The sequence below is a fragment of the Bufo bufo genome, chromosome 7 (genome assembly GCF_905171765.1).
Source record: "Bufo bufo chromosome 7, aBufBuf1.1, whole genome shotgun sequence".
In the NCBI taxonomy this organism is placed as follows: domain Eukaryota; kingdom Metazoa; phylum Chordata; class Amphibia; order Anura; family Bufonidae; genus Bufo; species Bufo bufo.
In genome coordinates this window covers 221,426,483-221,570,661 of record NC_053395.1, presented here as the reverse complement: position 1 = coordinate 221,570,661, position 144,179 = coordinate 221,426,483, and the positions used below count along the sequence as shown (strand labels likewise).

General features: G+C 45.9%; 3 protein-coding genes across 3 annotated transcripts; 1 reads left to right on the top strand and 2 right to left on the bottom strand.

Moving 5' to 3' along the window:
* Positions 1 to 52,434: 52,434 nt before the first annotated feature.
* CFAP65 (cilia and flagella associated protein 65) lies at positions 52,435 to 98,598 on the bottom strand. Its single transcript, XM_040440034.1, has 32 exons — positions 98,475 to 98,598; positions 95,278 to 95,462; positions 92,963 to 93,065; positions 90,440 to 90,606; positions 89,918 to 90,117; positions 87,866 to 88,005; positions 85,478 to 85,700; positions 84,298 to 84,563; positions 84,011 to 84,211; positions 81,134 to 81,493; positions 79,478 to 79,615; positions 79,158 to 79,403; positions 76,936 to 77,160; positions 75,450 to 75,590; positions 75,200 to 75,365; positions 74,510 to 74,638; positions 73,911 to 74,136; positions 73,659 to 73,787; positions 71,987 to 72,163; positions 71,234 to 71,300; positions 70,287 to 70,397; positions 69,900 to 70,091; positions 68,291 to 68,440; positions 67,867 to 68,010; positions 65,588 to 65,704; positions 65,385 to 65,513; positions 64,342 to 64,413; positions 63,878 to 64,092; positions 60,903 to 61,037; positions 60,043 to 60,312; positions 54,459 to 54,593; positions 52,435 to 54,005 (listed from the first exon to the last, which is right to left on the bottom strand). The coding sequence occupies exons 1-32, from the start codon at positions 98,550 to 98,552 to the stop codon at positions 53,879 to 53,881; spliced, it is 5,364 nt and encodes a 1,787-aa protein (XP_040295968.1). The 5' UTR covers positions 98,553 to 98,598; the 3' UTR covers positions 52,435 to 53,878.
* A 10,813-nt stretch (positions 98,599 to 109,411) lies between these two features.
* Positions 109,412 to 112,184, top strand: LOC121008835 (repetitive proline-rich cell wall protein 2-like). Its single transcript, XM_040441535.1, has 2 exons — positions 109,412 to 109,474; positions 110,997 to 112,184. The coding sequence occupies exons 1-2, from the start codon at positions 109,412 to 109,414 to the stop codon at positions 112,182 to 112,184; spliced, it is 1,251 nt and encodes a 416-aa protein (XP_040297469.1).
* Positions 112,185 to 118,151: 5,967 nt separating this feature from the next.
* LOC121008834 (motor neuron and pancreas homeobox protein 1-like) lies at positions 118,152 to 138,804 on the bottom strand. The gene is made up of 3 exons (XM_040441534.1): positions 138,654 to 138,804; positions 119,857 to 120,017; positions 118,152 to 118,430 (listed from the first exon to the last, which is right to left on the bottom strand). The coding sequence occupies exons 1-3, from the start codon at positions 138,802 to 138,804 to the stop codon at positions 118,152 to 118,154; spliced, it is 591 nt and encodes a 196-aa protein (XP_040297468.1).
* Positions 138,805 to 144,179: the final 5,375 nt, after the last annotated feature.

The window sequence follows — 144,179 nt, the reverse complement described above, 5'->3', positions numbered from 1 at the left end:
GTAGGTGGAGACCTAGGCGTCATCTCTTCTATGTGTCAGGCTGTGCTTCCACGGACGTCGCTCGCCAGGTGTACCGGGTGCGGTGTTAAACTCCCTAATCCTGCGCCTCTACACAGCGATACCTAACACTAGAGGAGCTCGCCTGGATAATCCTGCCTGCCATTATGAATATAGATCAGGTAACAGCTGGCTCCTTCTGGGGCCGCGCGCGATTAAATTGGTGGGTTACAAATGACATTTGCATTTTCCAAGAAACAGGCTTCACATGTAACCAGGCACCGGGCACGAAAGCAGAAAACAGATTTGGGGGGAGAAGGGGTGAAAGACCACGCCAATCCCTGACCAGCATCCCCGACCCCATGAGCTGTGAAGCCATGAAATCCGTCATTTTCTCCCTGATTGCCCCAGATTATATTGATATAGAGGGAAACATCTGCAGCTCGAGTTATCCTAGAAATACAGATATAAGAGTTAAGGGGGGGGGGGGGCACATATTATTTGGATAGGATGAGCCCATAGAAAATCATTAGAACAAGCAAAACGGGAGGTTTATTGACTATTATTGTTACAACGTTTCCAAACGTCTCTCTGAGGGACACTTGGGCGCGGTTCACATCTGACCTGAATTTCCATTTTATTTTTATGTTCTGTCTTAGGAATAGAAAAATAAAAATGACAGCAATGTTGGATCCTATGGACAGGGCCAGTTCTAGACAAAAAGTGGGGCCCCAAAATCTGAAATACTGTAAACAGTCACATTGAGTCAAGTTAGTAAATTAATACAAATATAACACACAGTATATAGTATAACACCCTCAGCCCCACACACAGTATATAGTATAACACCCCCAGCCTCACACACAGTATATAGAATAACACCCTCAGCCCCACACACAGTATATAGAATAACACCCTCAGCCCCACACACAGTATATAGTATAACACCCCCAGCCTCACACACAGTATATAGTATAACACCCCCACACACAGTATATAGTATAACACCCTCAGCCCCACACACAGTATATAGTATAACACCCCACACACAGTATATAGTATAACACCCCCAGCCCCACACACAGTATATAGTATAACACCCCCAGCCTCACACACAGTATATAGAATAACACCCCCAGCCCCCACACACAGTATATAGTATAACACCCCCACACACAGTATATAGTATAACACCCCCAGCCCCACATACAGTACATAGTATAACACCCCAAGCCTCACACTCAGTATATAGTATAACACCCTCAGCCCCACACACAGTATATAGTATAACACCCTCAGCCCCCACACACAGTATATAGTATAACACCCCCAGCCCCACACACAGTATATAGTATAACACCCCCAGCCCCACATACAGTACATAGTATAACACCCCAAGCCTCACACTCAGTATATAGTATAATACCCCCAGCCCCACACTCAGTATATAGTATAATACCCCCAGCCCCACACACAGTATATAGTATAACACCCCAGCCCCACACACAGTATATAGTATAACACCCCCAGCCTCACACTCAGTATATAGTATAACACCCCCAGCCCCACATACAGTATATAGTATAACACCCCCAGCCCCACATACAGTACATAGTATAACACCCCCACACACAGTATATAGTATAACACCCCCAGCCCCACACACAGTATATAGTATAACACCCCCAGCCCCACATACAGTATATAGTATAACACCCCCAGCCCCACATACAGTACATAGTATAACACCCCCAGCCCCACACACAGTATATAGTATAACACCCCCAGCCTCACACTCAGTATATAGTATAATACCCCCAGCCTCACACACAGTATATAGTATAACACCCCCAGCCTCACACACAGTATATAGTATAACACCCTCAGCCCCCACACACAGTATATAGTATAACACCCCCAGCCCCACATACAGTATATAGTATAACACCCCCAGCCTCACACTCAGTATATAGTATAACACCCCCAGCCCCACACACAGTATATAGTATAACACCCCCAGCCCCCACACACAGTATATAGTATAACACCCCCAGCCTCACACAGTATATAGTATAACACCCCCACACACAGTATATAGTATAACACCCCCAGCCCTACACACAGTATATAGTATAACACCCCCAGCCCCACACACAGTATATAGTATAACACCCCCAGCCCCACACACAGTATATAGTATAACACCCCCAGCCTCACACAGTATATAGTATAACACCCCCACACACAGTATATAGTATAACACCCCCAGCCTCACACACAGTATATAGTATAACACCCCCAGCCTCACACACAGTATATAGTATAACACCCCCACACACAGTATATAGTATAACACCCCCAGCCCCACACACAGTATATAGTATAACACCCCCAGCCTCACACACAGTATATAGTATAACACCCCCAGCCCCACACAGTATATACACTGCTCAAAAAAATAAAGGGAACACAAAAATAACACATCCTAGATCTGAATTAATTAAATATTCTTCTGAAATACTTTGTTCTTTACATAGTTGAATGTGCTGACAACAAAATCACACAAAAAAAATAAAAATGGAAATCACATTTTTTAACCCATGGAGGTCTGGATTTGGAGTCACCCTCAAAATTAAAGTGGAAAAACACACTACAGGCTGATCCAACTTTGATGTAATGTCCTTAAAACAAGTCAAAATGAGGCTCAGTAGTGTGTGTGGCCTCCACGTGCCTGTATGACCTCCCTACAACGCCTGTGCATGCTCCTGATGAGGTGGCGGACGGTCTCCTGAGGGATCTCCTCCCAGACCTGGACTAAAGCATCTGCCAACTCCTGGACAATCTGTGGTGCAACGTGACGTTGGTGGATAGAGCGAGACATGATGTCCCAGATGTGCTCAATTGGATTCAGGTCTGGGGAACGGGCGGGCCAGTCCATAGCATCAATGCCTTCGTCTTGCAGGAACTGCTGACACACTCCAGCCACATGAGGTCTAGCATTGTCTTGCATTAGGAGGAACCCGGGGCCAACCGCACCAGCATATGGTCTCACAAGGGGTCTGAGGATCTCATCTCGGTACCTAATGGCAGTCAGGCTACCTCTGGCGAGCACATGGAGGGCTGTGATGCCCTCCAAAGAAATGCCACCCCACACCATTACTGACCCAATGCCAAACCGGTCATGCTGGAGGATGTTGCAGGCAGCAGAACGTTCTCCATGGCGTCTCCAGACTCTGTCACATGTGCTTAGTGTGAACCTGCTTTCATCTGTGAAGAGCACAGGGCGCCAGTGGCAAATTTGCCAATCTTGGTGTTTTCTGGCAAATGCCAAACGTCCTGCACGGTGTTGGGCTGAAAGCACAACCCCCACCTGTGGACGTCGGGCCCTCATATCACCCTCATGAAGTCTGTTTCTGACCGTTTGAGCAGACACATGCACATCTGTGGCCTGCTGGAGGTCATTTTGCAGGGCTCTGACAGTGCTCCTTCTGTTCCTCCTTGCACAAAGGCGGAGGTAGCGGTCCTGCTGCTGGGTTGTTGCCCTCCTACGGCCTCCTCCACGTCTCCTGATGTACTGGCCTGTCACCCTGGTAGCGCCTCCATGCTCTGGACACTACGCTGACAGACACAGCAAACCTTCTTGCCACAGCTCGCATTGATGTGCCATCCTGGATAAGCTGCACTACCTGAGCCACTTGTGTGGGTTGTAGACTTCTTCTCATGCTACCACTAGAGTGAAAGCACCGCCAGCATTCAAAAGTGACCAAAACATCAGCCAGGAAGCATAGGAACTGAGAAGTGGTCTGTGGTCACCACCTGCAGAACCACTCCTTTATTGGGGGTGTCTTGCTAATTGCCTATAATTTCCACCTGTTGTCTATCGCATTTGCACAACAGCATGTGAAATTGATTGTCACTCAGTGTTGCTTCCTAAGTGGACAGTTTGATTTCACAGAAGTGTGATTGACTTGGAGTTACATTGTGTTGTTTAAGTGTTCCCTTTATTTTTTTGAGCAGTGTAGTATAACACCCTCAGCCCCACACACAGTATATAGTATAACACCCCCAGCCCCACACACAGTATATAGTATAACACCCCCAGCCCCACACACAGTATATAGTATAACACCCCCAGCCCCACACACAGTATATAGTATAACACCCCAGGCCTCACACACAGTATATAGTATAACACCCCAGGCCTCACACACAGTATATAGTATAACACCCCCAGCCCCACACAGTATATAGTATAACACCCCCAGCCTCACACGCAGTATATAGTATAACACCCCCAGCCTCACACACAGTATATAGTATAACACCCCCAGCCTCACACAGTATATAGTATAACACCCCCAGCCCCACACAGTATATAGTATAACACCCCAGGCCTCACACGCAGTATATAGTATAACACCCCAGGCCTCACACGCAGTATATAGTATAACACCCCCACACACAGTATATAGTATAACACCCCCAGCCCCACACACAGTATATAGTATAACACCCCCAGCCTCACACACAGTATATAGTATAACACCCCAGACCTCACACACAGTATATAGTATAACACCCCCACACAGTATATAGTATAACACCCCCAGCCTCACACACAGTATATAGTATAACACCCCCAGCCTCACACACAGTATATAGTATAACACCCCCAGCCTCACACAGTATATAGTATAACACCCCCAGCCCCACACAGTATATAGTATAACACCCCAGGCCCCACACACAGTATATAGTATAACACCCCCACACACAGTATATAGTATAACACCCCCACACACAGTATATAGTATAACACCCCCACACACAGTATATAGTATAACACCCCAGGCCTCACACACAGTATATAGTATAACACCCCCACACACAGTATATAGTATAACACCCCCAGCCCCACACACAGTATATAGTATAACACCCCCAGCCTCACACACAGTATATAGTATAACACCCCCACACACAGTATATAGTATAACACCCCCACACACAGTATATAGTATAACACCCCCAGCCTCACACACAGTATATAGTATAACACCCCCACACACAGTATATAGTATAACACCCCCAGCCTCACACACAGTATATAGTATAACACCCTCAGCCCCACACACAGTATATAGTATAACACCCCCAGCCCCACACACAGTATATAGTATAACACCCCCAGCCTCACATACAGTACATAGTATAACACCCTCAGCCCCACACACAGTATATAGTATAACACCCCCAGCCCCCACACAGTATATAGTATAACACCCCCACACACAGTATATAGTATAACACCCCCAGCCTCACACACAGTATATAGTATAACACCCTCGGCCCCACACACAGTATATAGTATAACACCCCCAGCCCCACACACAGTATATAGTATAACACCCCCAGCCTCACATACAGTACATAGTATAACACCCTCAGCCCCACACACAGTATATAGTATAACACCCCCAGCCCCCACACACAGTATATAGTATAACACCCCCAGCCCCCACACACAGTATATAGTATAACACCCCCAGCCCCCACACACAGTATATAGTATAACACCCCCACACACAGTATATAGTATAACACCCTCAGCCCCACACACAGTATATAGTATAACACCCCCAGCCTCACACACAGAATATAGTATAACACCCCCACACACAGTATATAGTATAACACCCCCACACACAGTATATAGTATAACACCCCCAGCCCCACACACAGTATATAGCAGCTGATCAGGGGGTCCTCTTTAGGGATGGGGGCTCTGGGCAATTGCCTAGTTTGCCTCCCCTAACATCGACCTATGCATGATGGACACCAAAGGAACCTAATGGACCCCGTTATGGTGGCAACTGGAAAAAAATAGCTGCATTCTCTATTGGAGTCTAAATAAATTTAAAAATCCACCGCCTGTTTCTCCAGGCTCTGAGGCTGCTGCTTCCTCATGCTTTATACTGCAGCTCTGCTTGTTTTGATTGGCTGCTATGCTGTGTATGTATAGGCGTAAGCTTCACAGGATTGCAGGGCATGACAAATGTCTCCTATTATCTTTTAATTGCTCAACATTTGCAACATCTGTGCTTGATGTCAGAGAATGAACAATCTTGTTTACATCCAGACAGACCTAATGCCTTTTGTTACAATTGTATCTAGACAATCCTCTGTCAGTTAGGCCTCCTGCACACGAACGTGTGCTGCCCGTTGCCGTATTGCGGACTGAATTTGCGGATCTGCAATACACGGGCGCCGTTCCGTGGGCATTCCGCATTACGGATGCGGACCAATTCACTTGAATCGGTCCGCAAATCCAGAGATGCGGAATGGTGCAGAACGGAAGCACTACGAAGCACTGCTTCCATGGGGTTTCGTCCCGTACTTCTGTTCCGCAAAAAGATAGAACATGGCCGGATCATGGACCCATTAAAGCGAATAGGTCCGCGATCCGCTGCGGCTTCCCCAAGTCCGGTGTTCGTGCATTGCAGCATGGCCACAGGGAGAACACGTTCGTGTGCAGGAGGCCTTAGGCCTCATTCACATGACCGTATTTCCAGTCCGCATCCGATCTGCATCCATTTCAGTGGGGCACCAAAAGGTATGCGGACACATTACCGCGTGCTTTCCGCATACGTATGTCTGTTCCGCAGCCCTGCTCAAACAAAAAGAACACGTCCTATTCTTGTCCGCATTTGTAATACATTGCAGGGCCTGCGGAAGGGCAAAATGTGAGATGCACGCGACCGGTAACCGAGTTTTGCGCATCTGCAATTTGAGGACTGCAAAAAACGTATACGGTTGTGTGCATGAGGCCTTATACACATCAGCAGCACAAATCTCCGATTGTTACAATGTATCAGTCTGCTTACCTTACAGAGGATCGTGTAGACTGGATGCAACTGTAACAACTCCTCAGCTGTGAGCTCTCATTTATACCTCTGGCTGTATATAAGAATGTCCCATTCATTGACAGCAAGCAGAAATGTTGCAAGTGAAAAAATATTGAAACACATGCCAGATTTATCATGACTCTGACGGCTCACTCCACTTTCACATATGGCTAAAGTCAGTTTTAGCCAAGTCAGATTTATGATCGGCCCTTTAAGACTGTAATAAATGTGGTTTGACGGTAGCAGTTTATCCGTCAGTAAGCAGCTTTACAAAAGTCGCACGTCCTTACGAAAAAGTCGCACGTTTTTACGAAAAAGTCGCATGTTCTATTAAAAAGTCTCATAAGATAAGCATGGTCCTCACTGGAGTGAAATTGCGCATTTTTTTGCGACTTTTTAAATAGTCCCAATAGTAAATCTGTCTAGAGATTCATTTACAAAAGAAGACACGCCCACTTTCAGAAAACTGGCGAGCATAGTGCAGAGCAGAAAAAAGTCGCAAATTTGTGCGCAGTTTTAGCGTTTGCACATTTTTTTGCGACTTTTTCACTCCATTATTCTGACTTGAGCTAATGATAAAAGTGTGAATTTATTAATGGCTTTGACCATTTTCAGTTTTCCCAAAGTTGTAGAACTTTTCTGGGAGTATCCATGAGTATCCTATGGATCCGATACAAACCCCCCCCCCCCCCCCCCCCCCTCCTCCTCGTTTCTACGTGCAACTTGTGTAACAGGTTCTTCCGCAGGCCGGATCTGCGGCTGTGCCAGACTCCTCCTGTAATGACATTAGACTGCACTATGGCAAATTAAGATTTAATTTACCTTTCAGATAGCAGGGGAGTCACATATGGAGGACAGATATGTCAGGGACTCAGCACGGCCTCAGGGGGGCGCCCTGGAGGTGACATTTATCACCAATTAGTAACAGGTACATCTAGAATTTGCACATATGGGGATGCGGACCCTGGCGTCCCGGTCTCTGCACCCTGTACCTATATCATATTACTGGTAATAGCGGGGGAGGGGGCACACAATATTTTGGAGGGGCATACAGACACATGTAGTATAATGTATGAACACCATCTGTGACACTTGACAGGTTTTGTGGGCTCAAAATTGTGCATACAATACAGGTGCAAGAAAAAGTAAGTGAACCCTTTGCAATGACCTGATTACCCTCACTGCCTATGAATTCATACACTGCCCATTGAACTCTCTATGTAGTGAGCTCCCTCTGGTGGTGGCCGCCGGAAGCTAGAATTTTATCCTTTCTGGTTATGCAGAGGATTTGGAGCTTTGTATAAGAAAAAAAAAAACAGGTGAACACTATGTAGGTGTTGCCCGTTAGTGATTTGGAACCGGGGGCTAATCAGATTTGCCCTCACCTCTGTCAGGAGCAGTTTGTCATGGTGGGCCTGCCGCATACTTTCTGCGTGTATTTTCGGCTGTGGGAGAGACATTTTAATGCGCAGTTCTACGTCTCATGAATTTCTTGTCGAAATCTTGCAATAATTTATCTCTGAAGGTCTCATCCTTAGAAACCAATCGCATTCACATTTATTTTAAACCCTGCCCCTATTTGCTAAGGAACGCCCAGAAAACCTTACAAAATCCAATGTGTTTGCATAATCCCCGCCCTCCCCAATGTCTAATTCATAGGACAATATGAAAAAATGACCTCATGCTATAGCACTACATGACCTCACACTGCAGCATCATGACCTCACGCTAGAGCATCACATGACCTCACACTGCGGCATCACATGACCTCACACTGCAGCATCATGACCTCACGCTACAGCACCACATGACCTCACACTGCGGCATCATGACCTCACGCTACAGCATCACATGACCTCACGCTACAGCATCACATGACCTCACGCTACAGGATCACATGACCTCACGCTACAGGATCACATGACCTCACACTGCGGCATCACATGACCTCACGCTACAGCATCACATGACCTCATGCTACAGCATCACATGACCTCACGCTACAGCATCACATGACCTCACACTGCGGCATCATGACCTCACACTACAGCATCACATGACCTCACATTCAGCATCACATGACCACACGCTACAGCATCACATGACCTCATGCTACAGCATCACATGACCTCACGCTACAGCATCACATGACCTCACATTCAGCATCACATGACCTCTCACTGCAGCATCACATGACCACACGCTACAGCATCACATGACCTCACGCTACAGCATCACATGACCTCACGCTACAGCATCACATGACCTCACATTCAGCATCACATGACCTCTCACTGCAGCATCACATGACCTCACGCTATAGCACCACATGACCTCACACTACAGCATCACATGACCTCACGCTACAGGATCACATGACCTCACGCTACAGCATCACATGACCTCACGCTACAGGATCACATGACCTCACGCTACAGCATCACATGACCTCACGCTACAGGATCACATGACCTCACGCTACAGCATCACATGACCTCACGCTACAGGATCACATGACCTCATGCTACAGCATCACATGACCGATTTGGAGCTTTGTATAAGAAAAAAAAAAACAGGTGAACACTATGTAGGTGTTGCCCGTTAGTGATTTGGAACCGGGGGCTAATCAGATTTGCCCTCACCTCTGTCAGGAGCAGTTTGTCATGGTGGGCCTGCCGCATACTTTCTGCGTGTATTTTCGGCTGTGGGAGAGACATTTTAATGCGCAGTTCTACGTCTCATGAATTTCTTGTCGAAATCTTGCAATAATTTATCTCTGAAGGTCTCATCCTTAGAAACCAATCGCATTCACATTTATTTTAAACCCTGCCCCTATTTGCTAAGGAACGCCCAGAAAACCTAACAAAATCCAATGTGTTTGCATAATCCCCGCCCTCCCCAATGTCTAATTCATAGGACAATATGAAAAAATGACCTCATGCTATAGCACTACATGACCTCACACTGCAGCATCATGACCTCACGCTAGAGCATCACATGACCTCACACTGCGGCATCACATGACCTCACACTGCAGCATCATGACCTCACGCTACAGCACCACATGACCTCACACTGCGGCATCATGACCTCACGCTACAGGATCACATGACCTCACGCTACAGCATCACATGACCTCACGCTACAGGATCACATGACCTCACACTACAGGATCGCATGACCTCACACTGCGGCATCACATGACCTCACGCTACAGCATCACATGACCTCATGCTACAGCATCACATGACCTCACGCTACAGCATCACATGACCTCACACTGCGGCATCATGACCTCACACTACAGCATCACATGACCTCACATTCAGCATCACATGACCTCTCACTGCAGCATCACATGACCTCACGCTATAGCACCACATGACCTCACACTACAGCATCACATGACCTCACGCTACAGGATCACATGACCTCACGCTACAGCATCACATGACCTCACGCTACAGGATCACATGACCTCACGCTACAGCATCACATGACCTCACGCTACAGGATCACATGACCTCACGCTACAGCATCACATGACCTCACGCTACAGGATCACATGACCTCACGCTACAGCATCACATGACCTCACGCTACAGGATCACATGACCTCACGCTACAGCATCACATGACCTCAAGCTACAGGATCACATGACCTCACACTACAGCATCACATGACCTCAAGCTACAGGATCACATGACCTCACACTACAGCATCACATGACCTCACGCTACAGGATCACATGACCTCACGCTACAGCATCACATGACCTCAAGCTACAGGATCACATGACCTCAAGCTACAGGATCACATGACCTCATGCTGCAGCATCACATGACCTCAAGCTACAGGATCACATGACCTCACACTACATCACATGACCTCACACACTCTACAGGATCATGTTATCTCACACTGCAGCATCACATGACCTCACACTACATCACATGACCTCACACACTCTACAGGATCATGTTATCTCACACTGCAGCATCATGTGGCATTGCATCAGGACTGCAGTGTGAATATGGCCTAAGGCGTTATTTTATAATTCTTTTGGCTAAATTAAAATGCCGTAGGGGGCAGGGCAGGGGTGCACCACCAATGAGGCGAGGTGAGGCGATTGCCTCAGGCAGCACCAGGTAGGGGCAAGAGGGGGGCAGCGGAAGGGGGATTCTCTGTGTCTGCAGTATAGTATTGGGAAGCACAGTATGTGTTGCTGTGTTACCTCTGTATGTAATGTTTTCCAAGTATGTCTTTAACAATAGGGCTGGAGGCAAGGGGTTAGGATAAGAAATTGGCTTTGGGAGGTTGGGGCGCCATTTCAGTTTTCGCCTCAGGCAGCAGAAAGGCTAGGTGCACCCCTGGGGCAAGGATTATGCAAATTTAACACAACAAAAGTTTTTTGCTTTTTTTTTTTTAATCTGCACAGTATTAAGACTTACTTATCACAGAACAGGAAGTGGCTGATTATAATGACAGTTCCTGTAACCACAACCTGCAGCCTCCGCCCTTATAACGATCCAGTCTTTATTGCAGGCTTTATCAGTTCCTTCTTTCGGCGATGAATGCCCCATTTATAGGATGCAGCGAGATAATATTGTGCCAAATTTAAAATGACTTCTTTAAATTCACCTCAGGTTTTCTAGAGCGATTGTCTGAACAGGTTAATGCTGAAATGGTTCTAAGGGACCAGAAAATTGATGATCTCCATGGAGGACTTCCAGTCAATTAGATCTATGGCGAGACATCAATGTCTGACTGGCTGAGGGTCCGAAACCCAAGGACCTCCACCGATCATCACTGTTTACAAAGGCTCAGGGCCACATCCCTACATCAGCCCCACTATGACCTCAGCAGGAGCTGTATACTTCAGATTGCGGTAAGCTCCCCCTAGTGGTCACTGCCGGCATCTGTAATTCTATACATGTTTAATTCTGTGGCACTGTTTATCAGGGGCACTTTGCAGACACTATTGTGTATAAGAAGAGGGGCCTGTGGGCACTTTTTATTGGGGTATTTTGTCATTGGAGTTACTCTGATGTCACTCTCTAGGCACTTTGGCTGTTTGGGGGCGAGGCCTGCATTGATGGGCGGTGTTTATATAAAACCCCACCCATGAAGAACCCTGGCATCCCAGCTAACCCTGAAAATGATTTATAGGACTCTATTGTAACAGTTTTTGGCTCCAGTTACAATTTTTAATGATTGTTTTCTCTTATTAGGACTCCAGGATCATGACTCCCACCATTTTCAGGGCCGCCTCCACTTCTAGTGATCTGTCGGTCACATTGATGATGTCCTACAAGATCTGGTCTATAGGTTAATGCTAATGATTGACTGCAAATATGATAATTACCAGATTACCTGCTGGAGGTGGAGGTGGCGTCAGGCACAGGACAGGCAGCAATTGTTCCAAATGTCAGCCCTAGGGCTGGAACTAATGAATAAAAGGCAAACAAATAATAAAACTGGAGACAAGGCCGTAACAGGTAAGAACATAGAGTATCTGATGGGAGAGACAGATAACAGCTCCCACCATCTGCCTCGGGTTAGATATAGATGTCTGGTGTGTCAACGGGTGTGGATCGTTCAATATAGCTCTGGCCATAAAAAAGGACTACAACTCTCAGCATGTTAAATCAGGAACCGCTCAACATAACATATGACCACCTAATCAATTTATTGGTATCTAGTGACATTAAGGATCATGCGGCTTATAACGAGTGACATCACTGAGAGTGTTACCTACCAGTTTCCTGGAGCAAAGTGATCTCAATGAGATTGTAATATCATTTATATTGGTAGAAAGTTGCCTATAAATGCCATGGAAGCCCGATGAAGACGGCGGACCACCGTTGAAACGTGTAGCTGTTGTTTTTTATGTGTTTTTAAACAATAAAACGCCTACCTTGAAGTATCCGTTGCAGCGCACTGTTTTTATTTGCTACCTTTGGGAGCTTTTTTTGTCTTCACTTCTCTTCCGGTCTGGGCTCTCCTCCTGATGTGGTGCCTGGTCTGCACAACATGATTCGGTAAGGTGTACTGACCCCCAGGGATTAATACAGTCACCTAGGAAGTATCACAGCTCTTTTATGGAAACTAATGATATTACTGTAAATTCTGTCTATTCATTCCTTGGAAACTAGTGACATCACTGAAAGTGCAGTCAGCCTATCAGCTAGCTGGAACCTTGTTACATCATTGATAGTGTAACCTATCAAATTCCTAGGATCCAGTGACATCACTAAGATTGTAACCTGTCATTTGACTGAAACACAATGACATCACTATGATGACAAGCAGCTTACGTTGGCAGGTCCCTGGAACCTGGTGACATCACTGAGATTGCATCCTATCAATGTCCTGGAACCTGGTGACATCACTGCTAATGAATCCAATTACCCAGAACTTAGTGACACCACTGAGATTGCATCTTAATCTGAACTGGGTGACATCATCCTATGAATGCCTTGGAACTTGGTGACATCACTGATACTGCATCCTATCAAGTGCCCACAATTGCGTGACATCACTGGTAATGCTCTGGAATCCAGTGATATCACTATGAATTCCCTGGACATCAATTATAATACTCAAATCTAATAATACCTCTCATGGTGACACCTGGAGACAGGGATATATGGGTTTGAAGCAGAACCTTATAGATAGTCCAAACCAGCACACATCACCTGGTGGGCTTCATCCATCCCACCTAAACTAAGATGCTAGGTCCCAAGAAAGATTTCTAGGTATCGAGTGACATCACTGATAACACTGCTTATAGTTCGCTTGAACCTGGGGACAACTGAGAAGGCTTCCTATTAATTTCCTGACAAAGAAGAGGAGTCACCAGATGGACACCGAGAAGAATCACACGCTGCACCAGGAACTTTTGATAAAATGGTGTTTATTTAAAACCAATAAATAAGGCAAAAAATAGGCATACTAACACGTTTCATCAGGCTCTGATTATATTTGAGAGGTTTACCTACCTAATTGGGCTGTATTACACTAGGGAGCGCCCCTTCTCATTTATTCTATTAATTTCCTGGAACCCAATGACCTTGCTGAGATTGTGAGAAGAAACAAAAAAGGGGGCGCTCCCTGGTGTGATACCCTTGATAGGATAAAGCATACAAGTGGTATGCACCTTACCATATAGTGTTGTGCATCCTAGGCAGGAGTATTCCCATAAGGGAAGCAGTGCCAGGCTGCTGCTTTCGTGTGCTGGTCAGACCTCTCAGGACGCCAGAAGAACCATATGAAGAACAGTTGCAGTGGCCGGGTTCAGGGTGGTGGTCCCAACGCTACACTGGGTCACCCGGACACCATTGAGGTGTCATCACGTGTTGCTGCTCTCCGGAAGGGATGGTAAGGCGTGGTGCACCCCAATGGGAAATAAGTCCAGAGAGTCAGGGTCTGCAGTAAACCAGTGCGCTTCTTTACTGGAGGAATTCCGGAGCAAAACAATACAGGCAGTGCACTGAGCTGACTTCTCCAGTCTGCTCCCTGGCAGAAGAAGGGTTTGATGCTGAGGAAAGGCCTGAGCTAGCTGTCCCTCTCTCTCTTAGAAGGCTGGTGCCCTGGTCAAAGGCTGGAGGCACACGGTCTGTAGCAGAGTATCCCTGTCTCAGCGTCTTCTTCTGGTCACTCAGTAGTCTGGAAGAGTCTCCTCTTCCAAGCACTGTTCCCTACTGCAGAACACTAGGGGCTCTGACTGCTCTCCTTATATACAGTTTCTGGCTGAACTAGAACCTTCTGTGAGAGGGGTGGAGAAGCTCAGCACAAACAGTTACAATGTTTCAACTCCTGTCTGTCATAGACTTACATTAGAGCTTCAATGATACTCAATAGCAATGACACAGTAGTTTTTCTAGACTCAAACAGGTTTTCAGACATAATAACAGAGCTAAAAGTAGGCATTAAAAAGGTCAATCTGTCTAGTTTTGGTGGCAAATAAGTCAGTTTTTTCCCCTCCAAAACATGCTCTTCTTTAAACCTAATGGTAGCTGTGGAAAATTACCAGCTTCTCATTCAAAGTCCCAAAAGTATCTCAGTATTCATAAACCCTTTCCAGTGCCATGCAAATAAACAGGATATATATAAGAACATATAAAATGTAGTTACATGCTATTAAACAGTATAAGTCAATGTAAGTTAAAGGATAACTGTCACACTTAGACCCTAATTTCAATTTTCATATATGTAGTTACTAATAACATGATATTCCAGAATCAGTTACTATTAGACTGACTTACCCCATATTTAATAAGATTCAGCCCTTAGCAACCAGTCTGCATAAAACTGCAATTTCACTTATTAGTTAAGATGGCCGCCACTGCCCTCACCCTGAGGCTAATCCCGTCTGCCCTCACTAGCCAGTAACAATAGCCCCCCAAAAGTGTCAGTAACCAGAGCCCTCCCCCTAAAGGGTTAATCTCCTGAAGCACAAAGGGGTCCTCTTACCACATGTTGCTCTCATTTATACACTGAGCAGACGGCAGATCTCCCTTCCCTGGTCTGCGCTGCTTCAACTCTGCATCCTCCAGCTCTGCTGAGTGAGGGAGCGTCTGCCAAGCGCAGGGACAGGGAGAAGTGCACACAGCCCAGGCACTGCTATCAGCTGCTGGGGAGGACCTGGCTTTAATCCTTTACTTACAGTCCCTGGCTGTCAGTAATCTGACCTTGCACGCAGTGTGCTTCTGCGTCCTTCAACAGATAGACGGACCGGACCGTGCCTAGCAACCCTATTTTAAGCACAGGTAAAAGTAGGCAGCGCATTGAACAAAACTGTGGAATTAAGAATAATTGAATACACAGTGAAAAGTTGAAATAGGGCCACCAAGGAGATATTAATCACCACAATCCAATACTCAAAAAAATAAAAAAAATACGACAGTTATACTTTAACCCTTTAAAGTGTAATAAAGTAAGAAGTTTATAACTTTGCATATGGGAAATAAGGGCAAATGTCCAGACTTCAAAATACCCCCATTCCAAGGCACTACACAGTTACTCAGGAGCAGGAGAAAAAGAGGTGCGCTGCACTGTGATATTTCAAAGTATTCTTTTATTTGAAACAATAAAATAACATAAAACAAGGAACTACACGTTTTCGTGAAGGTCTGTCACTGAAACACGTAGCTCCTGATTTTATGTTATTTTATTGTTTTAAATAAAAGTATACATTGGAGTATCCCAGTGCAGTGCACCTCTTTTTCTCCTGCTCCTGAGCAAATGTTCTTCATATTGCCGAGATTGTGACCTAGACTACGATGACATCATTGAGAATGCTGCCTATCAAATTCCTGAAAGCTAGTGATATCACCAATAATGCAGCTTCTGAATTCCCTGTAACCATCACTGCGGATGCTGCCTATATTTTCCTTAAAGAAAAAGAGTGGGGGCGCTCCCCTACTTGTACACCCCATAATGGCAGAAGGACTTCTTCACTGAGAGAGACCAGGCCGCTGCACCTTCCCTCCGGAACCATCCATCAGAAGCAGAAGAGGTAAGTGTAAAAAAATAGGGAAACTCCGGGCGCTGCACTGGTGTCTTGTAAAATAGTATATATTGGTAAAAAACGCGTAGCTATCTTGTTTTATACCTTATTTTATATTTTAATGGCTTTTACCAATAAATGCCATTTTATTATTCCCTATTTATTTTAATTTTTTTACACTTACTTCTTCTGCCTTTATTTTCCTAGAACCTTGTGATATCACTAATAGCGTTACCTATTAATTCCCCAGAACCTGAAGAAATCACTGGGAACATGGTCTTTTTGAATATGTGGTCAGTTTTAATGAAAGGATCCAGCACTTGGTATTCTTTATTTGTTCCAAGATTAAAAATCACAGCATTAAAAAAGAAACAGCAAGTCTGACCTACGAGTTTCAAATGACTACAGCCTTGTCTGAGGCCTGGTGACATCACTGAGAATGCATGATTGATGAGATTGTAACCTAGACATCACTGAAAAGGCTGCCTATTCACTGGAACCCAGTGACATCACTATTAATGTTGCCTCTGAAATCCCTATAACCTAGTGACATCACTTAGAATTGAAACTAGTGACATCACTGATAATGGTGCCAATCAATTCCCTTGAACCTAGTGACTGGAGGAAGGTGCAGCGACCTGGTCTCTCTATCCGTGAAGGAGTGACATCACTGACAACTTAACTTATGAATTCCCTGGAATCCGATGACATCAAAGAGAATGCATCCTACTAATATCCTAGAACCTGGTGATGACATCACTATTAATGCAGCCTGTGAATTAACAGTGATATAAATGAGAATGTTGCCCTTCAATTTCCTGCCACCTGGACCTAGTATGATATCTCTCAGAATACTATCAATTCTCTGAAATCAATTCCCTTCTAGTGACGTCACCTCTGAAATTCCTTGGAACCTGGTGACATCATCACTGATAACATTAAGCCTAAAACCCAGTAAGATCACCACTAATGTTGTCAACCCATTCCTTGGAATTTAGTGACATCACTCAAAAAGCTACCTATCAATTCCCTGAAACTTAGTGACATCCCCCAGAGTGCTGCCTATCAATTCCCTGGAAACTAATGACATAAATTATAAGTTTACCTATCAGTTCCCTAGAACCTAGAGACATCACTGGCATTCTAACTTATCAATTCCCAGGAATTCAATGACATCACTGAAAATGCAACCTATCAATTCCCTGGAAGCTAGTGACATCACTAAAAATGTTATCTATTAATTCCCTAGTACCTAATGACATCACTAAAATTAGCTACCTAGAACCTAGTGACATCACTGGCAATCTAACTTATTAATTCCTTGGAATCTGATGACCGCACTGATAGTGTTACCAATCAGTTGCCTAAAACCTAGTCAAACCACTGTCCATTTTGCCTATTAACTAATGACATCACAGAGATGAATTCCCTAGAATTTAGTAACTTCACTGACAATCTAATTTACGAATTTCCTGGAATCCGATGACATCACTGGGAATGCTACCCATCGATTCCCTAGAACTTAGTGACTTCACTGAACTTAGTGACATCACTGAACTTAGGGATCTAACCTATGAATTCCCATTCCGTGGAGTCTGATAACATCACTGGGAATGCTACCTATCAATTCCCTGAAAACAGGCGACATCGCTGAGAATGTTGCCTATCTGGCTGCATCCGTTGTGCGTAGTAGATAATGTTACAATATAGGCAGCACGGTGGCTCAGTGGTTAGCACTGGTGCCTTGCAGCTCCGGGGTCCTAGGTTCAAGTCCGACCAAGGACAACATCTGCATGGAGTTTGTGTGGGTTTCCTCCGTGTTCTCCGGTTTCCTCCCACCCTCCATACTGATAGGGAGCTTAGATTGTGATCCCCATTGGGGACAGTGTGATGACAATGTCTGTAAAGCGCTGCGGAATATGTCAGCGCTATAGGGAGTATAATAAATAAATAGACGGGATGATGTTCTTATTGAGCGAGCGTTTGGTGTGGGGCAGACCTCAGGACTGTATCATAAGATTTCAGGCGAGCTTTACACACAGGCAATGCAAACAACACATAACAAACTGCAAGCACGCTACAATGTATCATCACAAGCCACCTATCCATATATACTCTGCCATCGTATAGATTATACACACAGGATGTACAAACACACAGTGCAGTGCAAACACCACTACGGGGAACACGCCCTCGATCCCAGGAAACACCCTGGTAGTTTACGCATAAAGAGACGGAAGATCCTGTAAGGCCCAGGATGAAAAACTGGCAAAGTTACAAGCCTCCTCCCATGTTGCAACTACCCTTTATGTGATAAAGGTGACGCAGACTGGGCAGAATGTCGCATCCGGTGCCACCTGATGTGGGGGAGGGGCAGGGGTGACAACTGCAGCTCTGATTATTTAAAGTGTCACTTCCCAATACTCATTAAGGGGAGGTGTCCTAAACCAGACCAAATACCTACCCATGCACTTGGTCCTAAAATTACAATTTAAATTGTGAGGGTAGTGTGTCATACAACTATGCATGGCTTAAAGGGGTTGTCCACTTTGGAAATCCCATTTGGCAAGAAAGTTTCATCAGCAAAAGGCTAACCAAATGGGGTCCTGCTGCTGGGATCCCAACAATTCACTCTAATCTATGGGGGAACATGGCATCAAGTTGTTCAATTTCTCTGCAGCGCCACCACAGGTGAAGCGAGGCATTACACAGTTCCTTTTTAAACCAATGGGCTAAACCTATACCTATGTGCCGGGTCTCCCAGAGTAAGGACCACTGTGTGACCGATCTCAGACGCCATTGTGATTGCTTATCCTCATACAGCTGCATTGTTTCCGGGCAGCAGTTTGCTGTTTAGACAGTACAATCTGCTGCCCAGAAATAATAATTTAGGTGCTTGCACGAATGTCAGGATCACCCGATGAACGAGCGTTTCGCCTGTTCATTGGGCGATTGGCTGCACCGTTACACGGGCAAATTGTCGGGAACGAGCGTTCACAGGAAGGTTCATTCCCGATAATCCGCCAGATAATCTGCCCATCTAATCCATCGTTACTGAAGACAAACATACGGTTGAATTCAATAGGAATTGTATAAACGTATGCAATGAGCTCCCTTCGGGTTTTAGAAGCCCTTGGCTATTTATGGATGTAGCAGAGTCACAACGTGTTAACTAGATGTGTGCTAACTCTGCTACATCCGTAAATGCAAGGGACCCAGACAGGATGGCAACCTGCATGTTATACCCCAGATTAGAGCTCATGTGTATTTTCTGTGCTTACCTTCAATAAATTACTATATTACATGATCATCATTTCACATTATTAAAATTTTATTATTGAACATAATCATGAAGTTATCAGACATACATTATAAAATTGACATAAATAATCCGTAGGGGAGAGCTCCAGAAGCAGCATCAGGATCGGGGGGCAGCGGAGGAACAGGGTGGTGGAGGACCGCCGGCGGAGAACTGGGCCCTAGAGGAGAAGCAGGTACAATAGGGCACTGCTTTATAGGCAAGGAGCAGTAGAGGAGTGCTAGAGGAACAGGGGTATTGGAGGAGTGCTGGAAGAACAGGGGTATTGGAGGAGTGCTGGAGGAACAGGGCAGTAAGAAAGTGCTTCTGATGCAATAGAGAAATGCTTCATGGAGCAGAGGGCCCCAGGTGAGTGATTCAGGAGCAGGGGTCAGTAGAGGGGTACTTCACGAACTGGGGCAATAGAAGACCGCTGCAGGAGCAGAAGGAAATTGAGTAGTATTTCAGGGCTAGGCCACTAGAGGGGTGCTGCAAAAGCAGGGGCCACTAGAGGGGTGCTGCAAAAGCAGGGGCCACTAGAGGGGTGCTGCAAAAGCAGGGGCCACTAGAGGGGTGCTGCAAAAGCAGGGGCCACTAGAGGGGTGCTGCAAAAGCAGGGGCCACTAGAGGAGTGCTAAGGAGAAGGGGCAGTAGACAACTGCTGCAGGTGCAGGAGTGGAGCATAAACGTCTAGTGAAGCTCATTATTCCGCTGCCCAACGCTCCCTGACACCTGATACAGAGACCGGTCTCCTGCACCAAACAAAACTTCTAATTTATAAACAATGGGGAGAGCATTGTCCTAACATTTACTCAGCAAATATGAACCCAAATGTAAACCCAAGCTAAACCTGCTCACATTGTCCCGTCACATACTGTGCAGTTTACTTTACTAGAGGGAATATTCTACCTCCGAGAAAACAAGGAAACATCCATTCAAAGCCCCAAATCTTGGGTGACCCCAGAATTTACATATGGTGGAGGCACCCACTAATGGATGAATGTCATCTGTTCAACTAATAGCAATCGAAATATACAGAGCCTGTAGATAAATGCTGGGTGGAAGAACGGATGAGTTATGGGGTGCAGAGGGCCGTAGACGAGTTATGGGGTGCGGAAGACAATTGATGAGTTTGGGGTACAGAGGACAAGTAATGAGTTATGGAGTGCAGAGGACTGTAGATGAATAATGGGGTGCAGAGGACTGTAGATGAATAATGGGGTGCAGAGGACTGTAGATGAGTTATGGGGTGCAGAGGACTGTAGATGAATAATGGGGTGCAGAGGACTGTAGATGAGTTATGGGGAGAGGAGGACAAGTAGTGAGTTATGGGGTGCAGAGGACTGTAGATGAATAATGGGGTGCAGAGGACTGTAGATGAATAATGGGGTGCAGAGGACTGTAGATGAATAATGGGGTGCAGAGGACTGTAGATGAATAATGGGGTGCAGAGGACTGTAGATGAATAATGGGGTGCAGAGGACTGTAGATGAATAATGGGGTGCAAAGGACTGTAGATGAATAATGGGGTGCAGAGGACTCCCATTACTGGGAGAAAATGACTTTTTTGACCAGTTATTGGAAGCAGGGAGCAGAAGAAGAGATATGGGGAACAGGTGACGGTTGATGAATTTTAGAGGATAAAGGGTTTGTCAGTTTCCGGCAAACAAGAGACTGTAGATGAATTCTAGGGGACACGAGAGCTGTACATGTCCTACAGGGGGGCAGGGAACATTATATAAGTAATGGGGAGCAGGAGACACGACATGAGCGGTTGGGGAGCAGTGAAGACGACGTGAGATATGGGGTGTTACTGACATTGCATGAGTTGTGGCGGAGCTGATAATATTACATGAGTTATGGGGAGCAAGGAACATTACGTACGTTATGGGGGTACAAACAGTACATGACTTTTGGGAAACAAGTGACATTACATAAGTTATGGGGGAGCAGGAAGAAACACTAGTTGTGGGGGAGCATTGAATATTAAATTATGGAGGAGCAGGGGGCATTACATGCTATATGGGGGAGCAGGGGGCATTACATGATATATGGAGGAGCAGGGGGCATTACATGCTATATGGGGGAGCAGGGGGCATTACATGCTATATGGGGGAGCAGGGGGCATTACATGCTATATGGGGGAGCAGGGGGCATTACATGCTATATGGGGGAGCAGGGGGCATTACATGCTATATGGGGGAGCAGGGGGCATTACATGCTATATGGGGGAGCATTACATGATATATGGGGGAGCATTACATGCTATATGGGGGAGCAGGGGGCATTACATGCTATATGGGGGAGCATTACATGATATATGGGGGAGCAGGGGGCATTACATGCTATATGGGGGAGCAGGGGGCATTACATGCTATATGGGGGAGCAGGGGGCATTACATGCTATATGGGGGAGCAGAGGACTAGTTTGGGGGATCTTAGAGCAGCCAGGACCTCCAGGATTAGTCCAGGCGCTGATGATTCCGGTAGTCGCACGCTGTAGTCGGCTCGGGATCCTCGGTGACCGGCTGCACCGGCGTAACGCGAGCCGAACGAACAAAACGTTGTATCAAGCATTGCACGTCTGGCTCGACGTCAGGCCGGTGCAGAGCTGGGGCTCCCGGGGCAGGCGGCAGGCAGAGCTCCTCAGACCACCGGTGTCTGTAAGCAAAACAGCAAGGACAGCTTAGAGGCAGGCTACCCGTATACTACAACTCCCAGCACCACAGAAGTGCTTCTGGGGCTTCCAGTCCCTCTGCAGCAGGAGCACACACAAGTTGCAGAACTTTCCATAGAAGGAAATGACAAATCCATGGACAGATGGCAGCCAGGGCATGAGGAAGCTGCATGGAGGGTCCACAGGTGTGCAGGGACCCTGCTGGCACTATAGATGATGCCCAGCAGTAAAATCAAAGCACCTGCCAATTTAACCCCACCTGTCCAGGTAACAAGTTGTTGTCTTACTGCCCAAATAAACCCAGGTGTCCAGGTGGGACTTACCTGTCTGCTGTGTGCAGGTATAGAAAATCTGGATACCTGCAGACAAGTCAGTTGTGCCCAGGTAAGTGCAGTGCTGAGGCGATGACCACCTTCCTGTGGTAAGTAGGCAGTATCCAACCCCATGTGCTACCTGTGGCTCTGTGTGCCAGGCAAGAACCTCTTGTGCCCCTCTGTGTCAGATAAGGATCAGAAGTAGGTCTCTATGCCAAGACGGACTGCCTAAGGCTCTGGGTGTTAAGTAAGGACCTACTGTGTCTGTGCTAAGTACTGTCTATAGGTGGGTTCCTACTGTGATAGTGCCAGGAAATAACCATCTATAGGTAAGGACCTACTGTGTAGGTGCCAGGTACCATCTATAGGTAAGGACCTACTGTGTAGGTGCCAGTTACCATCTATAGGTAAGGACCTACTGTGTAGGTGCTAGGTACCATCTATAAGTAAGGACCTACTGTGTAGGTGCCAGGTACCATCTATAGGTAAGGACCTACTGTGTAGATGCCAGGTACCATCTATAGGTAAGGACCTACTGTGTAGTTCCAAGTACCATCTATAGAAAGGGACCTACTATGTAGGTGCCAGGTACCATCTATAGGTAAGGACCTACTGTGTAGGTGCCAGGTACCATCTATAAGTAAGGACCTACTGTGTAGGTGCCAGGTACCATCTATAAGTAAGGACCTACTGTGTAGGTGCCAGGTACCATCTATAGGTAAGGACCTACCGTGTAGATGCCAGGTACCATCTATAAGTAAGGACCTACCGTGTAGGTGCCAGGTACCATCTATAGGTAAGGACCTACCGTGTAGATGCCAGGTACCATCTATAAGTAAGGACCTACCGTGTAGGTGCCAGGTACCATCTATAGGTAAGGACCTACCGTGTAGGTGTCAGGTACCATCTATAAGTAAGGACCTACCGTGTAGGTGCCAGGTACTATCTATAAGTAAGGACCTACTGTGTAGGTGCCAGGTACCATCTATAGGTAAGGACCTACTGTGTAGTTGCCAGGTACCATCTATAGGTAAGGACCTACTGTGTAGGTGCCAGGTACCATATATAGGTAAGGACCTACTGTGTAGGTGCCAGGTACCATCTATAGGTAAGGACCTACTGTGTAGGTGCCAGGTACCATCTATAAGTAAGGACCTACTGTGTAGATGTCAGGTACCATCTATAGGTAAGGTCCTACCGTGTAGGTGCCAGGTAATAACCATCTACAGGCAAGGACTGTGGGGAGCTGTGGATGCCAGGTAAGGATGCCCCCTGTAGCTATGTGCCAGGTATGAGCCACCTCCACATGTGTAAATTAAAGGACCACCTCTGTGTGACAAGTCAATACCACCTGTCCCCGATGTGCCAGGTAAGGGCTCCCCTCCGCTGCGTGCCAGTGCCTGCTGCTCCCTCGGCGTCTTCTTTGCATGTGGTCACAGGTGAGAAAGTCCTGGGAGCTCCCTCTGTGTTTGCTCAGGTAGGTAGGTAGGCAGGTAGGTAGGCAGGTACCTGTAGTTCTTGGTGGAAGTGTCTGCAGTTCTGCTTGGCTGCTGTGACACGTTGCAGGTGGAAGCAGCTGTCCCTGCGGAGTGCTGGAGTGGGAGCAGGCAGCGGGGCTTTATATAGCCCTCCCACCCAATTAGCCCCGGCTGTCTAATTTATCAGTGGAGCAGAAATCATCCATATAGATAAAGGCGCATACATACATGCATACATACAGGCCATGCATGTCCGCAGAGAGGATATTGGTTTTTGGTGTAAATGGAGAGCGCCTCTTCTCAGCACACCTGTCACTTAGGTGCGTTGGTCCTGTGCAAATATTGACACAAGAGGGAGGGGGCAGGGAGCAGGGCGGAGCCCATTACGTCTGGGCCAGGCAGGGTGCTTTTTTTTTTTTTTTTTTTTGCAGCCTTTTTTTTATGCAAAGTAGTTATCTGTCTTTTGTTAATGTAAACCTGATGGGTCAGAAGAGAAGGCTAAAAAATAGGGGGCATGGAGGGTGGGGGAGGCTGATCAGGGATTTATTAACCTGTATTGAAACAACACCAGCTGCCACTTTCCACCCACCTGAAATTGCTCATTTGCACACATTTCTGCGAGGAGGGGGAGAAGGGGGGTTGCTAGGCAGGACAGCACTCGATGGGGTATTTTAAGGGAAGTGCAGCACCAGACTGCCCTTCAGCATCATAAACAGACATTATGAATTTGCTAACGGGAGCGTGCATTATTTTTTTCATTATTCCCTGACGCCATCTGCACAGCTTTAGAAGCACCTGGCTTAACGGATTTGTTACCAGACAACGCTCGCCGAGGATATACCGTATTTGTGGTTAGGGGCTATATAAAGTCGTTTTAGAACGGTCTGCAATTTGTAAAAATGATTTTTTTTATATAAACTCCCCAAAATGTTAAAATGTTTTTAATTTTTTTAAAAAAAAGTATCCAAGATAAGCCATTGATGGCAGCAATGAATGACTCAATGGCAGAGCTGTAGCCGGGGTGCCCCAGCTGGCAACCAGCGTTGGAGCATATGATGATCCGGTTGCCCCCTCTTGCGACACCTCTGCGCCATAGCCGAATAGCCTTCCATATAGGGGCCCTTCTACACTGTGAAGCATTAGGCCTCGTGCACACGACCGTATGTATTTTGCAGTCCGCAAAACACGGATCCTCAAAAAATAAAAGTGACGTCCGTGTGCATTCCGTAATTCGCGAAACGGAACAGCAGGCCCCTAATAGAACAGTCCTATCCTTGTCCGTTATTATGCGGACAATAATAGGACATGTTCTATTTTTTTGCGGAACGTAAATGCAGACTTACGGAAACGTGGTCACAGCAGGAACAGGGGACAGTTTCAAAAAGGGTTTAGACAAATTCTTAAAAGTAAAAAAACATAAATGCTTATGAAAACGTGTAGAAATCAGAGTCTCACTTCCTTCTGGGATTCGCATCCTCACCTATCCCTTGGTTGAACTTGATGGACGTTTGTCTTTTTCAACCGTATTAACTATGTAACTATGGAAACGGAATGCACATGGAGTAACTTGCGTTCGTGTGCATGAGCCCTTAGGCCTCTTTTACACGGGCGTGACGGATGAGGTCCGGATGCGTTCAGGGTGCGTTCAGTGAAACTCGCACTATTTTGCAAGCAAGTTCAGTCAGTTTTGTCTGCGATTGCGTTCAGTTGTTCAGTTTTTTTCGCGCAGGTGCAATGCGTTTTGATGCGTTTTTCACGCGCGTGATAAAAAACTGAAGGTTTACAAACAACATCTCTTAGCAACCATCAGTGAAAAACGCATCTCACCCGCACTTGCTTCCGGATACAAAGCGTTTTTCACTGAAGCCCCATTCACTTCTATGGGGCCAGGGCCGCGTGAAAAACACAGAATATAGAACTTGCTGCGTTTTTCACGCAACGCAGAACTGATGGGTGAATAACAAAGCTCATGTACACAGAACCATAGAAATGAATGGGTCAGGATTCAGTGCGGGTGCTGTGCGCTCACGTCACGCATTGCACCCGCGCGGAAAACTCGCTCGTGTGAAAGAGGCCTTAGGGTAATGATCATGGTTATCTTTGCTGTTTGTGGGGGAAGGGGGGCAAAAATCCCAGAACCCACTGTCCTAGGTAGGTAGTCGTGGGTAGGTGAACGGGCACCAGGGGACGTCTCATTTAGATTTTTTATTCTATTTTTTTATCTCCATATATTGCATTTTATTCAATGTCACGAGGCATTTGGGTGACAAGTTAGGTCTGTGTTACACCAACAGATTATCTGACCAATTTCTGTCCAATCAGACCAATAGTTGGTGTGTGTAACAAAAGATCTGTGTGTGTAAACCAATGATTGGTCATAAAATCTGTCAGATAATCTGTTGGAGTAATACAGCCCTTACAGTGGCCCCATGTTGAGCACATCCTATTAGACCCAATGACTGACCCCCATAAATTAGCCATACCCCTTATAGCAGCCCAATAATGCCAGCTTCGATTCAGCACAGAAAGTGACCTGCTCCACCATGATCTGAAGGGCACAGCCAGCATCACTATTACAATGGTCCGGACTCCCCGGCATGTAATATAATCATGTGACAGTTCTGTATACATCACCGTATGACTATCATACTATAGAGCTGTGTATGTTATGTACCATTGGGGATACAGTCATCTGCATTGATAACATGTCTCACATGACATCTGCTGTATTGATTTTCCTATTTGCTGGGAATCACTTCCACAGACACACTGTTTGTACTGGCCGCAGTATACGATTATCATTCACTGTGGAAGAAATAAAATTGTCAAGTCTATGATCAACTTTAAAGATCAATGTCTCCCGAGACTATTCTCTATAAATCTCAGCTCCGAGAAAAACGTCAAACTTAGGCTACATGCAAAAAACTGATGACATCCGTATGCCATCCGTTTTTTTGCAGATCCATTGTAACAATGCCTAAGACGGACAAGAATAGGACATGTTCTATTTTTTTTGCTGGGCTACGGAACGGGCATACTGATGCGGACAACACCGATTTTTGCGGACCCATTGAAATCAATGGGTCCGCATCCTATCCGCAAAATAAAAAACGGAACGGACACGGAAACAAACAATGTTCGTGTGCATGTAGCCTTACCTTAACAATAGCCCTATAAAAAAAAAAGCACTAAAAGCCAATTTAATACAAAGTAACATTTTTTATTTTAAATTACACAACGAATACAATTAAAACAAGAAAAGTGTGATAGGGGAAACTAAAGCCTGTATTACACCTGTCGATTTTTCGGCAAATGATCGCTAACGAGCATCTTCCAGTGTAATTTTGCCGCCCAGATTGCCCGATGAACGAGCACTGTTTACACTATGTATTGAATCAGTTTCCTATTATTCTTTGCTCCACTGTGGACTCAACCTTATTTATGTGCTGTATTAGCATTTGCACTTTATTGTTATGTATTCACCCTACTGATATGACGCCCCTTGGTGCTTTAGTTTTCCCTATCACACTTTGCTTTTTTTTTTATTGTATTAGTTGTGTAAAAAACTTACTTTGTATTAAACTGGAGCGCCTTTGTTTATAAGAGTTTTGCATTATGTGGTGGCGCTCACTGTTTAGATTAAGTAACAAGAATCCCGACAAGTACTCTAACTCTAAACATTACTCAGACTTGTAACACAACCCTACAAATCCCCAGTAACTACAACTTCCTTCTTCATCCTTTTCATCTAAACATTTTACTGGGAAACTTAAGTGATAACCATTGTGACGAGGACTACAACCCCCAGCTAGGCCTGTATATAACAATCTAGAGGGACACCTTTCTCTACGTATACAGAAAGCAGGACTCACATGTTTTCTCTATGAGTAGGTGGGAGGAGTAAGACTCACAGGCTTTGTCAATGAGTCGGCAGAGAAAGCAGGACTGACAGGGTTTGTATAGGAGGAGCCCGAGAAGCAGGACTTAAAGGCTTTGTCTATGAGTAAAACTTCACAGAACAGACCGTAACCCTTCAGAGGGTACAATTATAGATAGTGGTATACAAATATGAAAATCACTGAAGACCACTACTTTTAAAACATAACCTTTAATATATAGTTAAAACCAATGACTCAAATATATATGATGTAAGGAAAGAAAAAAAAGAAATAATATTCAAAAAAGAAAAAATGTTTCCTATTCTGTTTTCATATGGTTGTAGGTGAGTCTAATGGACCAACATTTGGTATAGGGTGTGGGGCAATGTCCCAATATTTTAGGGCCTAAAATATAGGGACAGAAATAGGGACATTGCCCCACACCCTATACCAAATGTTGGTCTATTAGACTCACCTACAACCATATGAAAACGGAATAGGAACAATTTATTTTTCATTTTTGAATATTATTTCATTTTTTTCCCTTTCCTTGCCTCATATATTTTTCTCTATGAGTAGACAGGGGAAGCAGGACTCACAGGCTTTCTCTATGAGTAGACAGGGGAAGCAGGACTCACAGGCTTTCTCTATTAGTAGATAGGGGAAGCAAGACTCACAGACTTTATCTATGAGTAGACAGGGGAAGTAGGACTCACAGGCTTTCTCTATTAGTAGACAGGAGAAGCAAGACTCACAGGCTTTCTCTATGAGTAGACAGGGGAAGCAAGACTCACAGGCTTTCTCTATGAGTAGACCAGGGAAGCAGGACTCACAGGCTTTCTCTATGAGTAGACAGGAGAAGCGAGACTCACAGGCTTTCTCTATGAGTAGACAGGGGAAGAAGGACTCACAGTTTTTCTCTATTAGTAGACAGGGGAAGCAAGACTCACAGGCTTTCTCTATGAGTAGACAGGGGAAGCAAGACTCACAGGCTTTCTCTATGAGTAGACAGGGGAAGCAAGACTCACAGGCTTTCTCTATGAGTAGACAGGAGAAGCAAGACTCACAGGCTTTCTCTATGAGTAGACAGGGGAAGAAGGACTCACAGGCTTTCTCTATGAGTAGACAGGGGAAGAAGGACTCACAGTCTTTCTCTATTAGTAGACAGGGGAAGCAAGACTCACAGGCTTTCTCTATGAGTAAACAGGGGAAGCAAGACTCACAGGCTTTCTCTATGAGTAGACAGGGGAAGCAAGACTCACAGGCTTTCTCTATGAGTAGACAGGAGAAGCAAGACTCACAGGCTTTCTCTATGAGTAGACAGGGGAAGAAGGACTCACAGGCTTTCTCTATAAGTAGACAGGAGAAGCAAGACTCACAGGCTTTCTATATGAGTAGACAGGGGAAGCAGGACTCGCAGACTTTCTCCCTGAGTGGGTGGGGGAAGCAGGACTCACAGGCTTTCTCTATGAGTGGACAGGGGAAGCAGGACTCACAGGCTTTCTCTATGAGTAGACAGGGGAAGCAGGACTCACATGCTTTCTCTATGAGTAGACAGGGGAAGCAGGACTCACATGCTTTCTCTATGAGTAGACAGGGGAAGCAAGACTCACAGGCTTTCTCTATGAGTAGACAGGAGAAGCAAGACTCACAGGCTTTCTCTATGAGTAGACAGGAGAAGCAAGACTCACAGGCTTTCTCTACGAGTAGACAGGTGAAGCAAGACTCACAGGCTTTCTCTATGAGTAGACAGGGGAAGCAAGACTCACAGGCTTTCTCTATGAGTAGACAGGGGAAGCAAGACTCACAGGATTTCTCTATGAGTAGACACGGGAAGCAAGACTCACAGGCTTTCTCTATGAGTAGACAGGAGAAGCAAGACTCACAGGCTTTCTCTATGAGTAGACAGGGGAAGAAGGACTCACAGGCTTTCTCTATAAGTAGACAGGAGAAGCAAGACTCACAGGCTTTCTATATGAGTAGACAGGGGAAGCAGGACTCACAGACTTTCTCCCTGAGTGGGTGGGGGAAGCAGGACTCACAGGCTTTCTCTATGAGTAAAACGTATCTTAGCTTGTCACTGTGGGGTGATCAAGCTGGTAGACGATCATAAGGCGCATTACCACGACCCGGTACAGGATACAATAAAGTTTATTTTGAGACAACGCGTTTCGGGGTCTCGACGGCCCCTTTATCAAGTCTGTGCCACCCTAGTTTTTTGTGCAGCTGGGTGTGTACTGCCTGGTTTCTTCTAAAAAAGGCGCATGTCCGTACCTGAGAGGTGGGCGAACGGGGTAGACTCAGCGCACGGTGTAGACTTCGGAGCAGTAAGGCAACTAGTCCAGACGCACACGGATATGGCCACGATCTGTTCGAAACGCGTAGATTGCAAACTGGACCTTCTTGCTGTTCTCCTTCGTTTGACAGGAGAACAGCAAGAAGGTCCAGTTTGCAATCTACGCATTTCGAACAGATCGTGGCCATATCCGTGTGCGTCTGGACTAGTTGCCTTACTGCTCCGAAGTCTACACCGTGCGCTGAGTCTACCCCGTTCGCCCACCTCTCAGGTACGGACATGCGCCTTTTTTAGAAGAAACCAGGCAGTACACACCCAGCTGCACAAAAAACTAGGGTGACACAGACTTGATAAAGGGGCCGTCGAGACCCCGAAACGCGTTGTCTCAAAATAAACTTTATTGTATCCTGTACCGGGTCGTGGTAATGCGCCTTATGATCGTCTACCAGCTTGATCACCCCACAGTGACAAGCTAAGATACGTTTTCCAATATATACCCGAGTGGCGACTTGGCCTTCGTCCCAAGGGGCTTCTTGACGCATCTGGCAGCACTGACCTGCACCTTTTATACTTCACTGCTCACCTACAATACGGTTGCACTTAACTTCGGTGCAACCATAACAGGTGAGTCTATCGCATCCACCAGCTCTCTGAAAGAAGCTGTTGCACCTCGACTTACTTACCCTATGAGCGCCTTTCTCACCCTTTGGCCGTTACCTTTCTCTATGAGTAGACAGGGGAAGCAGGACTCACAGGCTTTCTCTATGAGTAGACAGGGGAAGCAGGACTCACAGGCTTTCTCTATGAGTAGACAGGAGAAGAAAGACTCACAGGCTTTCTCTATTAGTAGACCGGGGAAGCAGGACTCACAGGCTTTCTCTATGAGTAGACAGGAGAAGCAAGACTCACAGGCTTTCTCTATTAGTAGACAGGGAAAGCAAGACTCACAGGCTTTCTCTATGAGTAGACCGGGGAAGCAAGACTCACAGGCTTTCTCTATGAGTAGACAGGAGAAGCAAGACTCACAGGCTTTCTCTATGAGTAGACAGGGGAAACAGAACTCACAGGCTTTCTCTATGAGTAGACAGGGGAAGCAGGACTCACAGGCTTTCTCTATTAGTAGATAGGGGAAGCAAGACTCACAGACTTTATCTATGAGTAGACAGGGGAAGTAGGACTCACAGGCTTTCTCTATTAGTAGACAGGAGAAGCAAGACTCACAGGCTTTCTCTATGAGTAGACAGGGGAAGCAAGACTCACAGGCTTTCTCTATGAGTAGACCAGGGAAGCAGGACTCACAGGCTTTCTCTATGAGTAGACAGGAGAAGCGAGACTCACAGGCTTTCTCTATGAGTAGACAGGGGAAGCAGGACTCACAGTCTTTCTCTATTAGTAGACAGGGGAAGCAAGACTCACAGGCTTTCTCTATGAGTAGACAGGGGAAGCAAGACTCACAGGCTTTCTCTATGAGTAGACAGGGGAAGCAAGACTCACAGGCTTTCTCTATGAGTAGACAGGAGAAGCAAGACTCACAGGCTTTCTCTATGAGTAGACAGGGGAAGAAGGACTCACAGGCTTTCTCTATAAGTAGACAGGAGAAGCAAGACTCACAGGCTTTCTATATGAGTAGACAGGGGAAGCAGGACTCGCAGACTTTCTCCCTGAGTGGGTGGGGGAAGCAGGACTCACAGGCTTTCTCTATGAGTGGACAGGGGAAGCAGGACTCACAGGCTTTCTCTATGAGTAGACAGGGGAAGCAGGACTCACATGCTTTCTCTATGAGTAGACAGGGGAAGCAGGACTCACATGCTTTCTCTATGAGTAGACAGGGGAAGCAAGACTCACAGGCTTTCTTTATTAGTAGACAGGGGAAGCAAGACTCACAGGCTTTCTCTATGAGTAGACAGGAGAAGCAAGACTCACAGGCTTTCTCTACGAGTAGACAGGTGAAGCAAGACTCACAGGCTTTCTCTATGAGTAGACAGGGGAAGCAAGACTCACAGGCTTTCTCTATGAGTAGACAGGGGAAGCAAGACTCACAGGATTTCTCTATGAGTAGACAGGGGAAGCAAGACTCACAGGCTTTCTCTATGAGTAGACAGGAGAAGCAAGACTCACAGGCTTTCTCTATGAGTAGACAGGGGAAAAAGGACTCACAGGCTTTCTCTATAAGTAGACAGGAGAAGCAAGACTCACAGGCTTTCTATATGAGTAGACAGGGGAAGCAGGACTCACAGACTTTCTCCCTGAGTGGGTGGGGGAAGCAGGACTCACAGGCCTTCTCTATGAGTAGACAGGGGAAGCAGGACTCACAGGCTTTCTCTATGAGTAGACAGGGGAAGCAGGACTCACAGGCTTTCTCTATGAGTAGACAGGAGAAGAAAGACTCACAGGCTTTCTCTATTAGTAGACCGGGGAAGCAGGACTCACAGTCTTTCTCTATTAGTAGACAGGGGAAGCAAGACTCACAGGCTTTCTCTATGAGTAGACAGGGGAAGCAAGACTCACAGGCTTTCTCTATGAGTGGACAGGGGAAGCAAGACTCACAGGCTTTCTCTATGAGTAGACAGGAGAAGCAAGACTCACAGGCTTTCTCTATGAGTAGACAGGGGAAGAAGGACTCACATGCTTTCTCTATAAGTAGACAGGAGAAGCAAGACTCACAGGCTTTCTATATGAGTAGACAGGGGAAGCAGGACTCGCAGACTTTCTCCCTGAGTGGGTGGGGGAAGCAGGACTCACAGGCTTTCTCTATGAGTGGACAGGGGAAGCAGGACTCACAGGCTTTCTCTATGAGTAGACAGGGGAAGCAGGACTCACATGCTTTCTCTATGAGTAGACAGGGGAAGCAGGACTCACATGCTTTCTCTATGAGTAGACAGGGGAAGCAAGACTCACAGGCTTTCTCTATTAGTAGACAGGGGAAGCGAGACTCACAGGCTTTCTCTATGAGTAGACAGGAGAAGCAAGACTCACAGGCTTTCTCTATGAGTAGACAGGAGAAGCAAGACTCACAGGCTTTCTCTACGAGTAGACAGGTGAAGAAAGACTCACAGGCTTTCTCTATGAGTAGACAGGGAAAGCAAGACTCACAGGCTTTCTCTATGAGTAGACAGGGGAAGCAAGACTCACAGGATTTCTCTATGAGTAGACAGGGGAAGCAAGACTCACAGGCTTTCTCTATGAGTAGACAGGAGAAGCAAGACTCACAGGCTTTCTCTATGAGTAGACAGGGGAAGAAGGACTCGCAGGCTTTCTCTATAAGTAGACAGGAGAAGCAAGACTCACAGGCTTTCTATATGAGTAGACAGGGGAAGCAGGACTCACAGACTTTCTCCCTGAGTGGGTGGGGGAAGCAGGACTCACAGGCCTTCTCTATGAGTAGACAGGGGAAGCAGGACTCACAGGCTTTCTCTATGAGTAGACAGGAGAAGAAAGACTCACAGGCTTTCTCTATTAGTAGACCGGGGAAGCAGGACTCACAGGCTTTCTCTATGAGTAGACAGGAGAAGCAAGACTCACAGGCTTTCTCTATTAGTAGACAGGGGAAGCAAGACTCACATGCTTTCTCTATGAGTAGACCGGGGAAGCAAGACTCACAGGCTTTCTCTATGAGTAGACAGGGTAAGAAGGACTCACAGGCTTTCTCTATGAGTAGACAGGGGAAGCAAGACTCACAGGCTTTCTCTATGAGTAGACAGGGGAAGCAAGACTCACAGGCTTTCTCTATTAGTATACAGAGGAAGCAAGACTCACAGGCTTTCTCTATGAGTAGACAGGAGAAGCAAGACTCACAGGCTTTCTTTATGAGTAGACAGGAGAAGCAAGACTCACAGGCTTTATCTATGAGTAGACCGGTGAAGCAAGACTCACAGGCTTTCTCTATGAGTAGACAGGGGAAGAAAGACTCACAGGCTTTCTCTATGAGTAGACCGGGGAAGCAGGACTCACAGGCTTTCTCTATGAGTAGACAGGAGACGCAAGACTCACAGGCTTTCTCTATGAGTAGACAGGGGAAGAAAGACTCACAGGCTTTCTCTATTAGTAGACAGGGGAAGCAAGACTCACAGGCTTTCTCTATTAGTAGACAGGAGAAGCAAGACTCACAGGCTTTCTCCATAAGTAGACAGGGGAAGCAGGACTCACAGGCTTTCTCTATGAGTAGACAGGAGAAGCGAGACTCACAGGCTTTCTCTATGAGTAGACAGGGGAAGCAGGACTCACAGGATTTCTCTATTAGTAGACAGGGGAAGCAAGACTCACAGGCTTTCTCTATTAGTAGACAGGGGAAGCAAGACTCACAGGCTTTCTCTATGAGTAGACAGGAGAAGCAAGACTCACAGGCTTTCTCTATGAGTAGACAGGGGAAGCAGGACTCACAGGCTTTCTCCCTGAGTGGGTGGGGGAAGCAGGACTCACAGGCTTTCTCTATGAGTAGACAGGGGAAGCAGTACTCACAGGCTTTCACCCTGAGTGGGTGGGGGAAGCAGGACTCACAGGCTTTCTCTATGAGTAGACAGGGGAAGCAGGACTCACAGGCTTTCTCCCTGAGTGGGTGGGGGAAGCAGGACTCACAGGCTTTCTCTATGAGTAGACAGGGGAAGCAGGACTCACATGCTTTCTCTACAAGTAGGCAGGGGATGCAGTACGCACAGGCTTTCCTTATCAGTAAGCGTGGAAGCAGGACTTCTGTATATATGTTGCCAGAAAGTATGATATAGGGTAATTTTACTGGTATCTGTAACCTAATATTGCATCATTATGGTCTTCTACTTGACACTGCCTGTGACATGTAAAATAAGTTCATCTGTACACATTTCCTAACCCTAACAAATAAAATAGAAAACCAAAATTAGATACACATATTTAGGTTTATTAACAAACTGAAACCTGTGAAACTCAAAGTACCTAAAAATATAACAACAATGGTATTTTAATAATAAAATAGTATCTGCAGCCTAACATTGTATCATTTAAATATTTTATTTATTAGGGTTAGGAAATAGGGGTTACGGTTACCAATGTCATTTGTATAGGATTAGAAAATGTATACAGATTAAAGGGTTTTCCGATATTTTTATATTGATGGTGTATCATTAGGATAGGGCATCAATATCTGACCGGCGGGGGTCCATACCCAGCACCACCACTGATCAGCTGTTACCTGCAGTAGCTTCCCTGCCATCCATTCTGTACTGGATAGAGCTGGTTATTGCACGCTGCTCACATTCATTTCAAATGACCTTATTTCATATTTTGCTCAGAACATGTTCAGCATTTTATAGAAGGTCTGCATGTTATACTTTGCATGTAATATATGTTGTCGTAAATATGTGCAAAAGTTTTAGACAGGTGTGGAAAATGCTGCAAAGTAAGAATACTTTCAAAAATAGAAGTGTTAATAGTTTATCAATTAACAAAATGAAAAGTGAATGAACATAAGAGAAATTAAGTCCAATCAATATTTGGTGTGACCACTCTTTGCCTTCATAATAGCATCAGTCCTTCTAGGCAGGGTTGGACAGGGTCAATCAGAGGAAATTATTCATGGGGCCCAACATTTAATCACCAATAAAGTCTAATATGTTTTGGAGCAAAGATATAGACCCTAGTGGCAAGTGATGAGCCTCCAGAGGCAGCTCCAAATGGGATTTTCCCCCTGGATCTTTGGGGTCCACTATGGTTTCAGAGAATGAGTCTACTGGAAGATCCTCTGGCGGGCCAGTCCGACCCTGCCTCTAGGTACACTTACATACAGTTTCTGAAAGAACTTGGCAGGGAGGTTGTTCCAAACATCGTGGAGTGCTAACCACAGATCTTCTGTAGACGTAGGCTTGCTCACATCCTTCTGTCTCTTCATGTAATCCCAGACAGACCGAATGATATTGAGATCAAAGCCCCGTGGAAGCCACATCATCACTTCCAAGACTCCTTCTTCTTCTTTACGTTGAAGATAGTTCTTAATGATGCTGGCTGTATCTTTTGAGTCTTTGTCCAGCTGCACAAAACAGACGTCTCCCTGATGATATTGCATGATGGATAAGCATCTGCCTGTATCAAGCTCTTTTGAAGAAGAACAAAGAAATGGGCAAGATTGAGGACCATAGACGCATTGGTCATCCAAGGAAACACTGCAGCAGATGAAAGACACATCATGCTTACTTACTTTAAAGCAGATACTTATCCATCATGCAATACCATCAGGGAGTTGTCACCTACCCTCCAAAGGGTATCTTGCAGCAGGACAACGACTTCACACATACAGGCAATATCATTAAGAACTGACTTCAGCATAGGAAAAATAAGAAGTCCTAGAAGTGATGATATGGCCCCAACAGAGCCCAGACCTCTATATCATCCAGACTGTCTGGGATTACATGAAGAGACAAAAGGATCTGAGCAAGCCTACATCTGCAGAAGATCTGTGGTTAGCTCTCCACAATGATTAAATCATCTTCCGTGCCGAGTTCTTTGAGAAACTGTCTGCAAGTGTACGTAGAAGAACTGATACTGTTCTGAGGCAAAGGACTATCACACCAAATATTAATTGGACTCTCTTTTGTTCATTCACTTTGCATTTTGTTACTTGATCAAAATAGTTTTAAACTGAAATAAATCTTTAAAAAAATGATATATCCCTGATCTCAGCCCCTCTCCTTCCATCCTATGCTGCCCTCAGATACAGATCTAACAGTGCCCTTTTAATATAATAGAGCTAATTATTACCTTAAAGGGCCAGCGACATAAATCCTCTTTTGTCATAGCCAGATGGTAACAATTTAATACTAAGCAGAGCCAAATATGATAAGTTAATATTGACTGATGAGTCTTATCCTGCTTTCTATGTGACTGACAAACAAATGGTCCCCAGTCCTCACACACAGCTGAGAAAATGGCCCTAGGAGTACAGTATTGTATCTGCCCTTCTAGGGGCAAATACTGAGAAAAGACAGAATACAAGGAAACAGACAATATAAGGTAAAGTATTTTTGAAAAATTATAAGATCTATTACTTGATATTAAGCCTAAGGTTTCGATATTCACCCCTTATTAAGGATGCAATCTTTCCCAGCATGCTTTGTGAGACCATGTATGATGCCTGGTGGACAGGGTGTCTTCTGTGGTGGTTAAATGATTTACAATGACCAAGTCAAAGATCAGATCTCATTTGGATCAAAAATCTGTGGCCACAAACTTCATCCAACCAACCTTAACAATCTGGAGCATGTTTTCTTAGGGGATGTAATACATTTGAAAACCACCAAAAAGAAAAACCAGCCTAGCTTTATTTTGACCCTAATAGGAACAATTATGTGGAAGTAATACTAACCAGAAATAGTTACAAGAAACTAATAGGCTCTGGTTGTAGCCATCAGATTTTCTATGATCTGATAATCTATATGTATAATACTGAATCCACATTTTTCTACATACTATTCCTAATGTACAAGAATATAACTACTATGATACTGCTTCCTATATACAAGAATATATCTACTATAATACTGCTCCTATGTACAAGAATATAACTACTATAATACTGCTCCTATATACAAGAATATGACTACTATAATACTGCTCCTATATACAAGAATATTTCTACTATAATACTGCTCATATGTACAAGAATATAACTACTATAATACTGCTCCTATGTACAAGAATACAACTACTATAATACTGCCTCCTATGTACAAGAATATAACTGCTATAATACTGCTTCCTATATACAAGAATATAACTACTATAATACTGCCTCTATGTACAAGAATATAACTACTATAATACTGCTCCTATGTACAAGAATATAACTACTATAATACTGCTCCTATGTACAAGAATATAACTACTATAATACTGCCTCCTATGTACAAGAATATAACTGCTATAATACTGCTTCCTATATACAAGAATATATCTACTATAATACTGCTTCCTATGTACAAGAATATAACTACTATAATACTGCCTCCTATATACAAGAATATATCTACTATAATACTGCTTCTATGTACAAGAATATAACTACTATAATACTGCCCCTATGTACAAGAATATAACTACTATAATACTGCTCCTATGTACAAGAATATAACTACTATAATACTGCTCCTATGTACAAGAATATAACTACAAAAAATCTACAAACCATGCTTATTACAGCAGCTAGACTGCTGGTCCCTCTATTGTGGAAAAATGAATCAGCTCCTTCGTTCTTGATGTGGACGGAAAAAATTGACCAACTATATCGGTTTGAAGAATTAGCCCACTGGGAAAATCACTCTAGAGCAGTTTTTGTAAAACTATGGTCTCCTTGGAAGCTATATCGCAAATTCTAGGCTTAGATATGTCTTGATTTAAGATTTTGATTGACATCCAACTCTCCCCCTCCCCTATCCCACCTTCCTTTGTCTTGTTATAGCCCCCCCTCGTTAGATATTTGTGTACAATTGTCACTTTTTTTTAATTGAAGTCGTGTATGCAACTATCTTGAATATATTGTGTTTGCTATATATGCACTTGTCCAGCTGCGTCTGGACACAAAATGTATGACTCTCTACATGACTGTGTATTTTTCTCAAATAAAAAGAAATTTGATAAAGAATATAACTACCATAATACTGCTCCTATGTACAAGAATATAACTACTATAATACTGCCTCCTGTGTACAAGAATATAACTACTATAATACTGCTCCTATGTACAAGAATATAACTACTATAATACTGCTCCTATGTACAATAATATAACTACTATATTACTGCCTCCTATGTACAAGAATAGAACTACTATAATACTGCCTCCTATGTACAACAATATAACTACTATAATACTGGTCCTATGTACAAGAATATAACTACTATAATACTGCTCCTATGTACAATAATATAACTACTATATTACTGCCTCCTATGTACAAGAATATAACTACTATAATACTGCTCCTATGTACAAGAATATAACTACTATAATACTGCTCCTATGTACAATAATATACTACTATAATACTGCTCCTATGTACAAGAATATAACTACTATAATACTACCTCCTATGTACAAGAATATAACTACTATAATACTGCTCCTATGTACAAGAATATAACTACTATAATACTGCTCCTATGTACAAGAATATAACTACTATAATACTGCTCCTATGTACAAGAATATAACTACTATATAATATATTTTATACTTGTCGCCATGATTTTACACTAATTCTGTACCAGGTGATAGATGCCTCTTCTTTTCTTACGTGATGGTGTGTATTGTCATTGAAATGATAAGGATGCTGAATACACGCGGATGTCACATGGAGTTCAGTGTTGACTAGGCTTCGAAATCTGCGTGAAAAATTCTGCTGTGTGAACCAAGCCTTAGGCTGCTGTCTGCTCTGCTTGACTTTCTCCAGGCAACCGTTTACCCTAATGAGTTTTCATGCGGCCATATGGAAAATCTCCTCAAAGAGCCAACTGGAGACAGAACGTCACTGCATGTTCCCAGCATCACTGTCACTTTATTCTCTCGAGGAGCGAGGGTCACAGAGGTCGGACCTAGAACCTCTTTAATGGGAATTAACATTTACACTGCTCTTTTACATGAATTTTATAGGCTACACATCCGTCATTGTACAGAATGGGTAAAAAATAGCACATAAACAACACAAAGTGAGCACAACATATAGTGTGGTTTTCAGTTGTGCTGAGTGATTAGGATTCTAAACAAATGTATGCATATTTAAAGGGGACCTGTCACCGGGATTTTGTGTATAGAGCTGAGGTCATGGGTTGCTAGATGGCCGCTAGCACATCCGCCATTCCCAGTCCCCATAGCTCTGTGTGCTTTTATTGTGTAAAAAAAACGGTTTGATACATATGCAAATTAACCTGAGATGAGTCCTGTCCCCGACTCATCTCACGTACAGGACTCATCTCAGATTAATTTGCATACGTATCAAATCGGGTTTTTTTCCACAATAAAAGCACACAGAGCTATGGGGACTGGGTATAGCGGATGTGCTAGCGGCCATCTAGCAACCCGTGTCCTCAGCTCTATACACAAAATCCCGGTGACAGGTTCCCTTTAATGACTATTATTATTATTATTATACTATTATTCCAATTTCCTACAAAAATGTATAAATGAACTGCTAGAAGTGTTCTAGCAAGGTCCAGATGGGGGGTCCCTGGACCTATGGACACCTTCGACTCCGTGCTGTCAGTGTTAAGGGGTCGAGAATCCGCCAGATAGTTGCTGAAGAGCATACATAAGAAAGTGCCACCGATTACCCGATAAATAAGCGAAACGCTTATTCATCGGTTAATCGATCGTTCATACGGACGCAAAAATCGTTGTTTGCCGGCAGCAGATGGTGCTGTGTTAACACACTCTGCTGCCGACAAACAACAAGTCTGTATGGGGACGAGCAATGGCATGACGATCGCTCCTCCCAATACCGTGGAGGAGATCGCTGCATGCAATAGTGGTACTGTCCATTGCTGATGAGCAGGCGATTGCCGGGAAGATACGCTTCCTTCCCGAGAGTCGCCTGCTGTATCGTCCCTTTAGACCGGCGAGGGACACACCTCCAACTTGGTAACACCCAGCTGGACCTTTATTGCAGACTGCTGGCAATTCTTTTATAAACCTATAGTAGGTTGAACAACATAGAGTCATAAGAATAGATGTTCCAGAATTGTTATATGTGGAATACATGTCAGGAGAGGAGACAGGACCTTTTTAAAAGGGATTTTTTAAAATTCAGGGGTAAATGCCCTTTAGGGCTCATTGGTCCGTGCACACATGCAGCCATCTCTCCAGGATGGGACCCCCCTGATCTTTCGGTCACGGGGGGGGGGGTCAGTAGTCAGACATTTATAGCCTATCCACTTGACAAAATGTAGCAAATACACTAAATAATGTAACAATTGTATGGAGTGAGGGAAGACATGAGGCAGGTTTAATCAGTGACTGCGGAACACAAAGGTGTGGGGAAGTCAGATGCTTTTTAAGTGATTGCACCCCCCCCCCCCTCCGCCTCGCCCTGTACCATCTGCTTCGGTGCAATGTTTATTTTCTTCCTCTTTCCTATCAACAGTTTCCTTTCTGTTGGTTTTGAATAATAAGGGACCCGTCCGACTCATTCAAATGTCTGAGAAGTGGATTACGACTTCCATATGAAAATTCTCCTCAGTCATTTCTCTTCAAACAGCTGCTGTCACCAGAAAACCCTCGGGTTTTGCATACGATATGGTCGCACCTGAGGCAGGTACAGGTGCGCTCAGGACCGACCTGGGGTAGAAAGCAGGGTCCATTCTGGGGGATGGCAGAGCTGAATTTCCTTTTCCGTGACGTAAATATAAGTCCAGGGGCCTAATTGAAAAAGAATGGGGCTTATAGCGCAACAGCCCCCAAAAAGGGGTCGAAGTTGGAGGAGGCAGGCTAGGGGGGCTCACCGGGGCACTTAGATCCTGGACACTCGTTCATATGGAGAATGGGTCACCTTCACTGAAGGGATAACGTAGATTATGTCCATGGAGCTTCTAGACACTGGCTAGCAGGTTCCTCTGGCCTTCCATGTGGCCCTTCCCCCTCTCCTTCTGTATTTACTAAGGGCCCCTTCTCTCCCATGTGGTGTTGCCCAGGGGACCCATACCCTCATCAGGCCAGAATTTTCCTCCCTGTAGTAGCGCCAATACCATGACATCACAGTCGCAAAGCTCGCCCCATGACTTTTCCTGAGCTGTGGTGGAGCAGATGGAGCCCCCCATCACACCATGGATTGCTTTGGCCGCAGTTCGGCAGTTTTATGAGCCCTTATATCATCCTCCTCTTTTATATTCACATTATTAACTATGGGTTTTGGGGTAAACTGGGCGATAATACGGCCTCCATCTAAAATAGCTGGTAATGAAGAGAATCCGTAAGTCTCATTCCCTAGAAGAATGTATCTGAGGAGCTTCAAACATAGGTTTTTGGGCAAATTTTGAGTTATTTTCTCCATTCACATGCAAAGCAGCTTTCAAAATTCTGTTGGGTGCCCCTGCAAACAGTGGCCTACCTCCAACCCCCCTCCCCCCCCCCCCCCCCCCCCCCGTCACACGTCACTAACAGCGTGGCGCTGAAGGCATCGTAGGAGAAAAGCCAACCAAACCCAGCTATGGAGGCCGATCAACAGATGGTGTCTGGGGGGATGTTGTAATTTTATCATGCCCAATCCTATGTTCCCCAAAGAGATAAGCCACCGCCAGGGGTGTCTGACAGCAGCTTTCTCCCCACTTCCTCATCCAGGACACATGCATGCTCGGCCGACAGCGATGTGCCTAGATGATAAATACTATATAATCAATGTTATATATTTAGTAAATCACGGGGAGGTGGATCCTGATGCGTTGCAGCTGGATTGGTGCATGCGGACTCGGGAAGTACCTGGCGGGGGGCAGTGATGCTGTGCATTTGAGGAAGTCCTGGGTAATAGCAGAAGATTTGAATAACATTTACAACCCTGGGTGGACTTTGCATATTGGTCTGTAATCCTCCGGCTTTTATAGAGCATCAGCCCTGACAGTTTTATGAGCAGCTGGATGGGTCTAATACAGTACGATTCCATTTGTCTGGCACCTTGTTCAGAAATCCTGATAATCCGGTGGACCCTGCAGATTCTCATGAACATGACACTAGTCTAGTTGCCGGGGCTGACCTGCATCTGTTATCACATACCCTGTTAGTAAATATAGACATGCATGCTCGGCTCAGCTGCCCCCTCCAGACCATCTCTGGCAACAGTTCATCTCCAAGAAAACAGAACCTGTTAAAATCCAACCTGTTTGATCCTTTTTTTCTTCCAATGTCTGCCATAGTGTGAAAGTCGGGACACCCCATATACATCACACCACAGCCAGCTTATCCTTTATTGTCGGGGAGCCCCTTCCCTGCGCCACTTCCGCCACATTAAATCAAGATTTCTTAACACACCCAGTGAGCCCTGGAAAGAGGGACAGGATCCCAGAACTTCATGTGACTGTTATTTTATCAGGATTTACAGAAAATGTCAAAGATAATCTGCTAACAAGCGAGCAAAATGTGCCCCCCCCCCCCCCTGATACAACAGGAGCCGTGTGTGGGGACATAGAAAGGCTTCAGGGCACAACAGCCGATAAGCGGCCGGGATGAGAACATTAACCCTTCGATGTGAATATGAGAGAATTACAGTTTTTCTATTTTATCTGCCCAAGTTCTCTATTAGTGAATCAAATATAAAAATATAAAAATTATCAATAAAATAACAATTGTTATTCTACAATGTTATGTATCTTACATGGGATCTCCATTTTTATAATTTGAATTTAGCACTAATCTACAAATACTATATCCATATGTACTGATCCGGAGTTACATCCTGTATTATACTCCAGAGCTGCACTCACTATTCTGCTGGTGGAGTCACTGTGTACATACATTACATTACTTATCCTGTACTGATCCTGAGTTACATCCTGTATGATACTCCAGAGCTGCACTCACTATTCTGCTGGTGGAGTCACTGTGTACATACATTACTTATCCTGTACTGATCCAGAGTTACATCCTGTATTATACTCCAGAGCTGCACTCACTATTCTGCTGGTGCAGTCACTGTGTACATACATTACATTACTTATCCTATACTGATCCTGAGTTACATCCTGTATTATACTCCAGAGCTGCACTCACTATTCTGCTGGTGCAGTCACTGTGTACATACATTACTTATCCTGTACTGATCCTGAGTTACATCCTGTATTATACTCCAGAGCTGCACTCACTATTCTGCTGGTGCAGTCACTGTGTACATACATTACATTACTTATCCTGTACTGATCCTGAGTTACATCCTGCATTATACTCCAGAGCTGCACTCACCATTCTGCTTGTGGAGTCACTGTGTACATACATTACATTACTTATCCTGTACTGATCCAGAGTTACATCCTGTATTATACTCCAGAGCTGCACTCACTGTTCTGCTGGTGGAGTCACTGTGTACATACATTACTTATCCTGTACTGATCCTGAGTTACATCCTGTATTATACTCCAGAGCTGCACTCACTATTCTGCCGGTGCAGTCACTGTGTCCATACATTACATTACTTATCCTGTACTTATCCTGAGTTACATCCTGTATTATACTCCAGAGCTGCACTCACTATTCTGCTGGTGCAGTCACTGTGTACATGCATTACTTATCCTGTACTTACCCTGAGTTACATCCTGTATTATACTCCAGAGCTGCACTCACTATTAGATTTGGACATACATGGATGGACAGTGGCTAGCAGTGTTATATATATATTTTTTAGTTTTTCAGTACAGCAATATACCTATTAAAGGGTGGCGGGGGTGGTCGGAGGGGTCCTGGGTTTGAATCCAGCCATAGGCCACATCTGCATGTGTGACCAAATGGGAAGCAGAACTTATGTGAGTGACCACAATCTCTGTACAGCGATGTGGAATATGTTGGTGCTATATGTGGGGATTCGCTCTGGTAGTTAGGATTAGCGGGTGGAGGACAGAGGCAAAGTACACAGTTCTTGGTTCAAAACATCAGTGTTTATTCACACGTGAAAGCAAGACAAAAACGCAAGTTGCTTGGTGATCGTTCACACACATGAAAAGTTCATATACAAAACAGTCACCTTTTCTCCTGGGTGTTACTTCACACCCTGTTGGAAGTTCTGCCTTGTCAAGTCCACAGGCAGGCGTTAGGCGGCCTGTTCGCCCTCACAGGGGTCTGAGCCCTCCAGTCCGGCTCAAGCCGCAGATCCCAACACAGCCCTCAGACCTCCTGAGCTCCACTGTCAGACGGAGGTAATCCTCATTACCTGGCAGTGCTGGCTGGTTTATATGCCTGGCTAAACCCAACCTGGAACATGGGGAGTAGTCACCCACCCAGCACTTTGACTACTCCTAGTAAGAGCCGTTCTCATCAGCTATTATAGCCATACTAAGTATCAAGGTGTCAAACAGCAACTGCTGCTGACACATAAAAAACGGCTCTTACTCCACCGAGGCCGGGAACCCCGGTGACACGTACCTATCATCCACGATTCCTGGTACTTTCTTACATATCTCCCCTCTTTGTTCAATCCTGAGGGGGTGAACACATGCCATACAGTATTCTCGGGACAGGCCATCCGCGTTTCCCAGCAACCGGCCTGCCCTGTGTTCTACGGAGAACTTAAAGTTTTGTAAGAACAGGAACCACCTCATCTATTTGACAGCGGAGTGGTCGGTCACCAGGCAGAATGTTCTCCCCAACAAATAATAGCGGAGAGACTCGAGTGCCCACTTGATCGCCAGGCAATCTCTCTCCACTATACCATACCTGGTCTCGGCTGGGGTGAGCTTGCGGCTTAGGAAAACAACGGGATGCTCCTCCTCGTTGACTTCCTGAGACAGTACAGCACCGAGGCCTACTTCGGAGGCGTCCGTCTGTACTATGAATTCCCTCTTGAAGTCGGGCATCAGCAAAACTGGGGACCCACACAGGGCCGACTTCAAAGCGGAGAAAGCCTCTTTCGCCTGGTCATTCCAATGAACCATCACTGACTTGTGTCCCTTCAATAACCCTGTCAATGGCGCGGCTAGAGTAACAAAGTGGGGAACAAACCTCATGTAATAGCCTATCATTCCTAGGAATGACTTTACTTGTTTAGTGGTGACAGGTCGGGGCCAATTCCTTATCGCCTTTATTTTGTTTACTTGGGGTTTGATGACTCCGCGCCCAATGACATACCCCAGGTATTTTGTCTCCTCTAACCCTATCGCGCATTTTTTGGGGTTAGCGGTTAGTCCAGCTTTTCGAAGGGAGTCCACTACAACCCGCACTTTGGGAAGGTGACTTTCCCAGTCAGTACTGAGGATGACAATATCGTCCAGGTAAGCTGAAGCGTATCGACGATGTGGTCGCAGCACAATGTCCATTAGCCTTTGGAAAGTGGCGGGAGCGCCATGCAGACCAAAGGGTAACACCTTGTACTGGTACAGCCCCTCCTGTGGGATGAAGGACGTTTTCTCTTTGGCAGCCTCCGTTAGGGGTACCTGCCAGTACCCTTTGGTGAGGTCCAAAACAGAAAATACCGGGCTTGTCCTAACCTCTCAATCAGCTCGTCTACCTGGGGCATGGGATACCCATCGAACTTGGACATTTCATTTAGTTTCCGGAAATTGTTACAGAATCGTAACGACCCGTCCGGCTTTGGTATTAAGATTATCGGACTGGACCACTCAGTTTTGGACTCCTCAATGACGTCTAGTTGGAGCATTAGTTGTACTTCCTCCGAGATGGCTCGTCGCCGAGTCTCAGGTACCCGGTATGGTTTCAACCGGATTTTGGCCTGAGGCTCAGTGACAATGTCATGCTGGATTATGGAAGTGCGTCCAGAGAGGTCTGAGAACACATCCGTGTTCCTGCTGACGAACTCCATGGCCTCCTGAGTCTGTTTAGAGGAGAGGCTGTCAGCAATCTTCACTGTGGCAACCGCTTCCCTTACATCAGACAGAGGGGCCGGAACCTCTCCTCCCAGAAAAACCGGGCGCGGGCTGTCGTCAGTACTGGTCTCCCTATCTTTCCAAGGTTTGAGCAAATTCACATGGTACACCTGCTCCGGCTTCCGCCGCCCTGGCTGGTGTACCTTGTAGTTTACTTCTCCAACGTTTTCGAGTATCTCGTAGGGTCCCTGCCACCTAGCCAGTAACTTACTGTCCACTGTCGGTACCAGAACCAAAACCCGATCTCCCGGGTTAAAGATCCAGACTTGAGCCTGCCGATTATACACCCGACTTTGAGCTCGCTGTGCTGCCTCCATATGTTCCTTTACCAGCGGCAACACGGTTTCCATACGTTCTGCATCTGGGTGACGTATTCAAAAACACTTTTATATGGTGTGGGTTGTTGCTCCCACGCCTCTTTGGCTATATCCAACAGATCACGTGCATGTCTGCCATATAGAAATTCGAAGGGCGAGAACCCAGTAGAGGCCTGGGGCACCTCTCGCACTGCAAACATAAGATAGGGCAGAAGGAGGTCCCAGTCTTTCCCATCCTTAGACGCTACTAGTTTTAACATGGTTTTTAACGTTTTATTAAACCTTTCTACTAGGCCGTCAGTTTGCGGGTGATAGATGGACGTCCGTATCTGCTTGATGTTCAGCAACTTACAGAGTTCCCACATGACCTTGGACAGTCAGAACCTCTTTAGGTAGCCCCACTCTGGAGAACATCTCCATTAACTCCTTTGCTATGAGTTTGGCTGATGCATGTTGCAGTGGCACCGCCTCCGGGTACCGAGTGGCGTAGTCTAGGACTACCAACATATTGGTAGTTGGAAGTTCTGCCTTGTCAAGTCCACAGGAAGGCGTTAGGCGGCCTGTTCGCCCTCACAGGGGTCTGAGCCCTCCAGCCCGGCTCAAGTCGCAGATCCCAACACAGCCCTCAGATCACAGCACAAAGACCTCCTGAGCTCCACTGTCAGACGGAGGAAATCCTCATCACCTGGCAGTGCTGGCTGGTATTTATGCCTGGCAAAAACCCGGCCTGGAACGTGGGGAGTAGTCACCCACCCAGCACTTTGACTACTCCCAATAAGAGCCGTCCCGGATTAGCTATTATAGCCATACTAAGTATCAAGGTGTCAAACAGCAACTGTTGCTGACACATAAAAACCGGCTCTTACTCCACCGAGGCCAGGAACCTCGGTGACACGTACTTATCATCCACGATGACTCCTTGTACCTTCTTATATCAACCAAAGGAGAATTGGTACTATATAGTATCCATTAAAATAGTTTTTTATTAAATGACATAGAAGACATATACAAAAACATGAATGCAGAGACCATACAGGGTGCCATAAAAGACAGTCCACATTAACATCACTTTTCAACAGTGGATGATCGCTATACACTAGGCTATCTTGCTATAGGAAAGCTGTGTGAAGACGCCCAGGTCAGCATAAAATATCAAAGCTGGCTCTGGCTGTGCTCACAGCTATCTAGACCTAAGGTGCATCTACTGTAGCATAAATATAAACAGGGTATAGATAGCATTCTTATATTAAGGCCGACACCATACAACCTATAAGGTGCATCATATGGTGCTATAATATATATAGTCAGGCCGATCAAAGTCTCTTTTTCTTACCCTGTATCCAGTGCTGTATTGGTGTGGGCTGGCTCTGTTTGGCGTGCTCCTCGACGCACGTTTCGCTTTATTGCTTAATGAATATAAAGTTCAGCTTCTGGGTACGGCTACATGTGGCATAAACATTGTGTATGGAAAATCCAGTGTTTTATAGTATAAGCAAAGTGGATAACATTTTAATAATCTCATCCACACACTGCATAAAACAATCTGCATCTTAAAGGACAATGCACAGGAAAAAATCCTTTTTTTCAGTGATGTGGTCACTCCTGTGTCAGAGCTGACATCTAAATACCAGAAAACACACACATTGGAAACTTGATAGTTTAATGTTAACCCCTTTGCATTCAGTCTCTAGTTTCCGTTTTAGAGTGGCGCAGTCTTCTGTGCTTTTAGCAGGTACGCCGCCATTATTTTCATTGTGGTCACCACTTTTTGAGGGTGTGGTCTAATTGTTGCAACAATATTTAGAATTCCGTCCATTTGAACAAGGTTTGTTACATCTATAGCTGTCTTAAAGGGGCAGAAGAGTTGAAGGGATCTCCCAACGATAAGCAGGATCCCGTCTCTGGGACCCCATGGGATTAGCTGAGCTAGACCCAGTGATCAATGGGTTTCCACGTCAGCAGCTTCTCCAGATATCCAAGGTACTCTTGATATTTTGTAGGTTAATCCAAGGTGCGTCCCTTTAAACCGTCCATCTACTGATTTAAGACATTACACAGGCTGAGCAGCTGCACACGCAGAGATAAGAAGCAGTTTTTTTGGATAGGTCTGAGCTCATAATGGTACACTGATTAGATAAGGAAGGCTCACATACATGTACAAGATAGAGTACACAACCACCTATGCAGATGTAGCGGGGGTGAGTTAGTCATTTGACAGAACTCATGTGATATTACACTTTGTAGTTGTGTTGTTTCACAGGACAGCAGTTTTTTTTGTACAATTCCCTAACAAATTAAATCTGCTACATCTGTACAGAAATTCCCTAATATGCTCTACAGGCGCTATCTATAGTAACCTGTATTCTGGGAACAGGAGCTGTACAGGTGAAACTCGAAAAATTAGAATATTGTGCAAAGTTCATTTATTTCAGTAATGCAACTTAAAAAGTGAAACTAACACATGAGACTCATTACAGGCAAAGCGAGATATTTCATTCTATTATTTGTTATAAATTAGATGATTATGGCTTACAGCTTATGAAACCCCAAAGTCTCAATTTTGAGGTCCCCTTTGCTCAGGGGGTATGGATTAATTAGCGGACTACAGGGTGACACTTTGAGCCTAAAATATTGAACCTTTTCACAAAATTAATTTTAAGCTGCATTAATGCAATTTCTTTTAAGTTGCATTACTAAAAAAAATAGACTTTTGCACGATATTCAAATTTTTCGAGTTTCCCCTGTATATAGTAACCTGTATTCTAGGAACAGGCGCTGTCCACAGTAGCCTGTATTCCGGGAACGGGTGCTGTCCACAGTAACCTGTATTCTGAGAACAGGCGCTGTACATAGTAACCTGCAGTCTGAGAACAGGTGCTGTAGTGTCCACAGTAACCGGTATTCTGAGAACAGGCGCTGTCCAAAGTAACCTGTATTCTAGGAACAGGTGCTGTCCATAGTAACCTGTATTCTGGGAACAGGTGCTGTCCACAATAACCTGTATTCTGAGAACAGGCGCTGTACATAGTGACCTGTATTCTAGGAACAGGTGCTGTCCAAAGTAACCTGTATTCTAGGAACAGGTGCTGTCCATAGTAACCTGTATTCTAGGAACAGGCGCTGTCCACAGTAGCCTGTATTTCGGGAACGGGTGCTGTCCACAGTAACCTGTATTCTGAGAACAGGCGCTGTACATAGTGACCTGTATTCTAGGAACAGGTGCTGTCCATAGTAACCTGTATTCTGGGAACAGGTGCTGTCCACAGTAACCTGTATTCTGAGAATAGGTGCTGTAGTGTCCACAGTAACCTGTATTCTGAGAACAGGCACTGTCCATATTAACCTGTATTCTGGGTACAGGCACCTTCCATAATGACCTGCATTCCGGGAACAGGTGCTGCCCATTGTGGCCAGTATTCGGGGAACGGGTGTCCATAGTAACCTGTATTCTGTGAACAGGCGCTGTCCATAGTAAGCTGTATTCTGAGAACAGGCGCTGTCCATAGTAACCTGTGTTCTGGGAACAAGCACTGTCCATAGTAGACTGTATTCTGGGAACAGGTGCTGTCAATAGTAACCTGTATTTTGGGCACAGGCCCTGTCCACAGTAACCTGTATTCTGGGTACAGACGCTGTCCATAGTAACCTGTATTCTGGGTACAGACGCTGTCCATAGTAACCTGTATTCTGGCTACAGACGCTGTCCATAGTAACCCGTATTCTGGGATGCCCTAGAGCACACTGTACTGCCTGCATGTCTCCCATTATATTAGAAAATTGCTCATAATGCAATTCCCCAAAAGAGGTGGTCAAGTCTCTTTTGATATACATTGGAAAAAGCCCCCTGGCAATGATCTGATACTAAGGGGTCTAGTTCATAGGGCTCTCAGTGTCTAATCTATAGGAAATCCCTATGATACTGTTTTCTTTTTATTTATTTTTAAGAATTGGCACATCCAACCACCCCACCCTTTTCCCCAATTCACCAGTTACGACTTAATATAGTTTGTCATTTAAGATTTGATGACATTATTTATAATGATTTGGTTTTTTTTTACTCACTACTTCCATAATCTAAAAATGATAATAACATAATATAAATTTAAATTTGAAATTAAGTAATAGTTATAACTAACTCTATTTAAATCCATCAAGATTGAAAACAAACTATTATCCTATCTGTTATTCCATCTTACCTATGTTACGTACTTCATACCAATAATAACCACCACACATAGAATTCTGTTATAAGTGAAAATCTTTTATTGTAAGAGATACAAAAACATACAATTTACTTAAAGAGGACTTTTCACTGTTTTTTGTTACACTAAGTTCCTTTAGAAGCGGGGTACATTCCGCTGATGCTGCTATAACTTGTCTTTTTATCAAACGCCCCTCGGCCGCCCCGCTGTGCCCCATGTTCTGTTTTAACGCCCTGTATGCTAGTACAGGGGGGAGGAGATGCTAGCGTTTCTCAGGGGGCGTCTCCTTCTCCCTGGCTGTGGCGTGGTCCGCCGTGATTGGACTGCGCCACAGCCAGGGAGAAGGAGATGCCCCTTGAGAAGCGCTGGCGTCTCCTCTTCCCTGTATCGATGCTATTAGCCTACAGGGTGCGAAAACAGAACGGGGGGCACAGCGGGGCAGCCGAGGGGCCTTTGGAAAAAAGAAAAGTTATAGCAGCTATGCTGAAATACTACTTAGGGGTATTTCAGGCGCAGATAGCGGTGCAAGGCTTACGCCAGGTCCAAAACTGTGGGCGTTGTGCGGCCGGTAGGCCCGTCTCATTCACCATTTTCTATGCCTGCTTTAGGGTCCATTCACACGTACGCAAATGGGTCCGCATCCGTTCCGCAATATTGGGAACGGGTGCGGACCCATTCGTTCTCTATGGGGCCGGAAGAGTTGTGGAAAGCACACTATGTGCTCTCCGCATCCGCATTTCCGGAGCACGGCCCCAAACTTCCAGGGCGCAGCTCTGCAAAAAAATAGAACATGTCCTATTCTTGTCCGGAATTGCAGACAAGAATAGGCAGTTGTATGGGGGGTGCCGGCCGGGTGTATTGCGGATCCGCAATACACTACGGACGCGTGAATGGACCCTTAGACGTAGAAAAAGGTCTAAATGTAAGTCGGCTCAGAAGCCTCCATACTGCGCCTCTTCATAACTTCAGTGGCTCAACCGTAGTTTAGGGCTTTAAACGCCGGTCTTAATAAATGTGCCCCTTAGTTTAACAAAAAAAATAAAAAATGGTGAAAGGTCCCCTTTAATGTTTGTTACCCTTAAATTAGAAAATACTCAATAAAAAATGTGCTGCTAATCTACAGGAAATCCAGGTCTTATCTATAGGGAAACCCGATAAGAGCTTCTTTCTTCTATCCTAGTGAGCAGTGAATGGCCCCCAGTGTAGTAACTGCAGAGAACCAGCAGCCTGTACTCACTCCACCGCTGGTTTCCGGAAAGTAATGCATTCTCAGTCCAATAATGGTTGGGCGCACGTCCAGATCTAGATCCGGTTAGATGGAGAAGTGGTGTAGGGTTCACAGGGCGGCTATAGGAAGGAAGCAAGGTGACGTGAAGGCTGCACAATGCAGTGTGCCGCTTTATATGGAGAGTACAGGTCTACGCCAGGGGTCAGCAACCTACAGCAAACAGCTGTTGTGAAACTACAACTCCCAGCATGCAAATTTGCTTGGCTGTTCTTGGAACTTGCATAGAAATTAACTGAGCAGCTGTAGTCCTCCGACCGCTGGGTGCAGGGATATATCTATATAAAGCTTAATCATTCTGGAACTTTCTAATATATTTTGCATTTTGTTCCCCACCTTTATCAAGATCCTTGCTTGCTGTCAGTTTCCAGAAAATGAGTATGTGTACAGACCTAATACTTATCGCAGCTGAGGGTCTACTACATATCTCTCTACTGTCCTGTGTAGTTTGTTACAATGTATCAGTGCAGGTAAAATGTATCATTCTGTAGTCCAGGTTGTTTGGCTCATTGCCAAGACTGGATACAATGGTAACACACCCATCAGCTGTTAGAATTAATTGATCTGTACAGGGTTTCAGAATGTACACATTCGTTGGCAGCAAGCAGAGATCTTGAAAGTATTGAGGAACTGAAAGGCAAAGTATATTAGGAAGTTTCCGATTGTTTCATTATATTGTACAATGAGTAAGCTTTATTGACACAAGACCGGATGAGCCCTTTGAGATGACCGCTAGTTCCGGCAGCTGCAGAGGTCACAGGGTGCAGTGAGGCGGCTGGGTCACAAAATAATTGATGTGCTTTAAACAAACTGAACACAATGCCAGTATGACATAAAGCCACTCAGGCGGCACAGAGCAGGTTAACGTAGAAAGCGTAATCCACGGATTAATAAGTATAACTCATATGGTGAGGTATGAGGTCCTTCGTACCTCAGCAATGCCTCTAGTACCTAATGCATTCATAAATTCAATCCACGTTTCAAGGGGTTCCTCTCTACGGCCACCTCTAGAAACGAGCTATATCGAGGGTCTGTCCTATGCAGGTGCCTCTTTATACCCTCTGTGGGTACAGATGTACCTGCACAGGACGGAGTGGTTCAGCCCCAGAAGAGAAGCGCCCCTTTAAATCTTCCTCTAATTGGTAAAATTGTGTGATTGGACCATGAATTCTGGAGATTTGTTATTTCACACCGTGTGCTTATGATGGATGTCCGCAGGGAGAACAGATCCTGGAGCTTCGGGAGAACGTGGAGCACCTGGTACATCCTGTGCCTTGGAGACAGTGCAGCCCGAGGAGGTCGGTGTCATCCCCCTGTCAAACAGAGACCCGAGATGTAATATTTGTGCACAAAACCACAGACCTATTGTGTTGACACAGCTGGAAATTTTGATTGTGTCACCTGAACAGGTAGAACAGGCAGATGCGACTTATGGTGAAATCTATGCTGGGAAAAGTCGACCAAAGATCTGGCAGGTTTGGATATTTTGTGACCATGTCACCGTCACGTCATGTCTTGTGTAGTAGTGCAACTGCATCATTCACAATCACTACTGCAATGTCGCAACGTCACCTTGTGATCTTGGTGTCACACCACCCCAGCTACCGTGTAGCCCTAGGCCAGGTCTGCTAGTCCCATTGGTGTTCGTAGTGACTGTGCATGCAGGGTGACTGCTCTACCAGGACCACAAATCGAGCCCCCCGTGTTCGCTGTAGTTGACCTCCCACTGATCAGCGTTACCAATCCATTAACCTGTGCTGACATACCTGGGTGTTGTAGGTGGCAGCGCGATGACACGAGGGCGGGTTGTGAGAACGACTTCTCCGCGGTTGGCTTCCGTCATAATGTTCTGCAATGTGTTTTCCAGTATGGCCTCCACCAGCTGACTGAATATTGGTGCCCTGAAAGAGACAGCGAACATTTAGAAAATCCACCATGCTTGTGCATTCCCCATAGAATAAAAACTCTGGAGCATTGTGCTGTATGTTACTGAATGTCAATGAGCGACAGCCTGTGGTGACAACAGACAGTCTAAGGCAGGCATCCTCAAACTGCGGCCCTCCGGCTGTTGCAAAACTACAACTCCCAGCATGCCCGAACAGCCTACAGGAATCAGTCTACAGCAGGGCATTGTGGGAGTTGTAGTTTTACAACAGCTGGAGGCCGCAGTTTGAGGATGCCTGGTCTAAGGCATGGGCCAGCGACCTCTGACACGCCAGCTGTTGTTAAACTACATCTCCCAGCATGCAATCTTCACTTACATGGGAGTTTTCGACAACAGCCAAGTACGCGTGCATGCTGGGAATTGTAGTTCCACCACAGCTGGAGTGCCGGAGGTTGCTGATCCCTGGTCTGGGGAAACACTGAGAAGAGGAATGAAACAATGTATTCATATATTTCTAGAAGGAATTAGGCTACTTTCACACTAGCGTTCAGAGCGGGTCCGTCTGATGTTTCCTCAGACGGATCCGCTCCTATAATGCAGACGTTTGCATCCGTTCAGAACGGATCCGTCTGCATTATAACTTAGAAAAAAGTCTAAGTGTGAAAGTAGCCTGAACGGATCCGTCCAGACTTTACATTGAAAGTCAATGGGGGACGGATCCGTTTGAAGATTGAGCCATATTGTGTCATCTTCAAACGGATCCGTCCCTATTGACTTACATTGTAAGTTTGAACGGATCCGCTTGCCTCCCCACGGCCAGGCGGACACCCGAACGCTGCAAGCAGCGTTCAGGTGTCCGCTCACTGAGCGGAGGCTGAACGCTGCCAGACTGATGCATTCTGAGCGGATCCGCGTCCACTCAGAATGCATTAGGGCTGGACGGCTGCGTTCAGGGCCGCTTGTGAGAGCCTTCAAACGGAACTCACGAGCGGACACCCGAACGCAGGTGTGAAAGTAGCCTTACAGAGGAACGACACAACGCAGAGATCTAAGTAAAGATGGTCTGATGCAAGTATTTACTAGCAGCCATGTCAGGAGATCTGAGAGGCCCTCTTTAAATGGATTGCTGGGGCAGATTGTTTAGTAAAGTACTCAGAATGGTGTAAAAAAAAAATATATATATATATTTTATGTACAGTAGCCATGATTTTCAGGAATATTTCCAGCCATTAAATATTTATAGGATATCCCATCACTTTATGATTGTTCAGACCTCCGACACCCTATTAATCCTGCAATAAATTAACTCCTCTCTGCACAGCAGTGCCCCGGCCACCCAACTGTGCAGGAACTGCAGCTGTCCCCATTCACTTCAATAGGAGCAGGCCTGCAGTTTCTTCCACCACACAATGGATGCAGCCAGGGGCGTAGCGAAAGGCTCATGGGCCCTGGTGCAAGAGTTCAGCTTGGGTCCCCTTCCCTCTTTGTGGGCAGGGGCAGAGACGCACATGGCCTACGTACTACCTGAGGCAAAAATTGAAACGGCACCTCCCCCCCATGCCAAATTCTCAACCTAACCCCTTCCCTTCAGCCAGAGGTGTAACTTGACCAGCTTGCACTTTCTATAATACTGGTGTCTTCTTATGCACCACAAGGGTCTTTGGGCCCCCTCAGGCTCCTGGGCCCGGTAGGGACTGCTACCTCTGCACCCCCTATAGCTGCGCCCCTGGATGCAGCTGTGCAGTTTTCAGACCCAACTTCTATTGCTGAAGCTACAAGGGTGTGGATACGGGGTGTCGGACCCCACCAGCCTAAATAAATGACCACCGTGTGCCTGCCATCTTGAATGGGTCTGTGATCCGCATCAGACGGTTCGCCCAGCAAAAAAGTAAAGCATGCACTACTTCTTTCTGGTGCGGAGGCACGGACAGAAAACTCACGGAAGCACAGACCTTCCGTCTACTTCCGATCCACACGAATGGGTCCGCATCTGTTATACGGTGCACACACGGCCGGTGCCCGTATATTGCGGACTTGCTGTTTACGGACATCCTACGGTCATGTGCATGAGGCCTTATGTTCAATCGGGAAAAACTAAGGTACTTGACCTCATTGTGTAGAAGGAATGACAATCCTGCCGCCCGTATTCTAATGTATATACACACAGAGTGAAGATCCCCGAAGGCTGTTTGTAAAGTATCAGGATTTGGTTTCATACCGCAATGTGCCGTCTCCCAGGTGACTTATTCCAGGTGACCCTGAGGATCAATGATATAATGAGGTGGCATAAGCAAGGGCTCGCTGTGCTCGTGATAGCACATGATGTTAGCTCACTTCTTGGATTCGGAATAATCATCTGAACGCCTCCGCAATGAAACACGTGGTCAACCTCTTTTTGTTTAAAGGGTCCCCCCAATAACCTGTGCTCAGCTTTCATGGCCAGTGGGACCTCATATTTCCTGCAGCATTACCATGTAATGTATGGATGTGCTGGGGACACTTGGGCTGATAAGAGGGGAACCCTGGAGATGGTGGACCCCACTGCAAACCCACAATGCACCAATACAGCCCAAATAGTGGCGGTTATGTGCAGTCAGGAACTAAAGGCAGAAAGTCTTTTTTTAAAGTGAAACTGAAAAGCGGAAAAGACTTTTGATATGTCATAGTGACGTTTCAAAGGTTTTAATCATGGTGGTCCGGGTGATGAGACCCCCACCGACTGCTGTAATGAGGCGAAAGAAGCGCTCAGTCTTTCTTCACTGCAGCAGACAGACTTGAGATTGGTCTGGTAGAGTTTCTGCTGCATCCGTCTTCTGCAGCGAGGAGAGAGCGCTCTGTGTGACTGCTTCTTTCTCCTTGATTCAGCGATCGGTGGGGGTCTCAGCACCATGATCAAAACCTCCAGTATGTCATTAGGACGTAGCAAAAGTTTTAGTTGCGTTAACTGGCAATTTAAAGCATGCTGCAGCTGTTTATTTAATGCGTTAAGTGTCAGGTTAAACTCTGCCACATCTGTAGTCCACAAAAACAGCCGAATACAACATGTAATGAGAACTGAAACAGGGTCCAGTGCAGGCGCTTAAGCCAATGGTGCGCAATTATATGCGATTGCGATATGATGTCATAGTGCCCCCTGGTGGTGAGTTGTAACAAATGGTGCATTTGACGTTTTGTACTGAGGGACCACCAGCAAATACTAGTGATAAATGCTAAAATAAATAATAAATATTATAATAATAATAATAATAATACAAATAAATAACCAAATACAAACATCCAGCCATCTCCGGACTTTGCTTTATGTTTTCTCCTAAATCACCATATTCCTCACCAAAACTAGTGCTAAATGATGTAAGACTGCCCGTACATTTAGAGGCTTTGTGCCACATGGAAAAGGTTATTGGTAACGATTAAAATGATTTAGTGATTTTAGTCATTACATTGGATTCTGCCCCACCACATTGGGCGTAGCTAAAGGCTCATGGGCCCTGGTGCAAGAGTTCCGTTTGGGCCCCCCTTCCCTCAGTGCTTTGTGGCCACGGGCAGGGAAGCATATAGCCTTCGCACTGCCTGAGGCCTCCTGCACACGAAGGTGTGCGCTCTGTGGCCATATTGCGGACCAGATTTGCAGATCCACAATACACGGGCACCGTTCCGTGTGCATTCCGCATCACGGATGCAGACCTATTCACTTCAATGGGTCCGCAAATCCGGAGATGCGGAATAGTGCGGAACGGAACCACAGAATGCAACCCTACGGAGTGCTTCCGTGGGGTTTCGTTCCGTACTTCCGTTCCGCAAAAAGATAGAACATGTCCTATCTTTTTGCAGAACGGCCGGATTGCGGACCCATTAAAGTGAATGGGTCCGCGATCCGCTGCCCCACGGACGGTGTTCGTGCATTGCGGCCTGCAATTTTCGGGCCGCAGCACGACCACGGGGCGCACACGTTCGTGTGCAGGAGGCCTGAGGCAAAAATTAAAATGGCAACCCCTAATGCTAAATTCTGGACCTTAACCCTTTCCCTCCACCAGAGGTGTAACTTGACCAGCATGCATGTTCTATAATACCAGTGTCCTCTTATGCGGCACAAGGGTCTTTGGGTCCCCTCAGGCTCCTGGGTCCGGTAGTGACTGCTACCTCTGCGGCCCCTATAGTTACGCCCATGTTTATGACACTTTTTCTAGATTGCTACTGGTTCCGATATAGGGAGATTTATTGTACTGGCAGCACATAAGTCAGGGACCCTGTTTCTATGTATATATTCATCTATATTAGGCCTCCTGTGGGGGCTCACAGAGTCACTTCATCTCTATACTGTAGAGCTGCAGGCACTCCAATCACCAGTGTATGGTGCTCTGTATAAGGGCTCATGCACACGACCATTGGATGTTTTGCTGTCCGCAAAACACAGATACCGGCTGTGTACATTTCGCATTTTGTGTAACGGAACGGCCAGCCCCTAATAGAACAGTCCTATCCTTGTCCTTAATGCGGACAATAATATGACATGTTCTATTTTTTGGCGGAACGGACATACGGACATACGGATACAGAATGCACAAGGAGTCTTTTTTTTTTTTTGAGGCCCCATTGAAGTGAATGGTTTCTGCAAAAAAATAATGGAACTGACATGGGAAAAAAAAATACATCTGTGTGCCCTAAAAGAGATATTCTTCCCTATGAGCAAGCAAGAATGTTCCCATAAAATGATGAGTAACGGAATACACTTTCAATAATTCCGCAATCCCGGCAAGGTCATGTGACTGATTATTTGCGGCCTTTTCCTCTGATGTGCTTCTATTATCCTGTACGTTATGCAGCTGACCAGGAAGAAACATGAGCACATCCGGGACATCAGAGGTGAGCTCCGCAGCCAGTTGGCCGGTCGCATGTCCCCAGCCGGGATCATGGAATCCGTGGAGCGATGCAAGTATTGCTGAATGTGTATTCTTTCCACAGGTTCGCTAAAAGACTCATTTGAGGTACAGGCATGGAGAACCCCTCTCCGTAATACGGCATCTGGTGCAGCATGGTGTAACATTTTAATTTTTCAGATGGAATCTGACTGAAAAAAAAAAACTATGTATGACACAGGAGACTCCGCGTGCCGATCAGTAGTGCACGGTTCCTTTAGTACAGAGCTGCACAGCCTCCATGGCTCATTTGGCCTCCATGTGTACAGAGATATTCTCACCTAGAAGCAATGCTTTCTTATACATACGGCGTCGGATGGAGCATCTTACCCCACAGAAAAATACTCTGTATAAAAGGCATATGTCACCTCTATGGGAGCCCTACTCTAGCTCTGCAGCAAACAGGGCAGTAATGTGGAGGGGTGCCGTAATCCTATGTCATGGTGTCCAGTGCTTAGAAAAAACCCAATAGTCTGGAACATGGGTGTTCCCAATTATGCCGGATTATTGGATTTTCACTGTATTATTTGTTCTGTGAGTTCACTTTACCTTTTAATCTTTTCCTTCTGTTCACCTTGTGGCACCAGCATAAGTTTGGCCTCGGTCTCCTCATGTGCCACGTCTCCTGGCACTACCCGAGCGCCTCGTGGCATCTCTTCCTCTACAGACTCTAGTGGCTTCGCCCCGTGTTCTGCAGAGACCGAGATGTCTGCAGTGTCTGGGTCAGACGCGGTGCTGCGGAGCTGGGCGAAGTACGGCAGCGGCTCCTTCTGTATCTGACTCAGGGCTTCATGAAACTGCTTATCATCCAAGAGATTTCTAGAAGACACACCAGGGATCATTTACAACCAGGAACTTTACTGGGGCATAAACTAAAAATAAAGTCCATTTCACATGAATCCCGGCGATTCTGTACAGGAAATATGAGCCTTGGGAATCCTTCCCCTTTAAATATTCAATTTATGTAATTACTGTAATTAGTCTATGCGCTATAATTATTCAGTACGTGCAGTGTTATGGGAAAGGACACGGATATATAGGCCATTGGTTAGGGACTGTTGTGGAAATGCAAGTCCCAGCATGCCTTGGAAGCCGTAGACTGTGATGGCATGCTGGGACTTGTAGTTTCAGACCAGCTGCTGAGCCCCAGGTTGTAGGCGTTGACTACACGGTGAGGCTGCGTTCACATCCCATAGTGTGTTTGTGATAAAGTGCCAAAACTGTGCTAAAATCACGACTGCTACACCTGAAAGGCCTTTAAGATGGCATCAACTGTGACTTACTGGTGCCCAATAATCAGGGGATTGGGCTCATGAAACATACAATTTCAGATAATTCAGCAGTTCTGTGGAAACAGGTGCCGGATTATTGGCGTTAGTGCTGGATTACCAGTACTTAGATGATATCACCTGATGATTGAAGTCATGACGTCCCGAGCCATTTCCTGCTGTGCTGCGCTCGGTTTCTCTCTGTATCTGTCCGGCTCTCCTGTCTCAGGCTGAAGGGTCACCGGAGCGGGTTTTTCCACCTTCCTTTTGTATGGGCTATATGGTGTGCAACAGAAATGTACCTTACTCTAAAGGAATGATGACAAACGACTAAGCTAGAAGCTTAAAGAGCAACTAAACCCAACTCAGAATGAGAAAAGTATTAGGGGACGTCATTTACATACAGGAATAAACTAAAATCTACAAAAATAGTTGAGTGACTTTGTAAATACATTATTTATCCTGTACTGATCCTGAGTTACATCCTGTATTATACTCTAGAGCTGCACTCAGTATTCTGCTGGTGGAGTCACTGTGTACATACATTACTTATCCTGTACTGATCCTGAGTTACATCCTGTATTATACTCCAGAGCTGCGCTCACTATTCTGCTGGTGCAGTCACTGTGTACATACATTACATTACTTATCATGTACTGATCCTGAGTTACATCCTGTATTATACTCCAGAGCTGCACTCACTATTCTGCTGGTGCAGTCACTGTGCACATACATTACTTATCCTGTACTGATCCTGAGTTACATCCTGTATTATACTCCAGAGCTGCACTCACTATTCTGCTGGTGCAGTCACTGTGTACATACATTACATTACTTATCCTGTACTGATCCTGAGTTACATCCTATATTATACTCCAGAGCTGCACTCACTATTCTGCTGGTGCAGTCACTGTGTACATACATTACATTACTTATCCTGTACTGATCCTGAGTTACATCCTGTATTATACTCCAGAGCTGCACTCACTATTCTGCTGGTGCAGTCACTGTGCACATACATTACTTATCCTGTACTGATCCGGAGTTACATCCTGTATTATACTCCAGAGCTGCACTCACTATTCTGCTGGTGCAGTCACTGTGTACATACATTACTTATCCTGTACTGATCCTGAGTTACATCCTGTATTATACTCCAGAGCTGCACTCACTATTCTGCTGGTGCAGTCACTGTGTACATACATTATATTACTTATCCTGTACTGATCCTGAGTTACATCCTATATTATACTCCAGAGCTGCACTCACTATTCTACTGGTGCAGTCACTGTGTACATACATTACTTATCCTGTACTGATCCTGAGTTACATCCTGTATTATACTCCAGAGCTGCACTCACTATTCTGCTGGTGCAGTCACTGTGTACATACATTACATTACTTATCCTGTACTGATCCTGAGTTACATCCTGTATTATACTCCAGAGCTGCACTCACTATTCTGCTGGTGCAGTCACTGTGCACATACATTACTTATCCTGTACTGATCCTGAGTTACATCCTGTATTATACTCCAGAGCTGCACTCACTATTCTGCTGGTGCAGTCACTGTGTACATACATTATTTATCCTGTACTGATCCTGAGTTACATCCTGTATTATACTCCAGAGCTGCACTCACTATTCTGCTGGTGCAGTCACTGTGTACATACATTACTTATCCTGTACTGATCCTGAGTTACATCCTGTATTATACTCCAGAGCTGCACTTGCTATTCTGCTGGTGCAGTCACTGTGTACATACATTACATTACTTATCCTGTACTGATCCTGAGTTACATCCTGTATTATACTCCAGAGCTGCACTCACTATTCTGCTGGTGCAGTCACTGTGTACATACATTACATTACTTATCCTGTACTGATCCTGAGTAACATCCTGTATTATACTCCAGAGCTGCACTCACAGTTCTGCAGGCTTCAGCATTCTGGCTAAGGGCCCCTACTGATCCGCACCAAAGGCAAGTGTGAAAGTGAAATTTCCAGGACATAAGGCAAGTGAGAGCGGAACCTACAAGGCAGGACAACTGCCCAGGGATTGATCGCCACCTGATTGATCTTCCCAGGAATAGCTTTTATTATTGTGATGCTGCCTGTTAAACGGACATACACTGAATATCCCTGTGGAAAATTAGGAACAAGACTAAAACCAGTTATGACCAAGTAACGACATTTCTATTGGTTGGCATTAATTCAGTCCCAATACATTTTTAATGACCAGAAGAGTCTGATTGGGGGGTATATTCAACCACTGGGACCAACACAGATCCCAGGAATGTGGCTGCTTGGTCTATAGGATCCAGTGAAAAGTTGATCGGCCGACCATTATTATCCATGGGAGACCAGGCTCGGGATTGAGGGGTAGCACCAGTCAATTTTCCTATCGTTTTGAATCTACAGTTCTTATGCAGACCTATGCGTCTCCATGGTAACAGACAACAAAACTGTTGTAGTCTGATCGTGCAGTCATGTTCCCTTCAATCCACTCCTAACTTTATGCTTTGATGGGTTAGGAAGTAAGGAAAAGGTGGAAAGGAAAAAACTTGAAGGATCAGACTACACAGGGTCTGTTTGTTGTCTGTTACCACGGAGACCCTTAGGTCTGCACAGGAGCTGTAGAAACAAAATGGCACAAAATGTTTAATTTGTTGCTTCATTTGTCATTAAGATGCATTGGGAAAAAAATAAAAAACAAACTGGCTGTGAAGGTGGACACAGGATTTATGCTTTATGGTGACCTTTCTGCCTCGGAGGAGAGTACTTTAGGGTGTGAGCCTTCCTTTAGTGAATGAACCAGGTAATTACCGCTGGCACCAGATACACTAAGACGCTCGTTCCCATATAACATAATACATGGGCAGATTCCAGTGTTTTAAGAATGGATTATCTAAAATGTCAGACAATCCGGGGCCTGAAGTTGTGGAATTTCCAGTTCCTCTAGAAGGCTCCATTCATTTCTGTGTGTTGAGTAATCACTGGTCTTGAATGATAATTTACTGGTAGTGATATTTCCATACTGGTGCTGACATGGATCTCACACGGCTGATACACTCATCATCCGTTTGGTATCTCAGTAGTAATGACTGACTGCTCACCGCTGCTGGAAGTGGCGCGGAAAATCATTCTGGAACTGGATGAGAAAATCTGGAGTGTGATGGGATCTGCCGGTCACTGACAGGTGAAGCTGTAGTGGAACAGGGGGTTGGGGTCTCGTCCGGACTCTCTGAACCTCTTTTATGGCCCTGCGGCTTTCCCTGTCTCGGCTTGCTGGTGGTCGGGCATATTCTCCATTCTTAATAGGTGGTAGGGTCTAGGAATGAAAAAAAAGCAGATAATGCACCCCCGACATCAATAGGCTATCAACGCGTACAGCTGGACACAGAATCGACAGTAAAATGCTGAAGATTATAAAGATAATGCTGCCCCCTTGTGGCCATTCTCTTTGTGACATGCAACAGCAACTCTTGCGCACAACTTGTACTTCATGACAGTTACCTGTGTCTTACCTCCTGAATTTCCCCTTTAGATTATGTACGTTAACTACCATGGTTTAACATACCTTGTATCTCCTTATTTCTGTCAGTTGTTGCTTAGCAGGAACGATCCGGGCACCGTTGGACCCTAGCACACACTAGAACATAAGAATTTGGTGAGCACATGCCAGTCATGAAATCTGACTACACCACTACTGGACAATGCCTTATTCGGCATCTAATGTAAAATAATTATTTTGCTCTTTGGGCTGTTCTTGTGTTATATATATATATATACCTTGTCTTATACTCCAATCACATCCAAAGCAGCATTCAAATTTCTATTCACTGCCAATTAGAATCTATACTCTCATGTAATGTGTTGTGACAGAAGTATTCGCTGTAAACATACGTCTTTAAAATGCGCCACAGAAGTGCACACTCGGGACAGATTCTGAACCAGTAAGGCTACTTTCACACTTGCGGCAGAGAGATCCGGCAAGCAGTTCAGTCGCCGGAACTGCATTCCGGATCCGGCATAACGTATGCCAACTAATGGCATTTGCAAGACTGATCAGGATCCTGATCAGTCTTAAAAATGCCTGATCAGTCTTAAAAATGCATTGAAATGTCGGATCCGTCTTTTCGGTGACATCCGGCAAAACGGATACGGCATTTATTTTTTTCACCTTTTTTTCAGTCTGCACAGATCTGGCATTCCGGTATTTTGAATGCCGGATCCGGCACTAATACATTCCCATTAAAAAAAAATGCCAGGCAAGTCTTTTTTTTTCCGCCGGAGATAAAACCCTAGCATGCTGCGGTTTTATCTTTTGCTGATCAGTCAAAAAGACTGAACTGAAGACATCCTGAACGGATTTCTCTTCATTCAGAATGCATGGGGATATGCCTGATCAGTTCTTTTCCGGCATTGAGCCTTTTTGACGGAACTCAGTGCCGGAAAAGAAAAACGCTAGTGTGAAAGTACCGTAAGAGTGAAAGAAATAGGAAATCAGCAGAATACTGGAGGCAGCTTTGGATGGAACTTAGCAGAAGTAAGACAAGTAAAGCAAGTATCTATAAGATAGTCCACAGTATTAGTGGCATACTTCTATACATGTGGACTTACCGCTGCTGCCTGGCCTCTCTTTTCGGAGGCAGGGTCAGCGATTGTGAACTCCAGTGATTGCCGCTCCCCTTCTTCTTCCCATTCTCGGAGATCTCGCTCGTATTCCACCACATCTCTCTCCGTGAATATCTGCAGGGAGATAAGACATTACACATGCTCCATCCTAGAAGGTGACGGGTGCCACACAAAGCTCCAGTACGCACCTCACACACCAGCTCCAGTGTATAGAAGGAGGCCTGCTCCCCAGACTGAAGGGTGACCACCATGCTGACGCTCTCACCTGGTCGTACTGATCCAGACAGAGGGGAGACCTGAAGAGCCTGTAATACCAAGCGAGACTTCTATAATCTCTTATGCAAGCAACAATGTCATTTTCATATGTAATGTTTAACCTCTTGCCTACCGATGAATATAACACATTAAATATATAACATATAAAACATATAGCACATTAAATATATAACATATAAAACATATAACACATTAAACATGCATTAAAGGGCTTGTCCGCTCACCAAAAAATACGTTTTGGTGTTTCTATGGGCAGGACTGCAGCAACTCGCCTATAGGAGTCAATTTTAACTTTTAAATGTTGAATCTGAACCCCACTCTGCCCCCCAGTCTTGTGACGGGTATTATCCCATGCTTTTTGCAGCAGCATTACCTTCCGTCTTCCGATCACATGGGCCACTCAGAGAGAATGAGTTAGATGGGTATATCTTCGCTGTATCTGGCTGCATCCCTCACATTCTTGATATGGTAGTAATAGTTAGGGCCTCAGTGCACTTAGCGGTACATCCTAACCCCTCGGTGCACTGCAGCTCCTCTGCTTTCCCTACATAGCTACACCCCGTTCCATTGAATGACAGGGCCGGGCATCTTCATTGTGGGGTGGAGAAGCAGGGATGCACACAGATCTAATAGGGCCCCATAGCAATATTTAGTATGGACCCCCTGATCGACCCAGTTTCCCAGTATGCACATGTCAAACACTCCCAGGTAATGTGGAACGCAAAGCGTGACACCAACATTTCTGATGACTTTACGATTTTCTTTTATAAAGCGGAAGAAATTTTAATAAAAAAGAATTGCATAAAAAAAGTGTCTCCCTCTGCCTCTTCAGGCGGTTCATAAGTATGGCGCTCATTCTGAACAGCACAATTAGGCTACTTTCACATCTGCGTTTTTGCTGGATCCGTCATGATAATACAACCGTCTGCATCTGTTATGAATGGATCCCGTTGTGTTATCTCTAAAATAGCCATGATGGATCCGGCACTAAACCCATTGTAAGTCAATGGGGGACGGATCCGTTTTTTTTTGTGTCAGAGAAAACAAATCCGTCACCATTGACTTACATTGAGAGTCATGACGGACACGTCTTGCTCCGCATCCCAGGACGCACTCAAAAACGCTGCTTGCAGCATTTTTGTGTGTGTCATGGGAATGCAATGAAGCGGAACGAAATGCATTCTGGTGACTCCGTTCCCTTCAGTTAAGTTTTGTCAACATTGACAATGAATGGGGACAAAACTGAAGTGTTTTCCCCCGCTATTGAGATCCTATGACGGATCTCAATACCGGAAAGGGAAAGCGCAGATGTGAAAGTAGCCTTGTCAATGTGTTTACATCATCCAACATCATACACTAAATTATAATGTCTAACTGAAGCCACCACTAGGAATTTATACAGCTACCATTGACTACAATGAAAGCTGTAAAAATCTCTTTGCACTGAGCTCCCCCTAGTGGCGACTGAATGAAAATGCAGAGTTGTATATGGCAACAGAAAGAGTTCAACAACTGCCCCTCCCCCTCCCTCCCCTCAGGCCCCATAAAGTTGTATGGTCTGCATCCATGTTGTACACCACTGTGGAGAGTCTATGGCAGAGATCAGCAACCTCCGGCACTCCAGCTGTGGTGAAACTATGACTCCCAGCATTAACACTTGCTTGGCTGTTCTCAGAACAACCAGAGAAAGTGAATAGAGCATGCTGGGAGTTGTAGTTTCACAACAGCTGGAGTGCCGGAGGTTGCTCACCCCTGGTCTAGGGCATGCCCCTCGGAGGAATGAGGCCCTAGTTGATATATTAATAAAAATCTGCAACAGATTTGGGTAATAAATGCATTGTTTTAATTGCTGATATCCGCTGTTTGAATGGCGCAGTGGTCAAGCATGCACATTACTGGCCCATTCAAACTCTATGGAACCGCTGGGGATAATGGAGCGCAGTAATCCGCTATCTTTGGTAGTCCCTTTGAATTGAGCAGTCATGCGCATGCTCAAACACTGCTCATTTCTCATGATTGGTGGGGATACGACCGCTGGAACCCTATCCTGTGGATAAGTGATAAGTTGTCCCTCTGGGACCACCCTATTCCGTGCCTCATTTATCGTGAGCATAGTTTCACTTTTATCAGCCTATTGTCTGTGAAATCTTTCTCTGTAACCCATTAAAGGGGTTCTAGTAACTGTACCCACCTCGCTGGCGCTGGACGATGCTGCAAACCAAGTGAATAGGATGACTTCAGACTCAGAAGTGTTGTTCAGGAACACGAGTCGGCTGCACTTGCTGAAAACGGGAATATCCCCAAAGGACAATTTCTGCTGTGTCAGGTGAGGAATCTGCATGAGAAACGAAGCGCAATATACTGCTGCATTATACCATTCGAAAAGAAGTATGTATCACCTGGGAATCACCCGTTTGTGCCACCTGGTCGGCTATGACTAAGACAATCTGCAGCCTGAAATGCGTAAGTCAAGCTGTGTCTTGCACTGCGTTTTTTATTTCATGACATTGATTTCATTTCAATAAAGTTAAGTGATTTTCTTCCTTTATCCCTCGTTTGCAGGAATCTTGCTTCTTGGCATTTCAGTTGTCCGCCGTGCAGATTAGTGGCCTCACCTGTCCAGGAAGTGTGAGTCGTGGCACAGCTGATACCGGCGAAAACTCTTCAAATATCGCTGTGTCCCCCAGAACACTACGATCATAACCGATCCCTTCAAAGGTGATGAAGGCAGAGTCTCCCCCTAAGATGTGAACAGGAACAGTCACCTATGTGATGGGGAAAAGAGAGACCATTACCAGGACGTAATCCCACCTCTAGCAGACAGATAGATCCTTAAAGGGAACCCGTCATCCACCTTATGCTGACCTCACTGAGGGCAGCATAAATTAGTGACAGAAATGCTGATGTCAGCGATGTGTCACTCATGGGCTAAAAGTCAGTGGTTTCTGAGAACCAGCATCAGTATCACTGCAGCCCAGGCCTTGAAAAGAGTCAAATCTACCTGAGAAGAGTCCTGGTTATTATAATCTCCTGCTCTCCCGCCATCTGCTGATGATTGGCAGTTCTCTCCTAGAGAGAAAGGGAGAAAACTCGGTAGGAGACTGTCAGTCATCAGCAGGTGGGCAGGGAGAGCAGGAATCCATTAATGGCCGCGACTCGTCTCAGGTGGCCGTGACTCTTCTCAGGTGGCCGTGACTCTTTTTCAGGCCCAGTCTGCAATGATTGTGATGTTGGTTCTCGGCAACCACTTACTTTTAACTTATAAATGACAGATCACTGAAATCAACTCATCTGTCTCTACTTTATGCTTCCATTAGTATGGGCAGCATAAAGTTGATGACAGGTTCCCTTTAAGGGTATGTGCAGGGGGCGTAAAAAAACATTTAATGCAGATTTTGCTGTAAATCCATGGGAAAATGTGCAACAGAATCCACGTTAGTTGCCTACAGATTTGTAGTGGATTTTGCTGCAGATCTCACCATGTGCGCTGCAAAGAATGAAATCCACAGTGGAAATCTGCAGCATAAATTCACATGCTGTGGATTTGAAATCCGCACCAGACGCTCGCATTTCTTCAGTACAATATCCGCAGTACAATATACTCCCCATGTGAACATACCCTAAGCGTAGGCAATGCATAGGAAATTGATAAGCGTAGGCAATGCATAGGAAATTGATAAGCGTAGGCAATGCATAGGAAATTGATAAGCGTAGGCAATGCATAGGAAATTGATAAGCGTAGGCAATGCATAGGAAATTGATAAACGTAGGCAATGCATAGGAAATTGATAAGCGTAGGCAATGCATAGGAAATTGATAAGCGTAGGCAATGCATAGGAAATTGATAAGCGTAGGCAATGCATAGGAAATTGATAAGCGTAGGCAATGCATAGGAAATCGATAAGCGTAGGCAATGCATAGGAAATTGATAAGCGTAGGCAATGCATAGGAAATTGATAAGCGTAGGCAATGCATAGGAAATTGATAAACGTAGGCAATGCATAGGAAATTGATAAACGTAGGCAATGCATAGGAAATTGATAAACGTAGGCAATGCATAGGAAATTGATAAACGTAGGCAATTCATAGGAAATTGATAAAGGTAGGCAATGCATAGGAAATTCATAAGCGTAGGCAATGCATAGGAAATTCATAAGCGTAGGCAATGCATAGGAAATTCATAAGTGTAGGTAATGCATAGGAAAATGTGTAGACAATGCTTACCGAATAAGTTCTTGCCTCCAGTGGAGAGAAGATCCATTCCACAAATGCAGTTGCCCCTGGCAATATTTCCCCTCGTGGGTTCAGACACTGGAATATAGGGTGGTGGTAGTTCTGTTCTTGGACTTCCCTCAGGGGTTCCAGCTGGATCTCATAGATTACGGCCACAGAGCCCCCATTGAACAGCTCATAAATCTAGAGACATATGACAAGTAAGATCAGATACAAATCAGCTGCACCTGGTAGGCAGAGGAGAACCAATTGCATAAGGTACTCAATGCCTAACTGTGTCTTCGGGAAACACCATACAAGTACAATTCTTGTTGCATACGCTGACAACCCAAATAGTGAGAATATATAAAGTGACAACCCATTCTAATAGCCTCTTACCTGTTTTGAAGGACTTGAGGTGCCAATGGCCACTGGAGTGAAGCGATGTTTTGTGGAGGTGAAATGCACGTAGCGCTGTTCCTTATCTACTGTGACCCCAATGAAGTTTAGCTGGAAAAGAAAAACCGCACATGAATGCTTTAGGTTTCAAAAGTTCGCAGTCTCGGAGTATTACCTCAGGGCACAAAGCATCCAACCTCTCAGTGTGGCAAGTGAATTTAAAGTCTCCACCTTTCGACATCATGTAATTTTTAGGTCCGCATACAATAGCATGCAATATTATGACAGCATACAATATTATTAAAACCTACAGTATACATCTGATGCAGGGAGCTCCCCCTAGTGGTGGCTGCAGGCAACTTTTATTTTAAATGTTATCCGTGGGGGGGGGGGGATAACATTCAGCTAATTAAAGAGGCCATGGCGCTCGCACAAGCAACACAGTCTCTTCTTGAGGCCTGCGATGTCATGTTCATGGATCACATGGCATTTCTGCACCTCAGTTCCATTCAAGTGAATAAGACTGAGCTGCAATACCAAGCACAGCCTCTATAATAAGTGCATCGCTGTGTCTGGCAAACAATGATTCGGCACAGAGTGTTGAACTTATTGGGGGAGATTTATCAAAACTGGTGTAAAGGAAAACTGGTTTTGTTGCCCATAGCAACCAATCAGATTCTACTTTTTATTTTCCAAAGGGGCTCTGAAAAGCGAAAGGTGGATTCTCCAATTTCAATTGAAAATGGGGCAATGGCGGTAATAAAATTGGAAAACTCCTGTAAGGGTCAATTATACTTTTTCAGTTTCTCATAAATTCATAGACATTGACAGATATCTACTAGGCGCCTAGGATTTTCCTAGCCCTGGTAACGGAAGGCTAGCATCAAAATCATCTTAATATGGATGACCACGGAGCACATTCGCCCAGGGATAATGATACAACATACCAGAATCTCGCGGCCATGTGATACTTTTAGGAGGACGGGTAGACGATCAGTTCCGACAAAATCATGTCTGTGCACAGAAGAAAACACGAAAAAAATTCAAAAATTCAAAGTGACATTGTGTGGCGCATTGTACAGCCCTGGTAAATAACCGAATCGAATCCGAGTTCAGGAAATGTTTTTTTTTTTACAGTAGAAATCAATTTATGAAGTTCGCAAAGTAATAACTTTGGCTCATCGGAGCCAATACATTCTAATACTGTAAGGAGCGCTCGCTTCGTACAGTTTGAAACAAAGTTTTATGCGAATCGACTTCGGATTCACTCATCCCTAGTACTGACCCACAGAATAAACCTATCATGTCACTTATAGCGCATGATGGACGGGTATAAACTAACCCCCCGCCCTGCCCCCCCTTCAACAAAAAATAGAATTGCTATTATTTTATTCCCAATTCGGCCCTAAAAAAAACAACAGGAAAATAAGAAAAGTTTTTCAATACATTATATCTTTTAAAAAGACATTACACTATATCTATTAAAAGAACGAAATTAAACAAATGAGTAAAAAAATATTAGACTTGGCCATTTATTTATTGAGGAAAATCGTCCAACGTGTCCCAAAAGTATGTGAACTTTCAAGCACCGCTGTAAAAAGCGCAGACGAGACGGATTGTAAATTCTAACTGTCATATATGACAATACAGGTTTGGGAGCCTGTGGTCCAGTGTACGGCGCGTGTATCTGTGTCACTCACCTGTAGGTTAGCTGTACCGCTTGCTGCTGCCCTGGTTTTAGATTTCCTGCTTTGGGGCTAATGGTAAACAGCTTATTGTCCTGAATTCTCATCTGGTGAATCTCGCTGGGGTCAAACTCCCAGGTCTCAGCCCAGAATTCCAGTTCTATCTGCTGATCCGCTGGAAACAAAAAATCCCTACGGAAGAGCACAAACCTCATAGGAATCAGACCCCCCAAAAATATACTAAGATTTCGTTAATCAGAAAATACAGACAAATCCCCCCATAGTGGCAGCCATAAGTAAGTGCATGGCGGGACAAGGGATTAAAGGGGTTTTCCAGGCTTTTAATATTGATGACCTATACTCAGGATAGGTCATTAATATCAGATAAGTGGGGGGTCCGACACCCGGCACCCCGCCGATCATCTGTATGAACAGAAGGCTCTCCTGTCTCTCTTCCTGCTCGCTGCTGCTCTGTCTATGGGAAGCAGGAAGGGAGACAGGAGACGGCACATGCCTTCTCTTCATACAGCTCATTGGCGGACCCCCGCCGGGTTGATATTGATGACCTATCCTGTGGATAGGTCGTCAATATTAAAAGCCTGGAAAAAGAGGCCAAGCAACAAGGGCATAGGGTTGCTGCCACACTACATAACTTTTTGGGTGTTTTCCCGGCTGTTAAACCAGGCCCATGTCTTGTGGGTACTTTCAGACTTGCGTTATTCTTTTCCGGCATAGAGTTCCGTCAAAAGGGCTTTATGGCGGAAAAGAACTGATCAGGCATATCCCAATGCATTGTGAATGGATAGAAATCCGTTCAGTTTGCATCAGTATGCCTTCCGTTAAGTCACTGTCAGGTGTTTTGGCCGGACATAATATACCGCAGCATGCTGTGGTATTATGTCCGACCAAAATGCCTGATCAGTCGCCGGAATGCCGGATCCGGCATTAATTCCCATTGACTTGCATTAGTGCCGGATCCGGCATTGCGAAACAACTGAAGGACGGATCGCATGCGCAGACCGGGAAAACTGTGAAAAAGACTGCAAGACGGGTCCGTCCATCCGCATGACAAGCGGAGAGACGAATCCGTTATTGCAATGCATTTGTAGACGGATCCGCCCCTGGATCCGTCTACAAATGCTGTCAGTTGTGACACTGATTGGCGGATCCGGCAGGCAGCTCCAACGATGGAACTGCCTGCCGGATCACACTAACGCTAGTGTAAAAGTACCCGCTCGACTGAATGTATTGAAAGCTTTTACTTAGTGATCTATTGCTTCTTTCTGGAAAAAAAGTACTTTCAATCCATAACCAAATGAGCAGTTAAGTGCACCGAGGGCGGGCCCAAGTCACGCTGCACCATTGCTCCCTCTGCCTCCTGAGGATAGGCTGTTAATAGAAAAACCCTGAAATACCCCTTAAGGATTTATTAACACGTTGCATTTTTTTTGCCGCAATTTTTGGAAAATTGCTGCAAAAGCCATGATGTGAGAATAAGCCACTAAAGAAATAAATGGGACCACTGTGCAGGGTATATGTAATAAAGTATGACCGGGTCCGGACGTTTACATCACATGCAGTCACCAGGTGTATAAACCCCCATTGTGTGTGACCAATAGAACAGTGAGGCGTACAAGGTGGGAATGCTCGGGCCATAGTTTGTCATACTACCTCACCGCACACTCACCAGCTGACAGGTAATACCCCTTTATTTTCCAGTAGAAGCACGGCGACGAATGGCTCTGATCCTACAGGCGCAGCTCCGAAGTTGAAGTCCAGGAGAACCGGAGTGTTTGCAGAAGGACATCTGCGGGTGCTGTGCAGGAAGTACAAAAATGCCATTTATCATATTGTCTGCGGGTTCAGAATAGTTCAGGTTTCATTCCTAGTAAGGAATCAGGATGCTGCTTTCCAGCCGCAATACCCCATCTGGTGATACCTGTGTTGTGTGGGCACCCTGTATATGAGCTCTCCTGGTGTGGGGTCACTTTGCAGGCAGGAATTTAATCTTTTCAGAGAAAAGAGCTTCCAGAGCTGGGTCTTGCTGAGGGCACCAGCGCTACCGGCCGGACATGCTTCCACCACAGAGAAGGTTGGGTATACACCCTGTGCCGTCACAGTACATAGAAAGCGCTCCTCACTGACGGCCTCTGCAGGATCCAGAGCTGCAGACAGAGAACAGTCAGATTGACTAACATTCGTGGCAGGTTACTGCACAGGAAAACATGGCTTCTTCCAAATAAACGAGCCCTACCTGTCCACAGGATGTGTGCGGTATTGCAGCTCAGTTCCATTCAGCTGCAAAACCAGACACAACCCATGAAACACACGGTGCAGTCCCACGGCATGTGAACATGCTAGATGACAAGTTAACAGAACCAGTAGAAGATTCACTTTACTCATCACTAATTATTATTCATCTAATACGGAAGACTGAACAGCGCGGAGCCATCTAACGAATTTGCTGCGGTAAAGCACGGCTTCCATCTGCTGTGAAGGAGTTACCAAGGTCTTCGTGTTACACTGAAACGAACAGACCTTTTGGAGAGAAGACGCAGTAGTTGATTGTCCAGGTGTAGGCGAGGCGGCGGGCAGGACGAGCCATGGCTCTGATCCTCAGCTTGGTACGTGCTGGCAGTCTGCCCTTCTCATCTTCAAACTCCAGAGCTGTGGAGAAAAAGAGAGAAGATAAGTCAGCCGTGAATGGCGGGCCACGGACACAGACTTGAGCGCGGGCCGAAAAAAAATCTAAGATGTTTGCATGTAGCATTGTTTTTGTCGTCAAAATGTCAGACATCACAACGGACCCCATTATAAAAGTTCATCCGGCAGCGTTTGGGTCCATCATATGACCTGGCACAGTATAGTGGTATCCATTTGAAACAGAGTCTTGTGTAAATAAAGCTTAAAGGGATGTTCCAATCTTAGAAAATGAGGACATGTTGCTAGGATATGCCATCCCTTTATGTAACACGTGGTCATAATAATGTGACTCGACTGTGTATAACACTGAAATAAAAGGAATTATCGTACATCTGTAATACGCAAGTGAGCGGTAAGGATGTAAAAAGGAATGCTTCAATTCACTGATCGCTAGCTGAGATGTTGAAAACAGAGAGACACTGAAACGCAAAGAAAGTTTGAAAATTTCGGAACGTTACATTCTAAAATGTCATGTACCACAATAATGTATAATAGGTAGCATATTATGTGTATATAGTTACTCACCCACAGGGTCATTGATGACATCATCAGGGTCACATGGCCCCGAAACCTCCTGTTTAGCGCTGAGTGTATACTCCAGCGTGCAATCACCCTCATTTGATAGAAGCAGATCACATGACTGAAAACTCCCGACCAAAATGTTCCCCAGGTCGACCGACTCCTGCTCCGTCTGGGGGAGACAAGGTGTAATACACGATAGGTGGGACGGACGACATGGAAGAAGAGTCTTAGATCGCGCTGCAGCCTTACTTACCGACAACCAGCCGCTGCAGCCCTCGCCATTGATACGCAGGATGTAGCGCTTCTTCGGGCTTCGATCGTCCAGCCATGTTAGTACAGTGGCTTTAATAAAGTAATTTTGTTTTTCTTGCGGCACAAATGACCACCTCTGTGCCTGTCAGACACAATAACATGGATCGAGTTAGGCCAATATGTATCTGAAATGGATCTAAAGCAGGGTGCACAATCTGTTTTAGTCTGGGGGCCGCATGGTCACATCATTGCTACCACAGTCATTCCTCCCTCATTTAGTTCTGCTGATTATCATCGGCACATGTCTGTGTGTAATCTTACATATTCCATTCGGATGCAAGGTGCAAATCAGCCAACAGACGAGTGATGTCTCATTTATCAACTGATCACAACACGATTATACAGACCAGTTATCAGGAATGAGTGTCCCTGGGAATACTTGGCCCGAAAATCACCCTGTGTAACAGGGGCTTAAGTGGCGACTAGGGATGAGCGAATCGTCTTCGGATGAAACATCCAAAGTCGATTCGCATAAAACTTTGTTTCAATACTGTACAGAGCGAGCGCTCCGTACAGTATTAGAATGTATTGGCTCCGATGAGCCGAAGATATTAGTTTGCGAAGTCTCGCGGGACTTCGGGTAATAACTTCATAAATTGTAATAACTTCATAAATTTCTACTGTAAAAAAAACATTTCCCGACCTTCTGGGGTTCACTTCCAAGGTACCACTTGGAACTGAACCCGAGTTCGGGAAATGTTGTTTTACAGTAGAAAACAATTTATAAAGTTATTACCCGGAGTCCAGCGACACTTTGCAAAGTAATAACTTCGACTCATTGGAGCCAATACATTCTAATACTGTACGGAGCGCTCGCTCCCTGGATTTAATGGAGGCCATTATGGCACCATGAGTGGACCCAGCATGCATGTGGAACCTGCACTCCCTGAATTTTGTGGTGGCCATTATGGCACACAACAGGTAGGATTTAGTGTTAGGTTCCCTTCTGATAAGAGATCGCCTTGACGTTTGGCAGACGGGCTCAAATAATTTTGTACATGTATTTGCCAAGAGTCTCAAATTTGCAAAATAAGCGTAGCATTAGCACCAGAATGTTATATGCTTTATTTTTGTTTGCAGAGTGCGGCTGCATTGTTCTTTTTTTCCTGTATCCTGAGGATAAGTCATCAATATAAACAGGCTGCACAAACCCCTGGTCTGAAAAGGCCTTAAAGAAGACCTGTCCCCTCTCCTGACATTCCTGTTTTAATAGCTTCATGCATTCCCCATGTAATAACAGTTCTGAAGCATCTATTCTTATGGCTCTATGTTGTACCATTCTTTTATTATTTCTACTAGGAGTTATGAATGAATTGCTAGCAGTCTGCAGTAAGGATACAGAGGGGTGTTACCAGTTGGGGATGTAACTGATGATAGAGTGAGACTGTGCAGGCTCACCCCCAGCTGGTTACTCCCTGGCGTCTTACCAAGGTTTCATTTGGTCTGATAATTCCTGATCTTGGATTAACTGAAAGGTATTGCAGGTCTGCCTGCTGGATCCTCCACTCGAAGTGCACAGGGAGCCTGGAGAGGTTCCTTATGGAATACAGGCGCTCAGACTGGCTCCCCACGCAAGTCGGCTTAAAGTAAAGTTTTCCTTCCGACTCCAGGGAGAGTTGTGGGCTTTCTGCTCGCGAGAACAAGACAATCTCCTGCCAAATAAAAAATACAGAGAAATGGAAATGGATGTTAGCTATTCTGTGAGATTCTACGAATCAGCGACCATAGAAAGAGTGTTAAATATTGATTTGTGTATATAGAGCATTCTGTCCTTAGGGCTCATTCCCACGACCGTGGTTTTGGTCCGCATCCGAGCCGCATTCACTTCAACGGGGCCGCAAAATATGCGGACAGCACTCCTTGTGCTGTCCGCATCCGTTGCTCCGTTACGTAGCCCCACAAAAATTATGAATCATGTCCGTTTTGCGGACAAGACTAGGCATTTCTATAATGGGCCTCCTGTTCCGTTCCGCAAATTACGGACGGTCGTGTGAAAAACCCCTAGAGTCAAGAGGTCAATCGCACACCTGGAAAACCTCAAGCAAAACCGCCCAGTGGAGTGCACACTCTTCAATGCATTAATGGCGCCGCTGTGTGCAGCATAACCACCATCATGTGCGAATACAACATACTGCAAATCTATTAAACGATGAGCTTGTTACTTGCCTTTAAAGAATTATCAGGCCAGCCAGGTTGACAACTAATAAGGCTTCCACTACAGCCTCCACAAGGGTTGTCACTAGGGATGTCACCATTTTGTCATCCTTCTTTCTATTCATGAAAATTCTGAGGCAGGGAATAGATCCTTGCATACCTAGGGAGGAGGAGCCGTAATGGCGGCTATATTGGCTGTCAGCCTGCTTTCTTAGAAAAAGATATGTCTAAGACACTGTGCACACCGAGCCCTACTTACGTGTACAGTATGCGCTAGGAAAAACTCCTGGCGCATATGTTAAATGTACCCATAGGGCTTCATACACCAGCAAACCTTTTTACAGCTGTATAGGAAAGTGCAGCAGATTGTGCTTTACTACATAGCGGGCCACTGCAAAGAAATGTATATCGTGCAGTATGATTATTTTTTTCTTTTTCACAATGGAACCCTAATAGCAAGATATGCTACTGTCAGGCTATACAGTGGAATATGTTGGAGCCTTTGCTGAAAATATAAGGCCTCTTTCACACGGGCGTTGCGGGAAAAGGTGCGGGTGCGTTGCGGGAACATGCACGATTTTTCCGCGCGAGTGCAAAACATTGTAATGCGTTTTCCACTAGCGTGAGAAAAATTGCGCATGTTTGGTACCCAAACCCGAACTTCTTCACAGAAGTTCGGGCTTGGGATTGGTGTTCTGTAGATTGTATTATTTTCCCTTATAACATGGTTATAAGGGAAAATAATAGCATTCTGAATACAGAATGCATAGTACAATAGGGCTGGAGGGGTTAAAAAAAATAAAAAATAATTTAACTCACCTTAATCCACTTGCTCGCGCATCTCTTCTGTCTTCTTTTTTGCTGTGTGCAGGAAAAGGACCTTTGATGACGTCACTCCGGTCATCACATGGTCCATCACATGATCCATCACCATGGTAAAAGATCATGTGACGGACCATGTGATGACCGGAGTGACGTCACCACAGGTCCTTTTCCTGCACACAGCAAAAAAGAAGACAATAGAGATGCCGGCTGCGCGAACAAGTGGATTAAAGGGAGTTAAATTATTTTTTTTTACCCCTCCAGCGCTATTGTACTATGCATTCTGTATTCAGAATGCTATTATTTTCCCTTATAACCATGTTATAAGGGAAAATAATAATGATCGCGTCTCCACCCCGATCGTCTCCTAGCAACCGTGCGTGAAAATCGCACCGCATCCGCACTTGCTTGCGGATGCTTGCGATTTTCACGCAACCCCATTCATTTCTATGGGGCCTGCGTTACGTGAAAAACGCACAAAGAGGAGCATGCTGCGATTTTCACGCAACACACAAGTGATGCGTGAAAATCACTGCTCGTGTGCACAGCCCCATAGAAATGAATGGGTCAGGATTCAGTGCGGGTGCAATGCGTTCACCTCCCGCATCGCATCCGCGCGGAATACTCGCCCCGTGTGAAAGGGGCCTAAGTTGGGGAAGACTATGTTACTCACCTGAGTATAGTCAGGGCTGTAATTCAGCTGCAGCGGCACAGTGTGTTTTACTAGTCCACTTTCAGCAGGACTGGTCCTCAGTAGTAAGATCTGATGTGATCCAGGGTCCAGCTGACCAGAGATTGGTTTCACTTTGACACCAGGGCAGCTGTTTTCATCCATCACAAAAGTCATGATTGTAGGCCCTGTATTCTGCAGCAGTAAAGTACGATAAGTGTGACCATCCTGCTTAGCTGGCGGAAAAACCTGCAACGGATGGACAGAATGTGAAGCTCCATGTCATACATCTTACCAATAAATCTCGCTATTACATTTCTTACCATCCGTGAAGAATCTAGAAGACATCTGGGAACAAAATGTTCTTGTCCCAGTGAAAAAGTATGACCCCTCGCTCGAAGTGTGATGCACCACGGCGGACAAATGGTGATATCCTTCACGTTGCGGTAATCACGCAAAACCTGCGGACAAAAGATTGATATTGACTGCATAGTGCAGAAATTGACAAGTAAAGTTCTCTAGTATTAAGGGTTTACAATTTTCATCCATTTCCACCGGACAATATTCATATTCACCTAGCAGTATGACAGGAGCAAGAGCGCAGGGTAGCGCAGTAGCGACCCACAAGTTATCATGATTGTGACACAACAAACTCAAGAAAGATTGTCAGGACAGTTGAGAAGTTGGATAGAACAGATAATCTAAAGGCCTGATGTCACAGACTGAATGTTCACCATGCTTGCTGCCATTGGATGATGTAGTCATGCAACGTTTTTGTTTTGTTGCTCATGTTCTCCGTCCAGGTCACGACATTCTACTGTTTTACATAACACGATTTACAAGCATTTTTGGTGAAACTTTTTTTTATTTTATTACATTTGTTGCTTGCATATATTTTGGTGTTTTTCAAAGTCTATGGAGAAATCAGCAGAAAAAACAAAACAAAACACTGTCTAAAGCAGGCATCCTCAAACTGCGGCCCTCCAGCTGTTGCAAAACTACAACTCCCAGCATGCCCGAACAGCCTACAGGTATCAGCCTGTACAGCAGGGCATTGTGGGAGTTGTAGTTTTACAACAGTTTGAGGATGCCTGGTCTAAAGCATGCTGCAGTTTGAAAAAACGGCACAAAAACGGTGTGTATAGGGCATTCGTAAAGTCTTCAGACCCTTTCACTTTTTTCACATTTTGCTATGTTGCTGGCTTGTGCTAAAATAAAAAAAATCAAGTTTTTCCACATGAAGCTGCTCTAAAAACCGTATAATGAGAAAGTGAAAACAGAGGGGGAGATTTATCAAAGCTGGTGTAAAGGACTGGCTTAGTTGCCCACAGCAACCAATCAGATTCCACCTTTCATTTTCAAAAGAAGTGCTGAAAATGAAAGGTGGAATCTGATTGGTTGCTGTGAACAACTAAACCAGTCCTTTACACCAGTTTTGATATATCTCCCCCAGAATGTTATATTGACAAGGATAGGTCATCAATATTAAAAACCTGAAATACCGCTTTCACACAAACGTATTGAAATCCGTCCATATTCTGGCTCTAGAATGCGCACGGATTCCTGATGATATACCATCAGTTTTGCTTCAGTATTTCATCTAGATTTATATGCGTATTCCGTCCTTACTGCATTTTTTATGCACTCCCATAGACTGTAATGTGCATGTTTGGAAGCAAATGCGCATAAAACTCGGACATGCTGCGGATTTCAAATGCCGACGGAAATTATACAACATTATCAATGGATTCCGGTACATAAAATCCGGCCCATACAAGGGCTGCAAACGCTTGTGTAGAAGCAGCCTAATGTTAAATCTGGGTTAAAAAAAACAACCCACACTGTTAAAAATATCATGAAAAATTCCATGAAAAACGTTGCGCTTTTCAGAAAGACAGCGACACGTGAATCCGGCCGTACTCTGACCAGTTGTGATCACTCGGACACAATTGGGCCTTCACACTTCTCTATGCGCTCACCTTATAGAAGACAAATCCCTCCAGTTCTGCAGCATACAATGCGTTTATTTGTGATGGATGGAAGATGACTCTGAAGGCTGTGGACTTGAGTGGTGGGATCTCGGTCCGCTCGGGGGTGATCCGGTAAGGGCTGTCTGGTTTGCAAGTCCAGACGACGGTCACTTTTCCCTTTGTGTGATTGGTCAGAGAAAGCGGTAGGGGTTCTTGGGAGCTGCATTCACAGCGGCCAAAGTCAAAATCTCTGGTGCTGGCAGCGATATGGGATGTCGGCTTGGAGGCTTCGTGGTTAAACTCGTCATCAAAGAATTCAGAGGCAGCGTCACGGAGGATGCACTGCTCATGGGGTAGGTTATCAGCATCCTGGGAAGAAGAAGTGAACAGATGAAATCCAACCAGGTTAAAAAAAATCCAAAGATCAAGAGAAAGACATGAAAAAGCAAATCATGCACAGAAAAATCTGCTACAGATTTGCAGGAATGTCAGGTACAAAATTTGCATTTGTTAAACATGCGGATTTGTGGGGAGTTTCGCTGCAGATTTCACCCTACAGGACATCTTCTTCGGTGGGTTAATCTCTATGGTATCGGGCGCTAATGAAGGTGCACCTCACTTCACAGTGCATGTGTCTGATATGCACTGCATGTGCAGTGAAGCTTTGGGTACCATCAGCCCAGCTTTATCAGCCCAATACACATGCACCCGATGCCGCTAGAGATAAGACTCGAGCAAGTAAGTTAGATCTTCATTTACTACACTTAGCAGGGATTGACGGGTTTGATATGGACAAGTGTGGGACCCTAAAACCTAGCTGCATAACAACATGGCGACATGTCAGGTTTCTGCATGCAAATCATCAGCGGATCATAAAATGGAGAGAAAGTATAAAGGACAAATACAACTTCTCCTCCTTTTTGAATTCACTCCTGGTTTTGCCTTCTAAAACTGCATACAGGAACCTGAACGTGCGGCCATACCCTGATGCAACATCCCCATTAAAAATGTAACCTATTCTACAAAAAAAGGGACTAAGATTCTAAAAAACCTTGTAAAAAAAAGAATCAACTTCTACTGGGATACGCCCTCTTGAGGACCTATCGCACATACTCCCATCATCTCCTGGAAGATGGTTCCTCTATTTTCAACTCAGGGGATTTGTTGGATCTCTGATGCCTGGTTTGCAGTCCCATACATCTCTAACGGATTTTGAAAAGCTATGTGTTGCTCAGGCTGCCCCTGGCCATGCTATTTCCTTGCTTTACATCATGCTGAACACCGAGGTGACTGAGGGCAGCCAATCTGGAGATTCCTACCCCAAACTCAAGTTTATGCTTGATTGGGAGACGGAATTAGGTAATACTTTTACTGGGGATCAATGGAAACGCTCTTTGCTTTTCACGCATAAGATCTCTATATCGTGTAATTTACAAGAACTCAACTATAAAATACTTACCAGATGGTATCGGACACCGGAGAAACTGCATCGGTTCTACCCCTCGGTTTCTGAACTATGTTGGCGATGCCATGGTGCTAGGGGGACTATGACCCATATATGGTGGGATTGTCCGAGGCTTAACCCATTATGGAAAGATGTCTTCAAGCTTTATAATTTTCTATTCCGGGCCTCCATTGCATTTTCCCCTTCCATCGCTCTGCTTTCTATTTTCCCGGGGCGGATCTCACATGTTAAGAAAGGTTCATTGCGGCTCTTTATGCTGGCCATGAGGCAAATTATCCCACGCAATTGGAAGTCAACAGAGAGTTTGAAAAGGATCACTTGGGCCTCTGCACTGGATGAGCTGTTACACAGGGAAGAGATGTATGCCTCTGATCACAACAAGATTCCGGCGTTTCTTAGGAGTTGGGAGCCATGGTCCAGGTTTAGATCATCTATGTCGTTTTCGGTTTGGTTGGCATCTGGGGTTCTCCCTGATTCTCCTCCTTAATAGTACCTAGCTATTCTCTAGATATGACCTATGATTTCTCCCCCCCCCCTCCCCTTGTGTGTCACCCTGTCTTCCCCCCTTTTATGTCAAGTTTGTCTAGAATTATTGGCCTATACATCATTTGTTTGAGGCCTTATTAAGCCCTTTAGGGCCTTTGTTTTCGCTGATTTTTTGTCAGCTGACTGTTTGTTATACAGATACTGATACATGTTTATACCTTGTCCTTTATGCCGTATTGCTGTTCATGATTGCATGTCGCAATGTATCTTTGTATGCGGTATGTATACTGCAATTTGGGATGTTCTATTATGATTGTATTTGATAATTATAATAATAAAATCTTATTGAACCATAAAAAAAGAATCAAATGTTCTGATTATAATTGAAAACTACAATAAAAAGAATATTTTTAAAAAATTTAAGGGTACTTTCACACGCGTTTTTGTTTTCCGGTATTGAGTTCCGTCACAGGAGCTCAATACCGGAAAAACTGATCAGTTTTATCCTAATGCATTCTGAATAGAGAGCAATCCGTTCAGGATGCATCAGTTCAGTCCCTCTTACGTTTTTTGGACAGAGAAGATATCGCAGCATGCTGCGATTTTCTCTCCTTCCAAAAATACTGAACACTTGCCGAAATGCCGGCATTAGTTTACCTTGAAGTGTATTAAGTGTCGGATCCGGCATTAAATGTTCTGGCAAAACGGATCCGGCAGACCTTTAAAAAAAAAAAAAAAAAAAAAAGAATACCGGATCAGTTTTTCCGGATGACACCGGAGAGACGGATCCGGTATTTCAATGCATTTGTCAGACAGATCTGGATCCATCTGACAAATGCCATCAGTTTGCGTCCGGATTGCCAGATCCGGCAGGCAGTTCCGGCGACCGAACTGCCTGCCGGAATCCTCTGCCTCAAGTGTGAAAGTAGCCTTACCTGTTCAAGAAGAGTGAGTGCTCCAGTGGGGTCTGTCCTGAGCTTTCCACTTTCCAGCATGGCGTCCAGAATGTCAGGAGAGAAGACAGATAGTCCACGTGCCGTATTTGTTCTGTAGACAGACAGATGTTTTGGAAGCACAATGGCGGGCTTCTCCATATCCGAGTGACAAGTGCCAATCAAATCCACAAACAGAGGATCCTAGAGAAAGCAGGAGAAGCCAGTCATCTACAAATGTCCTTAAATAAATCTGAAGGGCAAGTGTTTATTCCTGGTTATGGTGGTACCTGGTGATGGATGAGACAGGCGACCCTCCGATAGTGTGGGATCGGATGCATGGGACAGAAGGTGATCTTTAAGCTCCGAGTCTCCTTGGGACCCAAATTCCCATACAGATGATCGAAAGAGAAAATGCTTTCAGTACTGTCAATGTCAAACTGGTAGACTGCGGGCACATCTGAGGTGTTGGTGATTTCTAGGGTTCGTAGAAGCTTCTCACCCAATTGCAGCAAACCAAAATTCAGTAAAGACGCCTGGAGAGAAACACGGGGCCCTGCAAAGTAATGATTCCAAGCAAATACCCTGTAAGTGAGGAAAATGCATGATTGCTTTCAGAGCATTAGTTAATCCTGACCCATGAAGCTAGTGATGACCTTCACCCTGGAGTTCCTCTCTTTGGGGCACTGAAGGTTGGCACTGTAAGGCTAGGTTCACATCCGTTTAACGTATACAAAAAACGTATTCATTAAACGGATGCCTCAGACTGATGCCATACAGTGGCATCCATTCACCATAGAGTTCCATTGTAAAAAAAACAAAACAAAAAAAAAAAAAAACATATATAGTTATTTATTTATTTTTACCGGAAGAACCACAAGAACGTGTTGTGCTGCGTTTTTGTACCATTTATTTTGTGAGCCAGGGTGCCTACACAGCGTGCATGCTCAGCCGTCAACTCCATTCATACGGGCATGCCTCAGAGCCCCGTTCTCGTGATCAATGGGCGTTCCAGTGGTCAGGCGCTACCGATCTAACAGTTATTAACTATCCAGCATCCAGGGGAGGAATGGTTTTTACTGGCACAGCTGACTATATGGCTCTGACTGTGGTAAGTAGTGTTACCCCCTTGGTGCCACAAGTCCACAATAGTATCTGCAGCTGGGGGCCCAAGAGGCGCATGTGGCTCCTAAGCCACTGGTTCGGAAGCACGGCTGTAGAGCAGGGGTAGGCAACCTCCGGCACTCCAGTTGATGTTAAACTACAACTCCCAGCATACTTGCTCTGCTCTTCTAAGAACTCACATAGAAATAAATGGAGCATGCTGGAAATTATAGTTTCACAACAGCTGGAGTGTCGAAAGGTTGCTGATCCCTGGTGTAGAGCATCGAGGAGCACATCTATTAATGCGCAGAAATGCAAATACTGACCAATGTTCTGCTCTTACCCCAATATTTAGTGAAATGTTACCTTTACAACTTCCAGAAACCTTGAGCACTGTCCGTGTGAGATTCCCAACTGGAGTAACATGAAAATAGTCCACACTCTCCATGTCCACGAGACGTGGCCGAAACTGGAGGGGAACTTGCATCTTCCCTTGAGCCGGAACTACACCGCGGGAAACTCCACAAGAAAAGTTACAGTCCACTTGAGAAGAGCGCGTCTCTCGTTCAATACGGAATGGAGAATCTACCTAATAGATCAAGGTAATGTGATGTTATCAGTGCAACACTTCTATCATACCGTACACATAGATGTAGGCGCACACAAGTTTCCACTAATGATAATGGATATCGACACGACCAGAAAAGATTATGTGTATTTATGTGTATGCTGCTAGAAAGATCAGTTCCATTTATCAGGCCTTCAGTTGTGAAAGATCAGCGGCTTGATCTACATATTTTTCAGTCATAACGGATTAAAGAGGTTTGTCTCAGATTAGTAAAAAAAAATTGAAATCTGCTTTTCTTGCACAAACAGCGCCACTTGAATGGAGCTGAGCTGCAATACCAGACACAGCCTATGAATATGAGTGGCGCTGTTTTTGGAAGAAAAGCAGATTTTAATTTGTTTACTCTCAGATATTTTGCTCTGTGCACCTCTTTCACACGGGCGAGATTTCCGCGCGGATGCGATGCGTGAGGTGAACGCATTGCACCCGCACTGAATCCAGACCCATTCATTTCTATGGGGCTGTGCACATGAGCGGCGATTTTCACGCATCACTTGTGCGTTGCGTGAAAATCGCAGCATGCTCCTCTTTGTGCGTTTTTTCACATAACGCAGGCCCCATAGAAGTGAATGGGGCTGAGTGAAAATTGCAAGCATCCGCAAGCAAGTGCGGATGCGGTGTGATTTTCATGCACGGTTGCTAGGAGACGATCAGGATGGAGACCCGATCATTATTATTTTCCCTTATAACATGGTTATAAGGGAAAATAATAGCATTCTTAATACAGAATGCATAGTACAATAGAGGGGTTAAAAAAAATAAAATAAAAAATGTAACTCACCTTAAACCACTTGATCGCGCAGCCGGCATCTCTTCTGTCTTCATCTTTGCTGTGCACAGGAAAAGGACCTGTGGTGACGTCACTACGCTCACCACATGGTCCATCACATGATCCATCACCGTGGTAAAAGATCATGTGATGGACCATGTGATGAGCGCAGTGACGTCATCAAAGGTCCTATTCCTCAAAGAATAAGACAGAAGAGATGCCGGCTGCGCGAACAAGTGGATTAAGGTGAGTTAAATTATTTATTTATTTTAACCCCTCCAGCCCTATTGTACTATGCATTCTGTATTCAGAATGCTATTATTTTCCTCACATGTTATAAGGGGAAATAATACAATCTACACAACCTTGAACCCAAACCTGAACTTCTATGAAGAAGTTCGGGTCTGGGTACTTTTTATCACGAGCGTGCAAAACGCATTGCACCTGCGCAATAAAAACTGAACAACGGAACGCAATCGCAGTCAAAACTGACTGCAATTGGGTACCTACTCGCGCGGGTTTGCCGCATTGCACCCGGGACGCCTCCGGAGCCAAAACGTGATGCCCGTGTGAAAGGGGCCTTAAAGGGGTTGTTCAGGACTAGGAAAAAAGACTTCTTCCTTCCAAATCTGCGCCACATGTTGTGTGCAGTATTCACTTCAATGTAACTGAGCCGCACTATCAGACACAACCTATAGTCAGGTATGGCGCCATCTCTGGAAAAAAGCAGCCAGGATCACCCATTTAAAACACTGCATTGTGCCATTCCTCTGTTATTCCTCCTGGAAATGTATGAATAAATGGACACCTGGATGTTACTTTTCTCCTTGCCAGTGGGGAGTGTCCTTACACACCCAGACTCTGTACCTGTTGACAAGAGGAATGGTAACACTCGGTTGTCACCTTGTTCATACATTTCCTGGAGGAATAAAGAAGGAATGGACCAATGCAAAGTTCCAAGAAAAACAGACATTTCAGGAGAGTATACAGATCCTCATCAATGATCAGCGTCCGGGGATGAATTCACATGCAGCAGATTTGTTGCATAAATGGGATTGTTTCTGCAGCAGGTGTGTGGATTTTTGCAAGCCCCATTCAAATGAACGGGACAGTTCTGCAACCAATCAGCTCCATGGGAATTCACCCTAAGACCATATTCACGCGGTGGATTTTGGCGCATTTTCCACATCAAAATCTGCACAGAATTCACTCTCATTACTTGTGACAAAATCGGCAAACGACTGGTTTCAGGAAATAATCAAACAAAGGGAACCTAGTGAGAAGAAGGGGATGATCACCACTGTATGAAATGTAACATGCGCCACGTCTACACGCCTGCACTATGCCGGGGACATACCAGAGACAGGTTGTGAATTTCAATCTTTTTCTCCGACACCATGCTCACTCCAACAGGTCCGAAATCCAGAAGTGGTCCCCCGTCCTCCTTCATCTCACAGGACCCCTCGGCCACCGTCACTAGGAGATGTGGATATTTTGCTGCAAAAAGGAGCAACTTCAAGTTAGTTGAGCCACGAGTCAGAGGCGAAATGTAAAGGTTGTGGACCCCAATGTAACAGGACCCCCCAACAAGCACAGGAGAGAGCTCCTTCCGGAGAAGATTCATTTTGTGCCCTCTCCTGATGCATTATGGGATAGTCCCTTTGACCTGACAGATTCTGAAAGGGTGTCCTTTCGCCTCTAATACATCAGTAAACCCTTTTCGTCTGTATGGCGTAGCGTAGTCAACTATTCTGTTCTATAGGCAGAAGGCATAAAGTTAAGAATAAAACCTATTCTGCGTGTTATTTGTTAGAGACAGCGCCACTTCTGTCTACAGGTTATGTCTGGTATTGCAGCAGAGTCTCATTAAAGGGGTTTTCCAGGCTCTCAATATAGAGCTCTCCTAAGGATAGGTCATTAATATCAGACTGGTGAGGGTCCCAACACCCCTCTCTCCCACCAATCAGCTGTTCTCTGCAGCCTCCAGAGCTGGAACTGGCGCTCTGCTTCTTGTTCCATTCAAAGCGCCAGTTCCAGCGTCAGAGGCTGCAGGGAACAGCTGACTGGTGGGGGAGAGGGGTGTCGCACCCTCACCTATCAGATATTAATCGCCTATCCTGAGGATAAGGGCTCATGCACACGGCCATTGCCGGGCCGTGGCCATATTGTGGCCCACAATACACGGGCATCGGCCGCGTGCATCCCGTATAAAGGATCGCGGACCCATTCACTTCAATGGGTCTGCAATCCGGGAGATGCGGAACGGAGGCACGGATCGGAAGCCCACGGAAGCACTACTGAGTGCTTCCGTGGGTTTACTGTACGTGCCTCCGCACCGCAAAAAAGTAGTGTATGCACTACTTTTTTTGCGGTGCGGACCGTAGGATGCGGATCACGGACCCCATTCAAGTGAATGGGTCCACGATCTGCATGCAGCTGCCCTACAGTCGGTGCCCGTGCATTGTGGACTGCAATTTGCGGTCCACAGCACGGGCCCCTTACATTCGTGGGCACGGAGCCCTTAGTCATCAATATCAGTAACCTGGAAAACCCCATTAGGCCTCTTTCACACGAACGATACGGATTTGCTCTGGGTGCGTTCAGTGAAACTAGCACCATTTTGCAAGCAAATTCTGTCCGTTTTGTCTGCGACTGCGTTCAGTTGTTCAGTTTTTTCTGTGCGGGTGCAATGCGTTTTAATGCATTTTTCACGCACGTGATAAAAAACTGAAGGTTTACAAACAACATCTCCAAGCAACCATCTGTGGAAAACGCATTGCATCCGCACTTGTTCCGGTTGCAATGCATTTTTCACTGAGTCCCCATTCCCTTCTATGGGGCCAGGGCTGCGTGAAAAACGCTGAATATAGAACATGCTGCGTTTTTCATGCAAAGCAGAACTGATGCGTGAAAAAACGCTCATGTGCACAGACCCGTTAAAATGAATGGGTCAGGATTCAATGTGGGTGCTATGTGTTCACGTCACGCAATGCACCCACGTGGAAAACTCGCTTGTGTGAAAGGGGCCTTAAATGGATATGAGCTGCAAAACAAATCACAGTCCATGGACATAAGGGGTGCTTTTTCTTCTTAACTCTGTGCAATCCCTTTAATTTCATCATGGTCCTCGGTGGGGTTATTGCACCCATATAATGCACTAATCCATTATTCATGAAATAGACAAAAAACAATAGATCCCAGTAGTAAGTAATCTGCTTTGCTGTCAGATGATGGAGTGTATGGGATCCATCAAGTATCATGTTCGGGTCCTTACTGGAGGAAGGTAACCAGGACGGGCATTGAACTGGCATAGTATCTAAATGCACGCTATCCATGTACCCTCTCTCGCCATACTGCGCAGGGGTAGCTCCATCACATACAGTCAGATTCATGTTTCGCTGCTTCTTACCTATTGCAGTGAACTGGATGACCCTGTTATATTCCTCCCGTTCACCAAAGTGACATGTAGCAGCCGTATTATACACGAGGGCCGTCTGTGGCTGGAATATGACTTTGGTCCGAACCTCACACTTGGGATCAAGAACGCCGCTGGCTGGTATCAGCAGGAAGGGCCCGGCCACGTCCCAGTGGAACAGAGTCTGCAAGTCACTGAGGGGTAGAAGGTTACTAATTAGTGTTGAGCGAACTTCTGTTTTAAGTTCGGCGTCTAAAGTTCGGCTTCCGGTTAGCGGAGAATCCCGATATGGATTCCGAATTCCGTTGTGGTCCGTGGTAGCGGAATCAATAATCGGCCATTATTGATTCCGCTACCACGGACCCCAACGGAATTCGGAATCCATATCGGGATTCTCCGCTAACCGGAAGCCGAACTTTAGACGCCGAACTTAAAACAGAAGTTCGCTCAACACAATTACTAATGCATCAAGGGGCGTTATTGTGCAGATTCCTGATGGAGGACGTGATCATTTACCTGACATTGCGCAGGACAAATATGGCCTCTGAGGTGTCGTAGACGGCGCAGGTGGGGAGACTGAGCTCTTCGGGAAACAGCAGCTCGTGGCGGGAGACGGTAGCACGAAGAGCCACCGAGAAGCTGCCTTCTTCTGTCTCAAAAGTGATTGCGTCTTCATAATCCCGCTAAAAATCAACAGCCAATAGAAAGACGACAAAATAGTCAAAATGGGCTACAGAGAAGGCTGGATTCACACACTGTTTCTTCTGCATTTTTTATTTCTTTTTTTTTCATGTTTTTTCATCAGCTAAGACTAGAAAAACACATGAAAAATGCATATACAAAATAAAAACCGCCAAAGCACTACCAAAAACACTATAAAAATGCTCAAAAGGCAAAGGTGCTGTACACAAACATTCAAGTTATCTGCAGGATATTTACTGTGTCTCAACTCCCCACCATTTTCATGATCTCTGCTTAAGGGCTCATTCACACGACCGTACCGTTTTTTGCGGTCCGCAAATTGCGGATCCGCAAAACACGGATGGCGCCCGTGTGGCTTCCGCAATTTCCGCGGAACGGAACAGGAGGCCTATTAAAGAAATGCCTATTCTTGTCTGCAAAACGGATAAGAATAGGACAGGATTCATTATTTTTACGGGGCCACGGAACAGAGCAACAGATGAGGACCGCACACGGAGTGCTGTCCGCATCTTTTGCGGACCCATTGAAATGAATGGTTCCTTATACGGAACGCAGAAAACAGCCCGTATACGGAACGCAAAATTCGTTCATGTGAAGGAGCCCTAACATTGTTAACATCTAGAAGCTGAAAACCTGGCCTGATACTTCTCACAGTAAGAGCTTGCTACAGCTGTATCCAGTCTCCGCAATCTGCATCAGCAGCACCAATCTCTCTCCCGACCTGACAGTTTGTTACAATGTATCAGTCCAGGTAAAATGTATCAGATACCAAACAGGTCATTGCTGTCAGTGGAAGTATTAGGCCTCATTCACACGACCGTTGTTGTGTTCCGTGTCCGTTGTTCCGTTTTCCGTGATTTTCTGCGGACCCATTGACTTTCAATGGGTCAGTTGAAAACTCGGATAATGCACCGTTTGTCATCCGCGTCCGTGATCCGTGTTTCCAGTCCGTCAAAAAAATAGGACCTGTCCTATTTTTTTCACGGACAACGGTTAGCGGACCCATTCAAGTCAATGGGTCCGTGAAAAAACACGGAGGCACACAAGATTGTCATCCGCGTCCGCGTCAGTTTTTTTCCTATCATTTGCAAGGCAAACTTGACTTTTTTTTCACTTTTCATGTCTGGTGATCCTCCAAAAATTAAGGAAGACACACGGAAACAAAAACGGAAACGGATCATGGAACAACGGAACCCCGCGAAAAAATACTGTCGTGTGCATGAGGCCTTAGTAGAAGTTTCTCCTTCACTGACAGCGAGAGAAGATTTAAGGTTGGCTGGTGAGTATTAGAGTAGCAGAACTTTGTGCTCGACACAGTTTCTAACTATAACCACAAGATGGCGCTGTAAGACAAGCCTCTGTAAAAGGTAAGGTGATGGCTGGTACCTTTCATCACTGTGTCTCCACTACAGTATTTTCGTCCTGAAGTTATCAAGTTTCCAAGTGACCACTTAGTAACCCACCGAGCCAGCTCAGCACACCTTATATACCCACCGAGCCAGCTCAGCACACCTTATATACCCACCGAGCCAGCTCAGCCCACCTTATATACCCACCGAGCCAGCTCAGAACACCTTATATACCCACCGAGCCAGCTCAGCACACCTTATATACCCACCGAGCCAGCTCAGCACACCTTATATACCCACCGAGCCAGCTCAGCACACCTTATATACCCACCGAGCCAGCTCAGCACACCTTATATACCCACCGAGCCAGCTCAGCACACCTTATATACCCACCGAGCCAGCTCAGCACACCTTATATACCCACCGAGCCAGCTCAGCACACCTTATATACCCACCGAGCCAGCTCAGCACACCTTATATACCCACCGAGCCAGCTCACCACACCTTATATACCCACCGAGCCAGCTCAGCACACCTTATATACCCACCGAGCCAGCTCAGCACACCTTATATACCCACCGAGCCAGCTCAGCACACATCACAGGGAGAAGGTGATTTTTTTTTTGTCCCTGGCTGTGATGCTCTGCGCAGCGATTGGACAGCGCTACAGCCAGGGAGAAGGTGGTTATTTTTTTTTCACAGGGAGAAGGAACGCCCAGGGAGAAAAGCTGATGTCTCCTCCCCGGTGCTCCGATGCTGTTACTTAGCATACAACGCGGGAGAATGTAACGGGGGCCACATCGGCGCAATGGAGCGGCGCCCAGAAATAATGGTAAGTGCAGGGACATCCCCCATGTATACCCTACATGTCCTGCTGCTTAGATAATAAAGTATGGACCCATGAAAGGTCCTCTTTAAATTATAAAAAAAATATTTCAAAGACAAGCAAGACCTCGATCAGGAACTTGAGGAAGCAAGCAAGTCATACCTTCTCCAGGGGTCGGAATGTGATGGGCAGAGAAAAGGACGTTCCTGCGCTCAGTGTCATGGTCCGTGGGAACAGAGTCTTGAAGAAGGTGGTGACGGGAGGACTGCGGGACGGACAGAACATCTGGTTATTACAGTCTTAGTTATATATATATATATTATCCATCTCTCTGACTGAGTAGCAAGTCCTGGAGCTTGTGATGCTTTCTCACATAGGGAAACATTGCGGTCATGGTAATCTTGCAATGTCCCTATGACCTTTGGAAGACACCGTGCATATGTGGAGCCCTTACCCTACTGAACTACCATCCTGGGCCCCTGAGAGCCATCTGAGTGTCTTCGTTCTTAAAAGGGGTTTCCAGGAGTTTACTATTGATGGCCTATCCTCGGGATAGGTCACAAATATCTGACTGTTGGGGGTCTAACTCCTGGCACCCCTGCTGCGCAGCTCTTTGAAGGGACCTCAGCGCTTAGGTGACTGCTATGGCCTTCTCATAGCACAATGCTATATATTGTAGCCCAGGCCCATTCACTTGAATGGAACTGAGCTGCGCATAGGCCATGTGACTGACGAATGTGATGTCACTGCCGTAGAGCTCCGCAGCCTCTTCGAACAGCTGATCAGCAGGAGTACTGGGCGTTGGACCCCACTGATCAGATATTGACGACCTTTCCTGAGAATAGGCCATCGGTATTAAACTCCTGGAAAACCCCTTTGGGCTACCTGCACACGTTGTGGATTATGTGCGGTTTTTCAATGCTGATTCACGTGCGAAAAACCAGAGCGTAATACAGTACCAGCAAAGTGTACGAGATTCGACAAATCTCATGTATAGTTTGGTTTTTTCTTCAATGCGGAAATTGGCCTGCTGGGCGGATTCTGAAATCCATGGCATGTCAATTCTTTGTGCAATTTTTGGTGCAGATATCACTCTTTTAAATGGAAGGGTCACTGAGATCTGCTGCAAAATCGCATCAAATCCGCGAGTAACACGTGTGGATTTTGGTGCAGATCTGGTGCGAAAATGCTCAGAAATCCGCATGGAAAAATCTGTGCAGAATTTCTGCAAAACAACCCACACCTGTGTGCAGGCAGCCTAAAGGCTATGTACACCTTCGGGGGCAATTTCTTTTTTCATGATTGCATTTTACTCATTTTTTCAATTGACATTTACTAAAAATATTGAGCTGTTCTGTCACTGAGGGTTAACTGTTTTTCTAGCTGTGTGAATGTACTTTTTACTCTCACTTTGTGCCGGTCATCTAATAACCCTTATCTCTAAACTACTGAGGTCATAAAAAAACGTATTTAAGCCACAATCTTATCAGTAAGATAAGGACTGAGTTATAATGAGTGTTTATAATGTCAGAGAGCAGAGATAAGGAGCCCGTCAGCTCCCCAACTGACGGAAGAGAGAGAAAATCCAAAGGGTGCTACTACAGCATGTCAAGACGCCATATTTTTAATGAAGACCAATTTTAAAAAATAGTTTTTAGCTGAAAATGAGTACAATGCAATAATGAAAAAAATTTACAACCAAAGGTGTACATAGCCTTTAAATCCAAGCCCTTTGATGCAGATATCAGCCAAATGTTGTTCTATTTATCTACAATACCAAGCATCAGAGTGACCATGATCAGGGGTCCCGACTCTCCGAGAATCCATTACTGTGGGGACCCCAAGTATAAGGGCGTTATTGTTCTGGGAATGTAGTTTGAGCCTCAGTTCACATTTCTGTTCAGAGCCTCCATCAGGGGATACTGTCAGCAGCATGCAATGTTATTCTTGCCATCAAAACTGGTAGAATTTGATGGATTGTATTATAAGTGAATGGGGTCCGTCAGGCAACATTGCTGCCCATCATAGGACAGATACAGCACTCCGTTTTTTTCCCATGTTTCTGCTCCTCTGAAGGAACAGACATGCGGAAAAATGATGGAAATGTGAACAGAAAGAGTCAATAGATCGCCCCCTAGTGGTGGTAACAGGCAGCTGAATTTCATAAAAGCTTCTGTATGGGAACCAGTGCTCTGTACTGAGATAATGAAGCATCAGTCCTTATCAGGTATTTTAGGAAAATGTTCCAAATCGTTTAAATACCCAGGTGGGTGTTTAGGGGGAGTTCACACATGGAACATTTCTGCAGGTGAAAATCTGTTGCATTTATCTGAATGGGAATATATTTCTGCAGCCTCTATTCAGATGAATACACAGTTGCATTCATTTCTGCGATAAATCTGCCGTGAGTGAATATACCTGAAGTCTCCAAGTACCAGGGGGATATGGTCACCATTTATTGCTCTTCCTGTTATCACCTGAATTTTATCTTCTGGGTTCTAAGTCGCACATTTTTAAGAGAAAGGTTCTTGGTGCTCTCTTTTCCCAGTTCCCAGTTCTGCCAGTGTAGGCTCTTGCACACCTCGAACCCCAAGACGCTGTCCTTTTCCTTGACCTTCCTGCATATGAGCGACCGGGACTGAGCCTCGGAGGAGACGTGTCTCTGTGATACATAGAATGGGAGAAATATAGAACACAAAGTGCAAAGAGCTCATTTATTAGTAATAGGGGTAATGTTGCTGTGTCCACCCCCCGCGGACCTCTTGTAGGGTACGGCCACGCATAGTGTAAATGCTGAGAAAATCTTCAGCATTTACAGTACAGACCAAAAGTTTGGACACACCTTCTCATTCAAAGAGTTTTCTTTATTTTCATGACTATGAGAATTGTAGATTCACACTGAAGGCATCAAAACTATGAATTAACACATGTGGAATTATATACATAACAAACAAGTGTGAAACAACTGAAAATATGTCATATTCTAGGTTCTTCAAAGTAGCCACCTTTTGCTTTGATTACTGCTTTGCACACTCTTGGCATTCTCTTGATGAGCTTCAAGAGGTAGTCCCCTGAAATGGTTTTCACTTCACAGGTGTGCCCTGTCAGGTTTAATAAGTGGGATTTCTTGCCTTATAAATGGGGTTGGGACCATCAGTGGCGTTAAGGAGAAGTCAGGTGGATACACAGCTGATAGTCCTACTGAATAGACTGTTAGAATTTGTATTATGGCAAGAAAAAAGCAGCTAAGTAAAGAAAAACGAGTGGTCATCATTACTTTAAGAAATGAAGGTCAGTCAGTCAGCCGAAAAATTGGGGAAACTTTGAAAGTAAGGGCTATTTGACCATGAAGGAGAGTGATGGGGTGCTGTGCCAGATGACCTGGCCTCCACAGTCACCGGACCTGAACCCAATCGAGATGGTTTGAGGTGAGCTGGACCGCAGAGTGAAGGCAAAAGGGCCAACAAGTGCTAAGCATCTCTGGGAACTCCTTCAAGACTGTTGGAAGACCATTTCAGGGGACTACCTCTTGAAGCTCATCAAGAGAATGCCAAGAGTGTGCAAAGCAGTAATCAAAGCAAAAGGTGGCTACTTTGAAGAACCTAGAATATGACATATTTTCTGTTGTTTCACACTTGTTTGTTATGTATATAATTCCACATGTGTTAATTCATAGTTTTGATGCCTTCATAGTCATGAAAATAAAGAAAACTCTTTGAATGAGAAGGTGTGTCCAAACTTTTGGTCTGTACTGTACATCCACTTATAACTTGACCTGCAGCGAGGATTTTAAAGGGGTTTTCCAGCTTAAAAACTATTTTTGGCAGAAACCGCTGGACCTGTGCATGGAAGATACTATCCTGCTCCCCACCACTGGGTTCTGACTCCTTCTGTCTGCCACGCTCGTTCCCTGCCTCGCAGCTTCTGGAGTGGACGGGGGACACATGTGCCACTGCAACCAATGACTGGCTGCTGAGGTGACGTGTCCCCCAAGTGGCATGTCACTGGGTTTCGCGGTGAACAGAAGGAGCCAGAACCCAATGGTGGGGAGCAAGAAAGCATACTTCCCTCCACAAGTCAGGCAGAGAGGGGGGGGGCTGGGGAAAAGTGTTTTAAAGCTGGAGAACCCCTTTAGGCTAAATGCACACGATCAGGATTGCGTGCGGATTTTCAGCGCAGATTTGCATGCGGGAAATCCGCGCCGTAGGTCATTTACATTATATTCTATGAGAATTTGAAATTCTCAATGCACACGATGCAGATTTTTTCCACGCGGATTTTGATTTTAAAATCAGCAACATGTCAGTTTATTTTATTTTTCTTGACCCGATTTTCTTCATTCACTTAGTAAAATCCGCACCGAATCCGCACGCAAATCCGCAACAATTGATGCGGATTGACCGCATAGATTTGCCTGCGAACACCTGCGGATTTCAGTGCGGATTCTCCGCTCATGAATCCTGAACGTGTGCATGTACCCTTAAAGGGGTATTCCCACCTGAGACAATGGGGGCACATCGCTAGGATATGCCCCCGTTGTCTGACAGGTGCAGGTCTCACCTCTGGGACCCGCACCTACACCGAGAACAAAGCGAGGAAGGTGGTGGCTGGTCACCAGTAAGCGCTCTCCCCGTAGTAGTGAATGGGGGCGTACCGTTCTTGCGTGGCCACCGCTCCTATTTATTTATATGGGGCCGACGGAAACAGCCGAGCGAGCGCTCAGCTATTCACGGTGGCCCCATAGAAATGAATGGAGGACGACTTCACATGCGCAGTGCGCCCTCCATACTCAGTGTAGGTGCAGGTCCCAGTGGTGGGACCCACACCTATCAGACAATAGGGGCATCTCCTAGCGTTATGACCCCATTGTCTCAGATGGGAATACCCCTTTAAAGCGCTGCGGAATATGTTGCTGCTATATAAATAAAGGTTATAACTATTTAAATCTGCAGAAAGTCAATCTATGTTGTAGACTTCCGCTGTGGATTTGGTGCAGCATTTCCGCACCAAAATCTGCAGATTTTGCAGAGAAACGGTCTGGATTTTTCGCTGTTTTCTGCAGTGGACCCGCTTCATGTGCCCGTACTCATAGGGGATGTTCACATGAGATGGATGCACTGTGGATTTCCTGCAGTGAACAAATCGTCAGCGTTTTACAGCAGCAGCAAAGCAAATTTCCAACCTCTGCCTTTTGTAAGGTTTAATCCGCTACAAATCCACATCAAAAATCTTTAACAAATCCGCCCGTGACGCAGATTGGTGCGTTTTCCAACAAACTCGATTGTTTTCAATGGGAAAATCCACACCGTAATTTATACAGTGCATTATTTTTTCTTTTGCCGCACTGACTGATAATCAACGTTGAGGGAAAAGAAAGCAACAGCTCATCCTTTGTACGGATTTCGCATGAAAATTTCCATTGAAGTCAATCTTTGATCGAAAAACCGCATAAATATCTGCGCCAAAATCGGCACCAAAAACCGCTTCAAACACTAAATTATTAAAAATAAAATGAGCGGAAAATATGAGGAATATCGGTGTTGATTCTTTGCCTAATTTTTCAGTGCGCTAATATGACCCTGTGAACACAACCTTATAGTGCGCAGGTGTTCCATGGACAGGACTGCTCTTACATAGGACTGCTCCCGGACACAGCTTATGTCTATGTACTCACCAGCCTGATCGAAGGGTTCTGGTTCTGTCTCCCAAATGGACTGGAATCCAAAGGTCTCATGTGAACTGGGCCAAACATCGTGGCTGAAATCCGGAACACGTCTGTGGAAACGTCAGCCCAAATACGAGCCTGTAAGTAAATGAGACCCCCGCCTCATTACTACGCGTCTCTCTCCGCACCGACTCTGACCCCGGGTGTTACAAGGGGCCTGAACCTCTATAAAATATAAAGCCTGGCCCATATAGCTGGAGCCATACTGGGAATTTAAAGGGGCAGCTCTATTAAATATCACTTTTATGGCACGTCAATGAGACATAGCGTGAAAGTCTGGTGGGTGGGAGCCCCACAATATAACCCTCACTGACCCCGATAGATAGATAGATAGATAGATAGATAGATAGATAGATATGAGATAGATAGATAGATAGATAGATAGATATGAGAGATATATGAGATAGATAGATAGATATGAGATAGATAGATATGAGATAGATGATAGATAGAGAGATAGATAGAGAGATAGATAGATAGATAGATGATAGATATGAGACAGATAGATAGATAGATAGATAGATAGATAGATAGATATGAGAGATATATGAGATAGATAGATAGATATGAGATAGATGATAGATAGATGATAGATAGAGAGATAGATAGAGAGATAGATAGATAGATAGAGATAGATATGAGACAGATAGATAGATAGATAGATAGATAGATAGATAGATAGATAGATAGATAATAGATAGATAGATAGATAGATAGATAGATAGACATCCTGTGTACATTACATGTATGGCCCCTGTATATACAGACCAGCGGTATAACTATGCCAATAAGCTGTAAAACATCGTCCGAAACGCTGCAGATCTATATTAGCAGAGTTTGGGGAGCAAACCCAGAGCTCGCCCCCACTGTTCGCCTCACAGGTCGCCCGTCTTACCGGCAGCCATGTTCCGTCTCCTAGGTAACGGGACGCGGCTCAGCTGGAAATGTGTTTCTTGGCAACCACGGCAGCCGCGTAGGGTCAAATCTGTGAGAAGGCGAAGCAGTCAGCCTTCCTTTGGGCCTGCAGTGGTATTTTTCAGGTGGGTGAACGCTTCTTAGTGAAGTGCAGCCTTTTACTACCCTTTATAACATCGCGGGGCAGCTCTAATAATGAGGTATTTGTGTATGTTTTATATCTCTTTGCATTATGTGGCTCTAGCTTATCTGTTTTATTTAAAATCCACAAAAAAATCATGGATAAATTTCAAAATCCTGTTTGGTGTTGGCAGGAGGAGAACTACGAGGAGATCTGAGGGGATAAAGCCATATTCATAGGTCAGTCCTTTGCGTTGATTTCGGTTGACTACACCAGTAACGTAACCACATCTGCTCCGCTTGGAAATTTCTGGCGAAAAACAGAATGAAACGTAAAAGTTTATATGCAATAAGTGGAGATACTTAAAGAATATGTTTCATGTCTTTGGGCCCCATGGCAGTGCATCCAGGTATGGCTCTTATAGGCACAGAGAGAATTAGCGCCGTGAAGCGCGGAGGTTTGTGGCGGTTAGGGACGCCGTCACACGCTGAAGATTTTGTTGCAGAAATGTTTTACAACTGAAAATTGGTCCCATTCGCCTGAATGAAGATTTCAGAAATCCACGTATGCCGCCAAAACAGCCCAATATACATGAGCGGAACGAAAACTGGTGCACGCCCATTGAGAAGTATGACCGGTCTGCTACCGGCCGATCCTCTACCTCCATCGCGGCGCTGTTCACACCTTATGTTTAGTGTTGAGCGAACTTGTGTTTTAAGTTCGGCGTCTAAAGTTCGGGTTCGGGTTAGCAAAGAATCCCGTTATGGATTCCGCTACCACGGACCATAATGGAATTTAGAATCCATAACGCGATTCTTCGATAACCCGAAGCCAAACTTTAGACGCCGAACTTAAAACACAAGTTCGCTCAACACTACTTATGTTCAAGTTAATCTACCGACACCTGCGCCAAATGTGAAACCGCACAGTGTGCCGCAGAACGGCGTACGTCATCCATGGGTGCCCATATTATATAAGAAATACATAGCGCGCCCTGTAAGCTTTGCGTGGTGTTCGGCTTTGTTCACACTGCACTACTGGGGCACATTTATCAAGCTTGGGGTGGATGTCTGATTAATAACAAACATACATATCTAAATGGGGGGGCGGCTTGACTTGAGTCATGTACTGATCAGTGATCATCAGAGCATTAGAGCTGCAGGAATAAATAACATCTAAATGTCTGGTGGGTTAGAATATGATCTAACCCAGCCCCCGTTCCCCCATCAGCCCTTGTCCTACCACCCCATCTACCCCACCAGACATTTAGATGTTATTTATTCCTGCAATTCTAATGCTCTGATCAGTAGATGACTCAAGTCAAGCCCTCAACCCCCCCCCCCCCCCCACAGCCATTTTGATATGTATGTTATCAATCATCATCCCGCACCCCCCACCGCTGCCTTCCTTGTAATTTGCTGGCCCCCAATATCCATTGTGAATCACAATCCATAACAGTGTCATCCACAGATCTCCCCCCCATAACAGTGTCATCCACATATCCCCCCCCATAACAGTGTCATCCACAGATCCCCCCCCCATAACAGTGTCATCCGCAGATCCCCCCCCCTAACAGTGTCATCCGCAGATCCCCCCCCCTAACAGTGTCATCCGCAGATCCCCCCCCCCTAACAGTGTCATCCGCAGATCCCCCCCCCTAACAGTGTCATCCGCAGATCCCCCCCCCTAACAGTGTCCTCCGCAAATCCCCCCCCCTAACAGTGTCATCCGCAGATCCCCCCCCCCTAACAGTGTCATCCGCAGATCCCCCCCCCTAACAGTGTCATCCGCAGATCCCCCCCCCTAACAGTGTCATCCGCAGATCCCCCCCCCTAACAGTGTCATCCGCAGATCCCCCCCCCCTAACAGTGTCATCCGCAGATCCCCCCCCCCTAACAGTGTCATCCGCAGATCCCCCCCCCTAACAGTGTCATCCGCAGATCCCCCCCCTAACAGTGTCATCCGCAGATCCCCCCCCCTAACAGTGTCATCCGCAGATCCCCCCCCCTAACAGTGTCATCCGCAGATCCCCCCCCTAACAGTGTCATCCGCAGATCCCCCCCCCTAACAGTGTCATCCGCAGATCCCCCCCCCCTAACAGTGTCATCCGCAGATCCCCCCTAACAGTGTCATCCGCAGATCCCCCCTAACAGTGTCATCCGCAGATCCCCCCTAACAGTGTCATCCGCAGATCCCCCCTAACAGTGTCATCCGCAGATCCCCCCTAACAGTGTCATCCGCAGATCCCCCCTAACAGTGTCATCCGCAGATCCCCCCTAACAGTGTCATCCGCAGATCCCCCCTAACAGTGTCATCCGCAGATCCCCCCTAACAGTGTCATCCGCAGATCCCCCCTAACAGTGTCATCCGCAGATCCCCCCTAACAGTGTCATCCGCAGATCCCCCCTAACAGTGTCATTCGCAGATCCCCCCTAACAGTGTCATCCGCAGATCCCCCCTAACAGTGTCATCCGCAGATCCCCCCTAACAGTGTCATCCGCAGATCCCCCCTAACAGTGTCATCCGCAGATCCCCCCTAACAGTGTCATCCGCAGATCCCCCCTAACAGTGTCATCCGCAGATCCCCCCTAACAGTGTCATCCGCAGATCCCCCCTAACAGTGTCATCCGCAGATCCCCCCTAACAGTGTCATCCGCAGATCCCCCCTAACAGTGTCATCCGCAGATCCCCCCTAACAGTGTCATCCGCAGATCCCCCCTAACAGTGTCATCCGCAGATCCCCCCCTAACAGTGTCATCCGCAGATCCCCCCTAACAGTGTCATCCGCAGATCCCCCCTAACAGTGTCATCCGCAGATCCCCCCTAACAGTGTCATCCGCAGATCCCCCCTAACAGTGTCATCCGCAGATCCCCCCTAACAGTGTCATCCGCAGATCCCCCCTAACAGTGTCATCCGCAGATCCCCCCTAACAGTGTCATCCGCAGATCCCCCCTAACAGTGTCATCCGCAGATCCCCCCTAACAGTGTCATCCGCAGATCCCCCCTAACAGTGTCATCCGCAGATCCCCCCTAACAGTGTCATCCGCAGATCCCCCCTAACAGTGTCATCCGCAGATCCCCCCTAACAGTGTCATCCGCAGATCCCCCCTAACAGTGTCATCCGCAGATCCCCCCTAACAGTGTCATCCGCAGATCCCCCCTAACAGTGTCATCCGCAGATCCCCCCTAACAGTGTCATCCGCAGATCCCCCCTAACAGTGTCATCCGCAGATCCCCCCTAACAGTGTCATCCGCAGATCCCCCCTAACAGTGTCATCCGCAGATCCCCCCTAACAGTGTCATCCGCAGATCCCCCCTAACAGTGTCATCCGCAGATCCCCCCTAACAGTGTCATCCGCAGATCCCCCCTAACAGTGTCATCCGCAGATCCCCCCTAACAGTGTCATCCGCAGATCCCCCCTAACAGTGTCATCCGCAGATCCCCCCTAACAGTGTCATCCGCAGATCCCCCCTAACAGTGTCATCCGCAGATCCCCCCTAACAGTGTCATCCGCAGATCCCCCCTAACAGTGTCATCCGCAGATCCCCCCTAACAGTGTCATCCGCAGATCCCCCCTAACAGTGTCATCCGCAGATCCCCCCTAACAGTGTCATCCGCAGATCCCCCCTAACAGTGTCATCCGCAGATCCCCCCTAACAGTGTCATCCGCAGATCCCCCCTAACAGTGTCATCCGCAGATCCCCCCTAACAGTGTCATCCGCAGATCCCCCCTAACAGTGTCATCCGCAGATCCCCCCTAACAGTGTCATCCGCAGATCCCCCCTAACAGTGTCATCCGCAGATCCCCCCTAACAGTGTCATCCGCAGATCCCCCCTAACAGTGTCATCCGCAGATCCCCCCTAACAGTGTCACCCGCAGACCCCCCCATAACAGTGTCTCATTCGCAGACCCCCCCATAACAGTGTCTCATTCGCAGACCCCCCCATAACAGTGTCTCATTCGCAGACCCCCCCATAACAGTGTGTCATTCGCAGACCCCCCCATAACAGTGTGTCATTCGCAGACCCCCCCATAACAGTGTGTCATTCGCAGACCCCCCCATAACAGTGTGTCATTCGCAGACCCCCCCATAACAGTGTGTCATTCGCAGACCCCCCCATAACAGTGTCTCATTCGCAGACCCCCCCATAACAGTGTCTCATTCGCAGACCCCCCAATAACAGTGTCTCATTCGCAGACCCCCCAATAACAGTGTCTCATTCGCAGACCCCCCCATAACAGTGTCTCATTCGCAGACCCCCCCCCCCCCATTGAATGAAGGCTAGAAAAATTGCACTGTAATTTACACCTGTATCTGTTTTGCACTTGGAATTTTGCTCTCACTCCTTTGGAGATAAATGACCACAAAACTATACAGTTTTTGATGCAAAACTTGTTAGTTTTTATTCTGTCTTGTTGACAGGATTATGTTTATTTATATTAAGATTATGTGGTTATTGTTTTATATGACTTGTTTTTGCACTTTATTTCTATCTTTATATGGATCTAAAGAGGTTGTGCATTTGTTTACAGCTCTAGTTAATTGGTACATTAAACTGTGCATATTTCTGTGTGATTACAACAGTAAGTATTTAGTAAAGACTCAGCTCGGCCTCTGCTGGTGGTGGACCTTGTCCCAGCCCTGCTTGTCCCCATACTGAATCATTGTTTGCCGGCAGCTGATTACACACCACGATCTGCCGAAGGAAAACAATGATTTTTAAAACTGTCGAAAGATTCCAATTGCTTGTACATTGGGTAATTTGCGATAATCTGGCAGTATAAGGCTAGGGTTACATGACGACACACGCGACACATAGGGCACAACTACACTGCAACATGTGTCGCGCGCAATTTTTATAATGACAGTCTATGGTGTCGCACTGCGTCATGTGACATGCTGCGACAGTTGCAGAAAAATCCATTGTGTAGCCCTAGCCCAGTGGTCGGCAAAGTGCGGCTCGCGAGCCACAAGCGGCTCTTTTGATCCTTTAATGCGGCTCTTTGGTTCGGGCTGGCGGGTGGGCGGCCGCGCAGCCATATCGCTCCGCTCAAGCTGCTTGTAAAATGTCCGTCATGCGCCTCCTGCCCCGTCTGTCTGCGCCTTCCACTTTATGAATGAAGCAGGCAGGCGGGGCAGGAGGCGCATGACGGAGGGAGAGATGTCACACTGCGCACAACAGCATAAGGGTGGGCAGCGGCGCTCTAGTTCGGCTGCCCACTGCCGGCCATGTGACGAGTGGTGAAGAGGCCGCCACTCAGGAGGAACGAAATGTCCTGCAGCAGAAAGGTAGGAGCTGCCCCCGGTGTGTGCACTGCACCGGCCCCGCCGCAAGTGTCCCTGCCCCCTTCCTTCCCCCCACTAATACATTACTTACTGGAGGGCACTTATGGGGGATATCTGTGGATGGCTCACTTATGGGGGATATCTGTGGATGACACATATATAGCATCTTATGCTATATACAGGGAGTGCAGAATTATTAGGCAAGTTGTATTTTTGAGGATTAATTTTATTATTGAACAACAACCATGTTCTCAATGAACCCAAAAAACTCATTAATATCAAAGCTGAATATTTTTGGAAGTAGTTTTTAGTTTTAGCTATTTTAGGGGGATATCTGTGTGTGCAGGTGACTATTACTGTGCATAATTATTAGGCAATTTAACAAAAAACAAATATATACCCATTTCAATTATTTATTTTTACCAGTGAAACCAATATAATATCTCAACATTCACAAATATACATTTCTGACATTCAAAAACAAAACAAAAACAAATCAGTGACCAATATAGCCACCTTTCTTTGCAAGGACACTCAAAAGCCTGCCATCCATGGATTCTGTCAGTGTTTTGATCTGTTCACCATCAACATTGCGTGCAGCAGCAACCACAGCCTCCCAGACACTGTTCAGAGAGGTGTACTGTTTTATCTCCTTGTAAATCTCACATTTGATGATGGACCACAGGTTCTCAATGGGGTTCAGATCAGGTGAACAAGGAGGCCATGTCATTAGATTTTCTTCTTTTATACCCTTTCTTGCCAGCCACGCTGTGGAGTACTTGGACGCGTGTGATGGAGCATTGTCCTGCATGAAAATCATGTTTTTCTTGAAGGATGCAGACTTCTTCCTGTACCACTGCTTGAAGAAGGTGTCTTCCAGAAACTGGCAGTAGGACTGGGAGTTGAGCTTGACTCCATCCTCAACCCGAAAAGGCCCCACAAGCTCATCTTTGATGATACCAGCCCAAACCAGTACTCCACCTCCACCTTGCTGGCGTCTGAGTCGGACTGGAGCTCTCTGCCCTTTACCAATCCAGCCACGGGCCCATCCATCTGGCCCATCAAGACTCACTCTCATTTCATCAGTCCATAAAACCTTAGAAAAATCAGTCTTGAGATATTTCTTGGCCCAGTCTTGACGTTTCAGCTTGTGTGTCTTGTTCAGTGGTGGTCGTCTTTCAGCCTTTCTTACCTTGGCCATGTCTCTGAGTATTGCACACCTTGTGCTTTTGGGCACTCCAGTGATGTTGCAGCTCTGAAATATGGCCAAACTGGTGGCAAGTGGCATCTTGGCAGCTGCACGCTTGACTTTTCTCAGTTCATGGGCAGTTATTTTGCGCCTTGGTTTTTCCACACGCTTCTTGCGACACGCTTCAGAAGCTTTGCAATTTTAATAGTGCTGCATCCGTCTGCAAGATATCTCACTATTTTTGACTTTTCTGAGCCTGTCAAGTCCTTCTTTTGACCCATTTTGCCAAAGGAAAGGAAGTTGCCTAATAATTATGCACACCTGATAAAGGGTGTTGATGTCATTAGACCACACCCCTTCTCATTACAGAGATGCACATCACCTAATATGCTTAATTGGTAGTAGGCTTTCGAGCCTATACAGCTTGGAGTAAGACAACATGCATAAAGAGGATGATGTGGTCAAAATACTCATTTGCCTAATAATTCTGCACTCCCTGTATGCGTCATCCACAGATATCCCCCATAAGTGCGTCATCCACAGATATCCCCCATAAGTGCGTCATCCACATCCGCAGACAAGTTTAATAAAAGTAAAAAATGATAAAGATAAAATGAAATAATAATCAAGATCCAAATAAAAGAAAGTACATATAAAAGTTTGTAAAAACACACTCTGGGCTCATGCCCACGAATGTAAGGGCGCCGCAAATACCGGTCCGCAATGCACGGACACAGACCATGGAGCAGCTGCATGAGGATCGCGGACCCATTTACTTGAATGGGGTTCGCGATTCGCATCCGACTGCCCGCACCGCAAAAAAGTAGCGCATGCTGATGTGAATGGGTCCATGATGCGGGCTGCACACGGCCGTGTGCAGCCCGCATCATGGACCCATTCACTTCAGCATGCGCTACTTTTTTGCGGGCACACGGTCATGTGCATGAGCCTAATAGTCCTCACTGGTACTGTTGACGCAATATTTTAGGTTTTAAAAATGTGGCTCTCGAAAGAAATTCCAATCGTGGTTTTGGCGATATTTGGCTCAGTTGACAAAAAAGTTTGCCCACCACTGCCCTAGCCTAATACAGCCCTGAGGCCCCTTGCACACGAGCGAGTATTCCGCATGGGTGCAATGCGTGATATGAACGCATTGCGCCTTCACTGAATACGGACCCATTCATTTCAATGGGGCTGTGTACATGAGCGTTGGTTTTCACGCATCACTTGTGTGCTATGTGAAAATCGCAGCATCTTCTATATTCTGCGATTTTTCACGCAACACTGGCCCCTTAGAAGTGAATGGGGCTGCGTGAAAATCGCATTGCATCCGCAAGCAAGTGCGGATGCGATGCGTTTTTCATGGATGGTTGCTAAGAGAGGTTGTTTGTAAACATTACGATAAAAACTGAACACGATTGCAAACAAAACTGAATGGACTTGCTTGCGAAATCGCTCAGTTTTCACTAAACGCATCCGCAACGCATCCGGACCTAATCCGCTCACGCTCGTCTGCAAGGGACCTAAGACTGGACTAATTAGTGTGCGCATGAAAATCTGGCGCGAGTGAGCTTAGGAGCCGCATGCGCCTCTCGGGCCCCCGGCTGCAGATACTATTGTGGGCCATTTGCACCAAGGAGGTAACACTACTTACCACAGTCAGAGCCATATCATTAGTCGCTAACGTTAAAAGGGTTATGTCAGTAAAAACTACAGTATTCATCCCCTGGACGCTGGATAGTTAGGGGTGTTTTGTCAGGGGTTTTTCACAGACCTGTAGAATTTAATGGGCTTGTTTGGTCCACATCATCGAGGGCATGTCTGTGATTTTTTTTTTTTTTTCCACTTCCCCATGGCCTGTAGAAAACCACTGATGTGTGAACAAACACATTAAAAACAATGGGTACGTGTGCTCTCTGTGAAAAACGGAAATGTGAAGGAGGCCTTAGTGTAGCATGGAGACGGGTTGCAGGTCCATAGCCGATGCCATACCCGCAGGGCACCCTTTGGTTACACCCTGCATGTCGGGCCTATTGGGATGGAAGCAGAGACGCGGTCTTAGGGCCCATTCAGACGGCCATAGTGCTTTACGGATCCAAAGAAAATGGCTATCCTTGTCCACGATTGCCCCGAATGGAACCACGGATACAGACAGCCAACGGTGTGCTGTCCGCATCTTTACGGCCCCACTGAAATGAATGGGTCCGAACCCGTTCCACAATACGGCTGTCTGAAAGAGCCCTTAGGCTAAATGCACACGATAAGGATTGCGTGCGGATTTTCCGCGCCGTAGGTCATGTACATTGTATTCTATGAGAATTTGAAATTCTCAATGCGCACGATGCAGATTTTTTTCAGCGCGGATTTTGACCTGCGGTGAGGATTTTAAAATCCGCAGCATGTCAATTTATTTTATTTTTCCTGACCGGATTTTCTTCATTCACTTAGTAAAATCTGCATGCAAATTCGCACCAGTTGATGCGGATTGACCGCACAGATTTACCTGCGAACACCTGCGGCTTTCAGTGCGGATTCTCCGCGCATGAATGCTGACCGGTAATGAGTGGACCGAAGATGAACGAGATCCGGAGTAATTAGACCCTGTCCTATCAGGACTCCATTGATTCTTGCCAACAAGGAACCTCCACCTAATCGCCGGGTCTTGCGGCCTTTGCCGCCCGTGTGTGGCGCAGATTACAGGTGCATTTTATTAATGGAGAGAGGGACGGTGTTGAGGACTTGGGAATAAGTGGGATTAATGAAGCACTAATGAGATCGGTCTGTGTATACACGGTGAGTCACGCTCCACGGGGGCCATAAATCAGCGGCCGAGAAGCCGGACTGGGCCCTCTGCCCATCTCTCCCAAGAAGAGTCATAAATTAAGAAAAAGGCCCCTGCGAGGCTCCTGCCGCCAGCACTCACGGCAGGGATTGCAGCAGCGCATTCATCACTTTAATGCTTGTACTTTGCAGATTAAATCTGTCACCGCCGGCGAGGAGCACCAGTTAAATCTTTTGACGTCCTTCCATTTCCACTGACCCCCTTCCTTTCATCCTTCTCCATGAATTTTTACAGGTTGACGTACGTCTTGAAGATTTGCCTTTGTTTTTTCCTAACACAAGTGTGTTTATCCTCGAGATGTTGTCCACAGCAGAGGTTTTTTTTTAGGATTTATTTTTGTCTTTTTTTTTGTTTTGTTTCTAGATTAAATTGGCCCAAATGGAACTACAGGCGGTTGTATTGGTCAAGTGACTTAAAGGGGTTTTCTGGAAGTTAAATACTGATGACTTATCCTCAGGATAGGTCATCAGTATCCGATCGTAGGATCCGATTGGCCGAAGATACCTTGGCGCTCGCTTCCTTCGGTCACATGGCTTTTACGCAGCGCACTCCCGTTCAAGTGAATGCGATTGAGCTGCAATACCAAGCGCAGGTACTATGTAATGTATGGTATAACGGGGGTTTGGCCATCACAGACAATGGGGGCATATCGCTAGGGTATGCCCCCATTGTCTCATAGATGCGGGTCCCACCTCTGAGACCCGCACCTGAACGGAGCAGGGAAAGTAGTGGAGGGCGCACTGCTCATGCGCAGCTGCCCTCCATTCATTTCTATGGGGCTGCCAAAAATAGCAGAGCGCTGGCTCGGCTATTTCCGTCGGCCCCATAGATATGAATAGGAGGGGGGGGGGGGGGGCGCATGCGCCATGCACTCCGATTCACTTGTATGGAAGCAGCGCTTGGTGGTGGCCGGACCTCGGGGTCCTCCAGCCACAACTCTCCCCGCTCCGTTCTCGTTGTAGGTGGTGGGACCCACACCTATTAGACAATGGGGGCATATCGCTAGGGTATGCCCCCATTGTCTGTGACGGGAATACCCCTTTGAAGGGGTTATACAGTGCTTGTATATGATTGACAGGTCGTCAATATCAGATCGGTGAAAATCCCACCGATTGGTTGATGGTGACCTATCCTGAAGGTAGGTCATCAAAATGTAATTCCCAGAAAACCCCTTTAGGGCTCATGCATGCTGGTACAGAGCCTGCGTGGAGGCAGCGGAGATATTATCTTATGGACACAAAGGTCAGGAATATGACATGGCCGTTCCAAAACGCAAATCTTCTTCGTTTTCAGCCGTTCTTTAGTTGATTTACTTGTGCTCCTCAGGCCACTTTCTTGTTTTATCACCCAACGTCTCTCCAGCTTGAGGTCCTGGATGGCGTCCTTACATTTCCATCTCAGGCTACTTTCACACTCTCGTTTTGTGCGGATCCGTCTTGTATCTGCACAGACGGATCCGCACCAATAATGCAAACGCTTGTATCCGTTCATAACGGATCCGTTTGCAGTATTCATAAAAAAAAAAAAAGTCTAAGTCAAAACGGATCCGATTGAAAGTCAATGGGGGACGGATCCGTTTTCAATTGCACCAAATTGTGTCAGTGAAAAACGGATCCGTCCCCATTGACTCACATTGTAAGTCAGGACGGGTCCGTTTGGCTCCGCATAGTCAGATGGACACCAAAACGCTGCAAGCTGCCTTTTAGTGACCGTCTAAAAAACGCAACGGAGGCCAAACGCAGCCACATTGATGCATTCTGAACGGATCCTTATCCATTCAGAATGCATTGGGGCTGAACTGATCTGTTTTGGGGCTGCTGGTGAGAGCCCTGAAACGGATCTCGCAAGCGGACCCAGAAACGCCAGTGTGAAATAAGCCTAAAATGTTTCCATCCACCTTAAAATTCCTTGTTCCTTCAATGATTCCAAGCAGCTCCAAACAATAATGCCCCGAATCATAATGCTCCCTCCACCAGCCCCCAAACCACGATGGCCCCTTCAGCAGTCCACTAGCTTTGATATTCCTTCCACCAGCCCCTAAGCCATGATGGCTCCAACCCCAAACCACAATGCCCCCTCCATGAGTTTCTAACCCATGATGTCCCTTCCGCCAGCCCCCAAAACTAGGAGCTCCCTTCCGCCAGCCCCCAAAACTACGATCTCCCTTCCGCCAGCCCCCAAAACTACGATCTCCCTTCCGCCAGCCCCCAAAACTAGGAGCTCCCTTCCGCCAGCCCCCAAAACTACGATCTCCCTTCCGCCAGCCCCCAAAACTACGATCTCCCTTCCGCCAGCCCCCAAAACTAGGAGCTCCCTTCCGCCAGCCCCCAAAACTAGGAGCTCCCTTCCGCCAGCCCCCAAAACTAGGAGCTCCCTTCCGCCAGCCCCCAAAACTAGGAGCTCCCTTCCGCCAGCCCCCAAAACTAGGAGCTCCCTTCCGCCAGCCCCCAAAACTAGGAGCTCCCTTCCGCCAGCCCCCAAAACTAGGAGCTCCCTTCCGCCAGCCCCCAAAACTAGGAGCTCCCTTCCGCCAGCCCCCAAAACTAGGAGCTCCCTTCCGCCAGCCCCCAAAACTAGGAGCTCCCTTCCGCCAGCCCCCAAAACTAGGAGCTCCCTTCCGCCAGCCCCCAAAACTAGGAGCTCCCTTCCGCCAGCCCCCAAAACTAGGAGCTCCCTTCCGCCAGCCCCCAAAACTAGGAGCTCCTTTCCGCCAGCCCCCAAAACTAGGAGCTCCCTTCCGCCAGCCCCCAAAACTAGGAGCTCCCTTCCGCCAGCCCCCAAAACTACGATCTCCCTTCCGCCAGCCCCCAAAACTAGGAGCTCCCTTCCGCCAGCCCCCAAAACTAGGAGCTCCCTTCCGCCAGCCCCCAAAACTAGGAGCTCCCTTCCGCCAGCCCCCAAAACTACGAGCTCCCTTCCGCCAGCCCCCAAAACTAGGAGCTCCCTTCCGCCAGCCCCCAAAACTAGGAGCTCCCTTCCGCCAGCCCCCAAAACTAGGAGCTCCCTTCCGCCAGCCCCCAAAACTAGGAGCTCCCTTCCGCCGGCCCCCAAAACTAGGAGCTCCCTTCCACCGGCCCCCAAAACTAGGAGCTCCCTTCCGCCGGCCCCCAAAACTAGGAGCTCCCTTCCGCCAGCCCTCAAAACTAGGAGCTCCCTTCCGCCGGCCCCCAAAACTAGGAGCTCCCTTCCGCCGGCCCCCAAAACTAGGAGCTCCCTTCCGCCGGCCCCCAAAACTAGGAGCTGCATCCTATCCGCAAAAAAACACGGAATGGACATGGAAACAACCAACGTATTGCTGTTAGTCTGACCTCTAGTGGTTCTTTTTCAGTACGACAGGTTTGTATTCACCAAGACTGGTCTAATTAGTATGTGCATGAAATCAGGTGCAGGTCTTCATGAAAGTAGGCAAAATGTGGCGCAGAAAAGTATGCCGGCTGTGGAGAGGAGTAGAAATTACCCAGTTTTTACGGCTAAATCAGGTGCAAAATAAGGGCCATCTCCATGGATAGGTAGGAAAATGGGCGCAAAAGTTATAAAACTTCTGAATTAGTCTAAAAGAATCAAAATGGCTGAGCGAGGCACAAAGCCTCCAAAACAGGCGCATTTTAAGTATTAAATGTGACAAAAAAAAATGGACGGTCTAAAACAACATTTTGTGCCTAAAAACAGTTACAGACACTTAGTCAATGTGCCCCATTGTGTGCTGACGGTTGGTTCTGTAGACATTCGGCCGGCACGGCATGCTGGGACCTCACCTAATATAAATGTATGGAAGTGTAATGACTTTTCCGTCTTCCCAGCCCCGTAAATTTTCTACTTCCCAGGAGATAACTCCAAGGTCAGAAGCGGAGGGCAGCGGGACCTGCTCCGGGGTCACCGCACTCCATGATTATATTCTAGTCAATACTCTGACCCCGTCCACCTCCGACCTGCACATCATAACCATTCTTCCATAAGCAAATGTGATCCAAGGCTGTGGCCACTACCGACTGCCCACCACGTGGAGAAGACTTCTGATTGCTTTGTGGCCTGAATAGAGTGGCAGAAAAAGACAATGGCCACTTGGTGGGGTCAGTTTCATAGATTCGAGGGCTCTAGACAACATGTAAAGCAGGCCCCCCCCCCCCCCCCCCAAGAATATTCCCACATAATGCCGCCATACAGTGCCATCATAATTCTGTTATTTACAGCCCAGCTCATAATGCCATATGGTGCCAAGATAATACTGCCATATACAGCCCTCTCCATAGAGTGCCCCTATAATATACAGTCAGTGTAATACTCCATTAACCCTTTGGATACCGGAGGTTTTTTCGTTTTTGCGTTTTCATTTTTCTTCCCTATTTTCCGTGAGCCATAACTTTTTTTTTATTTTTCCGGTCACATAGCTTTATTTTTTGCGGGACAAGTTGTACTTTCTAATGTCACCATTAATTATGGCATAAAATGTTGTGGGAAGCGGTAAAAAAATTCCAAATGGGGTGGAATTGAAAAAAAAAAAACGCAATCCCTCCATCGTTTTACGGGTTTTGTTCCCACGGCGTTTTATTTACAGCAAAACTGACCCATGCCCTTCATTCTCTGGGTCAGTACGATTACAACGATACCCCAGATGTGTAGGTTCTTTATGTCTAAATAGTGTAAAAATAAATTTAAACTTTGAGGACATTTACTTTTTTATATCACCATATTCTGACCCCCATAACTTTTTTGTACTCATGTCTACTGGGGTGTTTAGGGGCTAATTTTTTGCGGAGCAATCTGTACTTTTAATTGACACCATTTTGGAGTATGTGTGACTTTTTGATCACATTTTATGAACTTTTTGGGGGTAAGAGAAGCAATGAAAAAATGGCAAATCTGCCATTTTGACCCTTTTTTCCGTTACACCATTCGCCGTATTGGAATTTTTTTTTTCCTATTTTAATAGTATGGGCATTTTTTGGTCGCGGTGATACCCATGATGTTTATATTTATTGTTATTTAGGTATTTATCTTTTAATTATACGGAAAGGGGGGTGATTTAAACTTTTATCTATTTTTTTTTAAATATATTTTTGTAACTTTTTTTAATCATTATGTGCCTCATATATGAGCTTATTACTTTTTTTATTTTGGTTTATCAGGAATTTATTATTAGCTTATTTTGCTCACTTTTGCTCATTTCTTATCCTGGCCTGCCATCTGGTGGCTAAAATAAGATTTGCATTTTGAATACTGTTAGCTACCAGTATTCAGCGCAACTACCTATGCTCGGATTGGACACACGGGGCATAGGTAGGAAGCTTTTGCGCATTTAGGTGCCGTGATCTCACTTGATTGCCGGTCACAGTAATTAGCCGCAGGTCTCTGCTGTATGAAACCCCCACATGTAGCTAAACTGTACAGGATCCTTTGATCTTGGGGCTCCCATGCTTGAGGGTCCCCTAGAAAATGGGGGGGGGGGGGGGGGGGGTACTGGGCATTTACCAACCCTAAAACTGACCCAGTCCATGGGTGACAATACTCGGTGCACCTGCAGAGATCCACCATCGTCGCTCACCTTGCAATAGGACCAATGGAGGTGATGTCCAGAGCCGGCTGGTGAACGCAGGCGTACATTTTCTTTTAGTTATTTTTAATACTTAATTGATGGGTGGCTTCTAACTAGATTGGGTGGAGTTGCCCTTTAAATATTGGGTGATGTTTAGCTGCTATCGATTGTCTTTAGTATCAATTAGGACATTGACTGTGGTTAGTGACTGAAGCTTAGCTGCACTGTCTCCTGGAGTCTGATGTTGTTAAAAAAAAAAAGGGCCACCTTTTGTCCCCCATACTTCACACTGCAGCTTTGCTCTTTCACTTCAGCTGCTTTCAGAAGTTGCCAGATTCCATTATAGTAGAGAAAGAATGATAATAATTACACAGTATCCAGGGAGAGCAAGAAAAATGTCCCCAAGTCCTAGTTCACACGATCGTTTTTTTTGTGAGTGTTCGGGTCGTTTTTTTGTGTTCCGTATACGGTCCGTATACGGAACCATTCATTTCAATGGTTCCGCATTAAAAACGGAGTGTGTTCCGTAAGCATTCCGTTTCCGTATTTCTGTTTTTCCGTTGTTGAAAAATAGAACATGTCCTATTATTGCCCACAAATCACGTTCCGTGGCTCCATTCAAGTCAAAGGGTCCGCAAAAAAACCGGAACACATACGGAAATGCATCCGTATGTCTTCCGTATCTGTTCCGTTTTTGCGGAACAATCTATTGAAAATGTTATGCCCAGCCCAATTTTTTCTATGTAATTACTGTATACTGTATATGCCATATGGAAAAACGGAACGGAAACGGAACAACGGATCCGTGAAAAATGGACCGCAAAAAACTATAAAAGCCATACGTTCGTGTGAACTAGGCCTAAATAAGGCCGAGTTCACACAGACGTGTGTGACCCGTGCTGCGGCCCTCAAATTGTGGGCCGCAATGCACGATCGCCAGCCATAGGTCAGCCGCATCGGATCACGGACCCATTCACTTTAATGGGTCCGCGATCCGCCCGTTCCGCAAAAAGATAGGACATGTTCTATCTTTTTGCGGAACGGAAGTACGGGACGCAACCCCATGGAAGCACTCCGTAGTGCTTCCGAGGGGTCCCGTTCCGTGCGGCCGTTCCGCAATTCCCGATTTGCGGACCCATTGAAGTGAATGGGTCCGCATCCGTGATGCGGCATGCACATGGAACTGTGGTCGTGTATTGCGGCAATACGGCCACGGATCACACACGTTCGTGTGAACTAGGCCTTATAAAGGGGGGTGAGGGGCTTGAGTTCCACTTTAAATAATTAGAAAAACCCAGGAAGGGAAGGATTCCTCGTTTATTGTCACATTGTGAATCATTATTACAATATTTATCATTAGCATGAAATGAATCTTCAGAACAGCGCCCCCAAGTGGGCAAGTGATCACGAACCGATTCAGCCAAATGACCCAAAATCAAAAATCCGTTCCTCAGGTCAACCCCGTCTCTGGCCAAGCCGTGCTGAGACTTCTAGTTCTTCCTCCGCTAGTTTACAGCGCAGATAATGGCTGTCGACGTCCTGTGGCCATAGGCTAAGAGACGCTAACTCAAAAATGGCAACCAATATGGCTGTGGATCAGGTTAGCGACTATGGCCCCGGTTATAGAATAGGAAAATGTCCCCAGTGTCTGCGGTTGGAGAACCCCTTTAACAAACTTCAGCCCTACTGAGTCTCACTGATGCTGGATTACGTATTGTATCTTTCTATGACCATCCGATAATCCGGAATAATTTATCATCTAGTCACAGCAGGTTCTACTGATGCCGGATTAAAGGGATTTCATTTTTTTATTCTTTTTTAACTGCGTTTTTTCCTGTCAACAGACAGGACTCAGTTTGAAAGAAGTTTTATGTAACTAAAGTTCAAAAATTTTCTAATATATTTTGTGTTTCAATTCCTCATTTTTAACATCTCTGCTTCCGGTCAGTGAATAGGAGCCTTCTGTTTTTTCTTTTTTTTTCTTTTTACATTCAGGAGCAAACCTGTTTAGACCTAATTTCCTACAGCTGAGGCTTTGTTACAGTTGTATCCGTTCTAGACAATGTGCAGCTAAACACATCATCAGCACAAATCTCTTCATTTAATTTGTTACAATGTATCAGTGCAGGTAAAATCTACCAGTCTTTTGATCCAGGGCTGTTTAGCTCACAGAGGATTGAATTTGATTGTAGCAAGCGCCGAACTGTGAGAAGTTTTAGGTCTGTACAGGATTTCAGCCGCTGAATATAGGCCTGTTTCCATTCACTGACAGCATGCAGAGATATTGAAGGGAGTTCACACTTCAGTTATTTTGTCAGTTGTTTCCATCAGTTATTGTGAGCCAAAACCATTAGTGATTAGGTCTAATGGAAAGATCTGCACCTGTTCCGTGTTTTTGACCCGCACCTGGTTTTCGCTCACAATAAGGCCTCATCCACACGACCGTATGTATTTTGCGGTCCGCAAAAACCGGATACACAAAAATTACAGATGACATCTGTATGCATTCTGTATTTTGCGGAACGGAACAGCTGGCCCCTAATAGAACAGTCCTATACTTGTCCGTAATGCGGAACGGAAATACGGACATATGGAAACGGAATGCACAAAGAGTACCTTCCGTTTTTTTTGCGGACCCATTGAAATGAATGGTTACGCATACAGTCTGCAAAAAAAATGGATCGGACACGGAAAGAAAATACGTTCGCGTGAGGAGGCCTAACTGATGGAAAGTGTGAACTCGGCCACGAATGTATTTTCTTTCCGTGTCCGTTCCGTTTTATCTTGTGGACCGTATATAAAACCATTCATTTTAATGGGTCCGCAAAATAAACGGAAGGTACTCCGTGTGCATTCCGTTTCTGTATGTCCGTATTTCTCATAGAACATGTCCTATTATCGTCCGCATTACGGGCAAAGATAAGACTGTTCTATTAGGGGCCAGCTGTTGTGTTCCGCAAAATACGGAATGCACGCGGACGTGATCGCTATTTTTTCTGGATCAGTGGTTTGCGGACCGCAAAATACATACGGTCATGTGCATGAGCCCTAAGACCGTTACAACACTTTTTTAAAGGGGCTCTCCTGCTTTTGACAAGCCCAGCACACACACACCCAGTAGCTGGAGAACCCCTTTAAGTTGCATACAACCTGAATGGGGGTCATTTACAAAGATCCGCTTCATGCGCTGGTCTTTGTTCCCTCCCGGCGCTGCCAGAGGATTCAACTAGTTTATGATGGCGTCCTCTTCAGCACTCCGTGCGCCTGGAGTAAAAAAACGACTCCAGCTCCTGACTTTTTACTCCTCTTTTCTGCCTGTTTTTAGCCGTAAAGGGTTGCCGGAGCCGAAGTCCTTGCCACCCCCGCTGGTGAGGAGCGGACATCGTAAAAACGCCCAGGCGAGCAAATGTTGTTGCACAGGTGTCTAACGACTCTCTAAAAGAGGTAATGCGACTTTTTTGTACGCCAAAAACTGGTGTAAAAATGTTAGTAAATGACCCCCAGCACCCCTATAATTTTACGCTTTCTACATCAGAGGCGCACATAAGAGCTTACTGGTGAAGTTTAACCCTTTCCAACACCCTTCCCCTCTCCCATAACCCCTGCAGATAATTAGTTAAATACATATAAATTAAATCTGTCCTCCGTCCACGCGTCGGTGGAGTCCTCGTGTCCATGGTCAATAAATAAACGGGATGCCGGGCATGCGTGCGCCCACAGTCCACGTGCCCGTCCCTTATAGAGAGGAGATGGCTGCAGCCTCTTCCTCGGAGCAGAAGGATTCTGGGCTGTAACCGCACTGGGCAGGAAGACGCAACGCATCTGCACTGCGCTCTGCTCTTTGGAACCCGCCGTCCTCTTCTTCTTCTTCCTCTTCCTCGTCTTCGTCATGGCCGTCCTTGGGTGGCGTTTTGCCCCTGGATCTCGGTCTGTCCACTTGGTCGGACGGCCCCTGCTCTTTGATTTTTCGGCCCCTCTTCCATTTCATCCTCCGGTTCTGAAACCAGATCTTTACCTGGAAATAAAAACGGAGAGGTTATATATACAATCAAATAATTCTTCGTAATCCCCTCCTAACCTAATGCTAAGTTCTCACAGCTGAGGGTTTGTTACAGTTCTATCCAGTCTGGAAAACCCTCCATGAGCTAAACACTTCAGCAGCACCAATCTCTATCCTGTGCTGATCATTTGTAACACTGTATCAGCCTGGAGTCCAGAGTATTTAGCTGACAGAGGATTGTCTAGACTGGATACAATTGTAGCAAACCCTCACCTGTAAGAAGTATTTAAGGGGCTGTCTGGAATTTGAAAAACATGGCTGCTTTCTCCAAAAACAGCACCTCCCCTGTCCACAGGTTGTGTCTGGTATTGTAGCTTGGCTTCATTAGAGTCCATGGGACAGAGCTGCAGTACCGCACACATCCTGTGGACAGGGGTGGTGCTGTTTTCCTGATCCTGAACAACCACTTTAAAGGCTCATGCATACGGCTGTTGGTCGGCCGTACCGTGCATTGGGGGACCGCAATTTACGGTCCCCAATGCACGGGGCAACATCCGTGCGGATTCCGCAGACGGATCCAGAGCTATTCAATTTAAATGGGTCCGTGATCTGTCCGCACCGCAAAAAAATAGAATATGTAGTGGTCCTGTTGGGTTCCGTGGTTTTGTTCCGCACTGCACCAGTAAGTGGGTCCGCATCCGTGATGCGGGGTGCACACGGCCGCTGCCTGCATATTGTGGACTCGCTGTTTGCAGGCCGCAATATGGGCACGGCCGGGCGACAGCTGTGCCCTAAGTGTGTACAGCTTTTATTGCTTTGAGGGCTTCAGTGCACTGAGGGCGAGGCTTAGACCCTCCGTTTTTCACTAAATACACTGAAAGTCAATGGGTGACAGGTCTGTTTTTATTACCGGACACAACACCGCAGCTTGCAGCGGTTTTGTGTCCGGTCACAAAACGGAATGCTGCCGAAATAGAAGACATCCTGAACGGATCCGGAGATGCGGAACGGAAGCGTGGAACGGAACGGAAACCCACGTAAGCACTACAGTGTGCTTCTGTGGGGTTTCGTTCCGTACAAAGATAGAAGATGTCCTATCTTTTTGCAGAACTGAGGGATGCACACCTATTGAAGTTGAATGGGTCAGGATCCATCCCGGAGGCCTCACGAACGTTCTCCGTGCATTGCGGACCGCAAATTGCGGCCCCAATGCACGGAACGGAACCCATACGTTCGTGTGAACAAGCCCTTATACTGTTCATCCTGCTGAGCGACAATCGTGGTATTTTACCACTGAGCCCACTAGAGGGCAGCACTGCACCTGAAATAAGCTTCACGAGTTAAACAGGTGAGTACAAAAAAACATGGAAATAGCGCATACAATGTATCAAAGAGGTCGGACAGATGGGACGGTGTCGGGATGTCTGCGTTATCCGCTTACCTGGGTTTCAGTCAGCATAAGGGAAGTCGCCACCTCAAATCGCTTTGGTCGTGACAGGTACTTGTTGAGCTTGAACTGATTTTCCAGTTCTAGGAGTTGTTGGCTGGTGAAGGCCGTCCGGGGGCGTCTGCACTTCCCCATCAGTCCAGGCGGAGCAGAGGCTGCAAGATAGAAGGCCGCAGACTGACTATACTACAACATCATATATGGCATTAAGGCCACATGCACACGACCGTGTGCTCCCCGTGGCCGTATTAGAGCGTGTCCGCAATACACGGGCACCGGCCGTGTACATTCTGCATCATGGATCGCGGACCCATTCACGGAGATGCGGAACGGAGGCACGGATCGGAACCCCACAGAATCCCTACGGAGAGCTTCCGTGGTGTTTCTGGCCGTGCCTCCGCACCGCAAAAAAAAGTAGTGCATGCATTACTGTTTTGCAGTGCGGACCGTTGGATGCAGATCGCGGACCCCATTTAAGCGAATGGGTCCTCGATCCGCATGCGGCTGCCCCACGGTCTGTGCCCATGCATTGCGGACCGCAGCACGGACACGGAGCCCTAACGTTCGTGTGTATGTAGCCTCTCTATGTACATTGGAGATCGTTAAATTTCATAATCCAGAAAGTCTGATAATCTGGAACTTGTTTACATCGGAAAACTATAATATAATGTAATATCATGGCCTCTTACAAGACCAAAACCAGAAGCGTGAGAGCGAGAACCCGTTATAATACCAATCCCCAGCATTATATATCACACACTGGAGCAGGGATCGGCAACCTTCGGCACTCCTGCTGCTGTGAGACTACAACTCCCAGCATGCAAACATACTAACCTGTTCTTCTAACGCCCATAGACATGAATGGGGCATTTTGGGACTTGTCGTTTCAGAACAGCTTAAGTGCTGGAGGTTGCTAATCCCCGCACCAATGACCTGTCACTACCGATATATCGGTACATGCCTCAAGACAGTTTCTTGGTTAAAAAAAAATCAAAATGTTTGCACCGAAATTTGCAACTTTTTGCCCATTTACGTATAACTTGCCTAAGTCATGAGAAAAGTGGTTGTCGCTTAGCAAAAGGGTGGGACCTACTGCAGCCCAAAAATGTATAATGTAGATCATAGCGCAGGTCTGTGCCAGCCCATAGTCGGTGTAGATTTCATTTTGTCGTACACAGCCAGTGATGCGCCAATTTATTAAGAGGCGCATTGTACCCCTGCGCACGACTGATTAAGACTGGAGTAGTTTTAAAAAAATATAGTAAATTTTTTTGGGGCTCAAAGTCTTGGCCCTTGCCCAGCCCCCGCTGCTCGCAAGTGGTGAGGACGGCTTATTAACGTCAGTGCGACAAAATACTGTCACATAGGCGTCAAAAAAAAAAAAAGGGGTTGCAAAATGGGGTCAGAGACTTTTTTTAGTCCAACCATGGCATGTCACGCTTAGTAAATGACTCCCAGAGTCCACGTTTGGGGCCGTGTAGAGTCCGGCAGCATCGGGGCCCTGAGTTTGAGTCTGGATGTTCAGGTGGGTAAGTCGTCACACAGATACAAGCACCTTGCCCTTCTGTTTGGGTGAGAGAGTGCATGTCGGGCCCTGACGAGTGCGCCTCGCACAGCGCCTGCGCTCTCAGGCCTGACCTTTATAATAGCAGCTACTGATTGCGGAGGAGCGCTCATAACTCTGCGCAGCAGATAAAAAAGCAGAAAGCAATAAACAAATAAAAACATTAAAAGCAGAATTGTAGGTTCCTTCGAACGTCTCCTCGATAAATGGTTGACACTTCAAACGGAGCGGTCGCCTGACGGACACTAAACTCGTCACATCCTGGTGTTTGTAGTCATTGCCCAAGGATCTTTCCACCAGATATCACTGCTCTTTAAAGGCGCAGCCCAGACATAAAACCCTCCGCAATCATGGAGGACACATACACACAAAAGCGTAACCTGCATGTACACCCACTGACGGGAAGGGAGTTATGTCGTGATAATGGCGCCTGTCAGGGGTTGGGGTACATCAGACGGCAAGGGAAGAACACGTTCGTGAAGGTGGAAGCAGGAACAATGGCCAAGCCTGAGGATCTGAGAGACATTCTATGATGTGCAGATTGCTGGGTCAGATAATCCCTAAAATGTCTGGTCTTGTGGGGTTTTCCGGTGTAGGGGTCAGTACCCACCAAACGTGGTCCAGGGAAGGATAACGGGTGACAGGCTCATGGGCGGCCAAGGCTTATTGATCTGTGGGGAAGTAAAAGCTGCTCCGATCCCATAGAAGAGGTACTAGAGAGCAAATGACTGACAACGTTACTGCTGACAATGATAGAAAGGTGTCAGGACACACGAGACATCTCAGGGTGCTGTGTATTGTGGGGTGTAGTGGCAGACTGGTCAAAGTGTCCACGCTGAACCCTGACCAAGGGCCTACGATGGGCATGGGGGCATCAGAACTGGAGCAATGGAAGAAGGCGGTCTGGTCTGATGAATCGCGTTACATCATCTGGATGGCAGAGAAAGAGATGGCACCAGGTACAGTATTGGAAGAAAGCGCCCAAGTCTGATGAATCACGTTACATCATGTGGACGTCCAGATGTGTGTGGGCATCACTTACCTGTGGAAGAGATGGCGCCAGGTACACTACTAGAAGACAAGCCGGCGGAGGCAGTGTTGATGCTCTGCCCAAATATCTACTCGTAATCTCATCTCCTGGCGCCATGTGGATGTGACCCGTACCACCTACCTAACCACTGTACAAACAAATACCCTCTTCATGGCAGTGGTGCCCCCTAATGGCAGTGGTGCCCTCTTTCAGCAGGATCATGCCCTGACTACACTGTAAATACTTATGACTTGTCTCCAAGATCTCAATCCCGTCATCATCGGTGGAATTTGCCGGAGAAACCAGATACGTTTCCGTTATTCCTCTCTCTAATAGACTGTAATCGGCCGATCGTACCGTTCAGCAAATGACCTATGACTTGACATTTTACGGTTTCATGCACATGATGCGGTCTGCAAATCGTGGACCCACAATATACGGATGCGGTCCGTGTGCCGTCTGCATTTTGCGGACCCGTTGGCGTGACTGGGTCCATGGTCTGCATGTTGCTGACATATTCTGTCTTTTTGGGGAATGGACATACGGATGCGGAAAGCGCACAGATGATCCATGTGCTTTCTGCGTCCGTCTGCCTGTCCTGCAAAAGGATAGAACGTGTCCTATACTTGACTGCAAAATTTGGACCACTGACCCATTGATGTCAATGGATCCACAAAAATTGCGCATGCAACACAGACAGTATCTGTACTTTGCGGATCCGCACAGTGGTGTGCATGAGACCTAAGAGTGGGCACAAGCACTGGCACAGGTCTTCTATGGTATGCCAGTAGGTAGAAGGACCCACAGCTTCCTTCTATCTGGATTGCATGAAGGGTCGTTGTTGGAGGGGATTTCGGGACAGTTGTTGCGGATTGTACACTATAGTATACGGATGTTCCCACGCACTGAATGGCGGAGGTCGCCGTCCCTGGGACAGAAGGCAGAGGATGACTCCGTGCCAGCCCCAGGTAAATGAATAATCGCTTAGTCGCTGGCCGTGAATGGCGCCCGGTGCTCTTTATCTGCTGCCTAATAACCTAATGATTGGTCTACAAACACAGATCGAGGCGCAGTTTATAGAGAAGTTTACACAGCGTTATCTGGCGGGCGGCCCGCGGGTCATAGTGCAAGGAGCGCACCGTCAGCGTGAAGGGGAAGCTCGCTGCTCGTGTCAATATTATTATTAGGTGTGAATCTCCCGGCCACAATGAGAACCTCTCACGGGAACAGGTGCGGGCGGTGTGTGCTCAGCCTGCGGGCAGATTCCTCCCTGCATGTACTCAGACCTGGATTTCATCAGCAGCCACCAGCAAATAAAGCATTAACCCCCCCCCCCCATGCTTCTTTAGGTTTACTCTAGTGCAGCTTGGTGCCAAGTATGGAGGGCATGTTCACTGATACGAAGACCCCCTTATGTGCCAATTGCACGGCTAATATAGTCACTGCCTTATGCCCTCCAAATTATAATGCCCCCTTATGTCCCCCCCAACTCAGAATAATTCCCCCTTATGTGCACCAAATACAATATGGTGCCACCACACAGTATAACACCAACATATATGACTCGGCACTGAGTAATGCCCCCTTATGTGCCCCAACACAGAGTAATGCCCCCTTATGTGCCCCAACACAGAGTAATGCCCCCTTATGTGCCCCAACACAGAGTAATGCCCCCTTATGTGCCCCAACACAGAGTAATGCCCCCTTATGTGCCCCAACACAGAGTAATGCCCCCTTATGTGCCCCAACACAGAGTAATGCCCCCTTATGTGCCCCAACACAGAGTAATGCCCCCTTATGTGCCCCAACACAGAGTAATGCCCCCTTATGTGCCCCAACACAGAGTAATGCCCCCTTATGTGCACCAAATACAATATGGTGCCACCACACAGTACACCAACTTATGTGCCCCAATATAGAGTAATGCCCACATATGTGCCCCAACACAATACTACCCCATTATGTGACCCCAACACTTCATGGTGACCCCTTATGTGCTCTCAATAGAGTATGGTGCCCCCCTCACAGTATAATGCTCCTTTTATGCTTCAACCAAGAATAATGTTCCCTTATGTGCCCCCAAGACAATATGGTGCCCCAACACAGAATAGTGCCCCTTTATGTGCCGTAACAAAGAATAATGCTGTTTTATGTGCCCCGCGTGATACTCCCCACAATATGGTGGCCCTTTATTTGTCCTCAGCACAGTATGGAGTCCCCTTATCTGCACCCATGACAATATGGTGACCCCCAACAAAGAATAATGCCACCTTATGTGCCCCTAACACAGTATAGTAACCCTTTATGTGCCCCAATGCAGAATAATGTCCCCTTGTGTGCTCCAACAAAGAGTAAGGACCCTTTTTGTGTCCCCAACACAATATGTTGCCCATTTCGTATCTCCAAAATGAATACTCACCTCGGCCATGTTCCCATGAAGATCTGCTCCGGGGTCTGGCCGATGGGCACAGCAGGTGTGATGTCACTTCTTCACACCAATGCCAAACCACCAGTCGCATGGAAAATGGTGGAGGAGGATGCTGACGGCTCCCTGCTTCCCCATTGTATTCAACTATATTTGTGTCCTAAAGGGCATGGATGCAGTAGAAAGTGGCGCTGCTGCCGGAGGAGCCCAGACACCTGCACGTTCGCGTTCTGTGCAGGCTACAGACATCATGGATATGTAATGCGGGCGTAGACCCCCTAGGAACATACCCTCAGGCTGGAATCACTTGCAGAGTCTTGCTGCATTTTTCCTGCTATTTAGGCCTCATTCACATTTCCGTGTCGGTGTCGCATCTGTGAACAAAAAGCGTACGTGTTTCATCCGTGAAAGTGTCCATGAAGGATCCGTGGTTGGTCCGTGTGTCTGTTTTTACCATCGGTGTGTCATCCGTAATTCGCTGACGTTGCTCAGCTGAAAGTTAATTTCAAATGAATCTCCTATTAGTCTTTAGTGAAAAACGGACACAACACGGATATGTGTCAGTTATTTTCACAGACCCATAGCCTTCAATGGGCGTGCTTGGTCCGCATCACGGATCAAAGTAGTGCATGTCCCCGCGATTTTTTTTAATGACCCACGGTCAGTAAAAAAATACTGAAATGTGAACAGATACATTTAAATCAATGGATACATGTGCTGCCTGAGGAAAATGCGTACTGCACACGTCAGTGAAAAACGGAAATGTGGACAAGGCCTACATGCACACAACCGTATGTGTTTTGCGGTCCGCAAGTTGCGGATCCGCAAAAAAAAAAACGTATGCCATCCATTGTAACAATGCCTAAAACGGAGAAGAATAGACCATGTTCTATTTTTTTGCGGGGCTACGGAACGGACATACTGATACGGACAGACACGGAAACAAACTATGTTCGTGTGCATGTAGTCTAGGCCTCATGCACACGACCGTATGGCTTTTTCAGTATTTTTGCGGTCCGCAAAAAATACAGATGACGTCCATGTGCATTCAGTTTTTTGCGCAGCGGAACAGCTGGCCCCTGATAGAACAGTCCTATCCTTGTCCGTTATGTGGACAATAATAGGACATGTTCTATCTTTGCGGATCCATTGAAATGAATGGTTCCGCAAAAAACAGAACGGAAACGGGAAAAAAACGTTCGTGTGCAGGAGGCCTTAGGGCTCGTTCACACGACCGTTGGTGTCCCGTTCCCGTATTGCGGATCCGCAATACACGGGCACCGTTCCGTTGTCATTTCCGCATCACAGATGTGGACTCATTCATTTCAATGGGTCCACGAATCCGGGGATGCGGAACGGAAGCACGGAACACTACGGAGTGCTTTCTGGGGTTCCGTTCCGTGCCTCCGCACCGCAAAAAGCATGTTCTATCTTCAGGTGAATAGGTCTGCGATCCCCATGTGCCTGCCCCACGGACGGTGCCCGTGCATTGCGGACCGCAGCACGGGACACTAACGGTCGTGTGAATGAGCCCTTATATTGATATTTTTGCTTTAAAAAAAGCGTTGCGTCCATATGTTACTGTAACGTCTCATTCACACTCCAATATGGCGGCACGCAGAGTTTCGACGTCCCTCATACTCCCCTGTCCCTTCTGAAAACCAAGAGCGACCTCTCTACAGATCTATGGGTGCAATGTGTGCTCCGGCCGCACCTGTATTACACGCAGGTAGAGCAGCAGCCGGTGTCCGCGGGCGGGGGAGGGGAGGCTCCTGATTTATTGCTAAGTGGAAAATAAAACACTTCTTATCTTCTGTCCACAAAACACACAAAATTAAAGTAAATTAATTGCCGACGCTAATCGCTGCGGGCTGCGGGGCCGGACTGAAGCTCTTTGTTCCGGGGATGTTTTAATTAAGCCGTCCGCTCGTCTCTGTAACCAGCGGAGAATGGGAGTATTACTGTGCGAGGAGGCAGCCATATGTAAACATATATAATACTAACACAATGGAAAGTTTTGCAGCTTTCTAATACACTTTGTGTTTGAATCCCTCGCCGTTGCCAGGATCACCGCTAGCTGTCTGTGAATCCGGACATCCAAACATATTTACATTCAAACCTGAAACCGTTTGGAGTGACCCCATGGCCACCATCTTCCGGGTATACACTATGTCGGTAGTGAATAGCATGATTGGCGCTATTCCAAATAAATGTATACAACGGTAACATATATACCGTGCAGTGTGTGTGTGTATGTGTATATATATAATACGCCCATACGTCACAGCCTTCAGTTACAGGTGTATGGCGGAGAGTCTCCTGGCGTATTCCGCGGATCTATGAGCCTAATATAATTTGCGTTTCCATTTTTCAACATATTTTTAAGATCTCTGCATGCTGTCATTGAAAGAACCCAATCTGTCCAGTGCACACAGCTGCCTGGGTTGTTACAATGTATCAGGGCCGTTTGCGGTCCCCAGTGCATGGGCAACATCTCTGCGTATTCCGCGGATAGATCCAGACCCATTCAACTTGAACGGGTCCGTGATCCATCCGCACTGCAAAAAATAGAACATGTTCTATTTTTTTGCGGTGCGCAGGCACGGAGAGAAACCCAGTGGAAGCACGCTGTAGTGGTTCCGTGAGGTTCTGTGCCTCCGTTCCGGATTGCGGACCCGCAGTTTGCAGGAGCTATGGCTTGAGTACCAGTCACAGCAGCCACCGCGGGGCCCATCTCCACGGGTAAAAAAGCCTCAGACGTGGGGGGCAGTTACTGAGGACTTTGTATCCACCACCGAAAAAGGAATCAGCATAACAGAAGGAGAGGCTGAGGAACAAAGCCGTGACCATAACATTACAGGCGGCAGACGGGGGTCTTGTATAACTATGGGGTCCCAGGATGTTTACTCCACCACCGATACATTGTAACAAACTGTGTCTGCATGAAAAGGATGAGGATGGGATGGGATGGGTTTTCATCTTCTACGTGTAAGCAGTAGACCTCTCTATTTATTGACAGCAAGTAGAGGTCTTGAAAAGGTTACCGAATGACTTTCCATTAGTAACAAAATCAGAATAGAAATAATTAACAATCATCTACAAATGGCACCTGAACCTTCTGCTTGATAGACGGGGCTGGAATTTCATCATATTGCATCAGACTGGTAGAGCAGCGTGTAACCCTACAAGTGCCAAATGTATCCCCAGGGGGTCCTAACCAGGGGAGCTTGTAGGGTGACCCTGGGGGGATATATGGCTGCCACTTATGTCATACTGTAGCTGGTACTGTTATGGGGCCTGAGTGGTAAGGACACTGTATGTGGTAATTATATGGGCCCTGTGCTAGAGTTATTTTTTTAAGGCAGTGCAGGTGTTAAAATAAAAGATATACCGTACTCACCACTCTGAACCCTAATGCCATTATTAGGAGCTGAAGAAGGTCACCGGTCCCCCCCACTTTGCACATAATACAGGAGGAAACTCAGGATCAGTACAGGATAAGTAATGTAATGTATGTACACAGTGACTGCACCAGCAGAATAGTGAGTGCAGCTCTGGAGTATAATACAGGATGTGACTCAGGATCAGTACAGGATAAGTAATGTAATGTATGTACACAGTGACTGCACCAGCAGAATAGTGAGTGCAGCTCTGGAGTATAATACAGGATGTAACTCAGGATCAGTACAGGATAAGTAATGTAATGTATGTACACAGTGACTGCACCAGCAGAATAGTGAGTGCAGCTCTGGAGTATAATACAGGATGTAACTCAGGATCAGTACAGGATAAGTAATGTAATGTACACAGTGACTCCACCAGCAGAATAGTGAGTGCAGCTCTGGAGTATAATACAGGATGTAACCCAGGATCAGTACAGGATAAGTAATATAATGTATGTACACAGTGACTGCACCAGCAGAATAGTGAGTGCAGCTCTGGAGTATAATACAGGATGTAACTCAGGATCAGTACAGGATAAGTAATGTATGTACACAGTGACTGCACCAGCAGAATAGTGAGTGCAGCTCTGGAGTATAATACAGGATATGTAATGTACAGGGTATGTACACAGTAACTGAGCTTAAAGGGGTTGTCTAGGATTTTAAGAAACTTAGTAAGGTGCAGTGAAAAACGTGATGTTTTATGGTTCTATTCACATAAAAAAAATAGTAAAATTTAGTTTTTTTGTTACTGTGGTTTGAACGTAGTCTAAATGGTATGAAGTAACGTAATCTATACTCGCCCAGTAAACCTCCTGCTCCAGTGACCCCGCCGGTGATATATCTTGTATACGGTTCACCGGATACTTTCAGCCGGTCGCTGCTTGTACGTACGGCAGCGATGGGCATTAAAGATCCTGTGGACCATATACAGGACATACAGTGGGGGAAATAATTATTTGACCCCTCACTGATTTTGTAAGTTTGTCCAATGACAAAGAAATGAAAAGTCTCAGAACAGTATCATTTCAATGGTAGGTTTATTGTAACAGTGGCAGATAGCACATCAAAAGGAAAATCGAAAAAAAAACTTTAAATAAAAGATAGCAACTGATTTGCATTTCATTGAGTGAAATAAGTATTTGAACCCCTACCAACCATTAAGAGTTCTGGCTCCCACAGAGTGGTTAGACACTTCTACTCAATTAGTCACCCTCATTAAGGACACCTGTCTTAACTAGTCACCTGTATAAAAGACACCTGTCCACAGAATCAATCAATCAAGCAGACTCCAAACTCTCCAACATGGGAAAGACCAAAGAGCTGTCCAAGGATGTCAGAGACAAAATTGTAGACCTGCACAAGGCTGGAATGGGCTACAAAACCATTAGCAAGAAGCTGGGAGAGAAGGTGACAACTGTTGGTGCGATTGTTCGAAAATGGAAGGAGCACAAAATGACCATCAATCGACCTCGCTCTGGGGCTCCACGCAAGATCTCACCTCGTGGGGTGTCAATGGTTCTGAGAAAGGTGAAAAAGCATCCTAGAACTACACGGGAGGAGTTAGTTAATGGCCTCAAATTAGCAGGGACCACAGTCACCAAGAAAACCATTGGAAACACATTACACCGCAATGGATTAAAATCCTGCAGGGCTCGCAAGCTCCCCCTGCTCAGGAAGGCACATGTGCAGGCCCGTCTGAAGTTTGCCAATGAACACCTGAATGATTCAGAGAGTGACTGGGAGAAGGTGCTGTGGTCTGATGAGACCAAAATAGAGCTCTTTGGCATTAACTCAACTCGCTGTGTTTGGAGGAAGAAAAATGCTGCCTATGACCCCCAAAACACCGTCCCCACCGTCAAGCATGGGGGTGGAAACATTTTGCTTTGGGGGTGTTTTTCTGCTAAGGGCACAGGACAACTTATTCGCATAAACGGGAAAATGGACGGAGCCATGTATCGTGAAATCCTGAGCGACAACCTCCTTCCCTCTGCCAGGAAACTGAAAATGGGTCGTGGATGGGTGTTCCAGCACGACAATGACCCAAAACATACAGCAAAGGCAACAAAGGAGTGGCTCAAGAAGAAGCACATTAAGGTCATGGAGTGGCCTAGTCAGTCTCCGGACCTTAATCCAATCGAAAACCTATGGAGGGAGCTCAAGCTCAGAGTTGCACAGAGACAGCCTCGAAACCTTAGGGATTTAGAGATGATCTGCAAAGAGGAGTGGACCAACATTCCTCCTAAAATGTGCGCAAACTTGGTCATCAATTACAAGAAACGTTTGACCTCTGTGCTTGCAAACAAGGGTTTTTCCACCAAGTATTAAGTCTTTTTTTGTTAGAGGGTTCAAATACTTATTTCACTCAATGAAATGCAAATCAGTTGCTATCTTTTATTTAAAGTTATTTTTTCGATTTTCCTTTTGATGTGCTATCTGCCACTGTTACAATAAACCTACCATTGAAATGATACTGTTCTGAGACTTTTCATTTCTTTGTCATTGGACAAACTTACAAAATCAGTGAGGGGTCAAATAATTATTTCCCCCACTGTATATATCACCGGCGGGGTCACTGGAGCCGGGGGGTTTACCAGGTGAGTTTAGGTTATTTCTTTAATACAATTTCCTCAAGGTTCCTAAACCGACCCGGTCCGTCTCCAGACTAATCCTATATGTGCTCTGTAGAGTGATGTCTTACGGGATTTGCCGAGTGGACATTGTGTCCGCACCACAACTAATCGCTCGTTATTTGGGTAAATGATGATATAATAAAGTGATAATCCCCGAGCGGAGCCCGGCGCAAACACATTAATAATCCTGATCTCTGATAAATAATCGCCTTCCATCTCACACGGTTTTCACTCTCAGAAGCCAAATATCCGCCCTGTAGACAAACTCCATGTAAGGCTTCCTTGGCGCTCTCGCCCGGATCACTAATCTGTGGTTAGCGGGAGGAGAGCACTTTGTTACTAACACTGAGCCTTGTATTCAGAGCTGAGGTCTCTTCATTCAGGGTAATGGGGCAGAAAATAGAGGCGTCCCCCGAGACCACCCAAACGGGGCCCTATTGTCAGCAGGACAAGCAGGATGAAGAGTGTGAGCTCTCCGCTCCATTACCCAGCAGGGTGGGCTTCCTTCTGCCACACTCCAGCCAGGACCACCGCCCGGGGGCCATTGTCACATCAAGCCCCCACAATGTAACATACACCAGGGATGCTGTATCTAACCTATCATGTGCGATACTGCCTGCTAAGATGCTGTACCTAAGGGCTCATGCACACAAACGTATTTTCTTTACGCTTCCGTTTCATTTTATTTGCGGACCGTATGCGCAACCATTCACTTCAATGGGTCCACAAAAACAACGGAAGGTACTCCGTGTGCATTCCGTTTCCGTATTTCCGTTCCGCAACAAAGTAGTGCATGTCCTCTTATTGTGATCGCAAATCATGGTCCGAGGCCCCATTCAAGTCAATGGGTCCACAAAAAGTACGGAACACATCCGTATTTCGCGTATATCCATACTGTAGAAATGCTATGCCCAGCCCGTATTGCTCATGTGTTTGGTGATTACTAAGTTACTGTTTCCGTTTCCAATCCGCAAAAAACAGATCGCATACGGAAACCATACGGATATGTTTTGTGGAAATACGGAACGAAAGAGGACTTAAATCCCAGAAAGAAAAACCTCAGATACGGAACAACGGATCCGTGAAAAACAGACTGCAAAACAACAACGGTCGTGTGCATGAGCCCTAAGACTGTCATGCGCGATACTGTCTCTACTGAGCTTGGGTATCTAAGGCTACTTTCACACTGGCGTTTTGGTTTCCGTTTGTGAGATCCGTTTCAAGGCTCTCACACGCGGTCCAAAACGGATCAGTTCAGCCCCAATGCATTCTGAATGGATAAGGATCCGCTCAGAATGCATCACTTTGGCTGCGTTTGGCCTCCGTTGCGTTTTTTAGACTGTCGCTAAAACGCAGCTTGCAGCGTTTTTGTGACCGTCTGACTATGCGGAGCCAAACGGATCCGTCCTGACTTACAATGGAAGTCAATGGGGACGGATCAGTTTTTCACTGACACGATATGGTGCAATTGAAAACGGATCCGTCCCCCATTGACTTTAAAGACCGATCCGTTTTGACTTAGACTTTTTTTTTTTATGAATAATGCAAACGGATCCGTTATTAACGGATACAAGCATTTGCATTATTCGTGCAGATCCGTCTGTACAGATACAAGACGAATCCGCACAAAACGCGAGTGTGAAAGTAGCCTAAGACTATAATGTGTGATACTGTCTGCTGAGCAGCCATATCTAAGACTATCAAATGCGATACTGTTGCTAAAATGGTGTATCTAAGCCAGTCATGTGTGATACTGAATGCTGAGCTGGTGTATCTAAGACTATAAAATGTGATACTGTTGCCGAGGGAGTGTATCTAAGTATATCATGTCTGATAATGTTTTCAGAGCTGATGTATCTAATTCTATCATGTATCATACTGCCTGCCTAGGTGGTGTATCTAAGCCTGTGTGGTACTGTGTGCTGATCCAGCATATCTAAGCCTATCATGTGTGATACTGAATGCTGACCTGCTGTATCTAACCCGTTATGTGTAAAACTCTTTGCTGAGCTGTCAAATTTAAGCCTATTAAATGCGATACTCTTGCTGAGCTGGTGTATCTAAGCCCATCATGTGTGATACTGAATGCTGAGCTGCTGTATCGAAGTCTGTTCTGTTCAATACTGTCTGCTGAGCTGGTGTATCTAAGACTATAAAATGTGATTGCTGAGGGAGTGTATCTAAGTATATCATGTGTGATATTGTTTGCAGAGCTGATGTATCTAATTCTATCATGTACGATACTGCCTGCTGAGCTGGTGTATCTAAGCCTGTGTGGTACTGTCTGCCGATCCAGAATATCTAAACCTATCGGGTATGATAGTTGCTACATGTAATTGCCCCCTAAGGGAGCTGTACAAAACTGCATACAGAGAGCTCCCCCTGGTGGTTGTTGCAGGTAGAAGTATTTTATCATTTGCCTGTATGACTGTATTTGGAGTATATATCCCAGAACCACTGGGAGCGCCGTGGAGGTGTCTGTTAACCCTTTCACCACTCTAGACCACCAGAGATACTAGGTGTTAATTAGTGAATCTCTCTATCCCCCAGGGATGTCCAAAGGAATCCTATCATTTACCACTAAACCACCTGAGGTCAGTACGTGTGATGTAGTCCGTGGGGATGGTTGGATGTAGTCCGTGGGGATGGTTGGATGTAGTCCGTGTGGATGGTTGGATGTAGTCCGTGGGGATGGTTGGATGTAGTCCGTGGGGATGGTTGGATGTAGTCCGTGGGGATGGTTGGATGTAGTCCGTGTGGATGGTTGGATGTAGTCCGTGGGGATGGTTGGATGTAGTCCGTGGGGATGGTTGGCAGAGTAATAGGGGTGCATTTTGCAGCCCTCTCATTGCAGAACCAACTCATCTGGAGCAGAGCACTACACCCCCCATCATGTAATGGTACTGGATCTCATTATTCAGGAGTATGGTGACACCAGTGCACGCCTCTGTCCCCTCGGGTCTCACACTCTTCCTTAGATTTGGACCCGTTTGCTGTCCTGTACGGGGGGCGCAGGGTCAGGGTCATCGCTCTATCATTATATAGAGAGATCGAATAAGACAAAGAGGAGTTTACAGCCTGTCATCCGCAGCACAAAGCGCCACTTTACTCCACAATTTATGGCCGCCAAACCCTCCATCCTCATTTATGGAGTTGTCCTTGGGAAACAAACGGATGGAATAAAATGTTTAGGGGGGGCGGGGGGGAGTGTCAGCTCTGCAGGAGAATGCCATTATACCCTGGTGCAGGAACGGAACGCAGCATTTTACTAATAATGGTGTAAGTGGTGTCCTTAACCACTGAGCCGCTTCATGAGGATCGGGTCCCTGAAACGTCCTTTTCTTATTTTTTTATTCATTGACTTATTAATAAGATCATTTTATGTAAAAGTTATATCTGGGGACAGTGTATTGCGGAGCGAGCGTATCCAAGGCTGTTCTCGCACCTGCGTTTTCAATTCCGCTATTGATATCCGTCCTAGGATCTCAATAGCGGAAGAAAACGCTTCAGTTTTGTCCCCACTTCATTGTCAATGGGGACAAAACTGAACTGAACGAAACAGAGTCACCAGAATGCATTCCGTTCCGTTTGGTTGCATCCCCGTCGCGGACAGAAAATCCGCGATGTGTTGCATTTGACACAATAGAAAACGGATCCGTCCCCCACTGACATTTAATTGTGTTCAAGACGGATCCGTCATGGCTATAGAAGACATAATACAGCCGGATCCGTTCATCACGGATGCATGCGATTGTATTATTGTAACAGAAGTGTTTTTGCAGATCCATGACGGATCCGCTAAAAAAACGGTAACGTGAAAGTAGCCTTTTTTTTTCCCGTTTATGTTGAGTTTTTTGCGTACCGTATACGGACCCATTCATTTCAATGGATCTGCAACAATAACGGAAGGTACTCCGTATGCCTTCCGTTTCCATATTTCCGTTCCTTTCAAAGATAGAACTTGTCCTATTATTGTCCGCATAACGGACAGGGATAGCACTGTTCTGTTAGGGGCCAGCTGTTCCGCTCCACAAAAAACGGAATGCGCACGGATGTCATCCGTATTTTCTGCGGATACGTTTTTTTGCTGACCTCAAAATACTGAAAAAGCCATACGGTCGCGTGAAGGAGGCCTTAGCCTGTCATGTGGGATACTGTTCTGCTGAGCAAGTGTATCTAAGCCCATCATGTGGGATACTGTCTGCTGAGTATCTAAGCCTGTCGTGTGAGATACTTCTTGCTGAGCTGTGTATCTAAGCTTGTCGTGTGATACTGTCTGCTGAGCTGTGTATCTAATCCTCTCCTGTGTGATACTGTCTGCTGAGCTGTGTATCTAAGCTTGTCGTGTGATACTGTCTGCTGAGCTGTGTATCTAAACCTGTCGTGTGATACTGTCTGCTGAGCTGTGTATCTAAGCTTGTTGTGTGATACTGTCTGCTGAGCTGTGTATCTAAACCTGTCGTGTGATACTGTCTGCTGAGCTGTGTATCTAAGCTTGTTGTGTGATACTGTCTGCTGAGCTGTGTATCTAAACCTGTCGTGTGATACTGTCTGCTGAGCTGTGTATCTAAGCTTGTCGTGTGATACTGTCTGCTGAGCTGTGTATCTAAACCTGTCGTGTGATACTGTCTGCTGAGCTGTGTATCTAAGCTTGTCGTGTGATACTGTCTGCTGAGCTGTGTATCTAAACCTGTCGTGTGATACTGTCTGCTGAGCTGTGTATCTAATCCTCTCCTGTGTGATACTGTCTGCTGAGCTGTGTATCTAATCCTCTCCTGTGTGATACTGTCTGCTGAGCTGTGTATCTAAGCTTGTCGTGTGATACTGTCTGCTGAGCTGTGTATCTAAACCTGTCGTGTGATACTGTCTGCTGAGCTGTGTATCTAAGCTTGTCGTGTGATACTGTCTGCTGAGCTGTGTATCTAAACCTGTCGTGTGATACTGTCTGCTGAGCTGTGTATCTAAGCTTGTCGTGTGATACTGTCTGCTGAGCTGTGTATCTAAACCTGTCGTGTGATACTGTCTGCTGAGCTGTGTATCTAAGCTTGTCGTGTGATACTGTCTGCTGAGCTGTGTATCTAAGCCTGTCATGGTGAGGAGCACATACTGTATATTATATGGGTGATTATAGATAAGGAGTGATATAACCTCATCAGTCACTGATTACACATACATTACCCGGGGTGATAAGCGGCGCCTTTGTCGCCACATAACTCTCAGGATACAAAGTTCCTGTTCGCCGTCAGCGGCTGATAAATCGCCTTCTATAATTCTAATCAAACGGCGATTGTGGGTCTTGTGTCTGGTGAGCGATCTCGTGGGTGGCCGCTGATCTCCACTGATTGCTCTGGGCAAATATATCGGAGTCTCATTATACGTGAGTGTGCACACAGAGCCTGGCACGCGAGGTGTTAATATTGGAGGGATGAGCAGCTTCTTCCCTGTGAGGGGCTTTCCCCGCAGGAGAAGGGGCGCCACCTGCCTGATGACTGACATCTCGCCCGGCCCTGACAATCTCCTGTTTATGCCGCTGGTCAGAGTAACGGCGCAAGCGCAGAGGCTCTACTTCTGCTGTGGGAGCAGTGACTGTTCATGCGCCGCTATCCAAAGTTGTAGCGGTACATGCCCAATTGCTGCAGAGCCTCTTCGCTGGCACCGCGGCAAAGGTTGGAGATTGTCAGGGCGAGATGTCCGATCAATCATCAGGCAGGTGGGCGCCTCTTCTGCAGGGATGGTGCCTCCTTCTCCTGCGGGGACAGCCCCTCACAGGCGATGAGCTCCTGCTAATGAAGCGATTCAGCTCATATACTGTTGAGGAACCACAACCCCCACCATGCGCTATATTAGGGAATTGCATTTAAAGCAATTGTCCTATATACACATCTGCGCGGGTCAGTAGCGGAGCAGGGAAACTGCGAGAGCTGGCGCTTCCCCATCGCTCCACCGCCTGCTGGGATGGTTGAGGGCATCCATACCAGCTGCAGAATATATTCGGTCCTGGGGCAATGGCACCAAACCAGAATAAAGGGCGCAAGTGATTCATGGATGGTATCGATGGTGGGGAACGCCCCCGGTCATCACCTGCGGAGAAGGCGTCCATTATCTTATCAGGCTTATAAATCAATCCTGAAATCTATTTCCTCATGTCTCTCTTATCAGAATGAAATGAGTGCGCCGTACCCTTAAGAGATTGCGATCTGGACTCTGCTATAAAGGCGAGCCGGCCTGCCCGCCAAGGTGCATGATCTCAAACAATGGGCTGCCACACGTTTGGGGAACTACAACTTCCAGCATGCCCTGGCAGGCAACTATCCTATGAAGGGATTAGCAATTGCGCCATCCGTAAAGGCCACCTGTGCAGATTGGGTGGGCGCGATTCCCTGCGGCTGACGTGGCGCAGAGAGAGGTCAGTCTGATGAAGGCCGTGACCTTCTCAATTTGCTTGGATTGTCCTGAACATCAGTAAATGTGACTGGAGCTCGAGAGGTACCACGTGTGGACCTGGATCAGGACCCGGCACCTCGCCTTCTGTCCACTGTAAGAGGCTGTAAAGCACTTGGCTGCGGCCGTCATTCCTCAGCACACAGGCCAAGGGTGACAGACACGTGACCTCTGCACCTTCATCATCCTCAGGGACTCAGATAAACTGCTGACATTTACTTCCATTGATTTTCACTGAGGAACAAAAACCTCTCATTGTCTTGTCCCTGGGGAGCCACGAACTGGGGAAACCAATGAATCCAGGCAGGACACCAGTCACAGCATGAAAGGGGGGGATATACCGCAGACCCACCTGTTACACAGTCCAACGGCACCCTGTCCTTAGAGCCATAAACCCCCCCCCTGCACTCTGCCCTTGGCGGCCCAGACCCACCTGCACCCTGTCCTCGGGGGGCGCCGACCCACCTGCGCCCTGTCCTCTGGGGGCGCCGACCCACCTGCACACTGTCCTCGGGGGGCGCCGACCCACCTGCGCCCTGTCCTCGGGGGCGCCGACCCACCTGCGCCCTGTCCTCGGGGGGCGCCGACCCACCTGCACACTGTCCTCGGGGGGCGCCGACCCACCTGCGCCCTGTCCTCGGGGGCGCCGACCCACCTGCGCCCTGTCCTCGGGGGGCGCCGACCCACCTGCGCCCTGTCCTCGGGGGGGCGCCGACCCACCTGCCCCCCGTCCTCGAGGGGCGCCGACCCACCTGAATATAGACATGCAGACTCGGTTCAGACACTAAATGTTCTCATATTATTCATTATTGTGCAGATATTTTGCAACAGGCAACAAAATGGCATCAGAGAATATTTACATTCTGCCTCATGGAAAGTTCTTAAGTAACGGCTTCCAAAACAGCAGCGATGAGCAGGATTCATCTGGAAATATCTGTCACCACTACAAGGATAGGGGGATATGATGTAAAGATAGATAGATAGAAAGATATGATAATGATAGATAGATAGATAGATAGATAGATAGATATGATAATGATAGATAAAAATGAAAAATTCCAGGGCACTCCCAAAAAGTAAATCAGAGGTTGTGTTCTTTAATCAGTCCTCTTACTGGGACTTTTCTCAGGTAGATACATAAATATTAGATGATAGATGTAATAGATAATATGTGAGTGTTTCTGTTCTATTCCACCTCTCTTGGGTCCCCTCCATCCTCCCTGCTATTAGGATGCCCTCAGCCCCTGGTACTTACCGTGCAGTTCGGGGCCCCTGTGCAGGAGCAGCCCTGCCCTCAGCCAGTGCTCCAGGGGCACTGCCTTCATCTGCTCTGGTCCTGGGGCAGGCAGCCCTGAGAAGCCGCTGTAGGGGAAGTGATGGTGCTGCACGGTGCCCAAGGTGGGCATGTGGTAGAGAGGAGCAGAGTAAAGTCCATGAAGAGGCAAAAACCCGGTTTTCGGATACAGCTGTGATATAATAGGGATAGACGGTTCTCTGGCCTGAGCTGGCACCACACGGGGGCGCTCTTCAGCTAGGAGGGCATCAATCCGAAACTTCTGCGAGTTTTCCATGACTTTCTGCATGGCTGTGGTGGGACAGGGCTTGGCCCAGGCTCTGGGGCTGTGAAGGCTTCTGTGGGGAGTAGGGATGACTAATTGCCAGCTCTGTGGTTTCCTGCAGATTCCTAATAATCACTGGCCGCAGGGTAATAACGCATGGTCTGCATTCAGGTCTGTCAAGTGGGGATAACTAATTGCAAGCTCTTCAGTCTCTCAATAACGGTCTCAGCAGGAGTTGGGGTAATAAGACATCTTGAGGTCCTGAAGAGTGGATGATGGGGTATTAAAGCTCTGTCTGTTCATATAGATAATGGATTGCTAGCTCTATGGTTCTGTTGGAGGTAGTAGTCCCCAGTCTTCTTGGACAGGTTGCTTAGTGATCTTATTAATTGCAAGCTCAGCTGGGTAGATCCTGAAGCTACAGAGAGCAGGATGAAGTAGTAGTCCCTTGTTTAGCTGCTCTTAGTGACAAGGGTTAATTAATTGCTGGTTCCTTGCGGATTCTTAGCCATGTCTTCAGTAGATCCATTCAGCACATCTTGAGATTGCAGAGAGGAGGATGAAGCTCGCCTTCACCTTCATCATCATCATCTTCTGTTTTTCTTGGTTTCTTGCAAATCCAACTTTGTAACAAATGCATCAACTCCGGAAAGTTCTTAATTCTTTGCACTTTAGTCCCCGACTGAGTCCCTGCTGCTCCCTGTCCTGTCTCCCGGAGCCTGGGGCCAGCCTCTCATTGGTTGTCAGACACTTACCTCCCCCCCCTCCCTGTGATAAGTGGCAGCAGGACAATCTACTAATGAGCTCATTAGCTTCTCATTGCTACAGGTCCAGTGTCCAGCAGAAGGTGGTGGCTCCAGCAGGACTCCAGTGTTAACCCTTCCTGTGCCCAGGGGGACCCAGAACCCACCCTCGAGTAGCCTGAGATCAGACAGCAGGAGATGACCGCACAGCTCGCACTTTACACAGAATGCAATGTACAGGAAGTTAATGGTTAATCGGGGGAGCAGAGCTGTGTCTGGTGGGAGGAGTAGTCCTGTACTGGTAACTGCTGGGCTGATCAATCCTATATAATAATAATAATAATAATATAAATTATTGTTATTATTAGTAATATTAATTTCTGCCCAAACTAAGACAGATTCTAGAGCAACAGAATATACAGAAAACATGAATGACCTGTAACAATGTCTGAGCGGATTGTCATAATTATAACACACAATAATGTAGGACTATAAGGTTTAACAATGTATAACCTGTCACAATGTAGCAGTATGACTGTGGCAGCGTCTCCTCTGTAGAATGATTTTTTTATCTGTTTTAGATTATTATTTTTTTTATATTGTAGAACTTTGTGTCATTTTTATCCATCATTGCATTGTTTATAACTTTATAAGGCTGAGTTCACATCACTGTTTAGCTTTCTGTTCTTCTGATACATTGAGCCATTTCCTTCAGAGATCCGTTTTTTTAGACGGAAACAAAGCCCTCCATGCAGGACTACCTGTTTAAAAAAAAAACGGATCTTAGGTGGAAATGGTTCAAACAGATGACAACTGATGGAACAGGATCCGTTTTTTTTCTCTCACTCTTCGGCTTTGTGCACACGACCGTTGTTTTATTCTGTGTCCGTTGTTCCGTTTTTCGTGATTTTTTTGCGGACCCATTGACTTTCAATGGGTCCGTTGAAAACTCGGCTAATGCACCGTTTGTCATCCGCGTCCGTGATCCGTGGTTCCAGTCCGTCAAAAAAATATAACCTGTCCTATTATTTTCACGGAAAACGGTTCGCGGACCCATTCAAGTCAATGGGACCGTGAAAAAACGCGGAGGCACACAAGATTGTCGTCCGCGTCAGTTTTTTTCCTATCATTTGCATGGCAAACCTGTCTTAGATATTTTTTACTTTCCTTCATGTCTGGTGATCCTCCAAAAATAAAGGAAGACACACGGAAACAAAAACGGAAACGGATCACGGAACAACGGAACCCCGTTTTGCGGAACGGAACACAACAACAGTCGTGTGCATGAGGCCTTCTTCTGATGGATCAGAAGAACGGAAAGCTAAACAATGATGAGAATGCACCCTAAAAGGGATTTTTATTATTGTTGATTTCTTATTACTAAGGTTACTTTCACACTAGCGTTTTTACTGGATCCGGCCGGGTTCAGCAAAAACATTTCAGTTACTGATAATACGACCGTCTGCAGCCGTTGTGAACGGATCTGGTTGTATTATCTTTAACATAGCCAAGACGGATCCGTCATGAACTCCATTGAAAGTCAACGGGGGACGGATCCGTTTTTGGTTGTATTCAGAGAAAACTAATCCGTCCCCATTGACTTACATTGTGGGTCATGACTGATCCGTCTGGCTCCGCAGCCCATGATGGAAAGAAAACCGCAGCTTGCAGCAGTTTGCTCTCCGGTATGAGAACGCAACCAAACAGAACGGAATGCATTTTGGAGCCTTCCGTTCTGTTTAGTTACGTTTTGTCCCCATTGACAATGAATGGGGACAAAACTGAAGCGTTTTTTTTCTGGTATTGAGACCCTATGACGGATCTCAATACCGGAAAATAGAAACGCTAGTGTGAATGTAGCCTTAACTGATCTTTGTGCAATTATAAAAATCTATCTATCTATCTATCTATCTATCTATCTATCTATCTATCATCTATCTCTCTCATATCTATCTATCTATCTATCTATCTATCTATCTATCTATCTATCTCATATCTATCTATCTATCTATCTATCTATCTATCTATCTATCTCCTATCTATCTATCATCTATCTATTATCTATCTCATATCTATCATCTATCTATCTATCTATCTATCTATCTATCTATCTATCTATCTCATATCTATCTATCTATCTATCTATCTATCTATCTATCTATCTATCTATCCATCTATCTATCTCATACCTATGTCTTATCTCTCCCCCTGTGTATTCATTCTAGATACATTCCCTTTCCATATCCTAACCCTTGGAGTTCAGAGGGTAATATGTGAAGCCGCTGTCCGTCCTTTGACTCTGCCCAGTGAGGTCCTCATTCCCAGGTGAGTGGTTTGGGCTCTTCTTGTCCTCGGCTTCTCCTGCCTCTCATCATTACTGACCAGAAATGACTCCTTTTAATCAGTGTTCCAATGTAATGACAGCTAATTAATTAGTCCTGTCAAGGTGTCTGATCTCTCCTGAGTGAGCAGATCCCAGAACAAGACTGCAGCCAGATAAGACTATCTCCATCATAAAGAGCGGGCTCTATAAACAGGTTATCACTTTATGGCTGGTCCCCTGTGATAGTGACAATGGCTCCTTTGTTGCAGTTACTTCATGTCACTTTACTTGGTCCCATCACTAATCAGAACGCTTCCCTGTGTCCGCCAGATGCTGCATTATCCACAAAGCCATAAAACAATTAAATGTCAATTTGCTAAAGGTTACAATTTCCCAAGCTATGATATCAGGGCAGGGCCCTCATAAAGAGGCAAACAAGGATTATTACATTTATATAAGGAAGTTAAATATGCTTTAGAGTTAAAGTGAAATGTACAAATAAAAAAAAAATTAAAAAAAGAAGAGAACTTAAAACTAAAAACGATATAGTAAGAATTAAAAGGAATGCGTAATAGTAATAATATATAGAGTATGTAATAACAAGAGTGCACCACAAGAGAACGTTAGTAACATGCATAAATTACAATAACGTATTCATAAGTGAAAGCAAACACTTAAAGCAAACATAAACAATAATAATAATAGAAGAGAACAGGGTCGGGCTCATCGACATGGCAGTGCCCGCTGACGGCAGCGTTTGATGAGAGACAACAAAAGGAAAATGGCTAAATAGGAAGATTTGAAAACTGAAGTGCGTGGTGATCGGCATGCTGGTGGGTGCCATCCGCAAAGAGGGACTTGAAACAACTGAATGTGAACACAATGACCATCTGTGAACTTCAGAAAGCCCCACCGCTGGGATCTGCACCCATTAGTCACTGATACATCACCGCCTCCTAGATTCCTGGGAAGAATTCAACAAGTGATGAAGACGAACATCAACTGTGATCTCCTGTTGTGCTGGATATCTTTTTCTTGAGTAAATAATAAAAATAATATAGTGATAAAAAATAAAAAAATGAAACAAGAAAACATGTCATATATATATTTGTCGTTTTTTTATTACGCTGTCCACAGCTGAATATAATAATCTTATTGGAAGGTAATAAAATTTGAATTATATTTTTTTAGACTGTCTTTTAGTTAAATATTTGAATCCTTTTGGAAGACAATTAAAGTCTGGTTAAAGAAATAATAGCAGTAATTTATTTTTGCTCCATCATTGATGTTATTATCTATATTATTATTATTATTATTTTTGCATTTAAATGGTGTTCATATTAGAAGACAAAGTCTAATTATCTAATATGTGCAATTATTTTTAATATTAGTTAATAACAAGCGTGCACCACAAGAGAACAAGATTAATATTAGTTTCATCTTATAGATCTTTACGCTTAGAAATACATATATTCTCACCAAGTAAACACTTTCAGAGAGACGTTTTTAAAGGCAGTGCGCATATTAAATGAATGGTATTAAATGTTCTTTTGTTTGGTGTCTCAGGTTATTATAATGCATTTAATGTGTGACAGATGACATCTTATGTGGCTGTGACGCTGGGTTCTCCATGCTGCAGGTGGGGCAAATGTCAAGCAAGGTATTACACTGTAATATCAGAGCCGTCTGTGGTATCCTGTGGTGTGTGTGTAGATTGTAAACTCCGGTTATATAAGGCCAGTAACCAGAAGACAGTGTGTAAAGGAGGCTGCAGCATTACATGAGCTGCTGTAACCAAGAGAAAGAAGATACAATTAATTTCAAAGTATTTTCATTCTGTTTATAACCGAAATAAGCACGGTCGTTATATCAAAAATGCCTACATATAAAAGTATTTTTTATTGAAATGTTAAATATTCATTATGCTTTTTATTTCTGACATTATGCAAATATAACAAAAATTGTGTGATCAATCTGCTTTGAAAACAGCTGCAAATGGATTGAGAAAGGAGTCCAATAATGTTCTATGATAACAGAAATATCATTTTAAAGGGATATTCACACACAGCATATACGTTGCAGATTTACTGAATTGTATCACAGATTTCAACCACACACTGCAGGAAAAAAATCTGTGTGAAAATGTAATTGCATTG

Excerpts from the sequence above, each read along its gene's own strand:
- LOC121008834 (XM_040441534.1), bottom strand. The coding sequence starts at position 138,804 with ATGCCCACCTTGGGCACCGTGCAGCACCATCACTTCCCCTACAGCGGC. Across the intron at positions 120,018-138,653 it reads CAGGGGCCCCGAACTGCACG|CCTCTGCTCCGCCTGGACTG; the intron begins GTAAGTACCAGG and ends TCTATCTTGCAG. Across the intron at positions 118,431-119,856 it reads TTATGCTGACTGAAACCCAG|GTAAAGATCTGGTTTCAGAA; the intron begins GTAAGCGGATAA and ends TTTTATTTCCAG.
- LOC121008835 (XM_040441535.1), top strand. The coding sequence starts at position 109,412 with ATGGCTTTTACGCAGCGCACTCCCGTTCAAGTGAATGCGATTGAGCTG. Across the intron at positions 109,475-110,996 it reads AGCTGCAATACCAAGCGCAG|CCCCCAAAACTAGGAGCTCC; the intron begins GTACTATGTAAT and ends CCCTTCCGCCAG.
- CFAP65 (XM_040440034.1), bottom strand. The coding sequence starts at position 98,552 with ATGTTTGGCCCAGTTCACATGAGACCTTTGGATTCCAGTCCATTTGGG. Across the intron at positions 79,616-81,133 it reads AGGGATTTGTCTTCTATAAG|GTTTTGCGTGATTACCGCAA; the intron begins GTGAGCGCATAG and ends TTTTGTCCGCAG. Across the intron at positions 72,164-73,658 it reads GGGGTATTACCTGTCAGCTG|GGATTTTTTGTTTCCAGCGG; the intron begins GTGAGTGTGCGG and ends GCTCTTCCGTAG.